We start from the raw sequence: 126,622 nt of genomic DNA, 5'->3' as shown, positions 1-126,622 counted from the left end.
GTCCCTCATGTTGTGGTGACCTCCAACTGTGGGAAATGTGTGTTTTCTGATGGATTTAGGTGACCCATGTGAAAGGGTTGTTCCATCCCCCAAAGGGGTCATGACCCACAGGTTAACTGGTCTAGGAGGTTCTCAGCACAAGGACCCTGAGCCCAAAGAACACACTTGGCTTCCAGCTCTTCTTTCTTGGGGGTAGCAGGGCCCTCCCCCTCTTCACCCCTTCTCCTCTGCTTGCTTATAGGATTCGAGGGAGTCCAGGAACCTCACAGAGCATGAGGGCTGTGGCCTGAGTCAGGGTCCTGCGTCCCCCTGAGTGTCCCTCCATGAGATCAGGGCCGCTCACTACTGCTCACATCATGGGCGATGGGGACCCACTGCATAGTTGTCAGACTACTGAGAACCAGGGTCTCACAAGCTCACCCATTTGGGGGGCACAATGTCCCATTCACGACAAAGGGTTCTCCCCTCTCAGCCCTTGCCTCTGCCACCTCGCTGCAGGAATCTCCTCCAAACCTGGGACACTGTCACACACAGATGCACACCCACACATGAGTACAAGCACACACTCACCCATGTCAGACACAGGTGCACACTCCACTGCGAGAAGCACCCACAGGCCTGAGTAGAATCACACAGATGTACACGCAGAGGCACATACTCACACACACAGGCACACTCTCACACAGAGATGCCCCCACATAGGTTTGAGTACAGACACAGTAACAGTTTTACAGACACAGGTGCACACTCTCACACACAGGCACACTCATAGGTGTGAGTATAGATAAACACACAGGTGAACACAGTAGTCACACAGAAATCACAGCAGACAGACTCAAACTTTGTCCCTGAGCCATGTGGGATCAGGCTGGACTCCAGCCCCCTCCCCCGAGGATCTTCTGGTAGAGGGTCCTGAGCCCGAGCCAATGGCAGCTCATGGACAGGAACAGCTGACTCAGCCTGGCGTGGCCTGCCACCAAGACCCTGCACTTATTCTGACCAGAGCTTGGGAGGGAGGGCACAGAAACACAGGACCCTAGGGTTCTGGGCCTGCAGGAGGCAGGACTCCCTGTGGAAGGTGTCCACTTGATGGACTGAGGGCTGGCGAGTGTCCCTCTCTTGGCAGGAGGCCCTGTCCCTGGGGACCCAGCACTGGGTTACTCTAGCCCTGCAGATGCAAGCCCCGTCCCTGCCCCCCAATCCCACCCCCCCCCCTCCATCGTTCTCCAGCCACCAAACGCAGAGGGGTTGCTGGAATGAGGGGTGCAAGCTGTGGGGGGGGGGTTATGGTTGGAGATGCCTCTCAGAGGGCCTGGTGAGCCCAGGAACCCATAAGCCCAGTGAGCTCCCTTGGGGACAGGCTTAGGCCTGCCCCATCCACCACAGTAGCCTCCCAGCTCACAGGAATCTGAGTCCAGGCTGACTGCCCTCTTCTGCTCAGAATCTGAAGCCTGCATGAATCAATGGTCTCAAAGACAAATCTCTTGAAATCAAAATACTAGGAACTAAAGCTATAGTAAAAGACCCCAAAAAAGCTGAAGAAAGCTTCATTTTCCGAGGCACGATTCAAAGGAGCAACTTACACTTGATAAACATCCCTGAGCAGAAAGAAGAAATCAATAGCCGCAGAAAAGCAGCTGAAGCCGCAGTGACTGGGGATTGACCTCGCGTCATGACGACACGGAGAACAGCTGCCCAAGAAGCCCAGAGCACCCCAGAGAACACCGATCCCAAAGGAAGCCGCCACGGCACATCGTAGGCGAGCCCACTCCCACCCAAGAAAGGAAAGGAGCCTGGGAGCAATACGGGAAGAAGATTAATCATCTATTAAGGCCAACTAATTAGAATACTAATTAGAATACTAATTAGAATGCGCTCATGATTTTCTGTGGAAATCATGCAGGCAAGGCAATAGACTGATTATTCAAAAATTTTTATCATATTTTAGATCATTTTATTGGAGACTTGTAAAACTCTTATCACAATCCACACATCCATCATTGTGTCAAGCACATTTGTTGCCATCATCATTCTCGAAACATTTGCTTTCTCCTTGAGCCCTTGGTATCAGCTCCTCGTTTTCCCCTCCTTCCTTCCCCCTCCCTCATGAACCCTTGATAATTTACAAATTATTATTATTTTGTCATGTCTTACACTGTCCGACATCTCCTCACCCACTTTTCTGTTGTCCATCTGCCAGGGAGGAGGTTCTATGTAGATCCCTGTCATCAGTTATCAAGTTGATTGTGGAAGACAACCCACTGTCTTACATTGGGAAAGTAACAAGCAAATGAAATTCAATGAAATGTTAAAACTTCAACAAAAACCCCAAAGATGAAAATCCATAACCTAAAGGCCCACAGCTGAGAGTGATGATCAATGAAACCATCACACCCTCAAACATGACACACTGACAGTAATACAGCCACCTACTCAATAACAACACGGAATGCACGTGGATTAAATGTGCCAGAGACAACACGCACAGAACGGAGACGAAAACAACGGCCTTTGATATGCTGCTGACAAGAACCGCACCTTCGGTACGAGGACAAACATAGACTAAACATCAAAGACGGGAAATACATCAAGCTAATCGTACTCAGAAGGAAACAGGGGCAGCAATATCAATTTCTGACAAAACAGACATAAAAGTAAAAGGTATAATGAGCGACAAAAAAGACTATTCTCTAATGATGGAAGCCACAATTGAAGAAGACATGACCATAATAAACATCGACGCCCCCAGTGGAAGCCCTTCAACATACATTAATTAAACTCTGAGACCTTAATACATCACTTCTGAGCAAAGATAGATCAACTAGAAGGCAAATCAACAAGGATACAGAAAAACTAAACGTAATCAATTGCTCTCTTAGACGTGTACAAAATACTTCATCCAACATAAACACCACAGGAAATTTTTCTAGTGTGTGTGGCGCATACTCCAGAATGGAACATACTTTAAGGCTTAAAGCAGGCATTAATATATATAAAAACAATGAGACACTAAAAGCCATTTTCCATATCACAATACAATAAAATTAAAAATCAACATAGGTTGATCAGCCCCCCGCAGTTCAATTGCATAGAAATCAAACAGCACTTTTTCTTTAGAACTAGATGGTAATTTAAAAAATAAAGAGTGTAATATAAAATTTCTTGAACAAAATTTCAACATACTAAAAATCTCTGTTTCACAGCAAAAGCAGTACTCAGAGGACAATTTATAGCAAATAGTACATACATAAAAATGGAAGGTGAAAAAGCAAATATTACAAATAATAAGTGAGACAGGTGGCACAACAGAGCCAACATAACTTTAAAAGACAATCACAGAATATTATGAAAAAATTGCACCCCAATAAATTTGAAAATCGACTATACAGCCACAGAAACCAAAACAACTTGGTACTGGTACGATTTTAGATCTGTAAATGGAGGAGGAGGAGGACGAGGAGTTGTCACTGAACAGGTGGGGAAACAACGCAGGCTCCACACACGACATACTCTGGGGCGTCACAGGGGTTGAGCTGTCGCTGTTGGCTGAGCAACTGCACAGGAGCACAGCTCGTGTTCTTTGGCTGTGTCCTACTCCACATACTGGGGGGGAGGGGCGTGTAATGCAAACGAACACAGTTGTGAGAAGAGAGAGGAGTGCACAGCCTGAGAAACCCTCCGACTCTTTAACCAGCACACGAACCATTCATCCGAGTCGTGATATGAGCAGAAAAAGTAAAATTGAAATTCACTTAAATTCTTTTAGGACCCAAGTCAGTTTTAAACTAAATATGATTAAGAGGGAGGAGAAGTGAGAACTTCATTGGTGATAAAAGACCATGAAAAGGGCGCTGAGGGTCTCCCTGTGGCAGTATGCGTATCCTTTGAGGGAAGCAAGGCTTGTCTGGGAGAATTTCCTTGGGAAGCATTCCCCCATCTACCCTACAGACCCAATCTTGCCCCTGCAGACTTGTTGCCATTCTCAAGACTCAAAGGGCAGGTCAAAGGAACACGCTTTGACTCCCTGCAGAGCCATGCATGTAGACGGATGATCTGTACATCAAGGGTGCAGGTGTCTTCGGAGAAAGGTGCTTGCTGCTGTCGCTAGCTACCCCCAAGCTGGCACGGACCCACAGCACCCCCGTGCACAACAGAAGGGCCCACTGCCTGTGCCAGCCCCCTCCTCAAAAGGGGAGGAATTCGGACACGGAGAAGACATCGTTTCTTAGCTCCGAACATCAGTGGGTTTCCAGGTAATGAAGTGCACCTGTTTTTATAAGGGGACAGCAGAGAGTAAAAGGAAGTAGGAAAGAACTAGGACATTTAGAAAGGTATAAATTCAGGCATGTACATATCACCATGTACAGATCCATATATAAAATAGGGAAATAGATCTATGTACATATGTTTATATGTTAAGTATTGAGGTAGCAGGTGGACATTGGGCCTCGACTCAAGTCCTCCTTCACTGTAAGAACACTTTGTTCTAATTGCCCGACATTCCATGATGCTCACCTTCCCGACACAATCACTGAAGCCAAACGTGTGCATAAGCAAATGTGGTGAAGAAAGCTGATGGTACCCAGCTATCAAAAGATACAGCATCTGGGGTCTTAAAGGCTTAAAGATAAACCAGTGGTCATCTAGCTGAGAAGCAACAAAGCCCACATGGAAGAAGCACACCATCCTGTGTGATTATGAATTATCAATGGGATCAGGTATCAGACATCATAGACCCAGAACAAAAAATCACATCCATGTGAATGAGGGGGAGGACAGAGTGGAGACCCAAAGCCCATCTTTAGACAATTGGACATCCCCATACAGAAGAGTCCAGGGAAGAGACGAGCCAGTCAGGGATCAGTATAGCACTGACGAAACATACAAATTTCCATTAAGGTGACCAGATTTTAACATGGGTAAAGCAGGACACCAGCGGACGCCATTGATAAAACTCATATCCTGGAGAAATAGCCACGTTGCAGCCGAAAACTGTATACCCTAGCTTGTCGTCGTACATTCTTTCCAAAAATCAGGACTTTTTATAAAAATCATTTTATTAGGGGCTCATACAACTTCTATCACAATCCATACATACATCAATTGTGTAGAGCACTTTTGTACATTCGTTGCCCTCATCATTTTCAAAACTTTTGCTCTCCACCCAAGCCCCTGGCATCAGGTCCTCATTTTTCCCCTCCCTCCCCACTCCCCCCTCCCTCATGAACCCCTGATAATTTATAAATTATTATTTTGTCATTTCTTGCTCTGTCCCACGTCTCCATTCACCCACTTTTCTGTTGTATGTCCCCCAGGGAGGAGGTCACATGTAGATCCTTGAAATAGGTTCCCCCTTTCCAACCCACCCTCCCTATGCCCTCCCAGTAACACCACTGACACCACTGGTCCTGAAGGTGTCATCCGCCCTGGCTTCCCTGTGTTTCCAGTTCCTATCTGTACCAGTGTACATCCTCTGGTCTAGTCAGACTTGCAAGGTAGGATTCGGATCATGACATTTGGGGTGGGGGGGGGGAAGCATTTAGGAACTAGAGGAAAGTTGTATTTTTCATCGCTGCTACATCGCACCCTGACTGTCTCGTCTCCTCCCCAAGACCCTTTTGTAAGGGGATGTCCAGTGGCCCACAAATGGGCTTTGGGTCTCCACTCTGCACTCCCCAGCTCATTCACTATGGTAAGAGTTTTTGTTCTGATGATGCCTGATTTCTGATCCCTTGACACCTTGTGATCGCACAGGCTGGTGTGCGTCTTCCATGTGGGCTTTGTTGCTTCTGAGCTAGATGGCCGCTTGTTTACCTTCAAGCCTTTAAGACCCCAGATGCTATATCTTTTGATAGCCGGGTACTAGCAGCTTTCTTCACCACATTTGCTTAGGCACCCATTTGGACTTTTTAAAAACGCCGCAGGACACAGGAAAAATTGTTAAAAATCGGGACGTTTGGTCACCTTCCTCTGCCCCACTATCATGACCCCAGTTCTAGCTTACAAATCTGGCTAGACTAGAGCATGTACTCAAGTACAGAGAGAGCTGAAAACAGGGAGTTCAGGACAGATAAGACCCTCAGGACCAACAATGAAGCAGCGATACCAGGTGGGTAAGGGAAAAGTGGCGTGGGGGGAGGAGGAACCAATCATAATGATCAACATATAACCCCCTCCCAGAGGGACAGGCAACAGAAAAGTGGGTGAAAGGAGATAGTGGTCAGTGTAAACATGAAAAAAATGCATAAATTATCAAGGGTTCTTTAGGGAGGTTGAGTAGGGGAGGGGAAAATGAACTGATAACGGGCTCAAGTAGAAAGAAAATGTTTTTAAAATGATGATGGTAACATATGTACAAATGAGCTTGACACAATGTATGTATGGATTATGATAAGAGCTGTAAGAGCCCCAATAAAAGGATTTTTAAAAAAGAAAGTGCACCCGTTTATCAATGGTGGTGATAAAATGATTTGCTTCCTAGCGATATCTCCTTCCAAAACATTACAGCCAAGTACACTTTGGAGTGCTGGTCTATGCCTCCCTTGGGGGCCCCGATGAGTCAGAATCCACGGAGGACACTTAATAACAGCAGTCACAACTGATCCAAGTCCAGCTACAAGGGCCCTTCTCCAAGAAGAGAAACCTTGGCATCGCTTTCCAGCTACAGATTAATACATGACCATGGTCAGGTTGGGCTCAGTCATAGGCACCATGGTGAGGATGGCCCAGGCCTGGGCGGTGCTTTGCCCTGTTGGATGTCGGGTCACTGTGAATGTGCGGCTCCAGAAGGGGAGGGGCCAAGGCCAAGGTCCCTGGGCAGGTGTGTTCCTGTATGGCGGGTCCTAGTTTTCCTCCCACCTCTGGGAGCCATTGGTCATGATCATAGACTCTTACAACTGGGAAGTTAGCTAAGGTCACAGAGCAGAGGCTGATGCACAGTGTCCCTACCCGTCGGCCATGGGAGTCGACTTATCCTCTGTGCCAGTGGCCTGGGGGCCACCAGGCCCCACTCTGATGGCCGGTTCTACCCCTGTGGCTATCTGCTGGCTGCCAGGCATACCACGTGGAAGTGGGGGTTCTCTTACATGCTTAGCTCACCATGGGATAGGAGCTCCCTAAGGTCAAGAGCCCTTCATTGAGCAGAACCCCCTGGCTTTGTCTAATCACATCCATCAGGTGCTCGCCTTCTGCACTGAGCTTTGGGGACCTTGCTGTGGGTTGAGTGTTGTGTTGTTGACGACAAGCCCATTGGTGCAAACTCGTCAACTGCTCTGAAGGACGGTGAGACCGGCTGCTCTCGTGAAGACTTACAGTCTTGGAAACGCTATGCCCAGTCCCTGTGGATTGGAATTGACTGGTGGCAGTTGATGAAAGGTTCTAGGTGGGAAGGGCCGGTCCTTCCTAGACACGCAGCAGACATGGTCTTCCCTAGTATCCATCTGGTGAAGCTGCCGCCCTTCCCCCGCCATGCTCCAGGTTTGCTGGTAAAGAGATTCAATTTCAGGTTGTTTCCAAGAAGTCTAAGCTTAGCCCCTTATGGTGAGGTGGGTTTATGTGACCTTTTATTTCAGCACGTGTATAATTTCCTTTTCTCAACAATGTTTCAAAGTCTACACCATTGGCCAAGTTAATGATACAATCAGTAGATTACTTTATGCCCCATGGAGAAGATTTACAATGTTTTCTGTTGTTACATGGTAACGAGGTCTCTAAAGCGAAACAGAAACATACACAGCCGGTAGACACATGCACGGACTTTGGACTTGCACTAAAGTACAGCTCTAATCTAAGAACTGGTAGTTCTCATGACATAATCCTTCTACGTACTCGCCCTCATGAAGAAACCGCTGAGCTATGGGAGCTCTATCGAGGTGTGGCAAAGAAATTGGATCATGTCCAGCTGTCCGAAAGACTAGCATCTAGGGTCTTAAAGACTTGTCTTCCAACAAGCAGCCATTTAACTGAGGCCTCAACTAATTCCACATGGAAGAAGCATCTCAGCCTATGCGCTCCAAGGCAAGGATCATCAATCATAAAATCCTAATCTGGAAGATAGAATGGTGCTTCGCTTGCGCTTCAGTTGTGACCATCTAGTTTGCAGAGGGCTATGGATGACGGGGAAGCCCCAGGTCCATTGCCAGGGTCACCACATGAAGCCAGCCTCTGGAAAATTCGCCTCGGACATCGTCCTGGACTGGGGATAGCGTGGCTATCAGTCAGACAGTGCTGTAAACTTGATTATGGCCGATGGAAGCAGGGGAAACGGAGCGCCTTATCATTTGATCTTCATTTTTGACACATTCCAAGTTGTTTCTGTGTTTAATATTTTCTACTTCGTTTTCAATTGAGATTTCCCTTCTTTGGATTTTGTAATTGGTGTTTTTGGTGTTTGTGTCTTGGTTTTGTTTTGTATGGTTTTCTGCATATAAATGTAGGATAGGCAACTGTCTAACGACAGGATTAATAATTGGCTGGGGCATGGCAGGGGCATGATGGGATTAATAATTGGCTGGGGCATGGCAGGGGCATGAGGCTCATGAATGGGAGCTCACAACCAGGACAAGGAAGAGGAAAGTGTCCCTACATGGATAGGGATGACATTTCCCCAACTCTTCTGATCATGATTGAACTTCGGCCTTGTGCCACATGTGGATTACAGGACAATAGAAGAATGAAGATATGGAGGAGAGGGAATGAAGCAGCTGGGCCAGCTCCCCGAGGCCTGTGGGCCTGTCTGCTGCCGGGGTTACAGGCACCCCGGGAAGAAGCCAGCAGAAACCCCCGTTGTTACGCACACAGGTGGAGCCACCTGAGAGCAAACTCGTGGTTGTGACCATGGAGTGCAGGGGCCGGTTGCTGTGCAAATGTGACTGCTGCTTCTGTGAGTCCGCTCACGGGAGCAGTCCCTGTGTCAGTCCACCGCGTGGAGGGGCTCCCTCTTGTTACCTGACCACGACGTCACCAACAATGGGCTCCTTTTCCAAGCACGAGTCACTCCCGGTTCATGTCTGCAGGATGTGAGACCATGTCCAGTCGCGCTCACTTCTGACCACTCTGAACGTGTGTCCCACCGGACAGGTTGACCTGCTCTCGGGCCGTCCGTGGACGTTCATTCAGCACAGCTTTGGTCTTCTGAATTCACTGTCCGCTCTTCACATGCATGTGAGGTGACTGATTATACAAATAGGATGTGTCAAATCCATCCAATTAAGCTGTTGATGCCAATCAGCTCCCATCCACAGATGTCCAGGGGGAATCTCACTGTCACCATGAAGTAGATCCTGGAACTGATTATCCTCGTGGCCTGGGGTCCCTGCACCGAGAATCTGCCAGACCCGAGAGGGCAGAGTGAGCTGTCACATGGAACAGTGGCAGCAGATCCAAAAGTCATACCTGTGATGTCGTGCTGGGCCTCCCGACCCGGGGACACGCGTCTACAGTGGACTGGCAGACCCAGAAAGGAAGAGCGTTGAGAACCCTCAAGCAGAACACTTGTGGGGGAGTGGGGTGCCTCTTGGCACTTGTCGGTGGAGCTGAACATGTGTAACACCTGCCTGAGCGGGGTGTAGTCTAGGCCCCATAGGACAGAGTAGGCATGTTCTGTGGGCCCTGAGAGGAAGCTCCTATGGCCTTCAGATTTACCAGTTAGTAACACAGAAGTCAATCCTTAGATGGATGAAGTCTTCCTTCCCATTGAAGCCACAGAGGCAAAAGGTACAAATGGGGTTCACGGTCACCTGCATCCTGTCCTTTCACTTCACTTTCCTATGCTATCTTCAGGTGACAGGGGTGTCAGCGGGAATGCCACGACGCTGCCAGCTCATCCATTCTCCGGGACACAAGGCTCAGGGTTAAATGGGAAGCCTGTTAGATCTTTCTGAAAAGTTTCCCCACAAGAAGGTTCAGCTCTGAACTCATTGATCAGAAGTAGAACGTTGCCTCTTACTGCGATCCAGTCAATGCCAACTCAGAGACCCCATGGGACAGGGGAGATAAAACTGCCCCCGTGGGCTTCCAACGTGGTAACTCTTCAGGGGAGTAGAAAGCTCTGTTGTTGGCAACGTTTAAAAAGTACTCTCATGGGCTCCACTGGCAGTCCTGTCTCGGTTAACTGCTCCCCCCCAAAAAAATCAGTTGGGATCTTGTGTTTACCATGAGGGGCGGGTAGTATTTTGCTTTCTCTACATTTGGAAAGAACATTACTAATTTTTAAGTTAAGAAGTTACCTTGAGAACTAAGGTGCACCTGACCCGACAGGATTTCAATCACCTCGCATGTGTGTGGACATCGGACAAGGCGTGGAGAGCACTGGAGAAGGAGGGATGGGGCCGAACGGCGGCACTGCTGGAGAGGACTGAAAGGCCCGTGGACCGCAGAAGAATGAATTAGTCGGTCGTGGAAGGATGGCCAGAGGCGCCTTGGAGGCAAGGATGGTTACACTCTATCTCACCTGCTTTGGAGATGCTGCCAGGAGAGACCCGTCCCTGAAGAAGGACATTGTGCTTGGTAAAGTGATTGTGTGTGTGTGTGTGTGTGTGTAGAGGGAGGCCCTCCCTCAGACAGGGCAGACTGTCTCAGTCTGTCACACACAGGGTTGCTGAGGATTGTAACAGACTCCACAGCCCCTAACAACAACTACTACACACACAACTGTTGACCACTTAGTGCGCTGGTTGGCGGAGAAGGTCCCCACATTGTCCAGCAGCCAGCACTGCGCGTCCCTGAGCAGGGACCCGTCACAGTGCTCGGCGATCAGCACCAGGTGGAAGCTGCTGGCCACCGCCTGCATCATGCGGGCAGCGCATCAAGGTCGAAGCCCAGGTCGAAGGCCGTGAGGTTTCAGCCGTAGTGGCTGTCCCGTCCGCGAGCAAAGGCTGAGGCACCCTTGTAGTAGGAGAAGGCTGACTCCAGGATGCGCGCAGGGTCACGCAGGATGGTGAAATGGAAGGCACCCCCAGGCAGAACGCGCTGCACCTGCGGGGCACGAGGGCGGGCCGCGCACAGGGCCTTCCTCCCCTTCCTGCTGGGCAGCTGCACACCAAACCTAGGGGGCCCTGATGAGGGGATCGAGCCACCAACCTCCCGACGTGCACCCTCCCCTCCCCACTCTACTGGCTCAGGAGCCTCAGGCCACCTGCCACCACTACCACTCAAGGCTCTCTAAGGCTAGGAGGCAGGGCACCCTTAGCCAGGCCCCCTGAGGCCCCTGTGGCAGGCAGGCTGGGGGCTTCAGTCAGGGTTCAGTGTGTGACTCCCCCCCCCAAGCCCAGGGCCATCTCTGTGGGCTGGGGGGTAGGGGAGTGTCTGTGTGGCCCCGGGTCCAGGGTCACCTCCATGGACTGGAACCACAGGTGCTGGCCCAGGATGTCGAATAGAGGACTGATGGGACTGGTGAAGCCCTCGACGCTCCTGGCCGAGAAGCGATGTGGGCAGGAGAAGTGGAGGGCACCGTCGGCGGGCAGGGTGCAGGTGAGGCCGTGCTTCTCCCCGAAGCGGAAAAGGATGTTGGTGACGGTGCTGCTGGCGCTCTTGTGCACCTTCAGGAAGAACACCAGGGTCCGAGGTTCACAGCTGGCCACTCCGGAGGGGGCCAGTCCTGGAGGGGCAGGGAGCGAGACTTCAGGGAGACCAGGACACTGAGCCTGGTTTCTCAGGGATGCTGCCTCAGCCGTGGGCCCCAGGGTGTCCTCACACTGCCTTCGGAGGTGGACTTCTCCACTTCCTGGCTGAGTGGTGGGCCGTTGGTCAAGGGCCAGGCATGGGTCCCTTCTGACATAGCTGTGCCCTGGAGGGGGCTTCCTCAGGGGTGTACCCAGCCCTGCTGCAGGCTCACCTGGGGGGCATGGTCCAGGACACGACTCCTTGCAGGCAGAAGGCTGAGCGTCCTGATTCCCAAGGTGGTGCCCAAGGTCACAGGGCCCTGGGAGGTCAGCAGGCCTGGCCAGGAAGGGGCCCGAGTCAGGTCTTTCCTCTCCCTGGACGTGGGCCCTTGTAGGGTGGGCTGGTCATCCTCGAGGGGTCCTGGGCCAAGGTCAGGGGGCTCTATGGTGCTGCTAAGAAGTTCACCCCCATAGAGGTGCCCTGAAGCTGGAGGACCAGCCCTCCCCACACCCCCACCCCCGGAGGATTTTGCGTCTGCAAGAGGAGGTGGAGGTGGCTGTCCTGTCTGTCCCTGGTGTGGGAAGATGGGGCAGAGGTAGCCCAGGAAGCTCCTCACCCAGCCCCCATGCCCCTCCCTGGCCCTGGGCAGCCTGCTGGGTCAGATGTGCTCAGACTGGGCAAGTGAGTGCTGGCAGCTGCCCTCCCTGCTCCTGGGCCTGTGGTCATGAGACAGGTTACACCCAGAGTCCAGACGCTGGACAGCAGGGGAGTGTCTCAGGAATAAGGGCAAGCTGAGGGGGCTCTCCCGCTGTGAACTGTGGGTGCAGAGCACCTTGGAGTGATAAGAGAACATGACCAGTTGGCCACCCTGAAGCCCTACCCCCGGTCCCCAGGTGCCCTCACCAGCCCTGTGCCTGGAATCCTGGCAGTCTCTCCAGGAGTGGCTGGGCCACACTGACTGTCCCTTGGCCCCTCTTCTGCTCAGGCTAGGCTTGGAGTCAGCTAGCCACCAGGGGCCTGAGGACTCAGAGGACTGGGAATGCCCCAGGGACACAGAGCAGCTGGAGCTAGCGCCTACAGCTCAGACCAGCCCAAAGTGACCGCAGCTGGCCTTCCAGTCCCCCCTCCCAGGTCCCGCCTGGTGCTGCCCGGCCAGCAGGGGCTGTTCCTACCTCCAGGAGAGGCCGAAGCCCACTGGCTAGAGGGACACGAGGAGGGTGCTGACCATGATGACCAGAAGTCACACTCAGCCCACAGCACCTCGGAGCCCCAGGCACACCCTTCAAGGGAGAGAGCAACAGACCCAGGCTGCCCCCTGGACTCTGGGCCAGGAGGGGCCAGGGGAAGTCCTGGGCCAGCGCCGCTGTCCCCTTACCCACCTCACACAGCCCTGCGGCCGGGGCTCGCAGTGTGAGGAGGGGGCCTTAGGAACACAGGTGACACCCTCAGCCTGTCGCCTAGATGAGCCCTCAGTCTGCTCTCAGTCGGGGCAGTGCTCCAGGTGTCCCTCATCAGCCCCCATGCTAACCCTGGGGGCTGTTTGGAGCTGGGAAAAGGGCCAGGGGTCCCCTGACCAGGGGTGAGGACCCTACCTGCTCCACCTGTGCCATGTGCCTGGAGCCTGTGTTTGATTGACAGCGGCCAGTATGGGGGCGAAGGGCAGGATGGCACATCCTCCTGTGGGGTCCCAGCGGGAAGGGGACCCTGCTTGGGAATAACAGAGGGCGTCCGACTGCAGGGGAATGGGGGCTGAGCCGCCCACCCAGACCTCCAACAACCAGTGGGCACCAACAAAGGACCCTGCCCTCCTGGCCCTCCACCAGGCCCTGGGCTGCCCATGCTGCCCAGATGCTCATGCCGACTTCAACTGCCCAATCCCACTTGCTCCTGGCCACCTCTGGCTGGGCCTCCTCACTGCTCAGCAAACCCCCTCCCTCCCACACCCCCACTGGGCTCTACCCTGCCCATCCTCCGAAGCTCACCCACAGGCGCTCCCCCACCTCAGCCAACCACTGTGGCCCCTCCCAGTGGCCATCCGCCCCTAGCTGCCTCGACAATTCCAAGAACCCCCAGGCACACTTCACCATGCCTGCTCTGATGCCTGCTTCAGTCCCCCCACCCCATCCAGGGGCTAGGCTAGACCCCTCCATCCCAAGTCTCCTGTCCCTAGGCCCCATGCTTTCCCATCTTACCCTACACTACCATCCCCCTCCTCATTGGCTGACCCCCAGTCTCGTCCCCTCCTGTCCAGCCTCAGGCCAGGTCCAAGTCCAGTCTGATGATGTGAACCCTTCACAGTGTGGTGCTGGCCTCGCCGCCACGTGGGCTCTAGCCAAGGGAGTACGTGCTGAATGGGGAAGTCATGCTCAAGGGAGAGTTTGGAAGACAAGTGACTTCAAGACCTGGCTGCTCACCAGCAGGGCTAATGAGGCTCCTGGCTGAGGGTGGGGAGGGGCGGACAGGGGAATCAACACCTGCTAAGGGCTCCTTCATCTCCAGTACCAGCCACCCTCCACCGCCCCCACCCCTACTCCCGTCTCGCTTTGAAATGGAAAAGCAAGCAGTGGCCCATATTTGGGACTGACCTGGGTACCTGAATCCATTAGTTAGTGTTCAGGGCTGACCCGGACACCGAAGTCCATTACCCACAGCTCAGGACTGACCCAGGCACCTGTGTCCATCAGACCTGTAGCACAGAGGTGACACGCATGTGTGTCCTTTGGGACCTGAGAACTTGGGGCTAACTCAGGCAGCTAGCTGTGTCCACCAGGCTCCGACCTTGAAGCTGACCCTGGCAACTTTGTCCACCAGGCCAAGAGCTTAGAGTTGTCTTGGCTACCTGCATCCATTACCCAGAGCTCAGAACTGGAGGCACCTGCATCCATCAGGCCCGGACTCAGAGCAGACCCGGCCACCCACCCAAGTTGCCTTCGTGACAACAGTCAGGCCACCTGCAGCCACTCCTAGAGCCATGGCCATACCTCCTCCTGGGACACTGGTCAGTCCCCAGACTCTGTCTCCCTCTGTCTACAGTACACAGAGTGGGCAGGGGGACACACTGGACAGTGCTAGAGCCCCTGGGGCCTCGGGTGGCAGCCAGCCGTCAGGAGTGGCCTGAGCCCTCTGCTCCTCACTGTGAGCTGCAGATGTGTGCAGCAGCTCCTCCCCCTTCCAGGATCCAGGCAGCAGTGAGTCCAGAAGGCCCTGCATGGGGTGACCCTAAGCCCCTAAGACCACAGGGCAGGGGTGGAGTTCTGGGGCTGGCCCTGTGGAGGCCCCAGGCACAGAAGCCCCTCTGCTCCTCCCTACCCAGTCCCAGGTGCTCCCTCACTTGCCAGGGCCTAGGCGGTGTGTGTGTGGGGGGAGATGCCAAGATGGAGGGACATGCCTGCGGGGCAGCTGGTGGCGGCGGGAGGTGCTGTACCAGTGCCCACAGGGGAGGGGCATCCCTCACCTGAGCACGCCCATGCTGGCTCCCCAGGCTGCCAACCCAGGTGTGCTCCAACGATGGCTGCTCTGCCTGACATCCCCATCCTACTAACCCCTCATGGCCTGTCTCAGCCCCCGCCCCACCCCCACCCCCACCTCTCACTTCAGCTAAAGGCACGCCGGGCATGAGATGTTGGACCTAGAGATCATGTCTTCCTGTTTGAGCACCTGGCCACTTACCTTCCATCCATCTGGTCAGTGTGTTTCTCACCAGCCCTAAGGGAGAGCCCGCACCGCCCACACCCCACCAACCCTGGGGGAGTGTCTTCTCTGCTCATGCTGGTCCTGCTGCGAGGCGGGCGTCCCTGGTGGGGCGCTGGGTTACACTGCTCAACACATGTTCAGCAGTTCCAACCCACCAGCCACTCCACAGGAGGGGGGTGAGTCTGCTGCTGCTCCCAGAGTGACAGCCTGGGACACCTGGGCAGCTGTTCTACTCTGTCCTAGAGGATCGCTACAAGTCAGGCTGGACTTCATAGCACCATATAGGCAAGGAGCCCTGGTAGTACCATGGGTTAAGCATTGGCCTGCCAACCAAAAGGTCAGTGGTTTGAGCCCACCAGCCGCTCTCTCCGAGATGACCAGTTTGGAACACTTTGGGGGCAGTCCCACCCTGTCCCAACAGGTTACTCTACTGTTGAGATAAGTCCTTCTGTTTTATTATTCCCAATCAGGTAGGTACCCAAGAAAAATCCCAAGTCGGTCATGGTTCCCTCCATCTGGAGCAGTTGACTAAGGTGACCAGGTGGAGGGGTGAGGTGGCACCGGAGCAGCCGGATGGCGGGGGCAGAGGAGCCCAGGACAGGTGGGGGGCAAACGGGTGAGGCGGTGGCCAGGCAGGACTGCCCCACACCAGGAGACATGGGCTAACAGGATGTCATTGGGCCCCCCCCTGCACATCATCGGCAAAACTGACCATCAAGATCTCCTGGGGGAGACTGGGGCTGCTGGGCTGGTCCCGCCCTGGTCAGCCTGCAGGGTGCCCACTCCAAATCCAGCCCCTCTGTGGCCCAGCTCACACCCACTCAGCGCATCCTCCAGCCCAGGGAGGGACTGCTCACCCCCGCCCCCGCCCGAGCCCCCGCCCCAGGCCTTCAAGGCTGATGGGAGCAGACAGCCGCACCTTCTTCCCACAGAGCGACTGGTGAGTTCAAACTGTGAACCTTACGCCAGTATGTGACCCACTGTGCCACGAGGGCCTGAGCTTCCATCTGGGAGAATCTGCGCCCCAGTCCTGCGTGAGGTTGAGGCGCAGTCACCCCTTTAACAAGCATTGTGCGGGGCGTTTGGGGGAGCCTGCCACTGCACCAGAGCCTGCCCTTGCCCCTGGCACTCTGCGGTGATTTCAAACCGCGAGAGCACCGTGATTTTGTGTGACTCTGACCCTCTTTGACACAAAGGAAAATGGAGGTGACACCAGAATTCTGGCGAGGACAGTCTTCCTGCCCCTCGAAGGTTGTCGGGGCCCTGGTGGGGCCGTGGGTTAAGGGTTTGACTGCCAACAACAAGGCTGCTGGTTCAAATCCACCAGCTGTGCCTTGGGGGAAAGATGAGGCTGTCTACTTCCAGAGACAGAGCCTCAGAAACCCTAGAGGACAGTCCCCTGTGCAATGGCGTGGACTGGTCCTTGGCAGGGGTGTGGACACGTATTTGACTCGGTTTGGGACTAGGTACTGTTACTGCTCACCCTCTTCCCATTTACACTCGGCCACCTGTCCCCCTAAGGGCCCCGAACAATGGCTCACACAGTCCCCATCCCCCATGGATGGCACTGCCTCCAGCTCCGTGTTGGGCCTGTCCTTCTTCCATTAATGGGCATCGCTGGGGGTGGCCTCTGGTGTCCCTTGATGGGCGGGCACTGATATAGGTGGCACCTTGTCCTCAGACTTCACTCTGACAGCACAAGGAACCCTCTCCGCCTTCTATAAGGTGTCCCCACACCCTTTGCCAAAGTTTCCCACATGAAGGGGTTGTTTTTAGTTCCAGCGAGGTCTAGGGACTCTGGCCTGGGCACCCCTAATAGCACCAGCCCACTCCCAACTGACCCTCACCAGTGTTTGGGCTGGGTGCTCTCCAGGGGCTATCTCAATCTTGGGAACCACTAGACAGGATCCCCAGCGAACCCCTCACCCTATAACCTTCCCCCACCACCCTTGGCCCGAGTCCGCCAGGTCTCACCCTCTGCTCCTGCCCCACCCCCAGCCTGAGTGCCGGGCCCTCGCCTGAGGGATACCTTCTCCCCCTTGGCCCCACTTAGACCCAGACCTCATGATCCAGCTATCGGGACAGGGCACCTCCCAGCTGGCCCTTCCTGATGGACAGCAGACACCTACTGCCACTGGCCAGGGAGACTGAGGAAGGCCAGCCATGTCTGAGTGGCCCTGAGCCTGAGGAAGAGGGCCGGCCCGGTGCCCCTGTGTTCACTGGGGCTGCTACCCTCCCTGACCCAGCCATGGCTACAGGCACAGTCACAATACCCCTCAGACTGACCCCCTGGGGGGATAGGGACAGGTGGGTGGGCCCAGGTGGAAGGTGGGTGCCTCCAACTGTCTGCGCCCCCCAAGTAACAACACCCAGAACCTCATACTGTGTAAGAGTCACGTTTATTTCTCACTGGACAGGGTTTGGGGGCAGCACACATGACGGCCACAGGCCAACATGGGAGACGGGGCCTCGGAGACAGGGGAGGCGGGCACTCACATATGTACAAGTGAGGGTGCGGCCAGCAGGGGAAGGAGGAGGCAAAACCTACGGGGGGGGGGGGGGGAGACACCTGTGTGGGCCCTGCAGCCAGTCTGCTCTTGCTCTGACACATTTCAGGACCCTAAGTGGGGTGGGGGTGTTGAGGGTGGCAGGGCAAGCTGGTGAGGGGGGTTGGTCTGAACACTCAGGCTAAAGTCTAGCACCCCCTTCTTCTAGGAGTTCCATGGGTCACTGGATCTCTGGAAGATGCACCCCCTCAGAGGCTGAGCACTGTCCCCCAACCCAACCCAACCCAACCCTAGGGGAAGGAAGTTACCCTCAAACCATGGTATGGCCACAGCCCAGGCAAACCCAACGTCAAACTCCACAGGGGGACCAGTCTGGACGCCCTTGTCCCCACCTCCCACTGGCACCCCACCTGGGATCCAGCTCTTCACAGGTGCAGGGGGCAATGCCCAAGACTCCCCTCAACCACCTGTGTAGGTTCCTGTTGCCCTCTGGCTCCAGAGTGGCTCATCCACAGGGGCAGAGGTGAACCATCTGTGGTCCCAAACTGAAGTGGGCACTTGGCAGTTCCGAAGGGCTAGCCTCGTCCCAGCCCCGTGCCAACATCTAGGTGCCAAGTTGAGGAACACCCCACCCCACCCCCAGGCAGCAGGTGCTCTGCAGGTTGGCTGGCCTCAGACACCTGTGTCCTGGAGTGGGGTTCAGGTTGGCTGACCTGAGCCCCTTGGACCCTCTCCTCCAGGGACCATCCCCCTGGGAAAGCAGCTTTTTGTCCTCTGTGGAGGGGCATTCTCACCATGCTTACACGTACTCCGTGGGTCGAGAGAAGAAAACGCAGACAGAAACATACTCCCAGCTAGCCCCATCGCCCCCTTCCCATTTGCTACCCTGACCGTCCCCTCAGCACTGGGTCACCGCTCCTGTTACTTCACAGCTCTGCCTCAGCTAGACTCCATTCCCAGGATGGCCTGGTTGGGGCTGGCCACGCCCAGACCCTCTCTTCCTCTAACAGATCCTGCTCACTGACCCCATAGCCCTGTTTCTCCCCAGACATGTCCAGATGGGATGTGGACTCTGCCTCCATTAGCATTAGCAGTGGTGTCCCGTTGTTCCTGTGGCCCCCTGCTTCCCACACCCAGGGACTGTGCAGGGGCGAGGCCCCAGGCCCTGCCTCCTCATCACCTACCCTGTCCCTCCGCAGACACACACAATGGGACAGTGCAGGGGCCAGGCCCACCCCACCTTGTCTGCGTCCTGGCCTCCATCCTGTAAGCATACATTTCTGTGTACACACACACACACACACACACACACACACACACGCCCTGGGCAGTGAAGGGACAAGCAGAGGTCCCCTGTCATCACCCGCCCCCCGAGGCTCCTCACTCCAGTCTGACAAAGTCTCGGCCCACCCTACCCTGACTCTCCCTGTCTCAGGTGATTGTGAGGACAGAGGGGGGAATGTGGGGGCAGGGGGCCAGGAAAGGGGCAGGGGTCTTCTGGTCAGTGAGGGCATAGGATATGAACACTCGTAACACACCCGGGGCTGGGGTCATTAGCATCGGGGCTGCTTCAGGGACACTAACAGGCGATACATGAATTAGAAGTCTGTCTATCCTTAAAAAAATATTAGACTGGCAGTTCCCTCCCCCCCACACCCACCTCCCTCCCCTTACTCCCCCCAGAGAAACCACCAGAAACACAATGCAGCCATGAGCACAGGGTCATGTGACTGCAGCTCAGCCGGGAGGGGAGGCCAGGGGCTTCTTCCCAGGATGAGGTGTTTCAGGTGGTCCGCTGTCTGGAGGGCAGGGCTGACGACGTGATGAGACACATGGGGGTGTGGGGAGGGCTGTGGCTCCACTCAGACCCTCATCTGGGCAGACCGCCTCCTGGAGAGCTTGGAGCTGCATGAGGGGGGGACAGTCAGAGGGGGCCTGCACCCCTTCTGCTCACTCTTTAGCCCCTCCCTCCAGGAAAGCCCACATCTACATTCCCCCACTATACAGGGCACAGCCGGGCTACCCCTCAGCTGGGGGACCACCAGGCCTTTCCTCCTCAGTGTCTCTGTGTGGTAGTGACCCCACCCAACCTCTCACTCAGCAGTGATGCTCAGAGCTCACATCACCAGAGGCCCCTGCTCCCCAAAACCAGGGCTGACTCTGCGAGTGGAGGGATGAGTAAAGAGGGGACCCCAAAGGCCCAGGGCCCGTGTCTTTCACCAGGGAGGGGGTACACTCGGGAGCTCTCCCTCAGGGCCTGGGCCCAGAGGAGCTTCCAGCATCCCTAAGACAGCCCCCCACAGCTCAGCTCACCACACACAGCCGAGCTCTGCTGAGGTGCCGCCCCAGGGAAGGAAGGGGACATGATGGAGGTATCACCTACACTGCTTCACTCCTGGCCAGCCTGGCCCCCAGGGGAGGATGCCCACCCCTGTCCTTGGTGGGGTCCTGGCTGGCAAGGGCACTCACCGTATGGTCCCGGCCAGCAGCGGGTTGAAGGCGTACAGCCAGTCATGCATGTCCTTGTCGCTGTTGGCCTGCAGCAGGATCCCACGGTGCTCCGTGCACACAGCAAATGTGTTGGGTGTCTGCATGGGGTTGCACACTCTGAGTCTCTTGGGGAGCACTGACCCCTGGGCCCCGGCAAGTGGGGCGGGAGCTGGTGGGACCCTTGCTCAGCACTGCCTTGGGCTTGAGTGGGTCAGGGGCCAGTGGGACCCCCGGAAAGAAGGGGCAGGGAAGCTAGAGTGAGGCTGTGACCAATCTGGAAGCCTGGTGGTCCTGGCCCCTCACACCCAGGCCTGAAAACCCTCCAGTGGGGCTCACCTTGAGCATGGCCTGCTGGTCCTCACTGTACTCCACCTGGGCGGTGGACAGGTTGAGCACAAACCTCTCCACACTGTCGCGGTCGCTATTGTACATGTAAGCATAGGGGCGACGCACCACCACATAGCGCTTGGCCCAGCCGGCCGTGTGAGGCTCCAGGAAGTGCAGGTAGCCCTTCTTGGACACGATGGGGCTGGGGGCAGAGGGGAGGAGGGGGCTTTGTCAAGTGGTCCAGACACCTAGTGGGGCCCCAACTAGGCCAGGCCCAAGGAAGGGCAGAGGGCCAATGGCAGATGCCTCCCCTGGGTCCCTGAGCCTCCAGCCCTTGTCTCCCAGCTGTAAAGGGGAACTTAGGGAAACAAGAGCCCACCCCAACCCCTGAGTCCTGACCCAGAAGAAAGGCTGGAGAGGCAGGGTTTAGGTATACCAAAGCTGTCAGGAAGCACCCTGACCCGACTCTGAGCCTTCTCCAACGCCCCTCCACCGCCCTGATTCCCAGGAAATACCCAGAGTCTCGCACCTGACTCTAATCTCCTGGATGTCAGGCACCAGCAGGCGCTGGGGCTCCTTGTCAGGCTCCGGGGCCTTGGTGGGGGAGGGAGGCTTCTTGGTGTCCACGTCTGACACTGGCTCGGGCTCCGGGCTGACCGGCCGAGGATAGAGTTGTGGGGTCCTGGGAAGCATGGGGGGCAAGACACTCAGTTGCGGAAAGGCAGGCTGCGGAGCAGAGGGACTCCACCCTGCAACAGGGCAGCCAGGCTGAGGGTGCCGAGATCCTGGGGCCTCCAGACATTGCTGGGGCGGGGGCTCTTCTATTGACCCCCTTCTCGGGATAAGCTGAAGGGTGGGGCCCAAGGGGCGGCGAGAGGTCTGCTTCTCTTCATGGAAAAGCGCTCCTCTGAGCTCAACAGAAACCCCGGACAAGGGTGTATAGCTGTGACAGCGGATGGGAGCGGAGGGGCCGGCTCCTCTGCCCAGCCAGGGCAGAAGTGTGAGCGGCTGTCACAGACCCTTGGCCCCTCACTCACTCACCTCAGGTCTGAGTTGTAGCGCCCTTCAACCAGGGAGGGGCAGGTGGAAGAAGGAGTGAGAGTGGAAGTGCCCAGAGGGGACATGGAGGGGTCTCTCAGCAGAGTGACGGACATCTCAGAGAGCTGTGTCAGGGAGAGGGGCTTCTTGTGGGGGCCTGGAAAACCCTCCATGACACACCCTCCTCCTGCCCCACTGCCTTCCCCTCTTGCTGGGCACTCAACTCAGTCTCTAGACCCCCAGAACCCCCAAGCCAGGTCTGTAGCCCCTCAGAGGACCCCCGACCCACCTCAGGTCCCCAGGCCCTCAGAGGACCCCCAACCCACCTTGCTCTCGCTGGCACTGATGCAGACGTGGCTGTGGGTGTACTCTCTGTTGAACGTGTGTGTGAGGAGGCGCAAACACTGTGGGCAGGGGGGCACCATCAGGACCCCCCAGACCCACAGATAGCCTGGGCCAGAAGGCATAAGGTCAAGGTCATACATAGCCTCCCCCCTCCCCCAGGAGATGAGGAGAGGCAGGCCAACCACAGGGTCGGGTCCAATGAGGCAAAGCCATGTTGACAGCTTGGAGATCCCTATCTACTGGGGTGGGTGGGGGTGTCCAAAGCCATGAGCTCTAGGCAGTGTGAGGAGGGAGCTATCAGAATCGAAGAACCCCCATTCCCCTCCCTTGGGAAGCTCCATCAGTGCCAGACGTCCACCCTACCTTGACAGCAAGCTCCCGCTGCCGCTCGTTGGGGGTGTCCAGGGGCGAAGGCCGGCCCTCAGCCGAGAGCGGGGAGGAGGCCCCTGAGGAGCTGTGTGACTCCGAGTCCTCGCTGCAGCCTGGGGACAGCGCCTCAGGGGCCGGCCGCTGCGCTGTCTCCAGCTTTTCCCGCAGGAGCAGGTAGTGGCGGGTCTTCTCCACCTGGGGGTGGCGGGGAGGAACGGGGCAGCTCACCCACTGCCCTCAGGTGCTCCCCCAGAACCCCCCAGACACCAGGTGTGATCTCACCTTCCCTGCCCCCCATTCTCCTCCATCTTCCTGCCCCCTGCTATTACATCTCCCTCTGCCCCCAATGCTTCCACTACCCCTGACCCCCAGGACCCCCAGATATCAGGTACAGTCCTACCTTGCCAGCCCCTCACTATCCCACCTCCCAGCCATTCCCTGAATGCAGGCCTCCCCTCTCCCAGCCCCCCACCACACTGTCCCATCTGCCATGCCCTCAGCCCCTCCTCTCTCCCACTTGCCTCTCCCCAGACCCTCTCCTGCCCCACCTCCTGCAGCAGGCTGAGCTTCTCCAGCTCCCATTGATGGTCCAGGATGAGGCTGTCGCTGCGGGGCCTCCAACCAGCCAGGTTCTCCTCTCCACGCACGTAGGCCACCGACGTATCCAGAACCCGCCGGCGCCGGCGCTGCATCCCTGTGGAGGACAGGAGTGCCTGGGACAAGTGCTGACCACTGCTGCGGGGGGGGGGGGGGGGTAGGGGGAGAAGGGTGCTGTGGGGCCGCTCCCCATCCCAGCTGTTGTCCTGTCCCCTCTAGGGTCAACATCCAGCCACTCGAATGTCCCAGGGACTCAGAAGGTGTCCAGCAGGGGGCTGAGAAATCTGCCCTCACTAGGACCCCAAAGAGGCTGCAGGACCCAGAGAGTCTGACCCATCAGCAGCCCAGGGGTCCCAGAGACCTGCCATCTGCCGCCCTTCCCCCCACCAAGTGCCCTCCCATCCCCCGCCCTCGCCCCTGTGAGACAGAGGGGAACCTACCTGGACTGCCTGCGTCGGCCACATGGCTCAGGCTTAGTTCATATACACCCGTCACGCGGTTACTGGGGAAGGGGGGGGCAATGTCACCCAGGCCAGGAGTAGCCCCCATGTCCCCTTAGTCCACTGACACAAGTCCCACCTTACCACCCAAATGGCCTCTCTAGTCACCCCTACATTGAAATCCCCTCGCACCCCAGTCCTATGGTTCCTGAAAGCAAGGAGCACCCAGGGGAAGGGATGAGCACCAGGACTCCCGCCCCCCTCTCCAAGGCCCTCTTAGAGACCTGTCTCTCCGCCCCTCCCAATCTACCTCTTCAGGACTCCAACTCCCCCCACCCTGCCCACCTCTCAGAGGCCCGCAGACTCCCACTGCCAAACAGGCTTCGGATGGAGCGGGCGGCGGGCAGCTTGGCATCTCGCGAGTAGAAGACCATGCAGAAGTCCTTGGTGACCACGGCAGGCTGCGTGCAGTTCTCCATCTGGGGCAGGCAGCAAGCCAGGTAGGCTCAGACCATGTCACCGTGCCCCATGAGGGTCCTCAGTGACCACCTGTCACAAAGCTCCTCTCCCCCCCCACCCCCAGTCTGCACCACCCTCCCAGCACCACTCACACACTGTCCCTATGTCACACAGGTCAGGCCCAGGAGAAGGTATCCTGGAAGGATGCCCCACGTCCACCATCCTGCTGCTGCCCACCCCAAGCCCTGCCACCACTCACTACAGCTTTCCCAGAGTGCCCCACTGCCAGCCTCCTAAGCCACCAGGGAGGACTTGCCCCAGCCTGGGGCCAGGGGCTACGGGGGGTGGGGGGGGAAAGGGGGCTCCAGCTTTAGCTGACCAGATCAGGGATGCAATGGCTGGTGGTGCTGCAGTCACCTTGTGACCTGGAGACAACACACACACACATACACATACCACCACCACCCACGATGAAGAAGGGAGACCAGTCTGGGCTTCACTGTGGGAGATTCGTGGGCTTAGGGACCTGAGTAACACCCTGTAGAAAGAGTGTGTCCTGGCCACCCAGGGCCCAGAGACCCCAGTCCTGTTACTGAGTCATGCCATCCTGACTCCCCATGACCCCGTAAGACAGCATAACCGCCCCTCAGCTCCTGAAGCAGCACATGGGTGAGCAGCTGCTGACCCCACCAGCCAGCATGCGGACCCCACCAGCTGACCTGAGAGCTGGCAGGAGACCCTGGGGGCAGTCAATCTGCCCAGCAGGGTGGCTGTGAGGCAGCACGGACCAGGAAGCGGGAAGCTTTTCTCCCCAACAGTGGCTAGTGGGATCCTGGAGCCAACCTTAAGATGAGCACTTGGGCGCTTAACCACTGCACCACCAGGCCCTCTCCAGGGCTCCCCAGCACCCAGTGTCTCCGAGCATGTCCCCAGGCTGGAGCAGAGGTGGCTGGGTTGGCCCAGGGTCTCTTGCCTGGATGTAGGCGGAGAGGGTGATGTAGATTTTCTCTCTGTATGGGGTGACCCGGTTCAGCAGGAGGGAGTTGTGCATGGAGCTGTCCCAGGCGGCTTCGAACTGATAGAAGGTTCTAAAAGTGAGGCAAAGAGGGGGCAAAGGGTAACCCGTGTGGTCACTCTCTCAGGAGGGACTGTCATGTGGACGGACAGACATGGTGGGGGAGTTCAAGGGTCTGGGGGACTGGTCAGTCCTCACAGCTCCATCTGGGAGGAATGAGCAGAGAAGGGAGGGGAGAGGAGTAGGAAGCAGGATGGCCAGGAGGAGGCTGGGCAGCCCAGGCCAAGCTGGCCTCAGTCTGAGTAAGGGAGTACCTTCACCTGCCCCCAGAAGAGGCTGCCTGGCTTGGGCTGGCAGACCCCCTGCATGGCCCAACCCCGCCTCCCTCAGTGGAAGACCCAGGCCTCCGGGGGAAGGGCCCTGCGAGTGGAAACCAAGTTGACGGGAGCCAGGGGCCTCTGCCCAGTGCTGAGGAGTCAGCTGTCTCTGTCCCTGAAAGAGCCATGGGGCAGAGGCGGAGCCTCCTGGGGACAAGGCTGGCTGAAAGGCCATTCAGTTCCAGCAGCCAGTAAAGCCAGCTGCTGTGATGCTGGGGTCATGGCGGCCCCTGTGTGCCCAGGTTAGAACTGGGTCCCACAGGGCTGCTACGACTGGCTGTTAGGACACAACCTACCAGACCTTTCTTCTGAGGCACCCTAGGGGACTCTACCCTCAACCCATTTGCTGAGCAGTCACACCTATCAGTCGTGTGGGGGTGCCCAGGTGCCCCAAGCCTGCCATTCGTGTGGGGCTCAAAATTTGCCTGTAGCCCCAGAGGCCCCTCACCACCCCCAGTTGCCACCAGAACATCCTCACGAGGACATAGCTCAGACCGTCAACCCCAGCACAGCCAGGCCCTTCCCACAGTCGGGGTCCCGGGCATGGCCACACTAGGGGAAAGACAGCTCCATGCCACCATCTACTCTGTAGCCAGGCCAGGGACACAGGGTCAGGGTGGGCCACTCCCACCTATCCCAAGGGAGAGTTCTGAGGAGGCGGGAGGACGGGCAGGGGCAAGGAAGTGGTGGGGGAGGGGGACTCTACGAAGCAGAGGTCAGGCAGGAAGGGTGGAAGAGAAAAGTGGGGTGTACCTAGTGTCATTTCCAAGTGACACGCTAAATCAGAAGCAACACGGGACACACAGAAATGAGTGTCAGGACAACATTGGAGACTCATGGGGCACTGACCGCCACCCCAGGGCCACCTCCCCTCTGAGACCAGGGGCACCTCCAGACATGGTGGTGCCTCATGACCCAGTGACAGGGGTGTCACAGGCATGGACAGCAACTATACACAACCTGCCTGACCTCAGCGGCCGGCCCCTCAAAGTCGTGATGCTCACTCCACCCACCACCCTGAGCCAAGCCCTGCAGGAACAGGCCCAGGGGCACTCACTGAGCCCTCCCCCTGCCGGGGTGCACAGAGATGGTCCAGGGTCTGGCCACCTGCCCACATCCGCACCTCCAGCAAGAGGTCAGAGCCCACCATGTGGTCCAGGACCGGTCCAACCTGCTGCTCTGTGTCCACTCCTGATCCTGGGGCCACACTGTCTCCCGCCTTATTCCTGGACCACTCCAGCCACTCAGGGGAAGGAGGGGCAGGCAGGAGGTTACCTAGGCCCTCAGGCTCTCTGCCTCCCTGTGCTCTGAACTGTCCTGGAGGCCACACCCAGGTCTCCTGTCCAGTGGGGCTCGCAAGCTCACATGGGCAGTGGGAGGGGGGAAAGCCAGGGCACCTGCTCAGGCGTGGGAGCAGAGCCTGGCCCACTTACTACTGGGGTGTGTGGAAGGAGCCAGGACTCACCTGCTCAGGTGTTGGGGAGGAGCCCAGATCTCAAGAGCCCTGGCAGTTAGAAGCTCAGATCCAAAAGAGAGCCAGCTCCCTCTGCCCAGCTCTTCACACTGCCCCCGCCTCCCCACTCACCACCACTTGCCCCAGGATTCCTGTGCTTGCTTTACCCAGAAGTCTTTCCAGGGGCGGGGTAGGGTGCTGGGCCCTGCCTACACACCACTCTCCTACACACTCAACACAGACAGCAGAGAGCGAGAACAGATAGAACCCCTCCCCAGGCCTGGGTCCTTCACCCTGAGAACAGAGAGTTGCCTGAGCAGGGTGCAGTCACACTGGCCAGTCCCAGTGTCCTCAGGGCCCAGTCAGCAAGTTTCTCCTACAAGGAGCCCTCCCCTACACCCTACGCACCCCCAAGCCCTGCCCAGGAGAGCACACCCACCACACCCACCAACGACTTCCAGTTCCATGTCATTTCCTTCGGCGAGTCAAGCCAAGGAGCTCTGCCTCACCTGAGTGTCTGTCCTCACCACCCCCCCCCCTGCAAGCTAGCAAGACCTGAGATCCTAGCGCTAGTATAGCCCAGTCCCCTGGGCTAACAGAGGTCCAGCTCAGGCCCCCAAGGCTAACAAGGCCTGGGTCCACAGGGCTAGCAGACCCAGGCCCCCCTGTGGGCCCTTTAGCAGTGGGCATTCCTACACAGGTGGCTACCAGGGTACAGGTGGGAGGAAGCCCAGCCTGATGCCCTGAGGGCCTCTCCAGGCCACAGCAGCCTCTGAGCACCCATAGGGCTATCTAGCCTGAACCCCCTCCAAGACCTGACAGGGCTGCCTGGGATGGTGTCCCACCCTTAAGAGACAGGCCCGCTCCACCAGCTTTACAGCTGAGGGTCTGCTCCTCACTCACAAAGGTGTGACAGAACCACCCCGGAGAAGTTGATGGTGCCCGTCACCTCTCTTTCTTCCTCAGGATCCCAGGGACACCTGGCCTCAACCCTCCCAAATGCAGAGCGAGGACACTAGCCCTGCCCAGCCAGCCACCAAGGGCCTCACAGGCAGGGGACCCTGCTCTGACTCCTGCCCTCCTCCCCAGGCCCCTACCCTGCTTTTCTCTTTCACCTTGCATGGGGGCTGGTCCTCAGCCAGGGGTGGCCACAGGCAGCCTGGCCCACATGCAAAGCCGGGCAGGGAGCGGGGACCAGAGAGTCCCTAAGGACAATGGGCACTACAAAGCAGCCAGGGCAGTGTGGGGCGGGGCTCAGGTGAGGGTGGTGGGGCAATAAGGTGGCAGAGAAGAGTGCAGGGAGAGAGAAGGCTAGTGAGTGAGTGAGCGAGCGTGTCAGGGACGCCTGACCCAGGCCTGAGAAGAGCGAGGCTGTGAGCAGGGGCTGGAGGGTGGTCAGTGGTACCTAGGCAGGTCCGAATCAAGAAACTGCCTGCAAAACACAAACAACCACAGTTAGCCAGGCGGCCGCGGGCAGGGGGCAGGCGGGCAGTGGCAGGGCCACTTGGGCAGGACCGCAATGTGCGTGCAGGGAGGGCCAGGCCAGACAGAGCGGAAGGCAGGTGTGACTGGGGTCCTGATGGCTGTGGCTGAGGAAGGCCAGTCCCCCAGGACCCCAACACTGCCATGAGCCCAGCAGGGGGCTGTGGGAGGTGTGTAGGGCCTGGCCAGACAAGTTAACACTGTGTAGGGTGGCCCTGGGGGCGTGGGCAGGGCTGGTGGTGGAGGTATTGGGGGCAGCACCATTGAAGACAGAGTCAAACCAAGGAGAGCCCAAAGAACTGTGGGTCAGTCTCTGGCCCACCCCTGCGGGGTTTCTCTGACCCTGGGCAAAGAGCAGACCACCCCCACTAGGTCAGGCTGGCCCAGAGCTGTCATGTGGGCCAGTTTCTCCCACCCGGTACAGGCTTCCTCTGCCCCTGGATGGGCTGACCACTGCCACGGTGGGTAGGCCAGCTCCAGAGCTGTCCAGCAGATGGGTCCCACCCCTCACAGCTCTTCAGCAGGAGGGAAGCCACTCCAGTGACAGGTTGCTTAGCTAGGGGTCCTCACAGCCCAGGAGTGACCCCCCCAGTCACTGTGTCCTAAATTACTCTCAGACTCGGGTGCTTGCCAGGGGATGGGAAGCCCCAGAACAAGGTTAACCTCAGTAAGCACCCACCACCCCATCCCTTCCCTGACTCCCCAACACCAGGAAGTTCTGGGGTGGAGGAAGGGTCAGGTCACTTCAAGGGCTCCAGCAGGTAGACCCTGCCCCATGGCCCACCAGCTCTAAGTGGCACCGTTGGGGTGTGTGCAGGACTCTTCTGTCCCCCAGGTTACAGGAGGACCCCATGGGGCCCCAGACCTTCTGCTCCCCCGTGCAGTGCTCAGCTTCCACATGTGGAACATCCCCCATCCCAACCCCCCAACTCTCTAGACATGGGTAGCAGGTGAGCTCTTCTGGAAGGTTCCTGGGCAGAGCCCCATCTCCCGAGCTGACTAAAGCTCTGCCCACTGCTTCTCACTGCCTCCCCACAGCCTACTCCCACCTGATGCTGAGAGGTCCCAGGTCCAGGAGACCGAGCTCCAGCTGGACCAGACCTTGGTGTTCTTCTCCTCTGGGTAAGGGTCCGTCCTGGACCCTCCATAGACAGTGGACCCTCAAAGACACTTTTCCTGCAAGATCAGGTACAACTGGCCTTGCCCCCGAGAGGCCCCATGTCGCGGCCCCAAACTGGCTGATCTCATCTCCTCACTCCTAGGGAGACCGCTCTGCAGGTGGGGGTCCCAGACAGCCATCTCAGCAGATAGACAGCTGCAGCCACCCCTCCCTCTCAAAGCCCGGTCCCCTCACACACACACCCTGCAAACTCTGGCCAAGCCACACTGACCACCTGGCAGGCAAGGCCCAGACAGGGCTCCAGCCACAAGACCTGGCCTGTCCACATTCACTAGGACCCTCAGAGACAGCCAGGGGGCCCGGCCTCCAGCTGCCGGGTGCAAGGACACCTCCTCCTAGTGTCCCAGGGCCTCGTCTCCGCTGGGCCAGAGTCTGTGCAGTGCCATCTTCTGGGATGGGCCTGAGCGTGTCCACCGCCCACAGCCTCATCATCCATGCCCACTAAGTGAGCATGGCTGCAGACAAGCATGACCACCAGGCCCCTGGCTGCCACAGAAACTGGGCACAAAAGCCCGTGGGGTAGGAGACTCACCGGTCGTCCTGGGCCGGGTGCATGTACCCAGATGACAGGATATTGAGAGACAAGATGTTGGGATCGATCAGAGACTCATCAGTTTCCGGGGTGTTTCGGATGCGACCTGTGAAGAGGAGGTAGCGTTTACCCCCAAGCCTGTACAACCTGCCCCTCCCAGGCTCTGCTTCTGGGGACCATTGCCATGCGACATGAGCATCCAGTAGGACAGGACTCTGAGATCAAAAGCCAGGCAGCATCAGCAGCTGTCCCAGGCCTCAGTCAGCTGTCTCCACCCAGCATCTGTCCTCCTGAAACCCGACGACAAACTGCGACACCCCTTCACAGAAGGGTCATGTGGAATGGATGAGCCAGTGAGGGTGCAGCATAGCACCAATGAAACAACTTTCCTCTCCCACCACTATCACAACTCCAGTCCTATCTTACAAATCTGGCTAGATCAGAACATGACACTGATACAGATAATAGCTCATGACACACAATATCTAGGACAGATAAGCTCCTCAGAACCAATCATGGGAGTAGCGATAGCCTGAGGGAAGGGGGAAGGTGGGAGAAGAAAGGGGGAGTTGATGACAATGACAGACATATACCACCACGACCCCTGAGTGATGAACCACAGAAACACGAATGAAAGGAGACAGTGGATGGTGTAACATGTAAAAATAGTCATTTATAGTATGTCAAGGTTTCGTGAGGATGGGGGATGGAGGGAGAAAAGAAATGAGCTGATACCAAGGACTCAAGTAGAAAAATAAGTTTTTAAAAATGATGACAACATATGTACAAATTTATTTGACACATGGATGTAAGGATTGTTTTAAGAGCTGTAAGAGTCCCCAATAAAATGACTTATTAACATTTTTAAAATGTGTTTGTCCCTAGGTCTTTCCCTCCACCCCCAACTCCCCCCTCTGGTTGGGGTTTCTCTCTCCTCATGTTCTGTGTCTGTCTCTCACCTCCATTTGTTCCTCTGTGTCTGTGATTCTATGTGTCTGTGTGGGTGGGGAGGCAGGTCTGTGTGGGTGTGAGTGTGTACTTGTGTCTGTGCAGGTGGATGGGCAGGTCTATGTGTATCTTTATGTGCCTGTGTGCGTGTGTGCCTGTCTGTGTATGTACCTCTGTGTGAGTGCAGGCCCCTCTGTTCCTCTGTCTGTATCTGTGTGGGTGGATGGGCTTTGTCCCCACAGCTGACAGATGGAGCATGTACCTAGAAAGTGCCACCCTACTGCAGACCAGTGCACTCTGACTTTCAATGGCCCTGAAGGACTGGACAAAGCTGCCCGTGGAGTTTCCTAGGCAGCCTCGAATTTCTCCCAGGGGCAGTTGGTGGATTTGAACCACCAGCCTTTCAGTCAGCAGCTCAAGGCGTAGCCCGCTGCACCACCAGAGTTCCTTAGAAATCACAGGCCCTCCCTCTTAACTACTGAAACACTAAACCTTTAAAAGAAAACGCCCCTCTTCTCTTTGTCATTGAGACAAAAGACAAGCCCTAAGAACCAATGGCCACAAGCCTACTCAGAGCAAGCCCATAGGACAGAGACGAACTGTCCGGTCCACAGGCTGCCACGCTGCCATCCTTACCCCTGTAGGACAGAGAGGAGCTGTCCAGGTTACCCCCGTAGGACAGGGAGGGGCTGTCCGGGTTACCCCCATAGGACAGGGAGGGGCTGTCTGGGTCACCCCCGTAGGACAGGGAAGAGCTGTCCAGGTCACCCCCGTAGGACAGGGAGGGGCTGTCCACAGGCTCTCCAGGGCTGCCATCTGACAGATGGCCTCGTTCATCTTTCTCCCTGAGTTGTACTGAGAGCACTGACAGCACACCCTGAACACCTGAGTTAGGGGCCCTCTCAGCCCATGCCTCTGCCCTGTGGCCTCGTTCTGGCAAAGCCAAAAAGAAGCCAGCTTGAGAGCTGCTTCACTGCCATCAGGTAGAGTCTAACTCAGTGACCCGGTGGACAGAGGAGCGCTGCCCCGTGGGTTTCCAAGGCTGTAATGCTATGGGAGTAGGAAGCCTCATCTTCTGAGAAGCAGCTGGTGGTTTTGAACTGCTGCCTTTGTGGTCTCCAGTAACACTTGCATTGGCCTCTGTCTATCCAAAGGCAGAGGGAAGCACCTTGCCACTGGGCCCCCTACCCCCCCTCATACCAGAGTGGCACTGACAGCTAGGACCCAGATTGTGTGGGGAGACCCAGCCCACTTTCTGGAACCGTCCTGTTTCTGAGTGCAAATTTTCCTCAGGGGACCTTCCTCCAGGTGAGGATCCAGTGGAGTCTCATAGGGGGCAGTGGGCTCAGATTACACATATGAGCAATTAGCTTGGGGTCGCAGGAATAAGAAGAGAGGTGGAGACCCCCTCCCAGAGAGGCAAACTCTGCCACCCTGAACTGGCTACAGGGCCAGCTAAGATACCCAGAAGGGTAATGGGGAGGGAATATCAACACCAGCATCTCCACAAACCCCTTAAGTAGCCCCCACATTCCTCCCGAGTTCTGCTCTGGGTCCTGTGGGCCAGGGTGATGGGGCCTCCTGCTGATCGGGTGATGGGTCAGCAGGGGGTGGGGGCAGCCTCACCTGCAGAACTAAAGCCCTGACACCCTGGGTGAGGGAGCCCATGTTCGGGACCACCACCTTGACCTCCAGGTGAGGATTGGGGGACCCTGCTCACCCACGACCAGCTCGCGCACTTCCTTCCAGCGGATATGGCTGCCTGTCTCGTGCAGCAGTGTCACGGTGATGCGCCTCTGGATGCCCTGCACGCCAGGAGAGCACCATCAGGGAACAGGACAGTGGCCTGGCCTGGGGCAGGGCTGAACCTCAGAGGGCAAGACCCACACCAGGGTAAGGAGAAGGCTGGGGAGGGACCAATATCTGGGTGAGGAAATGTGGGGTGGGGCCTAATCTGGAGGTGGGACCTAAACCAGGGGCGGGGTCTGATCCAGGGGCAGGGTTTGGGTCCTGGCAGGGGCAAAAGTATAGAAGGGGAGGGCAACCACATACCTGGTGGAGCAGAAAGGTCCCCATACAGGGCATCCCCCCTCGGTGGTCCACCACGGCTGGGATGTAACTGCAAGAGTGAGCCTGTGAGACGCTGGCCCTGCCTCCCTTGCCCCCTGGGCCCGGTTTCCACGGGCATCATCCATGAGGTGGACAGGGGTGAAGTGAATTGATCCGCTGCTTACTCTGTCAAAGGTGAAGCTGCAGAACCAGGGGGCCACCACCCATCCAGCACCTGCCCATCCCCTCCCAGGAGGGCACCACAGGGCCAGGCTGTCCCCAGAGGTTTCCCACTTTCCCTGTCCCTCATTCAAACTTGGGGGGCATTAGTAAGGTCGGACCTGAGGTTTCAGACCCACTCAGAATGAGATCCCGTACCCCATACTACCCTCTGAGTCTGTTCATGCCTCCCCCTGCCCCCTGTGCCTCACTGTCCACTCTCTTCTCTCATCCCCAAGAGGGACACGTTGGGCCCCCTGATTACTAGTCCCACAGCACTTGCTCCCCAGGTGGAGGTCCATCTGTCCGACTGCCCACACCCAGCTGCAAACATTTGCAACTGTGACCTCTGTGCGAAGGGGCCCTGGACACTCAGTTCCGGTCTCTCTACTCTGGCCCCACCCTGCCCCACCTCCACACCTGCCCCTCCTCCTCCTTTGTCTCAATCCTGCCCTCGGAGCCCACACCCACTTCACCTCCCTAACCCTACACCAGATACCCCCTACCCTACCCCAAACTGCCCCCAGCCAGAGCCTGTTCCCCCCACCCCCATACCCGTCCTTACTCTCCATTGGCCTCCAGCTCGCAGATCTCGAAGTAGACCAGCAGGTCATACTTGCAGTGGCAGGGCCCTGGGGAGGGCCTTGTCATTGTGCTGAGCTTGGTGGCTGGCACTGGGGACAAGAAGAAGCAGATAGGGTTCTGACCCACCGGTGGGGAAGGGGCACTGGGAGAGAGAGAGGGTGTGTGTGTTTTCTCTCCTGAGTCTGGAGGCAGAGGGTTTACAGGTAGAGAGGGCACCCTCCCCTCTCTGATCAACCCCACTCGACCCCACTCTGTCCCCGTTCCAGCATCTAGCCCTGCATGAAGGGACAGAAGTGATGCTGGCCTCCTCCCTGCCCAGCTGACACGGTCCTGTGCTCTGGATCCCTCCAGGAGGGGCAGGGGAAGCCCCTTTCTGAAGCCACCTCACCTCAAGAGAGAAAGCCTAGCTGGGGGAGGAACACAGCTCCTCTTGGGGGAACACACAACTTTGGTCTCAGATTCTAACACACTGGGAGTGCCCCACCCCCAGAGTCCCACACAGTGGGAGACCCCCACAGAGATCCACAGTGGGAGCCCTACCCCCCAAGTCCAAAGTAGTGGGAGTACCTCCTCCCCTGAGCCCCACACAGTGGGGCCCCACCTACCTGGCTTAGACAGTGGCATGACACGTGGGAAGTGCCGGCGTGAGGGTCTCAGGGGACTGTAGAGGAAGATGGCAGGCTGAGGGAGGACCCAGCCAGAAGGCACCCCCACCGACCAGCAGTGTTCATGGAGACCCCAGATCGCAGTGGTCCTCACCCCAGGCCGGTCGTGGAGCTTGGGGGAAGCCACCCACTCCCCAGGCTGGGGAAGGTCCCTATCTCACGTTCTCCCCTGACTTAAAAGAGGTGGAATCCTTAGGATCACCACCCCCTCGTCCAGATGCCTGGGACCCCTAGAGGCCATGGAAAGAGGGGGAGTGTCCAGACAGGGTGTCCCCTGTCTCCCAGGGGAAAATGAGGTTACTGGGCCAAGCACACGAGAACCTAGAAGCCTCTCCTGGTCCTCCAGCCCCCAAGCCCTAGGTCACCCTCACCCCTGGGCCCCAGGGGCCTCTCAGAGCTGAGGGCCTTTCTACAGGTTTCCCACCCTCCAGGCCCAGCTCAGAGTGGGTCCTGGCCTCCATGCCCAGCCTGGGAGACTATGTTGACAAGGAAGTGGACAGCACTCCTGGGATGTACAAGACTCTGAGGACAGGGACTAGCTTGGCATCCTCGTAGTCCCCAGTGCACAGAAAAAGCTGCCCCTTCCCAGGGCCACCCCAGGGCCTCCTGCTGTCCAGTACTGGTGGGGACTCCCAAGTGGGTAGCAGGGCATCCTCTTAGTTCTGCAGGAGAGAAGCTGGTGCAGGCTGAGCCCATGCACAGAGGGCCTTGGGTGGGGGAGAACAAGGACATCAGGAGAAGGCTGTGAGCCCCCATACTCAGGGGCAGGCCAGTGGGAGGGGATGAGCAGGAGTCGTCCTCGCCAGCCGCTGACCTGAGCACGCCCTTGCACAGCGGCGGGAATGGGTGCTGCTGGTAGTGGCCGAAGACCTCGAAGACGATGGGCCGGCTCTTGATGTACTCCACGAAGGACCTGGTCACCTCCACGGCGATCTGGGGGTGGCACGCAGGTGTGGGCAGGGCCAGCCTGGCTTCACCTGCTGTGCTCACTGAGCTCCTCCCTCCCAGGCTCGTGCCCACATTCTGACCCAGTCTGTGTCAGAGGGCCAGGGCCCCAATCCAGGCTCAGGGGAATTCCGGGCTCTTGCCTGAATCCGGGCCCCGCACTTGGGAGTGGCCTTCAGAAGGGCCCTATTGCCTTGTCACCAGCACTGGCTCTGCAGTTGGCAGGACCCAGCTGACATGGTGGTTATGAGTTAAGCTGCTAACAGCAAAGCCAGTGGTTTGAAATCACCAGTTGCTCCTTGGGCGAAGGACGAGGCTGTTTGCTTCTGCAAAGACTGGCAGCTCTGTTCTGTTCATGAGTCAGAGTTGACTTGCTGGCACTGAGAGTAGTGAGGTGGACCATCTTCCACTCCAGGCCCCCCATCCTCAGCACCTGTGGTCACCAAGGTCATACCTCTCCCCTGTGCTGCCCACCTGGCCCCATGGGACTGGAGCCTGCCCCACCCTGAGCATCTCTGCTCTCCTCCACCTGGAAGCTGGCACGGAGTCCTCCACCCAGTGTAGGCCCCCTCTGTGCACCATCCCCAGCCCCTTTTCTGATGCCCAGGCTAGGGCTTCCAAAGGCTCCCTACTTCCCAAAAGCAGTGCCCATGCTTCAGGCTGGGCACACAGCTGGTGTTCAGGGGACAAAGAACGAGTGGTGGGGAGAACAGATGACAAGGAGATTGGATGACAGGAGATAAATGATGTGGGGGGAGAATGGTGGGAGAATGCATGATGGGAGGACAGATGGCGGGGAGTATGAAAGATGGGGAGAATGTGTGGTGGGGAGAATGAGTGATGGGAAGAGTGAATAATGGGGAGAATGATTAACCTGGAGAACGACTGATGGGGAGAATGCACATTGAGAATAAGTGATGGGGAATGGATGGTGGGGAGAATAATTAAAGGAATGGATACTGGGGGAAACGAATGGTAGGGGAATGAATGGAGGGGGAAGAATGGATGATAAAGAGAATTTTAAAAGGATGGGAAAGTGGATGGTTGGGAGAGCAGACGACCAGGAGAGTGGATGACAGGGCGTACAGACAATGGGGAGACTGAGCGCCTGCTCAGTGGGGGTGGAGGGGTGGGCATGGGTTATTTAGACATACGTTCTGGACGTGGTAAAAGCCGAGTGGTGGGCCCCGGCCCGTGTTCTTCAGAGGCTCCGTGGAAAAGGCCTCATCATGGCGGTGGATAAAGCTACAAACAAAGAGGATGTCTGGTCTGGCCCACTTGGGGGAGCTTGGGACCGCATTGGCCATGCCCTGGCCCCAGGCCTGTGTCTTGCTAAGGGCAGGGAACAAGGCCCCCCAGAGCCCCTGGAGATGCAGGGCAAGGGCTCACTTGAACTGGCAGAAGATGTCGGCGTATTCAGCAGAGATGCTGGATGCCTGCAGGACCGTCACACGGAAGGTGAAGGTGCTACCCAGGTGGAGATGGTCCAGGGCAGTGTCCAAGGGCCCGTCTAGCACTGCTTTCTCTGGGCTGTCTAGGAGGCCTTCAGGAGGCACCGCTGCAGGAGACCACGGGGAGAGCGATGTGACAAGGGCACCCCAAGAGAACTGGGCCCCCAGGAGTCAACAAGACGTTCGTGAAGGCCTCAGCTGACCAGGGTCACAGCTTAGAGGGGCTGGCTCCGGAGCATTATTGGTTGAGTGGGGCACCCATACCCCTCACGGTCTTGGGCAGAGGAAGCAGGGTGGCTACCTGAGCAGGTGTTATTGTTGACCTCGTCAGCAGAGGGCACTGCATCAGAACCCTGGCCTTGCCCTTCCACAATCCGCAGCTCTTCCTGGGAAGTCCCCGAGCGGGACATCCCCACCACGGGGCAGGACTCAGACTGGAACTGTGCAGAGGAGGAGGGCAGTCAGAGGATACCTGGGGCTTGACAGAGAGCCTTCCTGGGCTAGGGTCATACACCAGCCTGTCTAGGGCCCAGTCCACTAGCACCTCCTCAGGAGCCTGGATCTGGACCTTCACAGAACTGCATGCCAGGCATAGTCTGCTTTGGACAGTGCACCCACCTCCAGAGGCCTCAGTTGCCCTGATATGAATTGACCTCAAAGTCCCCTTTGGACTCTACTGTCTGAGGCTGCACTCTCTTGGTAACAGGACATCACACAGCCTTCAGCTCAATGAGAGGAGTGGGAGAGGGGAAAAAAGTTGTCTGATCTCCCCCCTATAACAAGATCCCCCCAAACAGGGTGCCCCTTACGGTGCCCCACTCAAGCACACCACACAGCCTTGCCTCTGCATACCTCGTCCTTAAAATACCTTTTCAAAATGCTGATCATCAAAGGAGATTTTGGCGGTTCCTGATTGGCGGACACCAGAGCCATAATCGGGAGCTTCTTCATCGGCTGAAAGAGGAATTGAGCAGGGCAGTTGGGGACCAAGAGTTAAGTGTGCTTGGAGCACAGCCACACATCCCCACGGGATGGGCCTGGAGGTGGGGAATAAAAATGGACCACCAAGCCCTGGTGGAGCCCCAACACCACTAACAAGCACTCAGAGACCACCAGGTGCTCTCTCTCAGCATGCCTTGACACAAGTCTGGGCCCACTCCTGGGGTCCCCATCAGCCCCCCTCCCTCGTCACAGCCACACCGACCAGAGCCACATACAAAATTTCCAACAGACCGATAGCCCAGAAGAAATGGGCAAACTCCTGAAAGCTTGCAATTATATAAACTGATTCCTGGAGAAACAGAAGACCTGAGCAACCTTTGACAGGGACTGGGTTAGTAATAACAAGGAAACCAAACAGACCTGCAAAGGAAGAAGAGCCCGGACCAGATGCCTCCATCAGTGAATTCTTCCACACACTTAAGAAGCACCAGCACCCACGCTTCCCAAACCACATCAAAGATTAGAGGAGGCGGGACAAGTCCTAATCTACACTAGGGGCCCAGCTTCACCCCAATACCAACGTCACAAGACTGTGACAGATCAGTATCGCCTATAAGTAAACAGGTGAAGATTCCTCTACACGGTATTAGTACATCAAAGCCAACAGCATATGGAGAGCAAGTCGGATTAAGCCCAAGGCTGAGGGATGATGGGTTGTACCCACCAGTGCCTGCCAACATCAGGGACCAGGCTGGTGTGGGCAGGAGCCATGGAGCTAATTCAGACTCTGAGAAAACCACCACATGGTCACCTCGGTTGGCCTGGAAAAGGCCCTTCCCAACACCCAGCAGGCTTTGATGAGAACCAAGCTCAGGAACATGGGATGTCTTGCTCAGCCGGCTGCAGGGACTCTGTAACCCACAGCAACACCATCTTCAAGGTGAGACCCCACTCCCACGTCCACTTTGCTAGGAGTCCCCTGAGGCTTCCCACTGGGCCTGAAATTAGAACCTTGGCTCTTGGTTGTCTAAGGGACCCCTACCCATTTCTACACCGCACTCCCGCCAAAAACCACTCCCAGAGTTTGACAGGCCCTTCTCCATCTCTGCCCCTTCTCCTCCCAGCACAGGCCTGGGCCTGTCACGCCACCCAGGGGACCCTCTGGCCTGAGCCTGCGCTCATAGTGGCTCTAACCTGCCACTGACAGTGTCCATCTAGGGCGAGCACAGTGGGGCCCATGCCAACAGAGCCAGAGCCCCAGGTCTGAAACGTCACAAGCCAGTGGCCTTGTCCAAGTCCCCTTTGCCACCACCGTCACTGTACCATGGGGCTGTCTGGTATACCCCAAAGCAGAGTCCACATCACCCTCTAAGACAGGCAGCACTGGGGGACCCCAGAGGGGAGTGAGGAAGAGCCACCAGGGACAGAGCCCCCGACCACCGCTCCTCGGGGCAGTGCCATTGCTGCTCCAGCTGCTGGGACAAGCCCCCACCGGCCCCCACAATGCCCATGAAACCCTGACCCTGGGCCCCTGCCCAGCCCACTGGCTGGCACAGACCTGAGATGGCTTGGACGGCCACTCGCAGGAAGCCCTTGACCTCGCCCTTCTCGCTGACGATGGCCACTCGGTGGACCAGGGGCACGGGGTACAGCAGGTTGCTGAGGTACACAAAGGCCCTGGGGGAGAAGAAGCCATAGTCAGTGCCCTCGCCAGTTCCAGCCAGGGGGACAGCGGCAGGAACTGGCCCACGACGTGACGAATGCAGAGCTGCAGAGCAGGCGAGCGGCCACAAGCAGTAGGGCAGCAAGGAGGGAGGTGGGCACGGGCGAGGAGGAGGAGGCCAAGAGACGAGGCAGCCGGCCCTGTCCAGTTGGCACAGGAGGTGCCGGGAGGGTTGTTTCAGCCTGCTTCAAGAAGCTGGCCTGGAACCCTCACATGGGGCCCTCCTCTACTCCACAGGTCTCACAATTTCTTGCACTTCTCAGGCCCCCTGAGCACCCCACAGCTCAGGGTGGGGGGCTCACTGGGCCACCCTCAGCTTCCCTGCCTGCGGAGCAGCCAGGACACAAGGACCAGGCAGGGGCTGATGTGCACAAAACTGTTTGCCGTTTGGGGCACCACTTGGGGGCAAGCCCCATGCCTGGGGAGTCAACCTCCTGGAGCACCAAGACCTACTAACCCTCCCAGACGTAAGGCTGGGTGCCAGGGTGGTGCTGCCTCCTCTGCTCACTGCCCCCCTTCCCTGACCTCCAGGCACAGCCCAGCCTCAGAGGCGTGTAGACCACAAGCAAGCCAGGGAGGTGTTCTATGGGGCAGAGTTTGGACACAAGGGTGGGTGGGAGGGTCACTGCCTATGGGGACAGGTGCAGTCACCTGGCCAGGTCTAATGTGATGCTGAGGGCCATGCAATGGTGACTACCAGGAGGGGGGCAGCCAGTGCCCACTGACCCAGGTGCTTCTCAGGGGTCCTCACAGGCACTTCAGCCTCAAGGGCATTGGCCAGGGTGTGGGAACAGCAGGCTGGGCAGAGGACATACTACTGACATGCAGTGACAGAGGTCAGGGAGGTGCGCAGGATGCCCTGAAGGTGGGCTGCGAGGTAAGGGAATGCCATCTGAAACTTGGCAGTATGGTGGGGGAATGCCCCTGGAGATGGACAGTGGGCTGGGGTGCCCCTGGAGGTGGAGAGTGGAGTGGGGTATGCCTCTGAAGGTGGACAGTAGGGTGGGGGTGCCCTAAAGGTGGGCAGTGTGACCAGCTGCAATTGACAAATGGCCTCAGGGTCCTGGTTCTCCATGTTCTGACAGGGCGCAGAGGATGAAACTTCAGGGGAACACTCCCCCCACACCCCAGGACCCTACAGGTTGTAGGGCAGACTGAGGATGTTAGTGTACAGTGGAGGAGGGGGGAAGGCTCTCAGACTCCAGGGACCAGACAGCCTGAGGTTGGATGAGGGCAGGAGGCAGCAGCTGGTGTGTCACCTCCCCTCCCTCTGGACCCAAGGTCAGAGCCCAGGCTGTCTCGGCCTCACTCCAAGGACCTCCGGCTCTGAGGATGCTTGCTCCCATGAGCTGCCTCAAACACATGGCTCACTCTCCTCACAGCTCAGCCCCACGGGATCCCTTGGGCGGGCAGCCCCAGCCCCAACCTGAAGACCTCATCAGGCCAAGTCTGGTCCAGGAGGGAGTGTCTACTGCAGTGCAGCCAGGGCGAGGGAAGTAGCCACCCCATAGGAGCTCTGGGAGCAGTGTCCCACGCAGAGGCAAGTGCCTGGCCTTCAACACTCCCACCACAGAGGCCTTGGGATGGGGTTAGGACACCTCCCTTGGGGGCCAGGCAAGGACCCCTTAACCCACACAACAGCGTTCCCTGGAGAGGCAGTTCAACCAGGCTAGATGGCCTGCACAGGGTGCCTGGGAGCTCCTGGGGACTGAGCCTGAGAGATGGCTGGGTTGGCTCTGAGCCCAAAATTCCCAGTGCCAGGAAGGGACTCTAGGTGTGTGGGTACCCCTGGACTCACACCCGGAGGGGCAAGGCTGCCCCTCCCCTACATGAATGCTTCCACTCTGCCCTCCAAGAGGCCCCAGGGGACCAGAGAAACAGTCTGCCATGCTGAGGAGAAACTGAGGCAGCCAGGCCCTGGCCTTTTTGCACCCCAAGACTGCTCTCCCTAGAGTGGATGCTCCCCCATCCTGCGGCAGCCAGGGGTGAGCTTGGATGTGGGCAAGCGACCAGGCTCAACGTGAGCACGGTCAGTCCACTTAGACATGCCAGGTATGCGGGGGGCACATTCCCATTGGGGCAGGGACCTCCCACAGCCTGCAGGGAAGGAGCCCTCTCATGGATTGACAACACCCACATTGTCCCCTCCCCCCACACACATGGGCTGTGTCATCTCCAGCGGACACACACGGCCTCAGAGAGTCCCCAGACCTGGGGTAACATGGAGAGAAACTGAGGAACAGAGGCCAAGGCAGTACAGGGCCAGCAGCTTAGCTGAGTGGTTAATTGGTTAGTTTGGCTGACCCTTCCCTAGTCTCCCTGAGTGTCCCCTCATCAGACAAGGGACACAGATCCCAAATGTCCCCAAGAGCCATTACTGGCCTCGTCCACAGGGCAGACAAGCTGGAACTGGACTCGGCTGGAGACAGTGTTGCCCACGGGGCGGGGCCATTGGGATTATAGCCCTGGAACCTGAGGCCACCCCTGACCTGTCCCCAGCTGGCGGAGCCCAGGCGGGGCCATGGCCTCAGCAGGGTCTCACGCTGGTATCCAATGGGCTTAAATGAACCTCTGGGGCCAGCACCCTCCTGATGCTGTGAGACGGGGCAGAGACCAGACTGAAGACACACCCCCTGACTGCATTCCCGAGTGTGTGGGGGCAGCATGTGTTGTAGCCCCCAGGGCCACGGTGGTTCTGAACCCTCCAGTGCCAGGGGCCAGCAGTCATCAGCCCACCCGACTGCAGTCAGGAACAGCCTCTCCTCACCGAGTGGACATCAGGCCCTCCTATAGGCCGGTCCACACATCGCACCCTGGGCAGCGCCTCCTCGCCCTCAGTCCCTCTATCTCAGGGTCAGCTGCATGCCATCTGCCCTCTCCACTGCCCCCTCCACCCCAAGCTTCTTCTGGAAGCATCAGTGGGGCAGGCAGAGGGACTAGTCTTGAAAGGCCAGATCATGTCCCTGGGCAGCAGGAAGGAGGCGGCTTTGGGCCCCACTCCACATTCCTCAGAAACCCCAGGCCCCAAAGGGGAACCCTGGGCCCGCCAGGGGGCCCTGATCCGGGGGGCACAGGGTCGGGCTAGCAGCCTGGCCCAGAAGGAGGGGACCTTGAAGCAGACTGAAGCCCCCTCCCGGAAAGGGGCGGAGCAGCAGGGCTGGCTACAGAGGAGGGCAGGAGCTGCCGGGGGTGGTGAGGAAGAGGCATGCTGGCACAGAAGCCTCCAGAGGAGGTCACGGAAGCTTTGTTGCAGGTGTTCCAAAGACGCACCCCTGTACCCCCACCCCAGCCCTGGAAGTGCACCCCGGGGTGGGAGGAGCCAGAGCTCGGCAAACCAGAAAGACCCTCTGGAAGCTTCCAGAGGCAGCCCGTGCAGAGACCCCTTGGCAGCGTGCAGCCGCACCTCTCAGCTACTCTGCTTAGTCTGGTTGTAATATCCCAGACTGACAAGAAGGGGGGTGGTGTTGAAGGACCCAGCTCTTTCCAGCCGAGACTGCAAGGGCCTACCCCATTTCTCTCCAGCTTCTCAGTCCCCTCAGACATGCCAGTCACCCTGGGGCTCAGCAGTCGAGGGAGCCTGGCAGCCCCGGGGCTGAGCATGGCAGGCTATACCCCTCTCTTGGACTGCACCCCACCCATAAGGACAGACACACGGCTTCTCAGGGACACTGGCAGCTGGGCCACCTCAGCGGAAACAAACCTATCAGCCCATGACCCTGGCAATGTGGCCCTAGAGGTGGGGCCCTCAGTCCCATGGACATCAGTTTTGAGCACGGGGCACCAAGGGCCAGACTTCCAGAAACATCTGCCAGGCTGGCCGGAGGAGACAGTCTCCAACGGACACAGTCTCTGATTCTGAAGCATGTTGGCCCGCCTCTGCTGGACCTGCCATGTGTTCCCTTACCTGCCTCACTCTCACTCTGCCTCTCCCCTCTCCCAGGCCACCCCACAGCCTCTCCCCCACCACGCCCACCTCCTCTGGTGACCTGGAAGTCAGCAGGGATGGTACCACCTACACACAAGAGACAGGCAGGGGAGTGACTTCAGGGTCAGGTGACCAAACAATTGTCCATCACCAAGCACCAGGCCCTCTGGATTACCTGCTAGCCTCCTCTGGGCACACCTTGTCCTCAGAGGGACAGCCCTGAGCACTCCAAGGGGCCCGTGCCTGGTCGATGGAGAAGCACCACCAGTGAGGAAGAAGCTGGAGGCAGCCCTGAGGGGTCAGCTCCATGGGGCCTATCTCACCTTCCCATAGCCCCTTGGGCTGGCTGGTCCAAGGACTCCAAGAGGCTCTCAGTGTCCAACAACTGGCCAGTGGCTCTGTCCCTGTGCCCAAGGTCTCTTCAAAGACTCCCACCTGCCTGGCAGGTGGCCTGAGCTCAGCTTATGTCTGGAAGCAGGGCTACGGGCTCAGTGCCACACTGTCCCTTACACCACTGGGGCCCAAACCCCGCCCTCCTTCAAGCAGGTCACAAAGACCAGGTAGAAGACAAATGCTCTGGAACATGACGGAGGGAGACCCTTGCTCCCTCATCACCCCTCCTCAGAGTGGCCAGCTCCTACACCCCTCTCTGCCATGCACACCCAGGCCCCACACACCTGGGTCTCACACACCTAGGCCCTGCACACCTCAGTACTTGCACACCTAGATCTCTGTACGACTCACTACTTACACAATTGGTCCCCTCGTACCTAGGTCCTCAAACACAGGGGTCCCACACACCTAGGTCTTGCGCACCTCAGCACTTGCACACCTGGTCCCTGCACACCTTGCACACTTGGGCCCCAGCACAGGGATGCATGTGCCCCGGCAGTGCTCTGTGCAAAAGAGCCGGGTCCTTCGCAGTGTGCGCGCCTCGCCCTCACCAACCTGCCTACTAAACTGAACAGGGGGGGCCGGTCGTAAAACGGGTCCCGGACGTGGCACAGCGTGTGCTCCGGAAAGACGGCGTCGTCCTCCAGGTCCTCCTCCTCCTCCTCCCCCACGCTCCGCTCCTCGGCCAGCTCGGTGACATCGGAGGAGTCGGGGCTCGAGAAGGTGGGGGAGGGGGTGAGAGCAGCCATGCGCTCGCTCATGCATGTGTGGAGAAGAGGGTAGCTGTCGCAGCCAGAGACGAGGGAACTGAGGTTAGTGGGACAAGACACGAGAGGTTAGCCCAGCCTGGCATCCGTCCAGAAAGTGGCTCTCCAAGAGACAAACGCCCCAAGGCACTGTCTCCTGCTGCAGCCAGAGAGCATGTGTGTGTGTGGGGCGGGGGGCGGGGGGCACGCAGGCTTTGGCAGGATGTTGGGGCATGGGGGTCAGATGCCTGTGACTGAGGCGAGGGACCACCCCATAGCGGGCAGGGGACTTCAGCTGGGGAGACCAGGAAAAGGTGGCCTCTGAGGGAAGATGATGGCCCTGCCTGCTGCCCTGCTCCCCTTCAAGGCCACAAGTGGCCCCACTGCCCTGCCCGAGGCCCAGGGCCGCCCCAATACCAGGCCCACTCTCACCCTGGCACGGCGACCCTGAACCCCGGGCCTCATGCAGGGGGTGGAAGGACACTCAGTCCAGGTCGCTGGACACCCCTGGGGTTCCCTCCTCCACACTGGGACCAGCCCTCAGCTCCCTCGCCCTCTCCCAGCCAGGGGGGAGGGCAGGGCACCCACCTGCCCACCAGTCGGAACCAGGGGAAGCGGTCGTAGAAGGGGTCCCCGCCGGTGACTGCGTTGTCACAGTCCTCGATGGCACTGGAGGGTACCTCGGCTGCCCGGTCGTACATCTCCCGCATCAGGTCCAGGCGCTGCCTGCAGGGGGTGGTCAGTGGGCTCGCCAGCTCCGGTCACTGTCCCCACTGGGCCACAACCGTGCCAGACTCTGCAGCCTTCTGGACCCATCATGGGCCAGTTCTGCCAATCGCACGGCACTAGGATCCCTCCTAAATCCAGCCAAATGGCCACAGAGACCTTGGACAGGCAGGCGGGTCAGGACAAGCACAGGACAGGAGCAGAGTGTGGCAGTAAAAAGGGAGATATTGGGAGAGGAGGTGCTCAGAAATGGGGTCTCAGAGCAGAGCCAGGACAGATTGGTGCTGGGGACCAAATACCCAGGGAAACACAAGAGAGTTTCAAACACTCATGGGGAAATCCTACCAGCATCTAATTCCTTTTCCCACCCACTTTTTGAAGCCCCTCATACTTTAAACTGGGCTAGGCCCTGGGAGGCTAACCACAAAGTCAGTGGTTAGAAGCCACCAAAGAAGGGGCTTTCCACTCCTGTGGGTGTTCACACCCCAGGATCCCATGGGCACTCTCCTCTGCTCTTCAGGCTGCTGTGAGTCTGACTCAAATCGTAGGCAGGAAAGACTCAGATGGCCGAGGTGCTCTGAGGACAGGGCTAGCAGGGAAGCCAAAGTTCAGGTCCGAGTGTATACAGGTGTGAGCACATGACGTGGATCTAGATGTGACCAATCATGTGTGTGTGAGAGAGAGAGAGAGAGAGAGAGAGAGTGTTTGAATGAGCATGAGTCTACATGTGAGTACAAGTGCATCTGCTACTGAGCTGAGTCTAGGTGTGACCATGCTTGAAGTGTGTATGAGTATGATTATGTGTGGGAGTGAGCATGAGTCCAAGTGTAAATGTGTGTGCATCTCCTATTGAGGTGAGTCCAGGTGTGGCCACATGTGCGTTGAGTGTGTATATAAGTATGAGTGTGCTACAGCATAAAGCAGTGTGTGGACATGTGTTGAGTCTGGGTGGTCTCACCCTAGCCCCTCTTCCAGCTAGCAGAGAGAAGCCGCCTATAGGGATGGAGTGGACCAGTGGGGCCCAGCTTGGTGGCCTGGTGACAGTGGCCTGCACTTGAGGCCCAGTTCTCCACCCCATCGCCATAGAAACACTGAAACTTCTCCCTTGGCAGAGTCAGTGTCAGGGGACGCACTCCGGTCCTGTGGCCTTGGGCAAGCGCACCTGAGTTTGTCCAGTGTCCAGTAGTGGGTGGCCCCATTCTTCTGGTCCTGCACCTCCACAGCCACGATGGTGCGGGGGAAGGGGCGTGTCTCCCGGTCTTTGGCAGCCTCAGGGGGCAGCAGGTCCGGGGGCAGCGGGGAGTAGAGTGTGTCCGTGAGCAGAACAAACTGGAACTGGACCTGGAGCCCATGTGAGGGGCCGCTCATCAGCCCTGGGGCAGAGGGGTCTCCACACAGCCTGCCTGAGACCCTGCTGCCCCCCCCCCCGCCCCAGCTACTCTCCTGGGCTTCTAGAAGGCCCTGGTGGCAAAGGTGCCACTACTGACCACTCATCCAAGTCCCCTATTGCCGATCACAGTGAGGCAAAGTCAGGTGATGTGGGGTCCAGGGGAGGTGTGAGCCAGGTGAAGTGTGGGTGAGATGAGGGGGACAGTCAGGTTAAGGGGTGTCAGGTGAAAGGGGGCCCACGTGAGGTGTGGTTTGTGCTGTTCTCCCACCAGCTGCTATGCAGTCTGGCTGTGAGCTGGTGGGGGCAAGGTTCTCTCTGACACTACTAGGTCTGAGGACAGGATTCAGGGTCCTTTCCAAGACACACGAGGTCTGAAGCCAGGACCTGGGGGGGGGGGGCTCTCTAGTGGGCAGGATGGGCCCACCTTCTTCTTGAGCTCCACACTGATGGCGTTGGCCTCCTTGAGGAATATGGCATTGCCCCAAAGCTGGTCTCGCAGGGACGTGAACTGGTACCACTTCCACTTCCGGAAGGCCCACAATGCCAGTTCACACTCCCGCTCCGTCCACTGGACTGTGGAGACAGGTCACATGGTCGTCATGAGAACCGCAGGGCTCACCCCTCAAGCACCTGAGCCTGCCCTGTGCCCCGGAGGCCCACACGGCCAGCAGAGCTCAGGTTAGAGGCGGCCTGACAAGAGGTAGCAGCCCAGACACACCCTTCCCTCGACACACACACACACACACACACACACACACATACACACACACAGCCCTCCTGGGCCAACAGGAGGGCATGGAGGGAGCAGTGTCCAAGGGGTCTATAGAGGCCGGCATGCACTGCGTGGACTCCAAGAGAATGCCTGGGCACCAGGAGTCGCTCAGCCAGACAGGTGCCTGCCGTTGGAGTGGGGGTCTGTGTGGGTCTGCAGTGGACCAGATGGGGTGCAGAGGAGGGACCTGGCAAACAGCCTGGGCTGGTGGCCTCGGAGAGGAGGCAGGAAGAAAGATGGTCCTCATCCCCACCCAGCTCAGAGGCTCTCTCTAAACCAGTCACTAGGAGAGCTGCTCCGGACCCTGGGCTCCTTGCCCTCTGTGCACAGCTCTCCAGCTGCCCACCCAATGCTACACAAGTCACACACTGACCTCACTCCCCGTGCCCAGACACCAGCACTGGATACCAGCTCAGAGCAGACACTCAGTGGGACAGCTGCAGGGGGCAGGGTAAAAGGCGCCCCTTCTGGCAGGGCAGGTCAGCCAGGGCCTCCAGTCAGAACCATGCCGTGTGTGCACTTGTGAGTACACTGTTGTGTGTATATATGTTTATGTGTGTACTCACAGTATGCATGTGTGGTGTGTGTACATGTACACACATAAGCATGTGTGTGCTGTGTGTATGTGCAAACACACCCGTGTTATGCATACACTGTAAATTTGCACGTGGGCATGTTTGTGGACATGTATGAGTGCACTGTGTGTACACATGTGAATGCATGTTATGGTATGTGTAGCATACATGCATGTGCTTGTATGCAGTGCACACATGTGCGTGCATGTGCCCTTTCATAGTCGTGCTACAGTGTGTGTACATGTGGCACTTGTGGGTGCATGTGTGTGCTCACTGTGTCCTCCTGATGAGCACAGCCCCTCACCTTCATCCTCGGGCTCCTCGTCCTCCTCATTGACCTCAGGGTAGTACCGGGAGTCCATCTGCTTCTGCAAGGCCTCCAGCTTGCTCTCATAGTCCTGGGAGGAAGGCCACATGCTGGCTCCGTGCCTGGCCTAGCAGGGCCCTCAGGGAGCCTGGACAGCGCCCCCACTCCCCACTCCAGGGGCAACCAGAGTCCCCCCCCCCCTCACCCTCAACCCAGGAGCTATCTCACCAGCCTCTGCTGCTCCAGGAGGTAGGTGGCCTCTTCACGCTCCCGGCGGTACTGGTCCTCCAGTTCCTGCAACCTGGTGGGGGCGGAATGGGGGACGTGGCAAGGGTCAGGGGGCAGGCCACTCTGACTGGACCCCATGGCCCCTGCCTCACCTCAACCCCACTCCTGCCCCACCCACCCAGCTCCCCTCTGACCCCACCTCTGCTCCATCTCCTGCTTCATGTCAATGCCCTGCTTCTCCAGCAGCTCCCGCTGTGCAAAGGCCCAGTCCACAGGCTCTGCAGGTGTCTCTGCGCAGGGCGTGCGCTCCCGCTCCTGCCGCGCCTGCTCTGGGTGGGTGAACCGGAACACGTGGCTCTTCCCCATGATGATGCGGTTCCCTGGAGTGGGGATAGGGCATAGGCGCCCGCTGAAATGGCCAGCAGCTCTCCTACCCCACCGTCCCCACTCTCCACCCAAAACCAGGGTACCAACACCCTCCTGCAGGGACATCCTCACACCTGGACAAACCTCCTCACCTGCAGCCCCTGCCCCTGCTACTGCTCCCCATGTGTCCATTTCTCCCTCATCCCACTGAGCCCACGTCTATAGGCCTGTCTCCCACCACCCCCACTGGTCCCCTCACCCCCTGCTCGCTCATCTATCTGCGGCCTCCCTTGCCTCCCCTGGGCTCCCACATGGCAATACCACTTTTTCCCCTGTGGCCCCATGTCTACAGGTCAGCACCCCCTCACCCCCATGTGGCTTGCTGTGTCATCTCCCCTGACCATCCTGCCCTCAGGCCTGCACACCCAGCTCAGTCACCAGGAAAGAGTGCCCCAAACTGAGTCTACCCTTCAGCCTGAGCTCTGAGACCCAAGACCAAGCCTGCTCCAAATGTTCAGTGGGGGATGGAAGCAATTGTCTAGGCTGGTGCCCACCCCCGTAAAGCACACCCTAGGAATGCAGATGCCAGAGCTGCTACAGACCCAGTCTACATTCCCACCCTCCACAGACCAGCAGGCACCTAAGCCGGGGTGCCCTCCCAGCTCCTCCTCACTGGCCCCAACTGGGCTGGGGGTCTGCCTCATCCTCAGACAAGACACCCTACCCACCTTCTTGAACACACATGCTCATCCTGTAGTGGGGTCCCCATGCACATGGCCAGGCTTGAACCCCAGGGCCCGAGTGCGGAGGTTGGCCCCTGCCCCTCCTGACTGACCATCTGGCCCATCAGTACCAAAGAACAGGCTCCTGGGAGCAGGCAGCAGACAAGGCCTGCATCCAGGGTTCACAGGAGATGGGCAACAGGTGACTCAACAGGGACCCCCACATCCCTGTGCATCCCGTGAGGCTGTAGACTTGTCCCACCCCTTCCTCTGCCTGCACCATACCTGCCACCATCCCATTCCTGTCTCTCTCTCACACACACACACACACACACACACACACACTACCTCTTGGCATCTGCCCACTCCACCCCACCCCAGCCACTGCCCTGGAAACCTCCCCACCGGGCCCATCCCATCGTACCTGAGCGGAGGATGCTGGGTTCAGTGACTTTCTTGCCGTTAACGTAGGTGTCTGCACCCTCACAGGGCTCTAAGGTCACCACTGCTGTGGGGCAGATGAGGATGGGGGTCAGGGGTCACTCACCTTCTATCTACCTGCCCAGGGCTGACTGCCAAGCACAGCCCCCCATACCTGAGCCCTCTACTGGCAAAGGTACCGGGAGTGGGTCTTGGAGCAGTCAGGAGCCCACAACAGTATGAGGAACACACTGGTTTATGTGGTTGGTTTGTGGGTTGGGGGGACACAACATGGGGGATGGGTGGGAACGAGCAGAGAAGCCCCCGGGACCACCATTCTGAGGCAACCCCAAGGCCAAAGGGGTTCCCGAGGAGCACCCCACATTCTGGGCACATGGCTACTCCCCAACAACAGAAAAGAGGGGTTTAAAATTGCCTCCATCCCCAGATCTGGGACTCCCTCCTCCCAATGGACAAGGTCCTGACCGCTAGCTCCCACAGCCTCAGGCTAGGAGGGGGAGACAGCCCGGCCCTACTTCCATCTGGACCCCCTTCGGGGAGAGGACCCTGACAGGCAGGGGCCCAGGGAGGTGGACAACCCCAACTGCTGGCAGGGGTCGTCTGCCTGGGGCCACCATGCTGGGGGAAGGGGCGCTACCTTCACTACTGCCTCGGGAGTCACTGCGGAAGACACAGTGCTCCTCCTTGATGAAGTGCCCACTAAGGACGATGTCCTGCCGTCGCTCAGCATCCTCTCGGCCCACTCTGCAGGAGACACCACCATCACCAGGGGCCTGGGACGCCCACGCCCTGCGGGGGAAGGCTGGGTGCCTTGTGTCAGCAGGGGGACAAGGAACACAGCCCTGCCGGCCAAAGGAAGCTAGAGCAGTGGCGTAGGGAGCAGGGCAGGTGGCGGCAGCCCTCGCACCTGGTGGTCCCGTCCTTAATGTAGTAGAGGAGGCACTCAGACATCAGCGGGTCCTCATTCAGGTTGACCAGATGCGGAGTCTGCAGGGAGGAGCGAAGAATGTCTGTCCCAAGGAGGGGGCTGGAGCCCAGCACCCCCACCTCCACCCCTTCCTGAAGATGGACCACCCCTGGGCCTGCTGTGCAGGGAGGGGACAGGGGACAGGCACGAGGGAGAAAGCCTCCAGGCACGAGGGAGAAAGCCTCTGCTTAGACACCTGGTCCCAAGCCCCAACGCCACTGCCCTGCAGTCTGGTTGTCTGGCCCAGCCTCCCACACAGCCAGGGGCCCTCAGCCCAGCAGGGCAGCAGCTGCTGGAGCTCCCTTGGGGCCTCACCTCCACAGGCCACCTAGCCTCAGGCTAGGCCCGAGGGGGGCAGCAGTGGGGGAGGGATCAGGGCAGTTCACACTGGGGGGTAAGAACCTCCTGTTGATGTCATGCAAATGTCTGCCTGGTTGGTGGGAGACTTGGCTGGGCCTGACCCAGGACACCCGGAGGCCACATTCCAGTCCCCATGCCCCCTCTCTGGGAGCTGCCACCACAGGCAGCTGGTGGTAGCTGCATCTCCCCTTTCCCTCACCTCTATAGACTGAGAGTAGGGGTTAGAGAAGACACCTGAGGCTGTCCCCCCAACCCGCCCATTTGCTCCCGGTACAGTGGCCCCTCCCAACCGGGCCCTGAGGGTCTTCTCCCCTGGGTTCCTGGCTGCTGCCCACAGGGACATGGAAACGCCTTCAAACACAGCCCAAGTCACCCACAGCCAGCAGCAGGGCTCTGAGCAAGGAGCCAGCATTGGGGCCGACCAGAGTGCCTCCAACTCCAGGATGTATCACTGGTTTTGAGCTCGACTCCCTGGACCTTGGGCTGATCTGTCATCTTCTGTGTGTGCTTCCATGCATGTTGATGCATGTGTGCATGTGTGCATGCCCTCACAAGTGGAGGTGGGCTGAGCTGAGATGCAAAGAGACTCCCACTCAGTGCTGGACAGAATGGGCGGGGCACAATTCATAGAATTTGTGAGGGTGGGCTCAGTGCTGTTAAGAGGAGCAAACCCCAGGTGCAAGTGCTCCACCCTGGGGGTAGAGAGGGGTCCTTGTGAGAACTGGTGGATCCGACAGTCCCCAGATCCATGTTGACTACCCAGTCCCTCCTACTGCAGGCTGGCTCCCTGGTGCCTCAGATTCTGGGGAGCCTAGCGCACCCCTCAGGCAATGGACACAGAGAGGTCCACAGAGGGAAGCAGGTGTGGCTCCCTCACAAGGCATCTGGCTGTGGCTGGGAGCTGGCATCCCTCCTTGGTGCAGGGCCACACACACACACACACACACACACGCCCTCTGCTCCCAGACCCCTCTGCCCTCCTAGGAAGCTGGAGCGGCAATGCTTTGTGGCACACGGGGCTGGCCTACCTTCTTTGGTGAGAACACGCCCAGGGTGCCACCGTCCTCCCTCATGGCCACACCCATTTCAGCCAGCAGGGCCTCCCTGGGGACAGAAGTCAATCAGCACGAGGCCAAGGCCACATGCATGAAAGAAACATGGGAAACGGCCCCCTGAACTCACTGGCAGACACCCGCTTCCTGCCTGGGAGACAGCGGGACGTAGGAGGGTTTGTGCCACACCTGAGATGGGACCGAGGTGCAGCCCCAGGACCCCTGCTCTTTGTAGGGAGCTGCTGGCCACCACACACATTTCTGAGAGCTCATGGTCTTTCCCACCCCACTCCCTGACCTGGTTCTCCGAGCACCCACCTCTCCATCCGGATGGCTTCCGTGCGCCTCAGCTTCTCCTCCCACGTCTCGTTCAGCTCAGCGATGATCTTCTCCGTTTCCTGCAGACCCGAGGGGACAGCAGAGACAGTGGAATCAGCCGGGGGCATCAGGGGGTGGCAGCAGTGGGCATCGGGGAGGATAGGCCAGAGAAGAGCACACATCCCCTACAGCCCAGGTCACAGGGACCTGCCTAGGGCTCACGGAGGGAGAACACACACACCTGGGACCCTGGGGCCACTCCTGAAGCCCACAACCCCTCACCATGGAGAACCCAGGTCCCTGTCCTTCAGGGAGCTTCCGCCACCCCCCAGCCACCTTCCCCCACCAGCTCCATACGCCAACGCAGCCCCACACCTCCCATACCCCAGTAGGACTCCCAACTGGGTTCCTGATACCCCAAGTGGATCCCCATCCAAGCGAGGCCACTCGTACCGCAGTGGGATCCCAGCTCTGTGTCTAGGGGCTGAGCACTCACGGTCCCCACTCAGCTCTGGGCTCGGCCTTACAGCCCTCCCACTGCAGGCCAGTATCCCCCTCCAAGCCCCCTTAGCCTCTCAGAATGGGGGTGCAAAGGCAGAGAGCTCAGGGCCTTATGTGCATGCAGTGTCCTGTAGAACATGCCAGAAGAGAAGGGACTGTGAGGCTGATCTCCATCCTCCTCAGCACTCAAATCCTGGTGTCATTGGGCAGAGTGGGCCGTGGGGGCAGGAGTGGTTCCTGTCACTCCCTGATCTGAGAGAACCTTGAGGGCATGCAGGCAGGTGGCCTAGGGGCTCCCTTCCCCTCCTCGGCGCTCACTAAAGCCCAGCCTATGTGGTGGTGGCACCCAGCCTCACCTTCAGCCTCTCGATGGCCTCCTCGCTGCCTGGGGCAAACAGGATGCGCTCATGCAGGCTGGACACAGAGGCGGCCCGACTGGACAAGGCTGAGAGCGAGGATGAGGGGCTCATGCCCACCAGCGCATTCGTCACTGTGGAGAGAGGGACAGGGTGGCTCAGCCCAGGCCTACAGTTATCTCGAAGCCAGAGGGCTGCAGAGAGGTGTGGGGGGGTGGGGGGAGCGGGTGGTGGTGGTGGGAGAGAAAAATGTGTGCTGACAGGTAAGAGAAGAGATGGTGAAAAAGCTCCAGGTGAGGGGGGAGCGGAGCCAGAGCAGCATGGCAGCCTCAGAGCATCAAGGTCAGCCAAGCCCAGGACAGCAGACAGCAGATGCCAGGCCCCATGCCCACTCCCTGGTGAACCTCCTCCTATTTGTTCTCCAGGACAAGGATCGGTCACCTGCCTGTGTCCATCCCTGGGGCCCCACACCTGGCTCACATGACACCAGGCTCCCCTGACCCTGTCCCTCTCTGTGACCTCATGTGGCCAGTGCCCCCTGCTCTGGCTGGTAGCCCTTGCCCTCATCCTCTGTGGTCCAGCTGGGCACAGGACACAGTCTGGAGCTGTCCTACTGGGGACGAGGGGGACTGGGGACCACTGGAGACTCCCTTCTCCTTCCACCCAAGTCTGCCAGGGCCCCAAGAACCGCCCCCCTCATGACTCGATGCCCCTCAGCTGCAGAGGCAGCTGTGACCCGGCGTGGTTGGGGTGCCTGGGGCCCTCCTGACATAAGCAGACACAAAGCAGAGCAGCAGACCCAGGGTGGCACGGGCAGGGACTGAGACCACCTGTAGCCATTGCAGCAGGGCCCGCGGCCAGTAGGGGCCTGAGGGGCTCTGTCAGAACCCACTGTGAGCATTTCCAGGGGGAGGACTTGAGGTACAGGGACAGAGAAGGCCATGAGCCAGCACAACCGGCAGTGTTGGTTGTACGCTCCCTGGGCCTGAGCCACAGATATTCTGATGCCCAGGCCTTGTGGGATGAGATGGGTCAGAGAACCTGGCCTCGGCCCCTGGGGTCTATAAGGTATGCTAGACCTCACCCCCAAGGAGCCTTCTTCCTGTTAAAAAGGGCCTGGTCAGAAGCAGAGCTGGCCTCTGACCTCCCACTCCCTAGGCCAGGCCCCACCGTGCCACCCTGTGCCCGATGGGGTGGGGCCAAGCAGAGCATGGGCAGCAAGGGGAATACACACATTTGGGTCCTCCAGGCACAGTGTTGGCTAAGGCGGGAGAGGCGTGGGAAAGGAGAGACAGAAACAGAAAAGCAGATTTGTCCCCAGGTCCCCGCCATGCCCACCACAGACCCCAAAGCCAGGAGCAGGACTGAGGTCTTAGGGTGACGGGGGTCTATAGCATGGGGATATCAGGACACCACAGCCCAGCCCCTTCATCTGATGGAGGAACCTTCAGGAAACCAGACTGGCCAGCCTGGGCCAATATCAAACCTGTCCCAACAGTTCCATCCAGGCCAAGACCAGAGCGGCTCCTCTGGTTCCCAAGACAGCCAGCCTCCCACCTTGAGGCCCCGTCCTCCAGGAGCTCAGAGCAGGGACAGGGGTTTGGGCCAGAGAGACTCTGTGGGTCGCCACCCATGCAGGCAGTCTCAGGAGCAAGGTCTCAACTCTGAGGCCCAGCCGTCAGTCAGTCTGCCTGGGCACAGTAGGGACATTTACTGTCTATGCCGTGGTGCAAACCCTGGGCATGCAGGTCCCACGGCTCCAAGTCTGAGTCCACAGCCCTGCCTGGACCAGAAAGACTCTCGCTATGGTGCTGTCTCCTGGGTCCCACAGTCCCCTAAGCCTGCAGTCATTGGCAGACCTGCCCTGCTGGGCAGACACTCACTGTCTGTGATGTCCCCGAGACCCTGGGCGTAGAGCAGGTCCCGCAGCCGGGTCACTTCATCCTTCAGCTCTCGGATCAGCTTGTTGTTGGGGTCCTCGTTGATGACCGCATTGCAACGGATCTGCTTGGCCCGGTCAGCGTACCTGCAGGTAAGGCAGGTGTGTACTGTGCCTGGGGCAGGTCCGTGCCTGACAGGCCCAGGGACACCCAGAGCCCTGCTTGGGTGGATCAACCAGAGGTGGGGGAGGGGGCTCAGCAGCTCTGTCATAGAGTGAGCTGTCACCCCCATGGGGGGAGGGGGGTGCACCACTGAGCCCATGACCAGAGGAGACCTGCAGGGAGGCTGCCAAATTCAAGGTCTCAGCATCTGACCTGTGCTCCTAGCAAGGAGGGAGCAGGGGATGGGAGACAAAGAACTTGTATGTACACATATGTGGGACCACACCATGTGTAGGCAAACACACTCAGACGCACCCTAAATAGAGAGACACCGGCCCTTCTTCTTACTACTGGCGGCACACTATAAAAAAAGGCGAGAAGCCCGAGACAACCACAAGGCCTCCTGTGGGGCTGGAAGCCCAGGTCCCCCACCTAGGACACCACCCTAAAGTCAGCATGATCTTTGCAACATACTGCGCCCCTCACTAATTAGACACCCCAGAGTCCCACTGTCAACAGATGTGTAAACACCTTAACCAGTACCCCAAGTTGACCCTGCTGATGTCATGGGGTCCTCTGCCATCCAGTCCCAACGTGCCCCTCAAAGCACAGTGGGAACCAAAAACTGGAGAGGCCAGTCACAGCCAAGATCCTCACAAAAGCACGTCCTTTCTCAGTGGGGTCCCCAACACAGGGACTAAAGGATCTGCCCCATGCCCAGGCAGAAGAACTCACCTCAGTGTGCTCAGAGTCTCATCGTAGTTGATATCTGCTGGGCTCAGGGCCGCCACCATCGCTGTCCTTGAGTTGCCACCTGGGGGAAGAGAACCAGACCATAGCCAGTTAGGAGTCCGGCCCCCACTAATCACTAAATGGCTACACCTACAGCACAGGTAAGCTGAGTCACAGGTTGACCCAGGAACAGACAACCAGGGAGATCTCTGGCCTCTCTTGGCCCCTCACTCATCACTGTGAACCTTGTCGCCTGTCCGTGTTTGGCTTACATTGGGGACATTTCACAGGCACCAGGTCTCTCCTGCCTCGCAGGAAGGAGAAAACTGTGGGTTCTCGTGGTGCTGATCCCACTGCTTTTCTTCACACTTTGTCGTTCTGTGTGAACTGTGTACTCATACTCCTAACCCAAGGCAGCCTGGCCCAAGCATCTGCGAATACATCATGGGGCACACACCCTCGTGATGTTCTGCTGCCACCAGGGCGTTGGAGGCCTTCACGTAGCGAATCAGAGTTCTGGTGGCTCGGTGAGCTATGGGTTGGGTTGTTAACAAGGTCAGCAATTTGAAACCACCAGCTGCTCTTCAAGAGAAAGATGAGGCTTTCTGTCCCCGCAAAGATTTTCAGCTTTGGAAGCCCAGGAGCAGTTCGACCCTGTCATATAGGATCCGCTGTGAGCTGAAGTTTGTTTTGTTTTGTTTGTTTGTTTGTTTGTCTTAAAAGAGTTAACACTGGGCAGATCATCCCACCAAGGGCAGCAGCCTCAAAGTCCTAACAAGGCATGCCCACGGACCCACTTGCCACATTCTCAACACCTTGGGCTGTGCTCTAGATTCAGACACAGGCCTCACCTGTTTGACTTCAGGAGCTTGTGTCCTTGGGGCCATCTCTCTAGGGTGTGACTCCCAGTGAGTCTCCACATGGACAACGAGGTGATAATGTGCTGTGGTGGGCCCTGCTATGGAGTGAATTGTGTACCTACCAATATATGTGGTAAATCCTACCTGTGGATGGATTTCATTTGGGAATAGGATTTTCTTTGTTGTGTGAATGAGGCCCTATTACTTTCATGTGTCTTAAACCAATCAATTTTGAGATCTATCAAAGGAGCAGATCAGGCACTGCAGTGAGCAGATATGGCGAGGTAGGTGCCTTGTGGAGCTCTTCAGGAAGAATGCTAGGGAAGCTGAGGTAAGGGCTCCCCTCAGAGCAGACAGAGCACGTTCCCCTGGAGCAGAAGTTCAGAGTTTGGATTTACGGGCTTTTAATCACTGAGAAAATTAATGTATGGGGTTTTTTTTGTTGGTACAAGACTAATACTTTGTTTTATACGTAAGGTGACTACATGTCTGGGTTGAATCAACAGCAACTTAGAACAATGAAAAAATATTTCTCACAACTATAAGACACAATCTCTAAAGATACAGAAATGTATTTGTGGTACTGAGGAAAAGGCAGCTTCAGTAAGGAGGAGAATACAACTCCACAAGCGTCTAAGGTTTAAAACAAAAACGAGGCTAAGGTTTGACTGCCACAAGGTAGATGCCAGTGCTGCCTCCACCATCCGTCCTTTTTCCTCTCTTCTGACCCATGCGGTCCTCCCATGACACACTGCTTCTCGCTGGGTGTGAGAATCTGTTGCAACAGCAATGCAGAGCTCAGAAACAACACTCATACTTTGGGGAGAGGCGTGTGATTAGAAGCCCTAGTGGTGTAGTGGTTATTCGTTGGCTGAAGTCTCATGGTAGACTGTTCAAAACTACCAGCAGCTCAGTGGGAGCAAAAATGGACTTTCTATTCCCATAAAGTTACAGGTTGGAAACCCACAGTGATGGGCAATGAGTCAGCATTGACTGGTGGGACTGAATTTGTTTCTTTGCTTTTAAGTATTAGAAAAGTTAGCAGGTTATCACAAATCAGGAGTAGCAAACATTACTGATACCGAGCCTTTCATCCACAGCAGCACCTCTTAGCAACCACACCTCTCATCAGCCTTTCCGCCTTGGCTGTTGCCTGGAAAGCTCTCTTACTGCTTCACAACCTTGGCACCCTCCCATGTTCTACCCGTGGGCCCAGTGTTGCTGGTCGCTCCATCTCTTGGTCTCACATCAGGCAGGAATCTTACATGTGCTCCATGCGTGAATCTTTCTTGATGGCAGCAGAGCCTTGCTCTTCCTGCTCTCTTAAACCCATAGGATTGACAAACCCGATGAATCCCAGAGTTGGAGCCCACTACATCTCATTGTCTTGCTCCTGTCCAGTCTCTGGCTGGGAGGTACAGCGGCTCCAAAGTCATGACGTCAGGAGCCAGGTCCAAGAGGAAAGCTACTGTGGTATTTCTATGATAACAGCACTAAGGCCCCCAAAGGTTTAGAAGGCCCCCAAAGGTTTAGGAGCTGCCCTGCCCCAACCCTGGGATAGCCATCAAACCTGAGGATTCACCTAGGAGTGGTCTTGTGGGTGGAGCCTCCTTATTAGTTCTTGAGGTGAAGGATGACACATCCCTGTGACACTCCTGTCCTTGCTCAGTGGAAGGGGCTTACCCCAGGAGATGCTATCTCCCCCCACAACTACTAGGAGACCTGTCATGGAACTTCAGGCTGGCCAGGGACAGAGGTCAGCCTGCCTGGTTCTAGCTTGACTGAGCCAAGCAACCACAGCTGTCTCTGTTCGCCCGGTCATCCCACTCAGTTTCCACTGTGGCCCTCAGCTCCCCAGCTACAAATGCAGCCAGGGAGGACCCCAGGGGCATTCTCTGAGGAGAGGGGTCACTGTGGGGGGCATTTCAGCCCTATGTCTCACCTAGTCCTAGGCTCACTGTTAACATTTGGGAAATCAAGACCCAGGGGGTGACGACTGGGTGTGGGACTCACAGGTGACCTGGACCAGGAATGCTGGTGCCAGCACTATGTTCTCCGGAAGCCGCGAGGCTATTCTCTTTCCAGGCTACGTTCCCATGAGCCCATTGTCAGCCGCTGTGCCAAGCCCCCTGGAAGGCCATTCCCCGGGTGATCCTGGCGGTTGGGCAAATGCTCACCCAGGTTTTCCCGAAGGAGCCAGGTCAGCACAGAATCTCGGTATGGAATAAAGTCTGTCTTCTTCTTTTTCTTGTTCTGTGGGGGAAGGAACATCCCAGAGGTCAAGGGAAGGGAAACATGGCAAAGTATCCTTCAAGGCTCCCCAAAGTCAAAGCCTGGGTTCATTCCCTTCCTGGATCCCCACATGCCGCCTGCAGGGACCTCCACTCCGGTCTAGACTCAAACACCTCACTCAGCTTCTTGCCCCATCACTGCCCAACCACCACTCTGTCAGAAAGATCTATCTGAACCCAATTCTCCTCAAATAACCCACCGCTACGTGTGGTCTCCCAGACTCCCAGGATTCTGCCTGCCTGCAAACCAGCTCCCCTGGCACGATCACTCCAAACCTGCTTCCCCTCACAGAGGCCTGCGCAGGGTCCCCCACGCAGTTCCACACATGTCCACACAGTGACATAGAGCCGTGACAGTTGCAGAGAGCTCCCCGCAGTTTCACCCGTCTTCCCAGAATTCTGCGCCGTCCACACACGGAGAGGCATCCTCTGCACCTTCACGCTGCTCTTCCCGCAGGCCTCGGTTCCACGCGCTTGCACACACGTCCTCCGGGTGTCACCCACAGTCCAACCGTCCTCACAGAGCCCCGGCTTCAATCGCACAGCACTGTGCCCCGAGCCCCACGCAGTGTCACACGGCCCTCTCCCGTCACGCAGGGTCCCCTCCCAGCCATGGCCTCCAGGCTTCCCACCGGCTCACAGGCGGGCGCCGCACCGGCCCCGCCCGCTCACCCCTCCCGCGCGCCTCGCCGCCGGCTCCCTCCTTCGGCTTCAGTCCCCCGCCCCCCTCCGTCTGTCTGTCCATCCCTCACACCCAGCGCTGGCCTCGCCCGCCCTGCGCTATGACGCTCGCGGCTCTCTGTCCCTGCCCGCCGTCCCCCCTCTCGGACGTTCCTCACGTTCCTGACGTTCCCACAGACGTTCCTGACATTCCCACGGACGTTCCTCACGTTCCTGACGTTCCCACGGACGTTCCTGACGTTCTTCACGACGTTCCTCACGTTCCTGACGTTCCCCACGGACGTTCCTCACAACGTTCCTCACGACGTTCCTGACGTTCTTCACGACGTTCCTCACGTTCCTGACGTTCTTCACGACGTTCCTCACGTTCCTGACGTTCCCACGGACGTTCCTGACGTTCTTCACGACGTTCCTCACGTTCCTGACGTTCCCCACGGACGTTCCGCACAACGTTCCTCACGACGTTCCTGACGTTCTTCACGACGTTCCTCACGTTCCTGACGTTCCCACGGACGTTCCTGACGTTCTTCACGACGTTCCTCACGTTCCTGACGTTCCCACGGACGTTCCTGACGTTCTTCACGACGTTCCTCACGTTCCTGACGTTCCCACGGACGTTCCTCACAACGTTCCTCACGACGTTCCTGACGTTCTTCACGACGTTCCCCACGGACGTTCCTCACGACGTTCCTGACATTCCCACAGACGTTCCTGACGTTCTTCACGGACGTTCCTGATGTTCCTGACGTTCTTCCTGACGTTCCCCACGGATGTTCCCACGGACCTTCCTGACGTTCTTCACGACGTTCCCCACGACGTTCCTCACGACGTTCCTGACGTCCTCACGACGTTCCTGACGTTCCCAACGACGTTCCTGACGTTCCCCACGACGTTCCTGACGTCCTCACGACGTTCCTGACGCTCCTCACGACGTTCCTGACGCTCCTCACGACGTTCCTGACGTCCTCACGACGTTCCTGACGTTCCCACGACGTTCCTGACGTCCTCACGACGTTCCTGACGTTCCCCACGACGTTCCTGACGTTCCCCACGACGTTCCTGACGTTCCCCACGACGTTCCTGACGTTCCCCACGACGTTCCTGACGTCCTCACGACGTTCCTGACGTTCCTCACGACGTTCCTGACGTTCCTCACGACGTTCCTGACGTTCCTCACGACGTTCCTGACGTTCCTCAGGACGTTCCTGACGTCCTCACGACGTTCCTGACGTTCCTGACGCTCCTCATGACGTTCCTGACGTTCCTCACGACGTTCCTGACGCTCCTCACGACGTTCCTGACGTTCCTGACGTCCTCACGACGTTCCTGACCTTCCTCAGGACGTTCCTGACGTCCTCACGACGTTCCTGACGTCCTCACGACGTTCCTGACGTCCTCACGACGTTCCTGACGTTCCCCACGGACGTTCCCCACGGGCCTTCCTGACGGTCCCCAGGGACGTTGGGCACAGAGGTTCGCTGGCGGTGCTGTGGCCCGCCCCTCACCCGTCCCTCACCCGGGACACAGTGGCAACGCTCCCGCAGGGCTCCTCGCTGTCGCCCCGCAGATCCTCTCCAGGCTCCCCGTCCCGGTCACTTCATTCCCGAGGCCCCCCTCACACTCCCGCCTCCGGCCATCTCGCCCTGATCGCCCGTCCCGCAGGACGTGCACGGGAGACGGCCATCCTGTCCTGTCCTGTCCCCGAGAACTGCGCCAAGGACACTTCCTCCGGCCCCTCTGCTGCGGGCTCAAGACGCTGCTTACCTTGTTGGGCCCAGAGTCCTGGAAAGAACCAAAAAAGACAGAGTCTGAGGCACCGGGAGGGAGCAGGCAGAGGACCCCCCACTGCCCGGCCCCGCCCCTGCCTGGAATGGACCCTGGCAGCCCAGGCGAGGGCTAGCGGGACCTTGGGGTCACTCTCTGTCACCTGGCGGCTCTGATGTACTCACCCCAACAAGCGGGGTCCTCAGAAAGCTGGCCTGCCCCGACCCTGGACCTGATCCTTCTCAGGGGAGTGGACCAGGCTGCCCATCCGCACCAGGGCGAAATTCCTAACCCCCCAGAGCCATGAGCTGCCCACATCAGGTCAGCCTGGCCGGGCCTTCCCGGAGGACCTTGGAGCAAGCGTGACCCCACAGAAGCCCCGTGTGGAAGGTGGCAGTTCAGGCTCTTCCCGTTTTACAGGCTCTGGGCATGATAGGGCCACTAGCCCATCAATGGCTTTGTGACCTCTTGCCTCCGGCTACCCCTTGACCTGGGCCAGAGCTGGCGTGGGCACAGCTGTGATGGTGTCCCAGCACCCTCCGTGGAGGTCCCCAGGGTGCCACCCCCACTAGGCCCTGGGAGCCCGGAGCCCGCTCACCATTTCAGCCAGTGCAGAGATGACCTTCCCCAGTGTGGTCAAGGACTTGTTGATGTTAGCGCCTTCCTGTGTGCACAGGGAACTGTCAGGGTCAGGCCCAGGGGGGGTCTTGCTCCCAGTGACCCCAGGGCCTGATCTGGGTGGTAGGTGCGTGCCCCACTGCTGACTCAGAGCCACCACCACTGCAACCAAAGGGCAGTTTGCTCCCATTTCTCAACCAGAGCCCTGAAGACACGGTGTGCCCAGCACCACCCAGGCACATCCCACCCTGTGACCATGAGACACCCCCCTGGGCCACCCCTGACCCGAAGGTGCCCGCCCTACCTTGAGGCGCGTGCCCTTGGCCCCAGTGGAGTCGGCACGCTCGCTGCCGGCCAGGTCCACCAGGCTAATCTTGCTCACCTGTAACGGAGGACTCCTGTCACTGTCACCCCACGTCCCCACGGACTTCTGTCTGTGATGGGATTCGAACCCAGCACCACTCATCCCCCTCTGGGCAGCTGTGCTCCACCGGCCCCCACTAGGGCCACGCAACTGGGTAGAGGGGTCTCCTGGGCTGTGGGGTGGCACTGCCCTGAGGTGCCCAGAGGGCCTGGTGCACAGGGCCTCCCAGAAGGAAGGCAGTCCCCCAGGGGCACCCCACACCCAGGGCCACAGCCCCTCCCGTCTTCACCCATCTCAGGACCTCCACTGCCCCAGCACCCGCACAGACCACCAGCTGGCCCGGCTGAGGGGCCCCTAGCTGTGACCCCCCTGCTCCCCACCCACCTTCTCGGTGGTGATGTCAGTCTCCGCGTCATGGCGCTTCTGTGTGAAGATGATGTTGAAGACGGCGTGGGAGCGGCTGCTGGTCTCATTCATGTTCGTGGCTGCCACGGTCCTGGGGACAGTGGGGCAGAATGTCACCTCGTCCCCCCGAGGGGCGCCCCCTCACCCTGGAGCTGCTGAGGAGGGCAGTGCCCCCTGAGGGACAGCCCCACAGGTGAGGGCACACCTCCTGGCAGAAGCTGGAGGAGGCGGAGGACAGGTGGGAGTGTCGTATACTTGGTGTGGGTGGGGCAGTCGGGCGGGTACACACACACACACACACACACACACACACACACACACACACACACCTGGCCTTGTTGCCCGAATCCATGAGGTCCTGGATGTCATTGTAGGAGGTGACAGCCAGCTTGGAGAGGTCCTCCACGTAGGGCCCCAGGAGCGGGTGCTCCCTCACCCGCAGGTTGCCCTTGTTCTTGGGGTTCAAGAGGTCGCGCACACGCTCGCAGTAAATCTCCATGTAGCTGACCTGTAGTGCAGAGGGCTCCGTCGGGCTCCCCTCAAGGACATAGGGATACAGCCCCCTGAGGGCACCTGAGGGAGCAGCCCCAGCCTACCTGTCCCCCAGCCATCCCAGAGACTGTCAAAACCAAAATTACCAAACTCACTGCTGTCGAGCCAATGCCAACTCTTGAGACCTTACAGGGGCAGGGTAGAACTGCCCCTTTGAGTTTCTAAGACTGTCACTGTTAACCTCATCTTTCTCCTGAGGATCGGTTGGTGGTTTTGAACAGCCAACCTTGTGGTTAGCAGCTGGGGTAGCCACGATGCCACCAGGCCTCCTTGGAGATTATCAAAGACACCAGTGGAGTCCAGCGATACCCAGAGCCCCCACCACAGCACAGCCCACCCATCTGGCTCCTGCTCCCAGTGCCCCCAGGTTCTGCAGACACACTGACCCCTGTTGTCAGAGACGGCTGACAAGGTAAGGGTTCCTGTCTAAGCCTGCCCCCGGCCGCCCCCATGGGGACACAGGAGGGGCTCACCTCCACAGAGTAGGACATGTTGTCATTGGTTGTGTCATTGATCCTGGAGAAGAGGTCTTCACAGAGCTGCGTTATCATTGGGAGGACCAGGGAAAAACAGTGACGTGTCAGGCGACAGTGCTGGGGGTGACAGGGGCCCCAGAACTACACCCCCACAGAGCCTCGGCAGCATGCCCTGGCTGGGCCCCTCACAGGACTTCCATCACAAAGCCCTGGAGCAAAGCATCCCCTTCTGTTCAGCCAGGGGCCCCCCGCCCACCCCAGGAGCATCCTGCCCACGGATCACATCTCTTCTCCCCCTCCTCACTGTGCAGGTGGTCACCCTGTCCAGCCCATAGAGAGGAACATGTGGGGAATCCCTGACCAGCTGGGACCAGACATACGCTGGTGGGCAGTACATTCTGTCCTCCATCCCAAGTCTCCAGCCCTTGAAGCCACTTTGACCCTCCCTAACCAAGCATGGGGGCTCAGAGTCTCTCCCAGGCTACTCTGTGGGGCTCCCTCAATCTCCTGCTTGCATTGCCCCGTCCCTGGCCCAACAGGTCCCAGCATGTCCCTGAAGCCCGGTTCCGGCATGCACCCTCTGTCCCATGTGGCCCTGCAGCCCCCAGCCCATCCCTCGGGTCCGTGCCTGTGGGATGATGCCCTGCTGCTCCTTCTCCTGCTTGCCCATCATGGTGTAGGACTTGCCGGCGCCCGTCTGCCCGTAGGCGAAGATGCACACGTTGTAGCCCTCGAAGGCGTGCTGCAGCATCTCCTCGCCAATGTCCCGGTACACTTGCTTCTGGGAGGCATAGTTGATGTCTTCAGGCTGGGAGACAGGGAGGGCGGCGGTCAGAGGCTGGCGGCCATGAGGGCTTGGGCCACGGTGCCCACCCCAGAGCCCCGTGTCACAGCTGGCTCACCGAGGTGTGGGACCAGTAGGAGTAGTCGAAGCTGAAACTCTTGGGTGTCTCCTTAGGCTGCTTGGGATTGACGATGGCTGCAGACAGAGAGGCCACACAGTGAGTGGGGAGACTGGGTTCACACTGCTGAACCCCACACAGACACAGGGAGCCATAAGGCGGGGTCCCAGGGGCAGACACCGGTGGTGACACACGGGACAGTTGACAGCAGGACAGCCACAGAGTGGTGAGGGGCCCGGGGCTGCATCTGCTCTGGGCACTGCCTGGCAGAACCTCTCAGGCCCCTGGGTCCCCCCTCCTCTGCTCTCCCCTGCACGGCACTTTGCTTCTGCCTTTCCCACACCTCTTTCGGGGACCTGTGGCGCCAATCAGAAATGCCGTGTGCCATTCAGAAGGGTCACCAAGACTGGAGATGGGTGTTCTCTCCCTGGTCACAGGGTGGCAGGAGGGAACCTAAATGCCCCAGGTCTGCCTTCTTCAGCTGTTCCATGCCCCACCCACCCCCACCTCCACCCTAGAGGCTCCCTGCAGCCCCTCTCTCCCAGCCTAACTCCCAGTGGACAGGCAGCTTCCCCAGAGGAAGATGCAGTCCTGTGGTGGGAAGAAACAGGTCCCCAGGGCCTGTGCGTGGGCCAGCTCTGGTCAGCACATTGACACACCTCCACCCAACTGTCCCCCGGGAGCTGGGCCTCCCTAAACCTGCCAGCTTCCCATACTAAGGACACGAAAGCTGGCGCCCAGGAAGAATGGAGAAATGAGGGCTAAGGGGTGGAGGGGGGCAGCCTGGCTTCACTAGAGAGGGGAGCCAGGAGGAAATAAAATGAGGCCATCTGTAAGCATCAGAATGTCCTCACAGCACGAGCACTCTGAGTGCTGTGTGCCCGCCGGTCACACATACACAGACTCACAGTGAGCCCACGTGGGTTTCTGAGACGTAGCTGTTTACCGGAGTAGAAAGCCCAGTCTCTTTCCCAAGGAGCTGGGTCTCGTTCTCAGGTGAGGTCAGCGGGGCCACATCACCAGGCACCTTGAGGGCCTGAGGGAAGTCACAGGCCAACTCGCAGCCGCTGCGCCACCGTGACAAGACGGGGTGTTCACATCATGTTGCTGCAGTTCGGTGCCACCAAGTAGATGCCAAACCATAGCGACCCCATGGGTCACTGGCCCTTCTCTACTGGGGCCACAGTACTAATGCATCTCACTGAGAGTCTTCTTTCTCCACCCACTGGTCCCTCCTGGCCGTGCGTCCAAAGCACGTGAGGCCAGGTGTCACCATCGCCCCTTCGGAGGGGTGTTCTGGCTGTCCACCTGTGTTTGCTGCTCTTCACCAGCGCCGTGGCTCAAAGGCGTCGATCCTGTTGGCACCTGTACTCTGGTTCTTGTTTGAAGGGCTGACCAAAGGGTACAATACTTTGTGGGCTTCCCAGGAGACCCACGGAGCTGACTTGGGTTGGAGAAGCCGTTGGCTCCGTGTTGACGCTCTTGCTTGTTCTCTCTGGGTCCCCAGAGCAGGCACAGGAGCCCGGGTCTAGGAGCAGGGCTGCAGGAGGAAGGCCCTGGGGCATTCCTGCAGCTTCATCTGGAACCCTTTCCCTCTGCGGACACCTCTTCCCCTTGGTGCAGAGATGGGGCTCTCCAAGAGCAGTCCCCCAGAGCCCTACCAAGACAGCATGGGGTGGAGGAAGGCCTGGGGTCAAATCCTGGCCCAGTTCCCTCCTGCCACCAGCAAGACACGGACAGAGACAGAAGACCACACTGACCCCAGTCTCTTAAGTGGCTTTCTGAAGGGCTCAGCCATAACCTGGGGTCTGAGCCTGGGCTCAGGGAGTGTCCACCCCCCCCCCCATTCACTGCTGTGGAGATGGGGACATTGAGGCTCAGAGGTCACAAGCCCAGAGCACAGGCCTCCATCCTGAGCAAACCCCAAAGTCCTGCAGGGGGTGTGGTGGGTCTCGTTCTCAGGTGAGGTCAGCGGGGCCACATCACCAGGCACCTTGAGGGCCTGAGGGAAGAATGAGAACTTTCTAGAAGCTTCAACGACTGTCCTCCACAAAGTGAGGACACAGAAATGCCTTCTAACCCCGGCCGCCTCTGCCAGCGCTGCTCACGGGGATGAGTCTGTGTGGCATGCCATCTGCTGGCCCCTTAAACTAGTAGGTTTGGGCATTTGAATGAAAAGTACTATTTACCTGGGGAGTGACGACATGGTGACAAATTGTTTAAACATTTCTAACGGAGCTGCAATTGGCCCCCTTGAGAGAACCCAGTGTTTTCTCTTCATCAGTCAAGTTTTGAGGGTCTTCCAGCACCCCCTTGGAGCAGGGCGCCCCCTTTGCTTCCTCAAAAGGACAGCTGCTGCCAGGCCACCTCTCTCCCAGTAAACGCTCCTGGGGCAAACCCAGCTGAGCGCCACTTCTCCAAGTGCACAAGGGAGATAACAGCGCTGCAGCCGGCCGCCACACCCAGCTACCTGTGTGTCCACCCTGGGCCATGTCCCTGGGCTGCCCAAGGTCCCAACACCCAGCCCTCCACCCAGACACCTGAGCCCTCCCTACTGCTGTTCCTTCAGGAAGGCTTCCCTGAGCTCACCCAGGCTTCAACGGTGCTTCCAGCACTTTCCGCCGGCCTGTTACTGCTGTTTTCTCCAAAAGGAACATTGCTCTTCTGGGCAATTCCCCCTGCCTCTCTCTGACACTCACACATGCACGCACACACTCCACATGCACACATACGGACACACAGTTACCCTTTCACACATGACACACACATATTACCCCTTACACTTTCTCACGTACCTTACACTTTCTCACTGCTGCACAGTCTCTTCCTCCCACACACATACACTCACACATTCACACTCATTCTTACATACCATCTTATGCTCGCATTGACACACATTCATTCTCTCTCACACACACTCTCAAATGGATGCTCTTCCACCGTTTGGCTCCATGCTGCTCCATGCCCTCTCTCCGAGGCCACGAACACAGTGCTGCTCACAGGTTGAGTTCCCCGGGTGTCCACTGCTGGGTCACCCCTGTGAGCAGTGCTCTCTGGCTTGATGAAAAGGGGAGCCTGCCTAGAAGCACACTGTGGACATGGGCTGGGTGTCCTCAGTCTCATCTCCTGTAAGTGGTCCCAGGCTGCCCCCAGGACAGGGCGCAAGGTTCCTCTCTCGTGCCACCCTCTCCAGTGCCAAGTTTGCCCATCCACTGCTTGTCATGGCGATATGGCCCTGCAAGCTTTGGCATCTCTGGCCTCATGGGGCTGAATGCTGCTCGCATGTTCTGTGAGGCTGTGAGCCCTTCCACTTCCTCCCATACAGTCTCTAGACGCATGTGTCCTCCACAGCAGGACGTCGCTCTGATCCCACTGCGTTTGGCTGGGAGTTTCTTCCTCACTTTGAGTGGGGGCAGTTCTGCCAGGACCTGTGCAGTGTGGGGGCCCCTTGAGTGCCCTCCAGATGCTATGGGCTATATGGACCTTCTCTTGAGAACAGACTTAGGGCAGAGGTGGCTGGTAGATGGGGAACTCCCAAAACTGCAACATCTCAGGTCAGGCAGGTACCAGGCACCCCAAGTGCCTGGAGCGGGTGGGCCCCTTGTGGAAGGCATGCTTTCTGCCTGTATTTAAATGCCAACTTCTGCCCGGGGCTGGTTGAAGGGATGCAGCTACTCAGGAATCAATTCTGGTCCCTGTTCGGTGTTCACTCAGGCCTGAGGAGGGCAGGATGAGGGTTGGGCAGCCACAGCCTGGGGTCTGCTCTCTGGACCAGTGAGTGGGTGTGTGGTGCCTCTGGAAGGGCCTTCATGGAAAGCCATGGTCAGGCAGCATGTGGCGGCCTTAAAGCTGAGGGTCAGCACACTCAGCCTTTCAGAGCTCAGCAAAGGTGAGCCCCTGTCCCCCACCCCCAGTCTCCACCCTCCTGCTCCCAGAGCCAGCCAAGGGGGCCATCTACACAATTTCTCCAGAGGGCAGGTCAGAAGCTTCAAGGGGGCTAGCTCAGCCCACCAGGCCCACTCCCTCCCCGAGCCCTTCCCAGTGGGGCCAAACAGCCCCTAGAGCATCCATCTCACTTGTGTGACACCCCTCCTCCTGCCTGCACCCAGCCCTGGACAACTCAGTGTGTGGCCAGATGTGGCCATTCCCAAATATCAGGAGAGATGAGGGTTTTGCTGTGAACGCGTGTTCTTCCCATTCCTTCTGCAGGTTTCCAATAGGGTCTGGCGGTTTAGCTAGGGTTTGGTGGTGTGAGTAGGGTTGATGGGCTTGATAGAGTTTGGCAGTTTGGGTGGGGTTGGGTGGTTTTGTAGAGTTTGGGGTCATAGGATGGGCTGGATAGGGCCCGGCAGTTCCAGGAAAGTTTGGTGAGCCCAAACTTGGCAGTTCTATAAGGGGGCGCTTGGCGGGTTTGGGAGGTTTGGCTCTGATGGCTCTTGCTGAAACTGTGCCACCAGTTGAAGTTACCGGATGCCCCTCCTGCCATAAGTCCTGGCCCTGGGGTGGGTGGACTTTCTCCTGGACACTTCTGAAGTTCTGGGTCAGCTCACAAAGGCATCAACAGTGGTTAGTTAGATCCTGGTGGTGCCTCACCACATGTCCTTTTCCCACCAAAGGTTACATGGGCATCATGCTCACCCACGAGCCGAGGCTCCCACTCAGGAGACACGGTTCTACTGAAGAATCCAGTTTTGCACAGTTGATGGCTCCCCACTTCCCCCCCCCACACACACACACCTCAAGGCTTTCTATGGGCACAGGTGGGACAGGTCAGAATGCTAAAAAGCTAATGCCCTGGACCAGTGCTCAGCAGGACTGCTGGACAAACTCCCCAGCCTCCTGGCTTCTCCAAAGGACACCCTTAGCCTGCCCTGTAGGTCAGAGGGCCCCAGAGGGCTGAGCCCACTGCCCATGGTGGTCACCATTCACCCAGGTGCTCTTATGGCCCTCCTTCACCTCCCCGTTCCCCCAAACCTTTGTCTCCATGATTGCTTCCGTGTGCCAAACAGTGACAGACCCCTGTGACAGCGATGCACTGGGTACCAGCCCCAGAGTTCTCACAGCCTGGATTTTAGGGGTGATCACGGCCTACAGACCCCCAGAATTTCAGAGCAGCCACTTCCCCACCCAGACCCCACCCCCACAGGCCCTGCCTTTCTTCCTACCTTCCCAGAAGTGGGTGCCCAGGATGCGCCCCTGCCAGTGGGGACCCCTCCTGCAAGCCTGCAGCAGCATCTGGCCAGGGTCTGGCACTGAGGGGCACCTATGTGTGGGTGGAGCCTGGCCTTCCCTGTCCCCACTGTCAGAAGACCGACAGGCGAGGCCCAGGTGGCCACAGGCACGGACACAATGATGGTTCTGGGCCTGACGCCTGCTCTCTGGCAGTGGGAGCCCAGAGTCCCTGGGGGTGCCGCCCGGCTCGTCCGAGTACTCACTGGTGGTGCTTCCAGACATCTGGATGATGCACTTGGAGTCCCGGCTCATCTCTCGGGAGTTGAAGGGGCGGACACGCACTGCTACCTTCACTGAGGCCCCGGCCATGGCTGCGGCCTCTCTCGGTCACTCCTGTGACAGCGGGGGCCTAGGGGCTCACCTGCAGGGAGAAGAAGGGGTCAGAAGTGCTATGGAGGATTTCACCCAGACCCTCAGACACCTCCCTGAGGCACAGGTCCACAAGGAGGGACAGCAGTGAGCGGGGAGGCGCACAGATGAGACGTGTCCCAGAATCCTTGCTGCCCTGGGAAAGCGAATGCTCAGTATGGGAACAGCGCCTGGTGCCACCCTGAGCCCAGCATTGGGACACACCCAAAATGTGTCTTTGTGGATGTCAGCAAACAAAGGGCTGGAGCCCAGATTCCCACCACCCCCTGCAATCAGGAGGCCTGGGTAGTGGAGTGAGTCGCTCATTGGGCCGCTAGTTGCAAAGTCACCAGTTCAAGCCCACCCACTGCTCCATGGAGAACTATGAGACTGTCTGCCCCCGTACGCATTCACAGGGGACGTTCTATTCTGCCCTACATGGATGCTCTGAGTTGGAATTGATGTGATGGCAGTGAGCTTACCCTGGGTTTACCAACCCCACTGGATACAGAAAAGACCCATGCCGAGGCAAACCACCAGATGCCCAAGACTGAAGAGAAGGTTCTCAGAGCTTCCAGAGGGCCATCAAGTGGGCCTACCAGACGAACAGCCCACATGTCACCAGCAGCGTGCTCGCTAGACAACCAACCATGAAGACAATGCCTATTACCCTGGGGTGCTGGGCTCAGCCAAACTCCTGACCAAGCAGGGAAGCAGAAGGAAGGGCTTCCGGCGTGTGGTTTACTTCCGGGGCAGGATGACACAGAACGTGTCTCTGACAAAGGAGGAGGTGTGGGGACCGAGGAGGAGGTGGGAACTCAGCCAACAGGACACCGGAGCTGCCCCGAGGGGAGTGTCCTTATCAGAAGAGGATCCCACCGGGGAAGAAGATGGGGCCAGTGATGGCTTCACAACCTGAAGAGGGTCTGCCTGGGAGGGCTGGCGAATGAAAAATGGATCCAAGGAGAACAGCTGCCTCATATGTCATTGATTCCAGAGAACATCTTCCTGAAGACAGACGCTACAGTCACAGTATCAGAAAGATGCGTGTCTAGTCCCAGTGAGTCACACCACACCCACCAGTTCCTGCCAGCGCCTAGAGCGCACTACACGGTATGAGCAACAACCAGAGGAACTTGGTGGGAGGACGTGAGAGAGAGACCCCCGTGGGGGGCATGAGCTAGTGAGGGAGGGGGCAGAGAGGCTGACTCTAGTTACAAAGACACCAGGTCAAATCCAAAGCCACCAAATGAAGGCAGATCAATGTCCCTGCAGACCCGTGGGGGCATCAGGTAAACCAAAAGATGAACGCTGTCAAGGATTGCGTGGTGCTCAGGCCCGCGGTGGGTGCTCGTGGAAGCCGCAGACACTGAGGGGTCCGCCGTACCAAGACCTCTTTATGTGATGAGGACTCACGGGGCGGGACCCGTCGTGCACGGTGTGGGCAGTCCCCTCCTACGCATGGAAAGGTGGACATTGAGTAAGGAGACAGAAGCACTGGTGCCTTTGAACCGCGGTGCTGAGAATACTGAAAGTGCCGTGGGCTGCCAGATGGGCAAACAAATCCGTCTTAGAAGAAGTACAGCCAGAAGGCTCCTTTGAAGAGGACAGAGGACATATCATCAGGAGAGGCAAGTCGCTGGAGAAGATCATGCTTGGTCAAGTACAGCGGCATCCAAAGCTGTCCTCCCCAGGCTGCCCTCTCTCGGTAGAGTCCGGGCAAGGGCCTAATCTGTGGTGTCCCAACCTCCCATCTGTAGGGAGGTGGCCTTCAATGAGACGTATTGACACAGTGGCTGCAATGAGCTCCACGTGACCATGGTGAGAGTGGTGCAGCACCGGGCGGTGTTTTGGTCTATTGTTCTGCGGTTGCTCTGAGTCAGAACCAGCTGACCCAACACCTAACAGACAAAGCAACAAGCACAAGTCACGGAGTGCCTGTGACCGGCTCCCTGCAGCCTGGAGAAAGGACGCTCTCCGGAAGCAGAGAGAGGCTGTGTGGCCCTGCCGACAGCCATGCTCAGGCTCCCAGCCTCTGGAAGTCTGAGAGGAGACCTGTCTAAGTCCTGTGGTGGTTTTTTGTTGCCAGCACCCTGTGGGGCTGAGACGGCGGCAGCCTCTGAGACCTGCCCTCTGAGCGTCCATCAAATCCCTCCTTCTAGAAGGACGTCTGCCTAGTCCAGCTCACACTGCCCTCTCTCCGGACAGTCTGAGCTATGACCCCTTCTGTAGTGTGCCAACCTCCCATCTGTAGAGGCTAAGGACCCCTGGCCCTGCCATCAGGACCCCAAGAACAAAGCAGGAGGGGCTGAAACCCGCCAGGCTCATGTCTGCAGGTGGAGGGGCACAGCAAGGGCTGGGGCAGAGTGGCATGTGGGCCCTCCGCTTCCAGATGGTGACCAGCGCCAGCGCTTTGGCTCCCCAGAGCTCTGTGGAACAGGCTTAGTGTAGACAAGGGTCAGGCCTTACAAAGCCCCGGAGGTGGGGTAACACCAGACCACCCTTCGGTGGGAGCCAACAAGTGCAGTAGTCAGAAGGGAGGGAATTCAGGATGGCTGGAGTCAGGCGCAGTCACTGCATCACAGCCCCTCAGCACAAAACAGCCCATGTCCGAATACCCCGAGCAATTTCCATCATGGCGTCACGTCTGGGGGCCAGGGCGAAGGGTCTCACCCCTTCGAGACTCTGGGAAACTGGATTAAGGCTTAGGGCTGTGAGGCCGGGGGAGAACAAGGGCGGCTCACACTTGTAAATCCTGTGGGGATACGACTGGAGCCAGACTTCTAATAAGCATTGACTAGCTGGGCTGCTAACCCAAGGTCTGCAGTTCAAGACCACCAGGTGCTCCGCAGCAGAAAGGACTTTCTACTCCTAGAAGAAGCTACAGTCGCTGAAGCTCCCTGGGCGGTTCTCTCCTGTACGATGGGGTCGAGATGAGCCGGCATCATCTGCAGACTGTGCAGTTTTGTGTCTATAAAATACATAAGTAAATGGGCAAGTACCTCCCCAAAGTACTGAAACAGAAAGCCATTCGAAGGGAAGGAACTATTTCTCAGAGCACATGCTGGACTAGATGACACAAGGTTTGCAGTGACAGAAGTTACACGCAGGCCTCATAAGGAAACTCCCGACAGGGTTTGCTACGGAATCTGCAATCCAAGGGAACATTGGAAAATAAGGACAAAGAAAGTCTCACCTCCCCACTAGCACACATACTGCAAAGTCAGAGTAAGTTTCAACGTACAGGAATGACACGTGGACCGGGAGAGTGATGAGAACGAAGAGGTGGGTGCAAAAACAGACACACGCGCGCACACACACACACACACACACACACATCCAGCAAGTGATAAGGCGGCGTTCGATATCAGGTAAGGTTTGCATTGAGACCGCTGGCTAGCCCATTGAAAAATCAAGTTCGAACCTTCTCTTTAAAAGCATTGCAAGAAAATGCAGGCGGCTAGGCCTCTGGGCCTGGGCAGAGGCATTCCCACACACAGGGGACTTGTGCTCTCAGGGGAGGGGCGTGTCCAGTGGTCCCACCACCCACAGTTAGAAAAGCTTTTTTTTAAAAAAAGCCCTGCATCTGTTTAACGTAGTCAAAGAGCGATTGAAGCAATGGGGGAAGCAGGAGGCCCAGATTCCAGTGGGGGCGGGGGGCGGGGGGGTGGCTCACAGGCAGGAGCTGCATTCCCAGCACTCTGCCCGGTGTTGGCATGCTGGTCACAGGGCCGGGGTGGAGATCTGGAGTCTTCCCAGGCCAGCCGCTGTTGCCCAGAGACAGAGGATGGCTGAGCTTCAAACTTGAGAGAGCAGGACCCCCCGGAGGGAGAGGTGGGGAACCGAGCCCCTCACCCAATCCACCTTCGTAACTGTTTGCTTTTTTGCCAACTAAAACTGAGGAAGGCTTTTTTACTTAATAAAAACAAAACATTTTACGGTGAACCATTAGAGGTAACTCAAACCTCTGGAGGTGATGGTGGCGTCGCCACGCCCCTTCTGCAGGAAACACACTGGCACCTCCCCGGTGAGCACCCCCTGCCAGGGCTCTGTAGGGACATTGTCCTCTGACAGGTGACCTTCCTGAGTCTAGGAATTCTATCCATGGCCATTGCTTCTCCCTTTGATGCCACGGCGTACAAAAGAGCGTGGGCTTTTGGAGGGCACGGGAAAAGGGGGGGGTTCAGACCCATAAGGAAGGGAATCGCCCACGCACGACCCAGAGTGAGTAGGAGTGATCCAAGAAGGACTTTGAAATTACGGAAACTGGTATGCTCAGAATGAGCGGGAAAGGGGCGGGGAAATGGAGACATCCCCCCCTCCACCCCGCCCCCGGAGGATCAGAAATGATGGAAAATATGTCAAATAGAGATTCTAGAACTAGAAGCTGAAGGGATTCGATACTACAAGGGAAGAGAATGCTGATGAGCCCGAGGCTGGGTCAACAGAAAAGAGACATGGCTGAGGGCAGAGGTTGAAGTCCAAGGATGGAAGTTAGTAGTTTTCCTGTCCTGTCGCCTCCTGAGAAGGGACCCTATAGTAAGAACACGCACCAAAATCTGCCTACACCTGTCACGTAGCACACTTCAACATTAAATTAAAGCCTTCAGATGAGTGCTCTCCGATCACGGTGGAATTTAGCTATCCAGCAATACAGAAACATCAAATGCATAAGCCTACTAAATTCCCCATTGCTTGAAGACCAGCAAATACTTCTGAATAACCCATAGGTCAGAGAGAGAGAGAGAGAGAGAGAGAGAGAGAGAGAGAGAGAGAGAGAGAGAGAGAGAGAGAGAGAGAGAGGAGTATCAGACATGTTTTGAGGTAAACGGTATTGACGGGGGAGGGGTCATCACCTGACGGGAGCTGTCAAGTTCTCTGGAACACACTGAGAGTCCCAACAGTCTACAACAGAATTCAGGAGCTTGTAGGGCAGCAGCTGGGTGCTTTACCAGGGCATCTGGCTCACCCCTTAGCCCACAGGTAGCAGGATTCGGGCATCTTGAATACAGAGAACTCGGAAGGAGCTGAATTGAAGAGGAGCCCGGTCTGCAGGAAAGGAACCACTTGCTCTGCATTTGCTCCCGTCCTTGCACCCTTGTGGAAGGCTCAGCTCTTTCCTGAGTTTGGCTTTGCCGTTCTCGGCGTGGTATTTCAAGATAAGTGACTAAACCTTCCAGATACCGCACTGAGAAGACAGAAGCCAAACACAAGTGACTTCATGCTTTAGAATTCTATTTAGGACATCTAAATCAGGCATCAGTGAGCAGAATAAGTTCATGATGAAGCAACAAAGGACTGGAAGAAGCTGTGGGTCTGAGGAGAGGGCTGGGCTGGGGGTGGGGAGAAGGCTGGGCTGAGATGGGAGAGGGCTGGGCTGGGGGTGGGTGAGAGGGCTGACTAGGGGAGATGGCTGGGCTGGGGTGCGGAGGACTGGGCTGGGGATCTGGCAAGAGGGCTGGGTTGGGGGTTGGGGGAGAAGGTTGGGCTGGAGGGGTGAGGGCTGGGCTGGGGGTCTGGGGAGAGGGCTAGGGGTCTCAGGAACTCATGTACCTTTGCTAGACTCTTCTAAGCGGTCTTCATATTTGACTTTAAAACCACTCTTGGTAAACTAACTAACAAATGGTTCTGGCTTCTTAAAAGATCTAATCTGGGCTGGCAAATGCTGGCGCCCATGAAAACAAACACCAGGTTGCTCGTTCGCATTACTGTTTCTCAGTAGAGAGAGCAGGAGAGATGGAGAGCCATCCGCATCTGATGGCATGGTGGCCGACATGCCCTCTCATTGTACAGCCCCTGGGGCCATGCACAAATCTCAAATACCAGCAGAACTCCCAGGACGAGGAGAAGAAAAGAAGCAGGAGGAGCTGAAATCCAGGTGGCCCCCAGTGGGCACACGATGGTGAGCCTGCTGACATCAAGACCCAGAGTTGCTCTCCAGACCGAGTGTGAAGCCATTTCCTCTCGATTCTGGACTTCAGATGCACCTGGCCTCTCAGCTCACCTAGCGTTAGCAGTGCCATCGTCTGAATCCATCCTAGTGGAGACCCAGCTCCTTGGCTCAAGCAGGCCCAGGCTTTTGCCCTTGGACATGGCAGCCTCCTTCGTCAGCTTTGGCCAGTGGCCCCATTGCTCTGGCGCACTGCATGGTCGCCCGAAACGCCAGGACAATCTGGTGAAGTTCTGAAGCTTCGTCCATTGCGATCCAGGGCACTGTGGCCCTCCTCTCGTCCAGCAGTTTGCAGATTTCTTAGCTGCTCCAGGGATGAGGACGCTGTGATCTGCTTGGAGGACAATCAAGGCAGCTCCTCAGGCCAGTCCCTGTGGGTAGGGTTCCTCTCTCTTCCCCCCTCGGTCTAAGCGGATGGGTTTTCTGCTGCACTTGGTTAGTGCCAGCGACAGACTTAACTCTTTAAGCCACCTCCTCAAGGAGCATTTGAGGACAGGGGCCCTCCTTTTGTGCAATAGGACTTGTCCCTGTCTTTCCCTTTCATTCTCATTCGGTACCATTCAGTTGCAGGCTCACCTCTTTCCCCTTGCGTTACGTATAAACGGACATTGTCTAGATGGCCACGGAGGAGAGAGAGGCGGTCTCCTCGAGAGCCCTGAGAACTAAAGCCATCTGTCTGTGCTGAGTTTCAGACTTGCTTGGCGCCTGCTAGCCACTCTTTCCTCCAAATGTTTCCCATGTTGCCTGGTTGGTTTTTACCCTTTACTCCACAGATCCACAGATGAAGAACTATGCCCTTAGATAAACTATTATTTGATTTAGATGATTTGGAAGATGAGATTTGGGGCTTGGAACTGATGTAAGACTTTTGGGTTTAACATGATGGGATTCGTGTGTTTTGCATGTGGCAATGGTACGACCTTTGGGGGGTGGGGTGGAGCTAGAGGATGAATGTTATGGATCAAATGATGTCACCCAAAATTATTTGTTGTTATTCTTAGCCTCTATGCTTGCTATCATGATTGCCTTTGAGAATCTCCTTTCTGAGGTTCGTGAGAAAGGATTAGCTCAAGGTGTGTCTTGAGTCAATATCTTTTGAGATATGAAAGAGAGCAAACACACACACAGAAAAGACCCAGAGATGCTGGTTTGGGGGCTCAGTGGAGTCTATCTAAGGTAGTTAATTGTGCCAACCTGGCTGATAAACACATGTGGGGTTAACTGAAGGGCGGAGGGCTAAATGGCTCAGTGAGCCTTGCCTTTCTAGTTCTCTGGTCTCTGGCTTTGTGATGGTCAGACCAGGGTGTAGCTGCCTTAGCCAGTTCCCTGCTTCAGCTGGCAAGGCTCACTTCCTGCAAGACATCCCCAAGGAGAAACTGCATGAACCTACCCCGATGCAGCCCTGGGTGCTGGAGCAGCCGTGTGGAGACCCCTGCCAGCACCGAGATGCTTACACGCTCACTGATTCGGCTTTCCTCCTGCAGTCGGCATCATTATGTGTGTTTTGTGAGATGGAGGAGGACTTTGTGGATTGGTGTCGAACATAGGGGTTAATGTTGGACTTGTGGGCTTGGGCAGCACTGGGTTGGGATGTTTTCTTGATGTGCACTTACCCTTTATATAAAACTCTCTCTTATACATATGAGTTTCTGCGGATTTGTTTCTCTAATGTCCCCAGACTAACACATTATGGTGCCTTGGGAGTGGGGTCCTGGAGAAACACATCAGAAGATGAGGAGTAGATGCTTCTCTGACCTCTCCCTTGTAGTAGTTCCCTTCTTTGTCTAGCCAGAGGTCAGATAAAGCCACACTGTGTACTCAGTTGTTTTCTGGGGGAAATATGGCAAGTATGAAAATACAAAGTTTGTAAACCCACTTGCTTTCAGCCATTAAAATGTGATCTTTAGATGGGTTTAGGCCATTCCTGAAAAGAAAGCTTTGAAAACATGTCCCACCCAGTGCTTTGGAGCACTCAGAAACCAGTAGTCTTTGTCAGAAACTGGAAAAAATCTGGAACCATGAAGAAAACTCCTCTCTGGACTGAATGTTAAAGGGAGCCTGTGAGCAGGCTGAAAGGCTTGCTCGGTGACCACGTGGACCTACTTGTTGAGTGGAAGTGGGAGAAATGCAGCAATACAGAGACGGGTTGAGTTTGGCCACTGACACCTGTGGACTTGGTTTACAGGGAAAAGGAGAAGACGATCAGGTTGACTGGTCTAAGGTTCATGGCCTAGCACGAGGGGGCCAGGCTCATTGAGTATTGGTGAGAGCCCATGGTCTAAAGGCAAGGCAACCAATGGGCACCCTGTGGAGTGAGGCACTTACCCTTTATATGAAACTCTCTTACACATATGCGTTTCTGTGGATTCATTTCTCCAATGTACCCAGACTCACACACCATCCAAACATGAAAGGGTGACATGGAACCAAGTCACCCCAGAAAGCGGGGTTGCCCGCGCCTCGCTCTCATCTCGGAGAAGTAGAAGGCACTGGGTGAACTAAAGGAGCAAGTGTCGGGAGGTGAAGGCGGACTCCTGCAGTGCCGTCGGGATCAGCGCAAACCCAAGGCTGAGAAATCCGCTCAGTCATGCTCAAGTGTCAGCGCCCCAAGTTCCCAGAGAAGCAAGCACAAAGCCTCCTTGGAAAATGCTCCCCAAGATTCCTGCCCAGTGGGGTGCCACCAACATAAGGAGAAGCAGTTCACTAGGGGTGTGTGCAAGAGGGAGGAGAAGCTGGGCTCTCAAGGCTGCAGACCCCAAAGTCGCCAGCTGTGGATTATAGAACAAGTATGCTCGAGATGGTGACAGAAAGAATGACTGAATAATCACGGGACAAAACATGGGGGAGGGGGATGAAGAGTGTTAGGAGAAGGACAGTAACCATTCAAATGTTTTAATTCAGCAGACATATCACTCAGCTTATTGACAGAGAAGTAATGAACTGAAATATATCAGGGGAAAAATACCTTGGGTGGGTCCAGAGAGACTGAAATTTTTTTTTAAAAACTGAAACTATAAAACCAACATAAAGAGTCATATAAGATGAAAGAATTAATTAAGATATCGTGGCAGGAACGTTAACACGAAGTTTCAAATGAATCATGTCACAGGAGCACAGCACAAATGACGAAAACCAGGCACGTTTAGCAGTTTTGAAAGCCTACTTCTAAATAATTAATACACCAAAGAAAAAATCATGATGAGGATATTAAAATACTTGTCATGAAATGATAATGAAAACCAGCTTATGGAATGTCCACCTTCCGTTGTCACAGCGGCACAAGAGTCCCACCGAGGGCATCAGACACTGGACAATCAGCAACACAGAGCCGTGACCCCGAGCAGAGGGGTGCAGACCAGGTGAGTCCTCCAGGTCCGCAAACCTCTCCAGAGGCAGTTCACAGACCTCGGCCTAAGGGGTAGAAGGAAAGCAGAGGACAGACCTGGGTTCATTGGGAGCTGTGGGTCTGAGTTCTGGAAAGGAAAATAGAGCTTCAGAGATTTGCTCAGGGGTACCCTGAGGTATTCGCAGAGTATTTGCCTGTGCATGCGTGGACTAGGCGACAAAGAAGCAGGAGCCTGGGATGTTGTCTGCTGAACAACCCCCAGCTCACAGCAAGTAGGAGGCAGCGGCGCTCTGAGGGCCAGAGGCGGTCTTCTTCGGCTGCTCCACTGCAGACACTGGGTGGAGAAGGGAGGCTTGGTTGTGGAACTAAATGATCCCTGGCATGACTGTTGGTCCAGCCTGGGTCTAGAACAGTGTGAAAGCCAGGCTGGGGGGATCAGTCAGATGCCTGCGTGTTTTAGTTACCTGCTCAGACAAAACCCAAGTGCATGAAAGGTAGAAAACAGAACTCAGACTCTGCACAATCAGAACGCCCAGCATCTAATAAAAAATCACAAGCCAGGTCTGTCTAAATAAGATAGGCTGGATGAACAATCTGGAGGAGAAAACAATGGGACCGATAGTTCCAGGGGAACATGGGAGATGGGAGAGGTGGGGGAAAGGAAGTGGTGTTAACAAACCCAGGAACAAGGGAATAACAAGTGATCCAAATCAGTGGTGAGGAGGGTGTTGGAGGCCTGGTAGGGAGCGATCAAGGCTAACGTAACCAAGAGGAATTACTGAAATCCAATGAAAGCTGAACATGATAGTGGGACAAGAGGAAAGTAAAAGGAAATAGAGGAAAGAGCTAGGAGGCAAAGGGCATTTATAGAGGTCTAAATAAAGGCATATACATATGCAAATATATATGTATGGGGAAATAGATCTGTGTGCATATATTTATAGGTTTGGTATTAAGGTAGCAGAAGGACATTGGGCCTCCACTCAAGTACTCCCTCAATGCAAGAATATTTTGTTCTATTAAACTGGCATTCCATGATGCTCACCTTCCCAACACAATCGCTGAAGACAAATAGGTGCATAAGCGAATGTGGTGAAGAAAGCTGATGGTGCCCGGCTATCAAAAGATATAGCATCTGGGGTCTTAAAGGATTGAAGGTAAGCAAGTGGCTATCTAGCTCAGAAGCAACAAAGCCCACATGGAAGAAGCACACCAGCCTGTGTGATCACCTGTGTCAAAGGGATCAGGTATCAGGCATCAAAGAACAAAAAAATCATATCATTGTGAATGAGGGGAGTGCAGACTGGGGACCCAAGACCCATCTGTAGGCAACCAGACATCCTCTTACAGAAGGGTCACAGTGAGGAGACAAGCCAGTCAGGGTGCAGTGTAGCAACGATGAAATATACAACTTTCCTCTAGTTCCTAAATGCTTCCTCTCCCCGCCCACCCCCACCCCCCACTATCATGATCCCAATTCTACCTTACAAATCTGACTAGACCAGAGGATGTACACTGGTACAGATAGGAACTGGGAATCCAGGGTGGATAATCTCTTCAGGACCAGTGCTGAGAGTGGTGATACCGGGAGAGTGGAGGGAGAGTGGGGTAGAAAGGGGGAACTGATTACGAGGATCTACATATAACCTCCTCCCTGTGGGATAGACAACAGAAAAGTGGATGAAGGAAGTGGGTAAGATATGGCAAAATAATAATAATTTATAAATTATCAAGGGTTCATGAGGGATGGAGGAGCAGGAAGGGAGGAGAAAAACTGAGAAGCTGATACCAAGGGCTCAAGCAGAAAGCAAATGTTTTGAGAATGATGAAGGCAGCAAATGTACAAATGTGCTTGACACAATGGATGGATGTATTGATTGTGATAAGAGTTGTACGAGCCCCCAGTAAAATGAGTTAAAAACAAATCACAAGCCATGCCAAGAACTTGGAAAATGAGACCCATCATTGTGGGGGGTGGGGGGGGGGCGCAGGAGGATCCGGCTGGCGGACGGGGGTGGATTAATCTTCAGAAATCTGGATTTTCCTACAACAATTTCTAAAACTCTAACCATCAAAACATGGTAGACTGGAGTACTTTCTGTAGCTGAATTTTACTAAATATTAAAGAGCTCAAACTCCAGCTTCCTGCCATCAATGCCGACTCACAGTGACCCTCCTGGACGGGTAGACCTGCCCCTGTGGGTTTCCGAGCCTGTAACTCTTAATGGAGGCGGAAAGTTTCACCTTTTTTCCCACTCAAAGAACAGATTGTTCCAATTGTATGCAAACAGTTCAAATGACTAGGATAAAGACAGAAAGAGGGAATTCGCCCCAATACTTTGAATGACATGTTGACATACTACTGATACCAAAGCAGACAAGGAAAAGCTCAAAAATGAAGATTACAAATCAATTTCACTGGTGAATATAAAGATGAAAACCCAAAGTCTTAGCAAGAAGGTTCAGCAGCAAATAAAAAAGATGATAGAGAGAGGCTTGTACCAGGAATGCCAGGATGGTTTATTATCCGCACTTCCAGCAAGTCAATCCTGACTCATAGACACCCAACCTCAGATGTCCAAGACTGTAATCCTTTATAGCAGCAGACAGCCTCGTTGTTCTCCTGAGCAGCAGCTGGTGGATTTGAACCAGTAACCTTGAAGTTAGCAGCCCAATGCCTAGCCCACAGCACCACTGGGGCTCCTTGGTTTAACAACAGAATATCTAGTGACATCAGGGGGCTTCGAAAAGTCCATGCCAAAAATCCATGACCTTTTCATTCCATCTCCCACAAACATTTTGAAACCCCTCATGCACTCAGGAGGGGAACGGGAGCTTCTTAACAGATGCTAAACAAAGTAATGGTTTTCAAGATTCACTTATGGTGAAACTCTTAGCAATATCAGGATAAAAGAATCTCACGAAGAAAGATTACCTACTGCTGGTGAGTTCAAACACATAACCCAATGCACTCCCAAGAGTGAGACATCACATGCAGCATCGAAATAACTAGAAACATTTCTTGTACATTCAAGACCAAGTCCAGAATGCCTGCCATCCCAGCACCTGTTCAACCTGGTAGTGAAGGTTCTGTCTAGAGCAGTAAGACCAGAGAAGTCAATGTGAAGGCTTGATGGCAAGGGGAAAGGAGGAGACCGCGTGGTCAGTACCTGCAGACAATGTGCTGACCTCCACAGAAACGCAGAATACCCACAGACAAAGCATTGGAATTAGCAGGACGGTCCAGCAAGGTTGCTGGCGGAAGTCCGCTACTAGATAGGAAGTGATCCTATTTCCATACCCTTCGACGCAATACAACTATGAAGTCCCCGGGCATAAAGATCTACGTCTATGCTGGTAGTTAGGCTCAAGCAGATAGGATTGCCATACAACTTTGAAGATGGACCAAAAGATGCATATAACTCTTACGAAGAAAAACCTAAAACTTCAGTAAGAGCATTACAGAAAATCTAATAAAGAACTGCAGTTCTTTCATAGGGGAAAAATAATTCTCAGTATCTTACAAATACTGGTTTTCACCCAGATAAATTCAGTGTAACTCAAATGAAATCTCAAACAAGTTGGTTTTTTTTTTTGTTGAAGTTGAATAAATTACTTCTAATATTTTACATAGAAGAGTAAGGATCCTAGAATACCGATAACACACTTGCAGAAAAACAAGGGGACAGAAGTCAGCAGGTCCTGCTTATTAGGGAGACTTAATATATGATAACAAATCAAAAATAAATAAATAAGATAAACATAGCAGAGGCCAAAGGGGCCACCTGGCTGGGAGGCTGAGGAGCAGAGCCGTGCCTCCGGGATGGCTGAGAAGAGATGCTGCCATGGACAGAAGACATTGTCTCTTTACGTTTCCTGGTCCTGACTGTGGTAACTTGTTAACTTCCCTAATAAATCCCCATAATTATGAGGGTGTGGGGGAAGGTTTCATAGAAGATAGACCAGCCAAGTAAGAAGCTTTGCCTTAGGCAGAGTGTGTTGACCCCTGGTGCAGATGGACATTCAATAAAGAAGAATGGATGCCTTTGAATCTCAGTGATGGAGAATACTGCAAGTCCCACAGACTGCTGGAAGGACAAACAGCTCGGTGTGGGAAGAAGTACAGCCAGAATGCTCTTTAGAATCGAGGATGGCCAGCCATCACTGCACGTTCGTGGGGCACGTTGTCAGGAGGGACCAGTCCCTCCCTAGAGCTTGGTAGGGTAGAGGGGCAGTGAGAAGACCCTGACAGAGGAAGCCCCCTGACAGACGGACACTGTGGCTGCAGCAACGGGCTCAGGCATGACGTGAGGCCGGCGCAGGACTGGGCAGTGTCCCTTCTGCTGTCCACGGGGCTGCTATGGGTGGGACTGACTCGATGGCAGGGACAACCAGGCCTGGTGGCGGGGTGCAGGGTGCGCGGGACTGCTAACCGCACGGCAGCAATCCAAGCCCATCAGCCAGGGGCTGGACCAGGTCCCAGGTACAGGCTGGGGGGTCAGGTGGACAGACAAGGAGCATCTCCGGGGCCCCAGGCCCAGCAGGCAGACTCTGAAAATCTCCTAGAAGGGGCTGACCCCCACCCCCGCCGCCGCCCCAGGGGATCTGGGCTGGCTGGCTGCGTCCCCTGGGCTGTGCCTCTGCTGCTCACCCTGGCTCATGCAGATGGCGGGGACATCCAGGACGCAGTGTCCACGGGGCCTCTCTGCTGAATAGGAAGGCTGATAGGAATCAGTTCGTGGTCAGTTCACCCCCCACTCCACGCCCACCCCATACACACACACACACACACACTCACTCACACACTGGAAGGGTAAGGAGGGGCCTCTCAGGCTAGATGACCCCCGGGCACACTGGTCCCCCTGGTCCCCACAGAGATCACTCTCTCTGCAGGTCACGTCAGCAGTGGGCGGGGGCAGGGGGAGGGAGCGCAAGTCAGAGGCAGCACCCACCACGTCACAGCCAGCACCCACCACGTCACAGCCTCCATGGCATTCCGGAAGTGGAGGAGAAGCAGGAGGAGAGGCTGAAAATGGGCCCCTAGATGGATCGGGGCAGCAGCTGCCTGCACCCCAAGGTGAACGGACACCTGACGGCTCTTCTCCAAAGAAACACAAGGAAACACTGGCACAGGGGAAGGCTTTAGTCCGGGGTCGTCATGTCCACTCTGGCAGCAGGGGCCCACGTGGCAGCCAGCCCCCACCCCTGGCCCTAAGCAAGCCTCTCCTCAGAATCCCGGCCACCTGAGAGTCCCAGCAGGAAAGCAGCAGCAACAAGCCCACCCAACCACACAGTGGACCTCCCAAGGGGACACTTGGATAGACAAGAAAACAAAGCTCAAAGGCGAAGACGTGAGCAAGCCAGGAGAAATCGGCTCGAAGGAGAGATAAACGGAGGGACAGGGTGAGAGCCAGCAGACACACCCGCCGCGCTCAGCAAGACACCAAACCCCCAAGCAAGGACAGGATGCTAGGAAGCAGGAACAGGCGACGACCAGGAAGATGGCCTCGCAGAGAAGACAGCTCTAACGGCTGAAACATGAGATCCAAAAGAAGAACTAGAAAGTGAAGTGGGGGGGAAGTTGTCCGGAAAAATAGACCAAACACAAGGAGACAGACTATATGGGGGGGAAAAAAAGGCAAGACCCCCAAACCAACCAGGAACCCAACAGAGAAAAGAGAAACAACAGGCAGGCAACTGTGAGCAGAAGAAAGATCAGTTCACATCACTGGAGGGCCAGGGTCTTCAGCTGGAAGGACCACAGGGACCGAGACGAGCAAAGCCCACACTGGAACCAGCCTGATAACCATTCGGAACACCAAGGGCAAAGACAGCCTCCAAAGACACTCCCGAGAGAAGAGAGAGAGAGAAACAGACACGGTCAAGTCTTCTCCAGAGCAACTGCCCACAAGGACGGTAGCCACCATGCCCTCAGAGCTGGGCGCTGTGAGGATGAGGACAGACGCCCACACACGCTATGCCCCCTCTGAGAAAGCCACACAAAGAGGTGCCCCAGCAAAACAAGACAGGAACCCAAGAAAGAAGCCGCCCCGGGCTCCAAGAAACCGAGCATCCAGTCCAGGGGAGGGGTCAGTTAGAGGTCAGGCTGGACGGCACAGGCTGGACAGCAGCATCTCAGAGTCAGGGGGCAGTGGGGGAAGAGGATGCTCCACTGAGGACAGGCGAGGACAGAACACTGTGTAAGAATGCGGGGGGGATGAGCAGCAGATATTAAGGGCTCAAGTGGAAGGCAAATGTTTTGAGAATGATGATGGCAACAACTGCACATATGTTCTAGACACAATGGATGGATGGATGGATTGTGATAAGAATTGTACGAGCCCCCAATAAAATGATAAAAAAGAACAAAGAATGCACTGACTTCTGTCCGCATTAAGGCAAATGGTCAACAGAAAGCAGGAACGTAAACCAGCTGCGAGGACTGCCGCCCAAAGGTGAGTGGGCACAAAGTGAACGGCGCCAAGGTTGCTCCTGGGTCAGGGTCTGGCTGCATCTCTCCCTCTGTGGGCCAGTCGATTCTGACTCACTGCAACCCGACAGGACAGAGTAGAACTTCCCTGTGGGCCTCTGAGCCTGTAACTCTTTGCAGGAGCAGAAGCCTCATCTTCCTCCCAAGGAGTGGCTGGTGGGTTTGAACAGTAGGCCTGGCAGCTAGCAGCCCAACGCTTACCCAGCTCTGCCAAGGCTCCTTCTGGCTATGGCCATCATGTTTATTCAGGGGCTGCCCACCTCCTCCTGGACACCAGGGGTTCTGTGACCATGAAGTGGCCCCCAACCCAGAAGCAGTGGCCAGCCAGGAGCAGATGACACTGAGCCGCAGAAAAGACCCTTGCCCTGGTCCCCAGCCACCCACAGCAGCCAGGGGACTGGAGCAGGGACAACCCAGGCCTGCCTAGGGTTGATGGCAGAGGAGGGAGGGACTGAGTCCCAGCTGTCCACAGGGCTGGGTGTCCCAGGTGTCCTGAGGGCAAGCCAGAGGCCAGCTCGAGGAAGGGACTGCAGGGGCTTATGGGGACTGCTCCCCCAGATCGGCAGTTCACAAATGCCACATGAGGTAGGCCCAGAGGAAAAGGGGCACCTTCCCAGGCAGCCTTGGGAGACACAGACAGCACCCCGCCCCCATCCCTAATAGGTGTTTCCTCTACTGGGAAACAGACGCACCACTAAGTGAACAAACCCCACTGCCCTAGTCCATCTCCATTCACAGCGGCCCTGCAGGACAGAGTAGAACTGCCCTGGGGCTTTTGAAGCTGGAGCAGAAAGCGTAGTCTTTCTTCTGTGGAGCGGCTGCTGAGCCGGGCAGTCAGCAGCTCACTGCGCCACCAGGTAACAGACTAACCCACACCCAAATGGTTACGGGAGCAGACTGCCTCGGAGGAAACAGACCCCGTGGACTGCAATCACTGCTGCAGCAGCTCTGAGCACTGGCTGGGCTCTAGCTGAGTCCCTGGCCCAGTGTACCCCGGCTGGGACTGGGATGAAGATTGGGCCTGGGGCTGGGCTGGGGCTGGGCTGGGCTGGGCTGGGCTGGGCTGGAGCTGGGGCTGGGCTGGGCTGGGCTGGGCTGGGCTAGGGCTGGGGTTGGGGCTGGGCTGAAGATTGGGCCTGGGGCTGGGCTGGGGCTGGGGCTACGGCTGGGCTGGGGCTGGGCTGGGGCTGGGCTGGGCTGGGCTGGACCTGGGCTGGGCTGGGCTGGACCTGGGCTGGGCTGGACCTGGGCTGGGGCTGGGGCTGGAGCTGGGGCTGAGGCTGGAGCTAGGCTGGGCCTGGGCTGGGGCTGAAGTTGGGGTTGGGCCTGGGCTAGGGCTGAAGTTGGGGTTGGGCCTGGGCTGGGGCTGAAGTTGGGGTTGGGCCTGGTCTGAACTGGGGCTGGAGCTGAGCTGGGCCTGGGCCTGAGCTGGACCTGGGCTGGGCTTGAGCTGCTGGGGCTGGGGCTGGGGCTGGGGCTGGGGCTGGGGCTGAACCTGGGCCTGGGTCTGGGCCTGGACTTGGCTGGAGCTTCTGGGTCTGGGGCTGGACTGGGCCTGGGCTGGGCTGGGCTGGAGCTGCTGGGGCTGGAGCTGCTGGGGCTGGGGCTGGGGCTGGGGCTGGGGCTGGGGCTGGGGCTGGGGCTGGGGCTGGGGCTGAGGCTGAGGCTGGGGCTGGGGCTGGCGCTAGGCTGGGCTGGGGCTGCTGGGGCTGGGGCTGAAGTTGGGGCTGGGGCTGGGGCTGCTGGGGCTGGGGCTGAAGTTGGGGCTGGGGCTGGGGCTGGCCTGAGCTGGAACTGGACTGGGGCTGGCCCTGGGGCTGGGCTGGGCTGGGGCTGGGGCTGGGGCTGGGGCTGGGGCTGGCCGGGGCTGGGGCTGGGGCTGGGGCTGAGCTGAGCTGGGGCTGGGGCTGGGCATAAAGCAGCTTGGGGGTCAGAAGAGGTGGCTGAAAGTCCCCAGGTCTGCCTTACACAAGTCTCATCCTCTGAGTCTCCCCTGCAAAGGGTGGCCACCTATCTCATAAAGATTTGGGAGCCTCAGACAAGGAGTCAACGAACATCCAGTCCAGTGCAGGCCTTCACTGCCCCTTCACTGCCCCCACCCAATATTCACAGCATGTCAAGTGCCCAGGAGGGTGCAGAGGGGAAGCCCCTGGGCCTGGGGGTGGCTGAGGAAGGGCTTAGGGGGCTGGAGGGAAGGTGACATCTAGGGGGCTGGAATGTTCATGTGTAGGGGCATGGAGAGGGTTCCCAGAAAGGAGGAGGGTGATATGAACAGAGGGACCCTCACAGCTCCTGTGTGGGGGGGGGGGGGGAACACCTCCACAGCGCATATGTGGGTGAATGTGTCTAGAGGACACTCACATCCCATGTGTGGGTGCGTGTGTAAGGGACCCCACAGCCCATGTGTATGTGTTTATAGGGACCCCCACAGTTCATGGGGCTGCCCAGTGGTCAGGGTCAATATCATAGAAGCGGAAGGATAAGAAGGGAGGTGTGAGCACGGAGTTCTTGGGTGGCTCCCCCAAGCTCTGGGGAGCCCTGAACCACAGAGCCACCCCCACAGCCTATCTGAACTAGAGGCTCAGGCTCCAAGGGCTTGGCAGGCCCAAACCTGGACTGGCTTCAATGAAACCCTGGGGGAAGCCCTCCCGCTCCCTCCCTGTCTGAGCCCCACAGCCCCAAGGCCTTCAGCCATCCTCTCAGAGCAGGGCATGGAAGGCAGCACAATGCCCAAACACCCAGGGCCCTGAGGACTGTCACAGAATGACCGCGTCTGTGTCTCTTGCCTCCCAGTCCCCAATCTATGAAATGGCAGGGCCACACCAAGCCGCTCGCTGGGGTGAGGGTGCCCCAGGGGCCGCTGGGCTGACCGGCAGCCTAGCTCCTCCCTAGAGAGGGGCTTCCTGCTCAGCAAGCCTGCAGTAGCAGTGACCCAGAGCCCACTCCCTGCGGAGGTGGGCAGCAGTGGTCCCTGACTCACAAGTAGGGCAGAACTGCAGGGCTGCAGGCTTCCTGGCCCCATCCAGGCCCACCCTCAGCAGCTCCCAGGGGAGAGGGGAGAGGGAGCATACCTGATTTCCTGGGGGAGGGGTGGGGCCAGAGAGTACCCACTCTGGTGGGGCCCCAGGGAACTTGCTCTCCTCCCAGTGGTCAACTGATGCTGAGTGGGGTAGCCCAGCTGGCTCCTGCCTGCGACTCAGGTCCCTGCTGGCTCACCAGTGGGCTGGGCAGGGTCTCAGGCTGGATGGCCTGGCCTCCCTAGTCTCCTCAAGGCAGGGCATGCCCCCCTTTCCACCTGGTGGCCTACATGGACCCTGTTGGAGTGACCAGACAAAGGCTGAGCCCCTCCTCCACTCTGGTTGTAAATAGAGCCTTGGTCTCCCCTGCCTGGGATGGCGGTCAGTCCTGGGCCCGGCAGTCTATAGGGCACTCCTTCTGGGTAGGGGATAGAAAGCCCAGTAGGGGCAGCATGTGATGGGTAGGGGGACAGCTGGCACCCAGCAGACCCTCCTCAGAAGCCTCCATGTCCCTGCCTGCCCCATGCGCCACACCCAGCAGGGCCACCTGCATCTAATAGCCTTCTGAGAGTTCTCGCCTAGACAGGGGAGAGCACCCAGAACATAGCCCAGCAGGTCCCTGATGGGAGCAGGATGCTGGAGCTCTGAACAAAACAAGTGGATGGAACCACTTGCAGCCCCCATTCCAGCCTGAGCCCCCTTCCCCAGAGACTCCAACCTCCCAGAAAGCCTGCTGCCCGAATCTGCACCTCAAATCTGGACAGGGCCCACAGCTCCTCAAAGACCCACCTGACTGTACTGGATAAGAGTGACCAGGGCCTGCTACCTCCTCCCAAAGGACCGAAGCCTGGGGGAGGTGGAGATGTGGTGGTGACGAGGCCAAGACACCACCTCCTCAATCTGGCCCCTCAGGCTGTGATTTTCCTGATCTCCCCCCCCCCCAGTGCCCCCCCAAGCCCCATACCACCACCACCAAACCCTGGATCCTGACCACCACCAAAGACAAAGCACCCACCTCTGCATGGGTTTATGCCCCCGAGGGATGCCACACAGTGGCTGGAACCCGCCAGCCACCCCAAGGAGGTAAGATGAGACAGTCTACCCCCACTAAAAATCTGCAGCCACGGAAACCCAAAGGGCCCGTTCTCCTCTGTCCTGTAGGGTCTGATGAACAGGGCCCAACTCCTAGCTGTGTACAGGGTTGGATTGGTTTGTTTAAGAGGTACAAGAATCCCACGTCCACCCCCATCCCGCCTCTGCCAGCGGCCAGAGGGCATAGAGGTCAGAGGCCCCTGTACACCATCCCACGCTGCTCCTTCAGCCAACCACACCTGCAAAATGGCCGCCGCAGGTAGAGCCCCAACCTTCCCCCACCCGCACCCTGCCCCCAGCCGCCAACCCAAAGTCTGAGGGAGAGGGGGAGGGGTACAGGGAGGATAAGGCTGCAGGGGGTGGGGGGTTGTATCGGCATCGCCTCTGGGCGTCCCTGTGGCCTGTTTGTCCCCAGAAATGGGTGGCGCGGCTGATGGGGTTTGTCTGTCTCTGTGGCCGCCCTTCTGCATGCAGGGTCATCTCGGGAGCCCACAAGCCTCTAATCTGGGCAGCGTGGGGACCCCGAGAGGGGGCAGCCGCTTGGAGAGAAGTCCCTATTCCTGAGGACGTGGACGCGCATCGGGTCCGCGCGGGGCAACGTCACGCCAGGCCCCATGACTCGGCATTCCATCCTTCCCCTCCCGCCGCCCCTCCCTGCTGCCACCGCCTGAGACCCTCCCTCCCGGCGGCCAGGAGGCCACTTGACCCCTCCCCGCGCGGGGGGTGTTGCTGGTTTGGGGGGAAATTGAGGTTTTCCCTGCTTGGACTCCTCCTGTCATCTGAGCCGGGCCTCCTGGGGTGAGCCACCTGCTCAGATGGCGCAGCGCCGCAGCCCCTCCAGCGCCCAGCCCCAGGCCACACCTGTTTCTGGGGTGCCGGCAGCCAGCCTTCGGAGGGGCCGAGTCTCTCGGGAAAGGGGTGCAGGCTGCCGTGAGGGTCCCAGGCAGCCCGGTCTGCCTGTTTTGCTCTGGGTTCCAGCATCCGCATCCCCACCCGGGAATCAGGGCCGCTGTGCGCACCTGATGTCCTGAGCGTCCTCTCCTTGGGCGGGGCGCTGCAACCGCGCCCCCAGGGCGCCCCCCTGAGCCCCAGCCCCTCTTTATCCCTCCCCTCCCCCATCGTCCCTCAGCAGGCCGGGTCCTGTCCCAGCGGTTCATTGGGGGAGGGGGCTATCCAAGGAAGGGGCAGACCCGTCACAGACCCACCCGGGCTCGCTCTCCACTAGGGACCCGCGCGGCGAGGGCCGGCCTCGGCACCGGGGCGCAGCGGGCTGCGTGAGGGCAAAGGGTCTTGGGTTCGTTCCATTGTTCTCCGAGGAGGGTCAGGAGTGTTAAGCCGCGGTGGTAGCAAGCACACTGGCGCCCACTCCAGAGACAGCGGCTGTGCGCGCAGTCGGTGTGGTACAGGGTGCGGACCCGGGGTGCCCAGGGCGCGGGGTGCCAGGGGCGCGGGCCGCGGGGTGCCAGGGGCGCGGGCCGCGGGGTGCCAGGGGCGCGGGCTGAGCGACTGTAGCCTCACCTCTCCGGCGTCACCAGGTCAGCGGCTGAGGCCCTGCATGGGAACGGACCGGGCGCGGGTCCCCGAGCGCAGAGATGGGCTGCCTCCCGGGCTGCGCTGGGCGCTGTGACGGTGGCGCCGCGTGACGGGCTGCGCGCCCCCCGCCCCGCCCGCCCCGCGCCCCTCCCGCAGCGCTGGTTGGCTGCTAGCGATGCCCTCGCCCAGCCGCCAGCTGGTTTGTGGCGAGGGGAGAGGGACGGGCGTCGCCGCCGCAGCAGCGGGGAGCTCAGGCTGAGGCGGGCTGTGACATCACCGCTGACACCAAGACTCGTTCTGCGGAAGGGGGGCGCCGGCAGCCAGGACACGCGCCCCATCGCCCGCCCGGCACTGCTTCCGCCAGCCAGCCCCACCTCTCATAGAAGGGGGCGGCGGAGTCTAGTCCGTGGCCCCACCCAAGCGTGCCCACCACCCGGCGTACCGCCCTGGGGAGCCCCACAGCACAGACGCAGGGTCGGAGAGGAGGACAAAGCCCAGGGGGCTCCTCACTCTGAAGTAGGGGTGCGGGTGGGAGTGGGGACATTGTAACAGGTGACAGTATAATATCGCAGCCACCCCCGCCGCCTGAGCGTCAAGGGAAGCCGCGCACTGCGGACATGTCAGGAGCGGCCTGGCCCTCCTCCTCTCAAGGATGATGCAACCAGCTGGGGACCCGCGCCTCTCCTCCCAGCATGCCTCTGGGTGAGACCCTCACCCTCCCTGACAACTTCACTAGGGCACCAGTCCCGGGGTCTCACTTCTGCAGCTTGCCTCTGCGGTAGGACTGAGTCTCCCTCAGCCCACCCTTAGGAAAGCCTGCCTCCCCAAAACAGCACCAAGCTTCCTGCAGCCCCATCTGCTCCGCCTACAGCCTGCCCCCACCCCCCATCCCACTTCCAGGATTGGGTAGCCATGACAAAGCCTTGAAGTGACCTCACACTCCCAAATCGGCTGTCAGGTCTCCTCTCCCCACTGCCCTATTTCTCAGCATCCTTAGTATCTACAGCATCCTCAGTATCTCAGCATCCTCAGCATCTCAGTGTCCTCAGGATCATCAGTATCCTCAGTATCACAGCGTTCTCAGTATGCACAGCATCCCGAGTATCTCAACATCCTGGGTATCTCAGTATCATCAATATTGCAGCATTCTCAGCATCCTCAGTATCTCAGCATCCTCGGTATCTCAGCATCCTCAGTTTCTCAGCGTCCTCAGTTTCTCAGCATCCTCAGTATCTCAGCATCCTCGGTATCTCAGCATCCTCGGTATCTCAGCATCCTCAGTATCCTCAGTTTCTCAGCATCCTCAGTATCTCAGCATCCTCAGTATCTCAGCATCCTCAGTATCTCAGCATCCTCAGTATCTCAGCGTCCTTCAGTATCTCAGCATCCTCAGTATCTCAGTATCCTCAGTATCTCAGCATCCTCAGTATCTCAGCATCCTCAGTATCTCAGCATCCTCAGTATCTCAGTATCCTCAGTATCTCAGCATCCTCAGTATCTCAGCATCCCCAGTATCTCAGCATCCCCAGTATCTCAGCATCCTCAGTATCTCAGTATCCTGAGTATCCTGAGTATCTCAGTATCCTCAGTTTCTCAGTATCCTCAGTTTCTCAGCATCCTCAGTATCTCAGCATCCTCAGTATCTCAGCATCCTCAGTATCTCAGCATCCTCGGTATCTCAGTATCTCAGCATCCTCAGTATCTCAGCATCCTCAGTATCTCAGCATCCTCAGTATCTCAGCATCCTCAGTATCTCAGCATCCTCAGTATCTCAGCATCCTCAGTATCTCAGCATCCTCAGTATCTCAGCATCCTCAGTATCTCAGCATCCTCAGCATCTCAGTGTCCTCAGGATCATCAGTATCCTCAGTATCACAGCGTTCTCAGTATGCACAGCATCCCGAGTATCTCAACATCCTGGGTATCTCAGTATCATCAATATTGCAGCATTCTCAGCATCCTCAGTATCTCAGCATCCTCGGTATCTCAGCATCCTCAGTTTCTCAGCGTCCTCAGTTTCTCAGCATCCTCAGTATCTCAGCATCCTCGGTATCTCAGCATCCTCGGTATCTCAGCATCCTCAGTATCCTCAGTTTCTCAGCATCCTCAGTATCTCAGCATCCTCAGTATCTCAGCATCCTCAGTATCTCAGCATCCTCAGTATCTCAGCGTCCTTCAGTATCTCAGCATCCTCAGTATCTCAGTATCCTCAGTATCTCAGCATCCTCAGTATCTCAGCATCCTCAGTATCTCAGCATCCTCAGTATCTCAGCATCCTCAGTATCTCAGTATCCTCAGTATCTCAGCATCCTCAGTATCTCAGTATCCTCAGTATCTCAGCATCCTCAGTATCTCAGTATCCTCAGTATCTCAGCATCCTCAGTATCTCAGTATCCTCAGTATCTCAGTATCCTCAGTATCTCAGCATCCTCAGTATCTCAGCATCCTCAGTATCTCAGCATCCCCAGTATCTCAGCATCCCCAGTATCTCAGCATCCTCAGTATCTCAGTATCCTGAGTATCCTGAGTATCTCAGTATCCTCAGTTTCTCAGTATCCTCAGTTTCTCAGTATCCTCAGTATCTCAGCATCCTCAGTATCTCAGCATCCTCAGTATCTCAGTATCCTCAGTATCTCAGCATCCTCAGTATCTCAGCATCCTCAGTATCTCAGCATCCCCAGTATCTCAGCATCCCCAGTATCTCAGCATCCTCAGTATCTCAGTATCCTGAGTATCCTGAGTATCTCAGCATCCTCGGTATCTCAGTTTCTCAGCATCCTCAGTATCTCAGCATCCTCAGTATCTCAGCATCCTCAGTATCTCAGCATCCTCAGTATCTCAGCATCCTCAGTTTCTCAGCATCCTCAGTATCTCAGTATCTCAGCATGCTCAGTATCTCAGCATCCTCAGTATCTCAGCATCCTCAGTATCTCAGCATCCTCAGTATCTCAGCATCCTCAGTATCTCAGCATCCTCAGTATCTCAGCATCCCCAGTATCTCAGCATCCTCAGTATCTCAGTATCTTAGTATCTCAGTATCCTCAGTTTCTCAGTATCCTCAGTTTTTCAGCATCCTCAGTATCTCAGTATCTCAGCATCCTCAGTATCTCAGCGTCCTCAATTTCTCAGCATTCTCAGGATCTCAGCATCCCCCAGTTTCCATAAAACCCTCCTCATTCCCAGCATCCTCAGAATCTCCAGAAGTTTGTGACCAAGCCTCCCTCTTTTGGGCAGCACCTGCACTGATCTGAGGTCTTTACTCCGTGGGCCCTTTTAACCCTCTCACACCAGGGAAGGCTTGATTTCAGCTCACTCCGCAGCTACCTTCAGCACCTCCCTTGTGCCCAACGGGGCTTGGGACGGGTGTTCCCATCTGCTCCTGTGTCTGTACCGCACAAATGGGCCAGACAGACACCCGTTTTTTCTCTCTCCCGGAACCACCACATCAGAGGTAAATGAAATGAGCTTCCAAACTTGAACTAACCCAATCATCATCTCGACCTGCTTCCTGGGAGGTACTGGGGGTTGGGGGGAATGGCGCCTGAACCCTCGCCTTGGTCAGACCACACTAATCATCTGGTCAAGCTCGCTTTTGCATCCATTTTTGCAATTTACATTTTTCTAGAAGTAACTCATTTCATTTTGGTTTTCAAATTACTAACATACTTTTTATATATGTTATTTCTGGACTTGTTTTACCTCTTAAACTCTATTTTGTATACTTGCTATTTTTTCTTTGTTTGTTTCAATGGTTTTAAATCGTTTCCCATGGCCCATTTTTACGTGTTCATCATGTCTCCCCTGTGGAAGTTAGATGACTAGGCACCCCTGGCTGGGGCACAGTTCAACCTGTCCATCAGGTCGCAGTCTGGTGACACCTCCTTGATGTTAAACAGCTTCTTGGTGTAAGAGTGGGAGATGCTGGAGACAATCTTCCTCTCTGCCCTTTCGTCTTCCTGCTTCCTGGGACTCTGCCTACCTTGAGGGGTGACCCCATATGGGCCACCCAACCCTGAGATCTGCTGCCATTCTGCTGGGTTTCCCCCCACCCTGGATCCATGGGACTCTGCACCCACCAGCCTGTGCTCCCTCTGCTTCATGTTCCCATTCTGCAGCACTGGCCTGCAGCCGCATGATTGAAGAGGGACTCGGGGACAGCATTGCACGCAGGCACTTGAGGTGGCCTGGGCTGGGACACCTTCATGATATGTAATTACTCCTTGGTACAGAGCCCTTTCTTCTACACAGCTGTCACTGGACTTGTTTCTCCAGACAACCTGGGCGAACACCCCCTTTCTTAGCTACCTGACTCCTTTCCAGGCCTCTCCTCCTTCCTGCCTCCTCTCCTCCTCCTTCCTCTCCTCCATCCTCTCCTCCTTCCTGCCTCTTTGCAGCTGGCCGATTGCTCCTCTGGGCAAGCTAGGGCTTTGCTCACGTGTGTTTTACCTTTCTGATGTCCTCACGTGGCTACTCGGGGGGCTTCTAACGTTCAGGGAACACGTTTGATTATCCTGTCTTCCCACGCAGCTTGTGAAGGCCCGTGGCCCCAGCCACTCTCTCAGGAGGCAGGGTGCAGGGCTGTCTCATCATTCCGACCCAGTGTTCCCCAGTGCCCTTGAAGTTCTCTTCTTAAACTGTGGCTTGTTGGAATGCGTGGCTGACGTTTCCAAGAGTGGCGCTCTTTCTCTCATTTCTGGTTTCTACTTTCTGTGTGTCACTGCCCCGGAACAGCGTCTGTGTTTGATCAGGATCCCGGCAGGAGGCAGATGGCACGCTCCAGTGGGGCAATTGGAAGAGGGCTTCACAATGGGCTCCTGACAAAGATACGGGCAGGAGGCAGGGATGAGCAGAGCGAGGGATGCTGCAGAAGACGGAGCGACCGCTGGAGGGATGCAGACGATAAAGCCTCCGGAGAGGTGTCAAGGCAACCAGTCAATGCCTGAACCACAGTCTCCCCCCCACCTCCCCACCCCACCCCACCCCCAGCATCTCAGTAGCACTCTTACTGGCCCAACCCATGGCGCAGCTGCAAAGCAAGGGCATCTCTTGGCAAGGCGCAGAGCACAGGTAAAGGAGACTCAGGAGCGCACCAGGGGGCCTGGAGGACTGCAGGACGGCTGCCCGAGTGAGGTCTCAGGGAGCCGGGCCGGGCCTAGCCATTGGCATGCATCACGGTGTCCAAGTTAGTGGGCCAGAAGGTGGTCGTCCCCACCCGGCAGCACTCAGGGTGGTGGGTCCCTTCTGCCCAACAGGCAAAGCCAGACACCTGGCGCGTGCTATTGGCGTGCTCGTGGGACATGGTAAAAGAGGTGCCCTGCGCATCGGTCTCTTTCTGAAGGTGACACAGTTGACTCCCGGGAAGGCAGTGGGGGTATATTGGATGTGGTCAGTATGGGCCTGGCGAGGGGACCCCGGCTCTCTGCAGGAGCAGTTTCTCTGGAAGGACGAAAGAATGAGTGTCAAAAGGACCCGGTGGGAAAATCAACTCAGGACACTTTCTAACTCACTGTCAGGGCCCTGTGGGTGTGCAGCGGTCCAGCCTGGTGTGTCCAGAACTGAATCCCAGGAAGCTGCCTACTGACCAGCTGGCCGCCAAGGCTGGGAGCTGCTGCTAGGAATGACGGGGTCCCAGGAGACCCCTCGTTGTTTTGAAACTAACTGTGTGTCACAAAAGCACTGAAGTCAGTTTCAGGTTTGCTTTCTGCTTCTCTAGCCACTCAGAGGGTTTGGGTTGGGTAAGTAAGGAATGGGGGGCATTCAGGTGATGGCCCTTCTCTTTAAAATTATAGTCATTTTTCTTATTTTCCCTGTTATTTGTGGAATGTGACGCACGTGAGGTGCTAGATGTAGCTGCACAGGTCTTCGCTTTTTAAATCACTTTACTGGGGGCTCGTTCAACTCTCCTCACAATCCATGCATCCATCCATTGTGTCAAGCACATTTGTATGTTTGTTGCCATCATCATTCCCAGTACATTTGCTTTCTACTTGAGCCCTTGGTATCAGCTCCTCACTTTTTCTCTTCCCTCCCCCAACCTCCTTCCCTCACAAACCCTTGATAATTTATAAATTTTTTTTTTCATGTCTTACACTGTCCGATGTCTCCCTTCACCCACTTTTCTGTTGTCCGTCCCCCAGGGAGGGGGTTATATGTAGATCACTGTATCTGCTCCCCCCTTCCCCCCCCACCTTTCCCTTACCCTCCTGGTATTGCTATTCTCATTATTGGTCCTGAGGGGGTTGTCTGTCCTGGATTTCCTGTTTCCAGATCTTATCTGTACGAATGTACACCCTCTGTTCTAGCCAGATTTGTAAGGTAGAATTGTGATCATGGAAGTGGGATGGGGAGGAAGCATTTAGGAACTAGAGGAAACTTGTATGTTTCATCGTTGCTACACCGCACCCTGCCTGGCTCATCTCCTCCCCGTGACCCTTCTGTAACAAGATGTCCAGTAGTCTACAGATGGGCTTTGAATCTCCATTCCGCACTTCCCCCTCATTCACAATGATATGATTTTTTGTTCTTTGATGCCTGATACTCAATCCTATCAACATCTCATGATCACACAGGCTGGTGTGCTTCCTCCATGTTGGCTTTGTTGCTTCTCAGCTAGATGGGCACTTGTTTATCTTCAAGTCTTTTAGACCCCAGTACTCTATCTTTTGATAACTGGGCACCATCGGCTTTCTTCACCACATTTGCTTATGCACCTGCTTTGTCTTCAGGGATCGTGTCAGGAAGGTGAGCATCATGGTTTGCCCATTTAATAGAACCAAGTGTTCTTGCATTGAGGGAGTACTTGAGTACAGGCCCAATGTCCATCTGCTCCCTTAATACTAAACATATAAATATATACACATAAATCTATTTCCCCATCATCATATATAAATATATTTACATATGTACATGCCTGTGTTTAGGGCTCTATAAATGCTCTTTGCCTCCTAGTTCTTTCCTCTATTTCCTTTTACCTTCCTCTTGTCCCACTATCATGTTCAGCCTTCATTTGGGTTTCAGTAATTCCTCTCAGTTACATGACCCTTGATCAAGCCCTACCAGGCCTCCTACAGCCTCTTCACCATTGATTCTGGATCACTTGTTGTTCCCTTGGGTATTCACGTTTTATATAAACCTTCTATATAAGAAGGAGATCTGGTGGGGTGGTGGTTGTGCACTAGGCTCTTCACCAAAAGGTCAATGCTTTGAAACCACCAGCCGCTCTGGAGGAGAAAGATGAGGCTCTCTACTGCTGTAAAGAGTTGTAGTCTCAAAACCCCACAGGGGCCGTTCTGCCTTGTCTACAGGGTCGCTGTGAGCTGGCATGAACTCAATGACCATGATTTATTTGTCAGGGGTGTCTCTGCCCACCCCATCCACCCCCAATATAAGGAATCCGATGGCACTATGGGGTAAGCACTGAACTTTGAAGCGCCGGGTCAGCAAGAGGCACCATTCAACCCCACTAGCCGCTCCCTGCGAGAAAGGGGAGGCTGTCTGCCCCTGTGCAGAGTTACAGCCTGGGAGACCCTGTGCAGAGTCGCTATGAGCCAGAACCGCCTGGAGGGCAGAGGGTGGCCTGTGTGTGCGTGGGTTGAACCTCCTGATGATGCTCAGGGCCAGATGCTTTTCCCTGGAACTACCTAAGAGGGACAATGAGGCAGCTTTCTGCTCTCACTGCTCTGAATGTCACTGGGACTCAGCTGCTGCTGAGGGAGCCACGGCCACCCAGCAGCATCACAGTGGGACCGTGCTCCCGTGGCGGACTTGGAGGAAGTAGGCTGCCAGGCCTTTCTGCTGAAGCACTTCTGAGTGAACCTGCAGAGGGGCCTGAGGAGGACACAGGGAATCGCACAGACAGTGTGCCTGCTGCAGTAAGCCCTTGTGAGGATGCTGGGGTTTACAGCCAGGCTGCCGGAGCCACGGGGCTGACACAGAACCTGTGCCCCTGGGCAGGTGCCCACCGGGCTCTGGCCCCACTCCGCATCCACTTGGGACCGGTCTCCAACCTGGACCACCACCCTGAGCCCAGAATGAGGGTCTGGAAGGAGGGGTGCAGGCCTAGGGTGCAGGGACTGAAAAGGGTGCAGACTTGGTGGGGGATGGGGACCTGAGCCGGAGCTCAGTCACGCTAGGCCGCATTGGAGGTGTCCCTCCAGGGCCCTGGCACCCCCTCATCCTTCACACTTGCCCCAGTATGTCAGAGATGATCCAGTGCCCCTGGCCCTTCATCGGTAGTACAGACACCCCAAATTTATCACAGGGACATAAGCACCCCTAGATTGCCAGACCTCCCTCGCCCCCCCCCCATCTTGCCCTCTGCCCCATGGCCTCAGGCTGTGGGGGGCCTGTGTCAAGCCCCGTGCGCCACCCCACCCCACCCCACCAGCAGCTCCACCCAGGTCTCTACCAGCAGCCAGGGGCGGAGGAGACCAGGAGAGGCCCAGGTCCACTGGGACCACCCCCACTGGAGGCCCCGCCCAGTTGCCATGACAACCCCTCCGGCTCCTAGTGTCTCCAAGTTCCAGGCTCCAATGAGCACCGGAAGGCCGCTGCCATGGCAACAAGGGAGCGGAGCTCCGAGCTCGTCTGCATTCCCTGAGGCCCTGCTGGAGCTCAGGGATAGCGGTGCTCTGGGGCCCGGCTCGGTCCTGGTCAGGGGGAAGGGAAAACGGAGCTGGGACAGGAAACCAGGGGAGGGGCTTGCTCCCAGTTGCCCCCCTCACATACACTTCTAGTGTCCGTAGCAACCTGAGGCTGGGGCCCAGTTTCCCCGCCCTTCCCCCAGTTGCTCCACTGTGTGTGAGTGTGTATGTGAATGTACTGTGTGTGTATGAGTGTACTGTGTGTATGAGTGTACTGTGTGTATGTGAGTGTACTGTGTGTGTATCTGCTGTATTGTGTATCTGAGTGTACTGTGTGTGTATCTGAGTGTGAGTGTATTGTGAGTGTACTATGTATCTGAGTGAATTGTATGAGTGTGCTGTGTATGTATCTGACTGTATTGTGTATGTGAGTGTACTGTGTGTATCTGTGTACTGTATGCGTATCTGTGTGTGAGTGTACTGTGTGTGAGCGTGTTTGAGTATACTGTGTGTATATCTGAGTGTACAGTGAGTGTGTATCTGAATGTATCTGAGTATACTGTGTGTATGTGAGTTTACTGTGTGAATGTATATGTGTGTGTATTTGTGAGTGTACTGTGTGAGTGTAATATGTGTGAGTGTGTATGTGAGTGTACTGTATGAATGTGTATGGGTGTACTGTGTGTATGAGTATACTGTGAGTGTGTATGAGTATATTGTGTGTGTGAGTGTACTGTGTGTATGAGTGTACTGTGTATGTGAGTGAGTGTACTGTGTGTGTACTGTGTGTGTATGTGAGTGTACTGTGTGTGTATGTGAGTGTACTGTGTGTGTATGTGAGTTTACTGTGTGTATGAGTATACTGTATATGTGAGTGTACTGTGTGTGTATGTGAGTGTACTGTGTGTGTGTGGGGGTGTACTGTGTGTATGGGTGTACTGTGTATGTGAGTGTACCATGTGGGTGAGTGTGTATCTGAGTGTGAGTGTACTGTGTGTGTATCTTAGTGTATAGTGTGTGTGAGTGTGTATCTGAATGTATGTGAGTGTACTGTGTGTGTACTATGTGTGTGAGTGTGTATCTGTATTGTGTGTATATCTGAGTGTATGTGTGTACTGTGTGCATGTGAGTACTGTGTGTATCTCAGTATATGTGAGTGTATGTACTGTGTATCTGAGTGTATGTGAGTGTGTATCTGTATTGTATGTGTATCTGAGTATATGTGAGTGTACTGTGTGTATGTGAATGAGTGTACTGTGTGTATGTGAGTGTGTGTACTGTGTGTATGTGAGTGAGTGTACTGTGTGTGTACTGTGTGTATGTGAGTGAGTGTACTGTGTGTATGTGAGTGTGTGTACTGTGTGTATGTGAGTGAGTGTACTGTGTGTACTGTGTGTATGTGCGTGTACTGTGTGTATCTGAGTGAGTGTACTGTGTGTGTACTGTGTGTGAATGTGAGTGTACTGTGTGTGTATCTGAGTGTATGTGAGTGTACTGTGTGTGAGTGTGTATCTGAGTGTACTGTGTGAGTGAGTGTGTATCTGAGTGTATTGTGTGTGAGTGCGTATGTGAGTGCACTGTGTGAGAATGTGTGCGCTGCACGCTCACCTGCCTCATCACGTCTGTGAGTGTGTATGGAGGCCCCTGGGGTTGGGTCCCAGCTCCAGGTGATGGAGAGGGTCTGGTGTGAAATGGGGTGCTGAGGAGACCCTGTAGCAGAGCTACATTGCGGTGCCCCAGGTTTCTGAGGCTGTAAATCTTCATGAGCCACAGCCTCAGTGCTTCTCAGGGGACTGGCTGCCAGGTTTGAAATGCGGTTCTTGCAGGGCGACCTCAAGCTTGCCTGTCAGCACCACTGGACTCCATGAATCCGAACCCCACTTCACGGCAGCCTCCCCAGGAATGGGGCTGGGAGGCCGTTCCTGGATGAGCAGCCAGACGTGTAGGAAAGGTTGCAGCTGGAGCCCACCTCACACCTACTGCCTCCCCGGGGGAGGCGGGTGGAGGTTGGGGCAGGAATGAAACGGCACATTGTCTGAGTGGGAGGCCCTCGGGTCATTCCCCACAATGCTCTGCTGATCCGGCTTGGGGCACACTGGACGGCCAGGTGCTGACTCAGTGTCTGGCCAGCAATGGCGGCTGGGCAGATTGTCTGGACGCCGGCCAGTGCCCACAGTGGGGCCACCTCACCCTTGGGCCTGCAGTCTTGTTTGCTGACCCCTGCCAGCAGAGACGCTGGCTCCATGAAGCTCAGTGGAAGTCCCCATGCTGCTGACCCTCACCCCATCTGCCATTGTCTGTCCATGACCTGGACTTCCTCTGTGCCCAGAGCTGTGGTCTGTGGGCAGGCAAATGCACAGATGTGTGGCCCCTTGGCTGGGGCGAAAGAAAGAGGAAACTCATGCTACCACCTTGCCCCCAGAGCTGGGTAGGGGATGGGCACAGGTGGTCCAGGAACACAGGCAGGAGCTGGGGTCCAACACCCAGAGGCCATCAGGGTGTGTGCTAGTCTGAGGTGTGACAGGAACGAACCAGGGACATCGTCCCTGTGCAAGGAAGAGCTTGAAGTCCAGAAGCACCCGGACAGCAGGAAGGTGGCCCAGGCTGGTTCCACCACAGCCCACAGCTCTGAGCCGGCCGGGGCCTCTCCAGGCTCCCAGAGCTGCAGGCTGATGACACAGAAAGGGAAAACAGGTGGAAGCCCAGCAGGGCGGGGGCTCTCGGGGGCGAGCAGCCACATGGGACTGCCCCTGACAGCAGAGTCACAGGGACATCGTGGGAAGAGGAAGGCAGAGGGACAGCCAGGAGGAGGGATGGGACACTAGAGCGGGGAGGAGAGAAGGGAGCCGGGAGAAGGATGGCTCTCCTCGGGGACCTGTGGACTTGCTGGGGCCTGCTTCTTGGTGGTCTTCTCTTCCCAGGATCCCTCTCGGTGTCTCTCAGGCTAGGGGCAGTGAAGGCCCAGGGTTCCTGTCTCCTGGGTGCCTGCCCCTCCCCCCACCATCCTTTGGTGGGTCCCTAACTCTGCCCACACCTGCGTGAATAGCCCATCAGCAAGGTCTCCACGAGTCTCTGGCTGAAGTCCTGATAATACAGGTGAGTCTTTCCCCAAAGCCCACATACATCAGCCAAAGTCCAAGTAGATAGAGCTGTCAGCTATTCTCCAGGGCCCCTGTGGTAGCGACATCATCTGGTGTCAATTCGAGACTACTGAGAGTGAGGGGTGGAGTTTAGCCTGCCAATCAAGTCTCAACTTGATGACCTCATTTGGAGGCGCCTAGGAGATAAATAGCTCACTGGTGGCGGGACACACACATTCTCCCTGTGAGACTTTTCTGTTGGCAAGCCACATGGAGCTACGCTAGAGCCCTGGAGCTGAAGGAGCCACGTGGAGACCCATGCCAGTGCTGAGATGCTTCCACCACCACTGGACCCACAAGACTTCCCACCCACTGGCCTGTGATCTTGCTGCACTTGGCCTCACTGCATGTGTTGTGTGAGTCTGAAGAGGACTTTATTGATTGGTATCAGACATGTGGGCTAACATTGGACTTAGGGACTTGATCTGGGCTGGGCTGGGCTGTTTTCTTATTGTGCAATTGCTCTTTATATAAAGCTCTTTCTTTCACACATGAGTGTCTCTAGAGTTCTTTCTGTCATCCACCCAGACTCACACGGTCTCCGGCTCATGGGTGCTCCATGCACAGTGGCAACAGCGACAGGAAGCTGAGAATCCCGGAGTCTCCGAGTTGTCATGGGCTGGTGATCAGAAATCGGTCACCAGGTCTCTCTCCCGAGCCCCCCGGGCATGTGCTCCACAGCCTCACAGCCACGCACCAGCCTCTGCTGACAGAAGGCAGGCTGCACTGAGGGGCCCTGACTGGGGATCGCACCTTCGTCTCCTGTGGGGAGGGTGAGAGCCTTACCATGGAAATCACAAGCTATGACCCCCAAGATCAATACCATTCTCAAAGAAGATGTTGTCTGGGTGACTGTTTTCCGAGCCCAAGGTAATGAAACAGGAAATGACGAGAGAGGTGTGTGGTGGGCATCCAACTCCTGGGTGGTGGAAACACGTCGGGTTGGGTGGAGAAGGAGGGGACAGGAAGTGGGGTATGCGGGCATGCACCCATGGCACGAAGCACAAGGGGTTCGCCAACTGGAAGGTCGATGTACTGTATGCACCGCCCCCTAATTCACAGTAAAAAGTTCACATCAGAAGGAAGGGGAAAATCCATGCCAGTGGCATGGGGGAGGAACAGGGAACCGAAACGCTGCTCACAGATCAAGGACACCGCGAACGAGCCTTCTTAGGCCAGCGGGGCGGAGCCCTGTGGCAAAAGGGAATCCAGAGCTTCGGATGCTTTTGCACGAAGGAAGGAGAGCATCAACCCACACGTCCAAGAACTTGGACCAGAAGTAACAAAATCCCAAAGAGAGGCATGAACTAAGATAAAGCCACAAACCGTGAAATAGGAAACACAGAAAAGTTAGACTTAGAAGCAAAGGGTGGGTTCTTTGAACAGTGAAACCCACTCTCCCCATTTTGATCATGCAGGTGAGTCACGCATGAGGAGAGAGAAGACAAAGGGAACCACAGAGACGGGTGGTGGCAATTGCATATTTCGAGAAAAGCAGAGAGCTGAGTAAAACGAATAGTTTTCCAGGAAATTTTCTGTTGTCGATATTTTCTCCCTGGAGCGGGGAAGCCCTTGATCATCACAGAGGGGCGGGCAGGCGAGCAGGAGGAAGTGACAGGAGGTGACCTGCTCTTCCTTCCACTTGACCTGTGATGTGACCACCGCCCTCGTGTCCTCTCTGCAGAGGCAGACAGCCTCCTCCTTGTCCCCTGGAGTCACTGGGGAGTTTGAACTGCCCGCATACCCGATAGCAACACAGTGCTCATTCCGCAGTGCCACCTGCAGAGTCGGCAGTTCGACACCACCAGCCACTTGGAGGGAAGAAAGGCAGGGCTTTCAATTCCTGTAAAGAGTTCCAGTCTCAGAGACTCCCGGGGGGATGGGGGGGGCGGTCCTACCCTGTCCCTGAGGGTGGCTGTGAGTCAGACTCCTCGAGGGCAGGAGTTTGGTGCCTCACCCTCAGCACCACTAGGGCTATTTCAAGCAACACTTGGGGGCCAGGAGAAGAGCTGCAGGAGGAGGAGGAGGAGGGAGAGAGATCCTGAGTGAAACAACCTTAAGCCATTGTGTGAGTCCAGTGGACTAGAGAAACAAATTCATAGACAGTCATGTGTGTATAAGAAAAAGCTTTATATACCAGAGCAACTGAGTATTGAGAACACAGCCCAGCCCAGTCCAGATCAAGTCCATAAGTCTGATATTAGCCCATATGTCCAATACCAATCAGTAAAGTCCACTTCAGACTCACACAACTCATGCAATGATGCCAAATACAGGAAGATCACAGGCCAGTGGGTGGAAAGTCTTATGGATCCAGTGGCGGCGGAAGCATCTCAGCGCTGGCAAGGGTCTCCACGTGGCTCCTCCAGCTCCAGGGCTCTAGCATAGCTCCATGTTGACAGGCTAAACTCCACCCCTTCACTCTGAATCCTCTCAAACTGACAACAGATGATGTAGCTACCACAGCCATAATGACGAAAACCACTCCAAACACCACCGATTGGCCATCACCGGACAGCACGTGCCAGGGCTTCGCCAGGAAGGGGCCTGAGCACTGGAGGCAGGGGAGCAGGAGACCCTGAGGAAGTGGGAAGAGGGCTGACTGTGGCAGCATGGTAACTCACGTCCCAGATCAAAGCATGTGGGAAAGTCTGAGTGGAAAACAGGCAGGCATGTGATTGAATCACAGTGGGAAGTTGAAGATACAAAAGCTTCAAACTGGTGTGGGGACTGAGGGGGGGTGGGGGTGGGGGTGGGAAGAGGAAGTTGGACGAGGCGGGTACACATACATCCAGCCTGTGCATCACACAAGAGTGATGTTTAGACTAGTCAGGGAATCCCATCCACTTCTTCGCACCACGTATGTGGGATACAGAAAGGCTTTTCCCCAGGTTGTCCCCAAATATATATGCCAAACCTAAGATGCTGCTAGCTGCCCATGGTCAATGACTGTACACTTGGAGGTCAATGCAAGCCACTTAGAGGTTAATAATCTCCCTAAGGGCTATCAGCCATCTGGAGCAATCAGACTGTATGGTCTGCCCACCCTATGTAGGGCCCACTCCCTTCTGATAAGGGGAGGGGACTGATTCCTAGAAGGAAGCCCAGGGACAAGGTCGAGCCCACTCAAGGATGACCAAGGTTAGTCTGCCATCTTGAACCTAGGGTCCGCCCATCTTGTCACATGTGTACCCTTAGCACCTCCCCTTCCTACTGCGTGTACACCCCTAGCTCATCCCCTTCTTGTGACGCGTCTGCCTATTGTGCAGCCCCTTCCTGTGATGTATGTGGTTCCCTGTAATCAGGGGGCCTGCACGCCCCTAAGTATATATACAGGCCTTGGTCAGATTTTCTCCCTCCTCCTCCCACTCTCTGCTCAGAGCTGGCTGCTGAGATCATGGCCGTCCTGGAGGTGAGCATGCTACCATACAATGTGTCTGACTCCTTTATCTCACTCTCTTCTATGACTGTACTATGATTTCTCTCTCTAACTATACAGTTGCGCCTATGGACCCCCATGGACATTAGAGGCTGGTCTAATCTAACACACGTGTTAGGTGGGCAGGAAACACAGACCCTTCCTCACTCCACACTCGAGAATAAATCCCAGAAAAAACGCAAGCCCCAGACGAAGAGTTAGAACGTGTGCCAGGGCTCGCTGTGAGAGACCGCCCGGCCCGCCTCGTGACGCTGTTCTTCAGAGGGCAGGAGTGTGGGAGAGCCTATAGGAGCCTTCGATTGATCGTTTTGATCAAGTCACAATGGGCACAGCCCTCGACCAATCAGGAGCTGCGTGACAGTGGGCTCCGGGACGGGTCGCTGTCCTGTTTTCGGTGTGTTTGCAATGCGTGTGACCATCGCTCAAGACTCCAGGACCATCTCCCTTGGCCTTCTCACACCGACAGGACTGAGCTCCTGACAGAGCAGGGTGGGGCAAAGCCAACCGCAGACAACACAGAGTTAAAGACCAGGGTTAGGACATCTGTAAAGACGGCGTCCCTGTCCCCACAACCCATGTGAGACACCCTCAAGATCACATGGGTGCTTCTGGCTGTGAGCCTCCTGCTCGGCTCCCTGGTGTGGCCATAGTTTCCCCAAGGCGGGAGCTGGGCGAGGAGAACAGCTCGCGGGGTGAGCTGCATTTCACGGCCCTGGCTCCTGGCCAAGGAGGGGCCTGGCAGTTGGGCCTCGGTGTCCTGCTCCCAAGGGCCAGGACTTTTTAGATCAGAGGATGACCTCAACATGGTGCTGGGCCAGCCAATGGGAACCGAGAGACCCCGAAGTCAGCATCATCCCCAGGAACCTGAGCCCCGTCTCTATGACACCAAGAGTGGCCCATGCTGCTCGCAGGCCTGGTTAGGAAGGTCCACTGAGGGTCCATCCTGGACCCTGGTCACAAGGAGCCCATGCGGGTCCCATTCCCAGGCCTACCCTTCACCTGTCCTAGTGGGTGGCTCTGGGCAGAGTGCCTCTCTCAGGTCACCCATTTGTAACTGAGGGGCCTCTGTCAAGACGAGTCCTCTCCCCTCTGAGGCTTGCCCGGCAGCCTGCAGTGACCTGGGTCCATTTGGAGGGCGTGGTGATGCCAAGGGTAGCTTGGCATTAGCCTTGGCTGGAATCAATCTTTTCTGAGATCTTGACAAGCCAGAGGCTGAGCTGGGGGAGGAGGGGCTGGATTCTCCTCCCTCCTGACTCAGGAACCTGTGCAGGGGCCACTGGCCAGGAGCACCCACAGGTCTAGGATGTGGCGTGTCGGTCTGATGGAGCCAGGGAGGCCTGATGATGAAGGCTGTCTCCTTGGCAGGGATCATGGGCTGCATGGGGAGCCTGAGTCCCCAGGCCCCAGGACCAGTGTCACCCCTAAGAGGAGGTAAGGGTTTGAGGGCGGCTCAGGTGAGCTGCTTCCCTCATTGAAGCCCTGCGGGCTGGTTCCACTCAGTGGGAGAAGCCAGGGTGCTACCCCCGCACTGGCCTTCCCCCCACCAGACACTACAGAGCCCCTAGCCGCGCCTCGTGTCAGCACCAACCACAGAAGACACGGGGCAGAGTTGGGAGCGGCTGAGGTGCAGTAGAGCTTGGATCCTGTGAGTCGACAAGAAAGGCGTTTTGTAGCATCGTCTGAGTGGAATGCCAGCCACACTCACGGGGCCGACCAGAGGCTTCTCGTTCTTTTGCTCCATTTGCCTTTTACTCTGGAGAAAGATGGGGCTCTCTGCTCCCGTAAAGAGCTTACAGTCTCGGAAACCCACAGGGGCAGCTCCACCCTGTCCTACGAATGAGCGTGGCCTCAGTGACCGTGGGTTTCAGGAGGGCAGGACAGCCATGATGGGGTGGCACGGAGAGTCTCCCCGTGTCCTACTTGTTTCTCAGAGAACAAAGAAAGAAAAGCTATTGCTGTAAGTCGGCAATACTAACGACGGCAACATTACAGCTAAAGCGCGCACAGTGTGACAGTCACCAGCTACAAACGCAGGTAGCTACTGCAGACCAAGCCACATGTGCCCAAGCACCGGGGCCCTTCAGGAGGAAGGACAGCTCAGTGTTGTCATCCGCTCTTCCTCTTGGCCTCCCACCTGCTCCCCAAACCACGCTTCCGCTATGACCATTCACCCCTGCCCCCCACCGAGAGGGCCTTCCCGTGATCATCAGCCTGTTACCCTGCAAGGTGTCTGTCTTCGGGAACAAGGGTACTAAAGCCAACTTTGATGGTTTGAGCAAACAGATGAAGTGCTCGCTCCCGGAGGAGGAGGCCAGGAGACCCACTCAGAGTGCCGACTCCAGGGCATGGTGTCCTCTCCCCGTCGGCTCGGCTCCGGGGGAAGGTCCTTGACTCCTTCCCACAGCTGTGGGCACAGCCTTCCTTGGAGAGTTCCATGTGTCTTGGCATCGGTCTTGCCCTGGGCCTAGAACCTTGGCGAGGCAGGAGGCGGTAGCAGATCCCCCGGGTCTTCCCCCTCATTCCTTCTCTTGTGGGCGCACCAGATACATGTGATGAAACCCAAGCCTGCAGCCTGCAGTGAGAGCTGCAACTCAATGCAAAGAACGCGCAGATGTCCACGGCGGGGCCAATAGACAACATCATAAAACAGAAATGACTGCGGTCAGGGATCTCATTTTACCTGGGGCTACAGCCTGGGGCTCATGGAAGCAGCAGTCAAAACATCAAATAGGGGAGAGGGCATTAGAATTGATGGTGAGGATGGATAGACAACTCTTTTTAAAAGAGGCTGAACTATAGAAGTGCATGATATGTGAATATTATATCAGGAAAATTAGAAAGAAAGAAGGAAGGAGAGAGAAACCAAACTTGACCGACGGTTGCCTTGGGTGAAGGAGGAAGAGGTCTGCTTAAGGGGCATGGGGTTCATTTTCAGGTGGTGGAGCATCTGGGGAGGGGTGTCAACACTGGCTGTACAACACAAGAGTATCGTCAATGGCACTGGATTATACACACAGAAAGTGGTGAAGGGGAGAAGGTTTTGTCGTGTGTCTGTTTTTGCCACAATTGAAAAAAATGATTACGCAGAGCGCGGAGCGCGCAGCATGGGCTGGAGGGAGGGAGGGAGGGCGGGCGAGGGCAAAGAAAAAAAAAAAAGAAAAAAATGATTACATGAATAAGAAGGAGTACAAGGGAGAAGACAACGTTCTAAAATTGGTTGTGGTGGTGATTGTACAACTCTTCTCGATATGATTGATCTATTGAATGGTATAAGATGTGAACGAAGTACCAATAAAACTGTTTAGGAAAAGAAATCAAATAGTTTACCTCATTGGGCCAATGTGCTCCACAAAACCTCACCTAAGTGTCCAAGAGCAAAGGTGTCTGCTGGGGTCTAGGATGCGCCTGACCCAAGCCACGGTATTCCAATCGCCTCACCTGCCTGTGGAAGCTGGACAATCCATAAGGAAAACCGAATCGGAATCGATGTGTTTGAATTATGACGCAGGCAGAGAATATTGAAAGTGCCACGAACTACCAAGAGAACAAGCCAGTCTGTCTCAGAAGGACAGCCAGACATTGCTTAGAAGCGAGGCTGGGAGGACTCCCTCTCACGTCCTTTACACACGTGGCCAGGAGCGGCCAGGCCCTGGAGAAGGACACTGTGCTTGGTAGAAGGTCAGCAGCAGAAGAGAAAGACCCTCCACGAAAGGGATGAGCCTGGGGCCGCACCAGCGGGCTCAGGCGGGATCGGAGCGGGAGGACGGCACAGGAGCCGGCAGGGGTTGCTCTGCTGTCCAGGGGTCACTAGGAGTCGGGCCTGACTGGATGACATTAATAAAGACAAGATACATCAGGAGAGGGCTGTGACTGAGTTAAGCCCACCCACAACCCTGCGATTGGTTTTGCCTCAGACCACACTTACCTGCCACCTGACTTTGTCCCATTCCTGCAGCCCAGCCGGGGGATGCTGTCTTTGGAGGGACACATGTAACCCACAGCAGTGGGCTGCTCCAGGGACTCGACTCAACTCACAGCCACTAATCAGCTCCCACTCAGAGCGACCCTGTGGGGCAGAGTCCTGCTCTAGGGTTTCCGAGGCTGCGGGTCTTCACAAGAGCAGAACGCCTCGTTTTCTTCCTGAGGAGCAGCTCGTGGGCTCGAACTGCTGACTCTAAGGTTAGCAATCCAGCATGTAACTACTGTGCAACCAGGCTCCCTTCTCCCAAATGCAGCTCCCTGCCATCGAGTCCGTGCTGACTCAGCCACCCTATAGGGCAGGTAGACCGGCCCCTGGAGGCTTCTGAGGGCGTCACTCTATACAGGAGTGGACAGCCTGGCCTTTCTCCCCGGGAGGAGCGGTGGCTTCAAACTGCTGACTTTGCAGGTAGCAGCCCCACTCCTCGTCACCATCCACCAGGGCTCCTTCTCTGGTGACTAAGAGGTGTGCAGGGTCCATGGGACCAAGTCTCGCCCCCCTTGCTTCTGGGGCGCATCCTGGCTGTCCTGCTTCCAAGACAGAGTCCCTGTCCTCCTGGCAGTCCACAGTGGTCTTAGTGGTCTTGGCCCACACCGGGATTCAAGGACCTCGTTCTCCCAGTCTTCCTCCTCCACTATCCGGCTCAAAACAAGTGATGGAGTCCCATGGGCTGTGCCAGGGGTACCCCAGTCTTCAAAGTGACGTCTTTGGGTTTATTTTTTAAAACACTTTTAAAAATAAAAATAAGTAATTAAATAAGAGGAGCTGTTACCAAGGGCCCAAATAGAAAGTAAATGTCTAGGAAACGATGTCAGCCTATGTACAAACGTGCTTGATACAATTGATGTACAGAATGTTATAAAAGCTGTAAGAGCCCCAAATAAAATGATTTTTTAAAATAATTAAACGCTTTAAGGCGGTCGATTGAAGCAGATTTGCCTGATGCAGTAAGTCATTTGATTTCCAGACTATTCATTGTGGATCCACGCAAAATCAAATCCTGGACTGCTTCGATCTTTTTTCCACTTGGCTCAGCATGACGTGCCTGAGGATTTGGGGGTTTGTTGTCATCCATACTGAAGACTGCAGACATGCATCTCCATCAACAAGTCCTTCAAGTCCTCCTGCCTTCCAGCGAGCAAGACCGTGTCCTCTATATGTCACAGGTCATGGATTAACCCTTCATCCATGTCTGGCCTCCCACCAACCTGCCTGCCACCCAGAGGAGACACAGGGCACTGAGGGATGAAGGGCTAGAGGAGGAGCTAATTCCTAGTCCCTTCAAGCTCCAGTCAAGAACTGAGACCCTGGTTCCTGACACCCACTTTCCAGAGGGTGGACCCTGTGCCCTCCCTACCCCCAACACCTTCCCACCCCCGCCGTCCAGAAGCCCCAGCCTCAGGTGTCCCAGGCACTGTGGAGAAGCTGGAGGTTGTTGGGGAAGGAGGAGAGGCCTACCCTCAGTCTGCTCTCTGAAGGGACAGCTCTATGGCAGAAACATCCCCCTCTAGCGAGGTAGGCACTGGGGGGACCTCCCAGGGTCCCCACTCACACTCATGCCAGGGGCAGTGCTGTGACCTTGAGCTGCCCCCCAGTCCCAAAGGGCAGTTCTGTGACTGGAGTATTCCAAAGCCAGTCCCTCTGCACGCTGGCCCCATTCCCCAGGGGTCTTCAGTGCCCGACTGGAGACCATCTCACAGTCAGATTAAGGGGCTGACTGCAGGGACAGCTACTTAGAGGGTTAAGCCTGTAGGGTATCAAAGTCAATGCATTCAAATTTTAATTTGGCTATAATCTGTAAGCCCTCACTCCTGACAGCCAAGAAATATGTAAGGTGTTCCCATGCCGGCTGCCCCAGCAAACACTCCTCTGATGGAGCCACCATTGACTCGGCCCCCTACAAAAAATGGGGTGCAGGTGTTGCCTGGCCGCCTCCCCAACTGGAACCCAGCGAGCCGGGCCACAGGGACAGAGGAACCAGCCAGTCAGGGTCTCACCACCTGCAGCAACCCTGCGGGCACAGTAGATCAGGCTCAGTCTCTCGAGGGCTCAACCGCCTCGTCTTCTCACAAGCGGTGGCGGGTGGGTTTGAACCTCAGGCAGTGCGGTATCCCACAGCAACACCAAGCCTCCTTCCTCCAACAAGCATCCTGGATACTGGATTACATTGTCATTTCGGAGGGGTCAGGGGAGGGGCTGAGGTCCCCCGATCCCTGGAGGAGAGGTCACTCGGGGCAGTTGACACTCCTGCCCTCATGTCCAGGGTCGGCGAGAGGTGAATGAGTACCGTCCTCCTGGGGCTTGGCAGGAGGGTGGGCAGATGGCGTCATGAGTGTTGGACTTGTCACCTTGTTGCTGGGCCGAAGCTACAGCCAACACCAGGGACAGAGTGTCCCTCCCAGGTCAGGGCACACCTCGCAGAGCGCCCCACAGCTCCTCCCCTTCCCCTCCCCGACTCAGCGCTGCAGCTCAGTTTGTGACCCCTGCTCCCCGCCCCCAAGAGGGCAGAGTCTCACAGTCTGTCCCACACCCCCACACCCCCACTGCTCAGCTGGAGCCCCTCCAGGGGCTGGAAGTGAGTACAGGGATCTGGGAAGTCCCTAGTCCTCCCCCGGCTGAGCACACCACACACACACCGAGAACACATTGCGTTCCTGCCTCCCCCACCCCGTGGACATAGTCCACATTCAGTGCCTGGCTGCCCCCAACCCCCTCTGGCAGATCAGCCTGCTGAGGGCTTGGACACTCCTTTTGACACCAATTAAAGAAGGCTCCTGACTCCAGGTGGGACCTGGCTGGCTCCTTCACGCCCCACCTTGAGAACTGTGGTCACGTGGCATCCCTCGCCACCAACCAACAGGTGTGCTCGGTGGCCGGCCTTGGCACCTTGGCACCTGGTCAGGTGGCCCTGAGCTCCAGGTCTGGGGTGGAGATGGGTAGCTGCCGGCGGTCAACAGCTTCCAGCTGCCAATGGGCTGTGGGGCTCAGGCACTACCCAGGATTGCAACAGCTGCGGGGTGGGGGTGGGGGTTCCCCGAGGCCACCAGCGGAGATCACCCACAAACTCCCAGAGGCCCCCTCAGGCCACCTGAAGCTGATGCCCACTCCCTGCGTGTGGTGGGAGGGCAGGCAAATGGGCTGTGTCTCTGACACCCGAGGCCACGCCCAGTCCCTGAGAAAGGCATGGACAGTGCGCGGGGTGGGGGGAGCGAGGGGACGGAGCAAGTGGACGTTTTGTCCAGCGTCCGTTGTCCAGCGACAGTATCGGGCCTGGGGGAGTGTGTGGAAGTTGGGGACCAGCGTGGGGCAGGGGCAGTGACTAGGAGGCCTGGCAGAGGTCCAGGGAGGCTGGGCAGCAGAGAGGTGGACCCCCAGAGTGATCCGGGCCATCCTCCCACAGGTCAGACCCAAGCTGGGCAGCAGCATGGCTAGGTAGACCTTTCCCAGGATTTGGCAGTATGTCCTTCCCCATGCCTGCCCAGCTGGGCAGCAGTGCCCGGGCCCCACATGGGGACCCTGTGGCCACAGAGCCCTGCTGTTCTGTTACCTCAAATACTGCCCCTGTCCCAGAACAATGAGCCTAGTCAATAGTCATGATGCAGGGATCTGTGAGAGGGGGGAGGGAGAGAGAGAGAGAAGTGGATTTACCAAGAGGCTAACCAGAGGAGCATTCTTCTGCAGCAAGGCGTCCAGTGGGAACTTCCATGTCCCAAGCCCACGAGATGCTGATATTGAATGCCTCCAACTGTCTCAGTCATGGGTCAATGCCTGTGGGCTGCCTTCCTAACGCGCATGACAGCTCACACAGAGCCAGGAAACACGGAAAACAGGCAGAGCACATGGAGGAAGAGTGGCATTGCCCATGATCTTGATGGCCACCGGCCATGGCTTAGCCATCTCCTGCAATGACCGAGAGAGGCGAAGGGCCCATCAGCTCCAAGAAGGACTCACAGAGGCGTTCACATTCAAACGCTGCCCCGAGCGCTTGGGCACAGTCAGCGCACGGTGAGAAAAGCAACGATGGAAAACCAAAATGGCTGCAGTCTCGCTCACAGCTACGTCCACCTTGGATGGCCTGGTCCCTGCAGCCCCTCAGCTGGGCAGCCTCATGCCACCTGCTTCCCCAAGGCCCAGCTGTGATGCCCAGTGCCCCAGGGCTCCCCCTCCTATGTTGGACTTCTCTCTCCAGCACCGGGGTCAGTACAGGTGGGGCCCCAGCTAAGAGTAGTTTGAAAGGACCACAGGCACTCACTTGGCCAGGCTGCCACCCCCACTTGTGTAGGGAGGTTGGCATGGCCTTGATCCTGGCCACTGGTCAGCATAGGACACCAGGAGACCCCCAAGGCATGGGCACCCTGACCTCAAGCACTCGGGTATGGAGGCAAAGGAAATACATGGAGATCAGGGATGGCATATCGTGTGTGTGTATGAGGATGTGAGGGTGTGTGTGAGAGTGTGCACATGTATGAGTGTTTGTGTGTGTACAGGTGTGAGTGTGAGGGTGTGTATATGAGGATGTTAGGGTGTGAAGGTGTGTGTGTGTGTGTGTGATGATAGGGTGTGAGGGTGTGAGAGGGTGTGAGGGAATGAATATATGAGGGTGTGAGTGTGAGTGTGAAGGTATGAGTATGAGTGTGTGAATGTCCATGTGTGTTTGTGTGTACAGATGTGTGTGAGGGTATGAGTGTGTGTGTGTAAATGTTTGAGGGTATGTGGGTGTGCGCGAGCCTATGAGGTGTATGTGTGTGTGACTGTGTCGGTGATTTGTGAGTGGGCATTCATGTATAGGTGTGTGTCGTGCGTGTGTGTGCGTGGCAGTACACGCATGTATCAGTGTGTGCGCACATGGGTGAGCAGTGTGCATGTGTGTGTACACCCAGGACGTGTGTTTTCGTAGGTGGGCTTTTCCATCAGCACACTCCTGCTCAGGGGCCATGCTTGCTGTGCACGGGGTCCTATTGGCACATGACCACGCCCATGTCGCCAGTTCCCACCCCAGCTGCAGAGTCTGACCACGGCCCATGAGGAGGACTTTCAGCTGTGAACTGAGCAGGATGGACCTGGGCTGGGCGAGGGGCGGGCAGGGCTGGACAGCCAGGGGAGGGCCGGTCACACTGGGGCCTGGATGCCCCACCTCCCCAGTCAGGGTTCAACACCCGGGTGGCCGGGCTGTGTCCCTATTGATAAAGGGTCAGGTAACAGCTAACAAAGAGCAGGAGGCGTGGGGCAGCGGGAGTGCGGGCACCCCAGTGGACACCTGAGGCTCGTGGGCGTGGGGCTGGCTGGGAAATGTTCCGGGCACTGGCTGCTGCCAGCGTGGCCCTGCCGCCCCGAGCAGCAGGGTCGGTGCGTACAATGGCCTCCCACCAGCTGCTGGTGCCACCCCCAGAGGCCCTGCAGAAGCCCCTGTCGGTCCCCAGGCGGCTCCTGCTGGGGCCGGGGCCCTCGAACCTGGCCCCACGTATCGTGGCCGCAGGAGGCCAGCAGATGATCGGCCATATGCACCAGGAGATGTACCAGGTATCCTGAGGTCGGGAGGCGCCATCCGTGCACTCCTGGCGGGGGCTGATGGCGTCGTGTTCCCCCCACCCCCACCCCACCCCAGATCATGGACGAGATCAAGCTGGGCATCCAGTACGTGTTCCAGACCAAGAACCGGCTCACGCTGGCCATCAGCGGCTCAGGACACAGTGCCATGGAGGCCGCCGTGGTCAACACGCTGGAGCCAGGGGACTCCTTCGTGGTGGGGGCCAATGGCATTTGGGGGCTCCGGGCCGTGGAGATGGGGGAGCGAGTTGGTAAGGGGGCCTCCCTACAACAGGTACTCCCACACCCACACGACCCCCAGGGGCCCTTCCCACGAGCCGGGTGGCACCTGGGCACATGGGGAGGGGGCAGTGTTCTGTCCATGGAGCAAAGCCTTCCTGAGGGGCTTAATAATGGAGAGGGGCCTGCCGAGCCCCCCTCGGCCACTCTCAGCCCCCAGGTGGCCTGGGCACCTCACCTAGGAAGCAGGGCCAGACAGGGGCTGGAGTCCAGCCCTGGAGCCCAGCCCTGCAGCTCTGACTGCTCAGGGTGACCTGGGCGAGCCCCCGATGCCCCACCTCATTCCTGCTTTGCTTCTCCTTCCTTGTTGGGGGCCATGAGGTTGGGAGTGGGGCTGGAGACGAGGGTCTGCTTCCCTGGAGCCCTGCTCTGGCCCTCGCCAGCCACCCTGTCACCACTCTGCGCTGGGCTGGGTACAGGTGCCGCCGGGAGGGACAGACCAGGTCGGTCTAGTCCCTCTGCTGGGGAAGCCTCAGATGCACAGCCCCTTGCAAACAGCTGCCGCTGCGTGTGTGCTGACGCCTTGTCGGGCCTAGAGAGGACTCATGAGAAGCCTGGCCACCAACAGAGCCCCCTGCCCTCTCCTCTCTAACTGCCTGGTTCAGGGTGGGAAGTGCCCTGCCTTCTGGTCACAGACCCTTATGAAGAACAGTCACCGTAGTGAGTGGCAGTAGCTGCTGATCACTCTCTACCCGCCACCCCCTCCCCAGGAGCCCGCGTGCACCCCCTAATCAAGGACCCCGGAGGCTACTACACGATGCAGGAGGTGGAGGAGGTATGGGGTACAGGTGCTCAGCGGCTGGGGGTTGGCCCTGCCCCATGGTCTGACCCTACATGCAAGTGGGACAGTGAGCTCAAGGCAGAAGCCGAGGCGGGAGGCCATGCAGGGGCAAGGCCCCGGACCCCATTGGTGGCCCGGTGATAGCCATAGGCCTGAGGATGGTTGGAGGCTAGGATCTGTGGATAAAAGTCCTTTTCTTGGGTAAAACCCATTAGCCGGGCTGACAGCTCCCCATTCCAGCACACATAGGGGTCTCACTGTCCCTGGGACTTGGCTAGCTGGCCCTGGATATCCCCCTGGCAGATCCCCCGCCCCACATATACAGCTCACCTCTAAGGAGGCTGGCTTACTCTAGGCAGCCCTTCCAACACACCCCAGAGCTCCCCCTGCCCCAGGGCCCTGGACAGTTCCTCACAGACCCCCAGAGCTTACTCCTGGGAGGCTGGCTCACTATGGTCAGCCCCTCTGACAGACCCCAGAGCTCCCCCTGCCCCCAGGCCCTAGCCCTGTACAGTCCCTACAGCTTGACCCTGGGGAAGCTAGCTTGCTCTGGGCAGCACCCCTCCCCTGAGCCCACACAGCCTGTCTCTCCCCCAAGGCCCTGGCCAAATACAAGCCAGTCATGCTGTTCCTGACCCATGGGGAGTCCTCCAGTGGCCTGCTGCAGCCCCTGGACGGCTACGGGGAGCTCTGCCACCGGTAAGTGGCCACTGGGAGGGGCTAGAGCAGGGCCAGGCCTGTCATGTGGCTGGGGTGGCAGCCCTGAGGTCTCCCCACTCCCCACCCTCCATGGAGTCTGGGTGGTCCCTGGGCCCAGGGAGGGGCAGGGCCTCCGTGCCTGCTGCCCTCAAGTCCCCATGGCTGCTTGGAGGTTGTGTGTGCTTAGTGCTGACCACTGCCCCGCGCCAGGGCCTCATCCAGAGACCCCCCCAAAGGGGCCTCAGCTCCACTTCCTCTTATAGTCTACCCACCCCCCCAAATACACACCATGTGGGGGACCAGGGCATAGCCTTGAGTGGAAGTGGGTGATCCTGCCCTAGGGTCTTGCCCAAGGAAGACCCCAGGGTAGAGGCTGTCGCCAACCACCATGGGAGGCCCCACAAACACAACCTGGGCCACAGTGACAGCGGGGTCTGAGAGGCCTGACGACTATTGGACACTTCTAATTAAAACCCTTTTCACTGAAAGCGCATGGGGCTTAGGGGGAGGGGCAGCTGCTCTGCCGATGTCTCTGGACTCTGCACCCTCCGGCCCTGGACTTGTGGCCTGAGGGCTGGGCTGCACTGGGCTTGCTGGGGAAGCCAGGTTTTCCTGCCCCCTCCCCTGCACACACCCCCAAACATACCCCACCCCACACACACAAAGCCCAGGGACTGGACATCGAGAGCACCCAGGCAGCCTGAGGTCCCTGGACTGTCCAGCTGCTTCCACTCAGGCTGTACCTCCCACTGTCGTGAGTGGGCCCCAGGGTGGGGCCACTCACTGACCAAGCAGCTGCTCTGACCACAGGACCCTGGCCACCTGTGAGAAGGACTTCTACTTGCCTCCTGATCCCCACCCATGTATGAGCTGAGGTCTGAGCCCCACCCCCCACCCCAGGTACAACTGCTTGCTCCTGGTGGACACAGTGGCCTCCTTGGGAGGGACCCCCATCTACATGGACCAGCAAGGTAGGAGGAGTCCCTGCTGGGCTCTGAGCCAGGTGGCCCTGGCTGGAGCACTCTGAATAGTCCTAGAAGCCGCCCCTCCCTGAAGCATGCTGGGTAGATTCCTTCACCAGTTGGCAGGGCCAGGGCACCTTTCAGCAGGTAGTCCCTGGGCAGCAGCTCTGGGGCAGCAGCTCTGACCCTTCCCACTTTAGACCAGGGGCAGGACACTAACCCCTCAGTCCCTCAGTTTCCCTATCTGTGGTCCAGCATTGAGCCCCGACTATAGCCATGGCCGGCTTGTTGCCCCGGCCCCTCTGGCAGGGCTGGCTGCTCCTTCCTTCAGGGCCCATCCTGACCAGAGCCCATTGGCACTAATGGCCCCAGGGTTGACCCTCCAAGCCCAGCTCCAGGACAAATCTCACGCAGAGGGGCTGAGCTGTCCTTAGGTGCCCCTGCTGCCCCCAGGCAGGGCCAAGCCTCCCTGACAAGAGGAGAAGTTGGGCAGGGGGCTGGGGTCCATGGTCCCAGCCGGCCTGCCCAGCGCCCCCTCTCCACAGAGATCGACATCTTGTACTCGGGGTCCCAGAAGGTGCTGAATGCCCCTCCAGGAACTTCGCTCATCTCCTTCAGCGACAAGGCCCGGTGTGTGACCGTGGGGCAGGGGACAGGGCACATTCCTACCGAAATGTCCACGTGTCCCCCACGAGCCCCCACCCCACACTCAGTCTGAGCCCTCTCTCCAGAAACAAGGTCTACAACCGAAAGACAAAGCCTTACTCCTACTACCTAGACATGAAATACCTGGCCAACTTCTGGGCCTGCGGAGACGGTGAAGATGAGCCCAGAATGTAAGGGAGCTAGGGGGAGGGAGAGGCTGGCATGGGGGCTTGGGCAGAGGGGAGGCTGATAGGTGGTCTTAGAGGCACAGGGGTGAGGGGATGACCTCTCACAACCCCAGTCTCCCATCAGAGATGCCCAGTCCCCACACTCCTGCCTGGAGCCCTGATGCCCTGTGCCAGGCTGCCCAGTGCCCACCAGAGCCCACCCTTCCATGACAGGGCCCTCCCCTCCAGAGCCCACCCTTCCATGACAGGGCCCTCCCCTCCCACCCCTCCCGTGGATCAGCCTCTAGAGGTGCCCAGTGCCCTGGCCTGACTCCTCGATGAAGCACCAGCAGGTGCCACAGGTTGGGCCCAGCTTGCAGGCCCTGCCCACTGCACTCTGTCTTGCTCTCAGGTACCATCACACAACGCCCATCATCGGCCTGTTCACCCTGCGGGAGAGCCTGGCGATCCTCGTAGAGCAGGTGAGGGGCCTTGGCCGCGTCTTCCACCCGACGGGATCAGGCCCTCCCCGTCCCATCCATCAGGCGTGGAGGTGGACTCCCTCAGGGAAGAAGGTCGATGCAGGGCGACTCTTAGGACTCCTAGCACCTTCCCAGAAGGTCCTCCGCAGGGAGGAGGTGGCCTTGTCCCCAGTCTCGCCTGCTAACTCCAGGACTCTGGGCAGATAGGGCCTGATGGTGTGTCCGGAAGAGGGTGGCAGAAGACCAGAGGGCCCAAGGGACACAGTTGGGTCCAGGAGCCATGTGCTCTATCCCCAATCCGTGGGAAGCGCACCAGCCCACTAGCTCTCTCGTTTCCCCTCCGCGGCCCCCCACCCACCCACCCCTCCTGGCCAAGAAAGCTCACTGGCTCTTCCCCTGGCTCCACCCCTCCCCACCCACCTGCAAGGGGCTCTCCTCCCCACTCACTTCCCCTTGACTCTCCCCTATGCTAATGAGCTCTCTTCCCTTTTCTCTGCCCCTTCCAGGGGGTGGGGGTGGGGCCAGAACTAAGAAAGGTGGGCTTCTTTGACCCTGGGCCCCAGGGAAGCCCCGCGGAAGGGGTGAGGAGGGAAGCAGCCTGGTCAGTGGACAGCTGGGGGCCGGAGGCAGGACCTGCACCCCAGAACGACAGGCCATGGGTGCGGGTCAGAACTCCCAGAGACAAGGAGGTCCGTGGTCAGGAGGGGCCTGGAAACCTTACATCCAGGGGAACCCTCTCCTATCCCTGGCCCCCTGGCCCACGACCCCACACCCACCCCGCCTGAGCACCCTTAGAACCAAAGCCTGAAACCAGGGTTGGGGGTCGGGGGCTCTGAACCCAGAGGTGCCTCTATGAGGCCTTGGGAGCCCAGAGTCCCCTGCCTGGCCCCCTGCCTGCCCTCTTGGGGGTGTCTCAACCCCTTCTCTGCGCAGGGCCTGGAGAGCAGCTGGCGGCGGCACCACGAGGTCACCTTGTACCTGCAGGGCCGCCTGCAGGAGCTGGGTCTGCAGCTATTCATCAAGGACCCGGTGAGCGGGGTTCCACCAGCCACTGCCTACACTTGGCTGACAACCCTCGTCCCTCCTCCAAGCTCTCTGGAGCCCCCAGTGGTGGACAGTGAGCAGTCTGGCTGGGAGGCCCTCACCGCCCACAGGGTTGGTGGGATTTGCTCAGGCAGCCGGGCATTGAGAGCCTGCTGGCCCCAGGCCCCCTCCCCTAGCACTGCTCCGGGCACAGACCAGGCCCTGGCAGACTGGGCAGGCAGCAGGGCTGGTGGTGAGAAGTGTACATTGTTCATCCCCTGGCTGAGTGGCTCTGTCTGGCAGGCACTCCGGCTGCCCACGGTCACCACGGTGGCTGTGCCGGCCGGCTACGACTGGAGGGACATCGTCAACTACATCATGGACCACTTTGGAATCGAGATCACGGGGGGCATGGGGCCCTCGGTGGGGAAGGTGAGAACATGTAGCCTTGGAGGAGCTGGGGGCGGTCAGCACCACACTCCAGGGGCCCCACCCACAGAGGGGAGCTCTAGGGGAGGTGAGAGGACGAGGTGGTGTGGGGAGGATGCCCAGCACTGCACCCAGCTGGGTCTCACCCTAGGGGGATGGGGACGGGCGCCAGCATTACAGTCCCAGGTGGACAGGCGGGTAGTCTCCGAGCATTACATCCAGCATCAGCAAGGTCCCCCAGGAGCAGGTCCACCCTCAGGAGGAGAATGCCCAGCACCATACCTGGGGCCAGCAAAGCCCCCAATCAGCAGACACACTTAGGAGACCCAGGCTGGCAGGGATAATGAACAGAAGTGTCCCCATCTGATCCTTGTGGCCTCTCCTGACCCTTGCACCCCCACTTGGTGAGCTCACTGGGGATCAGCGTAGCCCTGGTCTCTCAGCACCCCCTCATAGCACCTCTCTTGTTGAGAGGACCTGGTGCCCAGGGCAGAAGCCTGCTACCTGCTGAGGTGGAGTGGGCCATGGCAGAGGGGTCCCCTTCCCCCCAACTCCCTCTGCAGCCTGGTGTATGTGGTCCGCATGGCAGAGCAGGGTCAGGAGGAGTGACCCTTGTGTCCCCTGCCCCCACCAGGTGCTGCGCATCGGACTCCTGGGCTGCAATGCCACCCGGGAGAACGTGGACCTGGTGGTGAAGGCCCTGAAGGAGGCCCTGCAGCACTGCCCCCGGAACAGGCTGTGAGAGGGGCCGGGCACCCCATCACAAGCAGAAGACCTCAGCAAGGCCCAGGAGCTGGGGCAGGACGCGATGCCCACCCAGTCAGGCAGTGCGAGGGAGGGGCGGAACCCAAGAGCTTCCCAGCCCCTCCAAGTGGGACCCCAGAAACGGGATCTTTGAACTCAGGGCTGCCTCTCCCACCTGCCCCCAGCCACAAGGTCCACTGTCTCCTGGGACTCAATAAAGAGCAGGTCCACTGTGGCTTTATTTCTAACTGGGTGGGCTCCCGGGGTTCACTTTCTGCACTGCCCGGGGTAGACAGTGGGACCTCAGAGGCGGGGGATGGGGGCACCTCATCTTAGAGCCTGGGGCGAGGTCTCCCCAGGACCGGAGAACAGGCATGTCCAGCTGGCTAGGGATGCTGCCACATGGGTGTCCCTCCAGTCACTCCTCTGACCAGGTGGGGGAGAGGCCGAGATCGCTCCCACCCAGCAGACTCTGAGACACGTCCACATTTCCCAGGAGCGGATGGGAGGGAGCCAGGAGAGTGGCAGGAGTGGTCCCCCTTGCCCAGGGGATGCCCGCCATCCAAATGTCACATGAGCCTTTGTGTGGCCACCCACCCAAGACCCCTGTGCAGGCAGGAACAGGCCTAGTGGCTGCACGCAGTCTCCTGGCACGTGCCACTGGGCGAGGGCACGCACTACTCCGCCACTGACACAGCTGGGCATGAGTGGATGACATTTTAACAGCAACCAGCTCAGGAACTGGGAGAGGTGGGGGTGACGGGGCATCAGAAGTGAGACTGGGGACTGACCGTGTTTGAGGCTCGGGTGCTGAGAGCCGGGTTCCGGACCAGTGCTCCCTGGGGAGAAATCCTGGTGCCTATCCATGCAGGAGTCTTATGAGCTCCATTCAGCCATCTGGTGTCCGCAACCAGAGGGGAGCTGCCCGGCGGCTGGATTTCATACCAACGGATTCACGCCCACGCCGTGTGTGTGCTCTCTCAGGAGCAGGGCCGCATCTGAGCTGTCTGTGGCGTGGGCAGTTGTCATGGGGACCGGGGCTTGGTCATCTTTGCTGCTAAGTGGAGGTCCGCTGTGCGGACATCTCGTTTGGTTATGACGCCGGCTAGTGCCCACCTGGGGACTGTCTTGGGGGAGGCTGTGAGGCCCTTTCCTGTCGCGGGCGCCGTGCGGACAAGCGTTTTCGTCTCCCCTGGATCAAACGTGCAGCTGGAGCGGGGGGGGGGGGGGGCTCAGAGGTCACAGAGCAGGTGTTGTTGGAGGGAAGGCCTTATCCAGCAATTAGTAGTGTGACACACAAGTAACTGTTGCCGAAGACCATGCAGCAGCCGCTACAGACGCCCATGGACAGGGAGCTGCCAGAGAGTCAAAGGGGTGCAGCCAAGGACATGGAGGAGGGATGCTGTAGCTGGAGAACCGTGACCGAAAGCAGAGAATGCCAGCGAGATGTTCCTGTGTTTTTGTTTTTTACTGTGAAAAGGCATTCAGCTACATGGAGCAAAACAAATTATGGGTCACATGGAGAAGAATGGGACTTCCGGAGCACCTCAGTGTGCACATGGCAGACCGCGTGTGGAAGAGGAAGTCAGTCATTCGTGGGGACCGGGTGGTTGCAATCCGGAGCGGTGTGTGCCGGGGTTCTATCCTCTCACCCTACTTCCTCAGTCTGTCTGCTGAGCAAATCTTTTGCAACGCTGACGACGACATGAGGGACAGCCCGGCCGCAGGCCTGACCCTCGTTCCATAAGCAGGTGACACATCCTCACTTCCTGGACGCATGGAGGACTTGGGACGCTTGCTGACGAAGATCAACAACTGCAGCCTTCGAGGTGGATTGTGATTTAGTATAAAAACCCAAACCCTCCCCGAGGGGCCCTCAGATGGCATCCTGGTCAACAGAGAGAAGACTGAAGTGGTCCGGGATTTCCTCATATCTGGATGCACAAAGGGCAGCGCGGGAGCCGCAGTCCAGGCGTCAAACGACTTGGGACACGGCCCATGCAGAACATCGCCTCTCCGACGTGTTAGAGCACACAGATGCACTGTGAGGACCAAGGGGGCCGGGCCCAGTGTTGACACGCCCAGGGCAGGGCGACGCTGGAGTTCTGCACTGCCACCTCCAGGAGCTTTCCCTTGGTCCAGAACCGTTCCCTCTCTGGGGTCCTCATTCCTTCTGCAGATCCAGGGCTCCACCTGCTGCTGTCCCCTCACCCAAGGGAGCCCCTGCAGCATTTCTCGTCATGCGAGCCTCTGAGACTGTCTTCGCGTTTGAAGCGTGTTTTGACTGGCTGTGCCATCCCATTCTGAGACCACAGCCCTGCTTCTCCTGTTGTCTGCATCACTCTCAGGGGTGGGGGTGGGGAGGAGGCCACTATTCACTCATCCGGCATCTGCTCCCGTTCTGCCCGTCCCTGGCGTTGGCTTGTCGCTCTTGCGGCCTCCAGCACTTGTCTCGGATGGGCCGAGGCTGGTTTTCTCCATACTGGCCGAACTCGGATGGCTAAACGGCTTCACCTGTGCACCGATGCCTTTAAGTTTACACAGAGGTGAACCTTCTGCCGGCATTGTCTGTTCGGCCATCCTCAGCCCCAACGTCTCTTTCTCCTTCCAGTTCGGCTACTGCTCCTTTGCCTAGCCGTGGGGTGTGAGGCGCATCATCTCTGACAGCCCGTCCTCTCCACGCCGCCTTTTGGTTTCGTTTGCATCCTTCCTGTCGACTGGTCTTCCGTCCACGATCTCTTCTGCTTCTGCTCCCATCTTCTGCCAAGCTAACCAACACACAGCACATTCCTAGTGTCACTTTTCTTCTTCAAGAACACACACACACACACACTGCATCTCTGCTGAATTGCTCCTGTCTCTTCCTTCGTGTTTTGGACCACTGGGGGTGGAGGGCCTAGTGTCCTTACCGTGGTCTGATTTCATCACCAGGGCCCTCTCTGCTTCTTCCTCTTCATTTTCCCCTCTTTACTGCAGCTCACATTTTTGTGGTTTCGAGTATGTCTGTCTGCAGTGAGCTAGACATGTGAAAGGAGGGAGGAAAGACTCTCTAGTCGTGGTTCACATGATTACCGGCTTGTCACCACCCACCTGCTTGGCCCGGCCAAGATCACACGGTGTCCGTTGTATAGTGGATCGAGGCTGCTTCACCCTACCCCCATCCTCAAAAGGTGTGACCTCAAAAGGTCATGATTGGCAGCTCAGGTGTCCCATGGCCAGGGACTCGGAGGCTGCTGTTACACAGTGACCAGTTCTCTGCTGCAGACAACAAGGTGCTGCTCCCAGTCCCCAGGTCAGTTCCCCTGTTGCCGCGCCCCTTCCTGGATACCATCAGCCAGCACCATGGCATGTGGTAGCATGAGTCTGCTAGAAAGCCCACTCAAAGCGAACAGCAACGTGTGTCTGCCTGCACAGAGAGGATCCTAGCAAGGAAAGGGCTCACACAATGGCAG

The 126,622-nt window shown here is 57.3% G+C and overlaps 2 protein-coding genes across 14 annotated transcripts; one reads left to right on the top strand and one right to left on the bottom strand.

Moving 5' to 3' along the window:
• Window positions 1–19,485: 19,485 nt before the first annotated feature.
• On the bottom strand, window positions 19,486–70,826 carry KIF1A (kinesin family member 1A). Of its 13 annotated transcripts, none has more exons than XM_075528829.1 (48): window positions 70,700–70,826; window positions 65,265–65,341; window positions 64,991–65,170; window positions 64,360–64,425; window positions 63,664–63,842; window positions 63,314–63,425; window positions 62,870–62,947; window positions 62,546–62,611; window positions 61,948–61,965; window positions 59,389–59,464; window positions 56,355–56,433; window positions 55,461–55,603; window positions 54,812–54,838; window positions 53,578–53,711; window positions 52,721–52,800; window positions 52,379–52,454; window positions 50,931–51,010; window positions 50,661–50,767; window positions 50,007–50,090; window positions 48,694–48,874; window positions 48,495–48,567; window positions 48,264–48,357; window positions 47,037–47,185; window positions 46,385–46,563; window positions 45,085–45,222; window positions 44,306–44,557; window positions 39,268–39,386; window positions 37,636–37,721; window positions 37,069–37,207; window positions 36,706–36,874; window positions 36,471–36,561; window positions 35,186–35,304; window positions 34,312–34,367; window positions 33,687–33,795; window positions 32,906–32,972; window positions 32,574–32,658; window positions 29,906–30,011; window positions 24,840–24,954; window positions 23,753–23,886; window positions 23,408–23,469; window positions 22,919–23,064; window positions 22,365–22,565; window positions 21,983–22,060; window positions 21,660–21,781; window positions 21,148–21,300; window positions 20,628–20,820; window positions 20,271–20,389; window positions 19,486–19,706 (listed from the first exon to the last, which is right to left on the bottom strand). In XM_075528829.1, the coding sequence occupies exons 1-48, from the start codon at window positions 70,803–70,805 to the stop codon at window positions 19,664–19,666; spliced, it is 5,346 nt and encodes a 1,781-aa protein (XP_075384944.1). In that variant the 5' UTR covers window positions 70,806–70,826; the 3' UTR covers window positions 19,486–19,663. The 13 variants fall into 13 exon arrangements, with proteins under 13 accessions (XP_075384944.1, XP_075384953.1, XP_075384954.1 ...); XM_075528838.1 differs by lacking the exon at window positions 44,306–44,557 and adding an exon at window positions 28,117–28,143; XM_075528839.1 differs by lacking the exon at window positions 44,306–44,557 and adding an exon at window positions 26,012–26,035.
• A 45,875-nt stretch (window positions 70,827–116,701) lies between these two features.
• On the top strand, window positions 116,702–123,168 carry AGXT (alanine--glyoxylate aminotransferase). The gene is made up of 11 exons (XM_075529827.1): window positions 116,702–116,932; window positions 117,018–117,210; window positions 117,949–118,013; window positions 118,618–118,718; window positions 119,619–119,689; window positions 120,226–120,310; window positions 120,412–120,516; window positions 120,905–120,974; window positions 121,908–122,003; window positions 122,301–122,429; window positions 123,061–123,168. Exons 1-11 carry the CDS (start codon window positions 116,702–116,704, stop codon window positions 123,166–123,168), a joined length of 1,254 nt encoding a protein of 417 aa, XP_075385942.1.
• Window positions 123,169–126,622: the final 3,454 nt, after the last annotated feature.

The sequence above is a fragment of the Tenrec ecaudatus genome, chromosome 13, assembly GCF_050624435.1.
Source record: "Tenrec ecaudatus isolate mTenEca1 chromosome 13, mTenEca1.hap1, whole genome shotgun sequence".
Classification (NCBI taxonomy): Eukaryota; Metazoa; Chordata; class Mammalia; order Afrosoricida; family Tenrecidae; genus Tenrec; species Tenrec ecaudatus.
This window is presented reverse-complemented; position numbering and strand designations above follow the sequence as displayed.

What these genes read in the sequence shown, in the direction of transcription:
- KIF1A (XM_075528829.1), bottom strand. Translation starts at nt 70,805, where the DNA reads ATGGCCGGGGCCTCAGTGAAGGTAGCAGTGCGTGTCCGCCCCTTCAAC. An exon ending in TGGACACTGGACAAACTCAG is followed by an intron (nt 45,223 to 46,384) that starts GTGCGCTTGCCC and finishes CACCCCCTGCAG; the next exon opens with GCAGCGCCTGGACCTGATGC. An exon ending in CAACAATAACACCTGCTCAG is followed by an intron (nt 36,875 to 37,068) that starts GTAGCCACCCTG and finishes GGTCTCCTGCAG; the next exon opens with CGGTGCCTCCTGAAGGCCTC.
- AGXT (XM_075529827.1), top strand. Translation starts at nt 116,702, where the DNA reads ATGTTCCGGGCACTGGCTGCTGCCAGCGTGGCCCTGCCGCCCCGAGCA. An exon ending in TACGGGGAGCTCTGCCACCG is followed by an intron (nt 118,719 to 119,618) that starts GTAAGTGGCCAC and finishes CCCCCACCCCAG; the next exon opens with GTACAACTGCTTGCTCCTGG. An exon ending in TCCTTCAGCGACAAGGCCCG is followed by an intron (nt 120,311 to 120,411) that starts GTGTGTGACCGT and finishes CCCTCTCTCCAG; the next exon opens with AAACAAGGTCTACAACCGAA.